Here is a 144,179-nt window from a genome sequence, read left to right as displayed (position 1 = left end):
GACCTGATACTGCTAATTTGATTTATCATTACAATCAGACACAATTTAAAACTGTTTCTGGTGATCCATAAAACTTCTACTAATGACCCTGATGTTATTTATTTATTTATTTATTTATTTTATTGATTGATTGACTGACTGATTGATTTATTAACCCCCTTTATAAAAAGATTCACCCAAGGCAGTGTACAACAGCTACAGTTTAAAATAAAACTTACAATTTTGTTAACAGCATGCTACTGCTGGGTTCAATTCGGAAAGCAACTTTTAAAAACAGAGGACAATATTCAAAAGCACTTGGCAGTGCTGACTGCATTCATGCATTTATTCTTTACTAAACTGCCAGCAGATCTACATATAAGGTTGTTATTCTCAAACTGGCCTCAGATATGCACTGGGGGGGGAAAAAGGAGTGTTTGGGGTTGGGCCTTGGCAGGAGAAAAAGTTATATGTTGTTCAGCAACATTCAACCGCTGAGCATGTAACTTGCCTGTTTAATATCGACAAGTAAACAGCAGGTAAAACTTTAAACATAAATGACCATTTAAAGTTACGAGGATTTTCAAAGTAGGCTGCTGAAAATACCTGTAACTATAAAGTTGTATATTTTTAATGTTTTTTTCCCAGTTTTCCTTCTGATCCTATGGTGCAACCATACCTTGAGTATTGGCTGTCCCATTTCAAACAAGATACTGAATTAGAAAAAAGGTAAAGAAAAAGGCAACCAAAATGACAAAGGGGATGGACTAGGGTTACCATATGGCTCCAGAAAAAGGAGGACGGATTGAGCCAGCCGGGTTTTACAGCCGGGTTTTACTTCCATTGCTTTCCATTGAAAGCAATGGAAGTAAAACCCAGCTGGCTCAATTACTTCCATTGAAAGCAATTGTTTTCCATTGAAAGCAATGGAAGTAAAACCCGGCTGGCTGAATCCGTCCTCCTTTTTCTGGAGCCATATGGTAACCCTAGGATGGACCAGCTCCCTGGAAAAGAAAGACCTAATTAGGGCTCTTCTGCTTAAAACAAAAAAAAAAGAGAGAGACTGAAAAAGGATAAGACATAGAGCTGTATAAAATATGAGTGGAATGGAACTAGTTAATAAGGAATTGTTATTTATCCTTTAGAATAGCACTGTGGAGACACACTATGAAATTAACAAGTAGCAGCAGATTGATTTAAACTTTTTTCTCTCAACTCACAGTTACACTGTAGAATTTGTTGCTAAAGGATATTGCCAAGTTATGGGTGAGAGAAACAGAAAGAAAAAAACGAAAGAAGGGATAGGGATGAGGGAGACAGACAAGGGACATTTATTAGGGTGAGGCAAGGAGGAGTGGGATTGCAGGATCAACATGGGACTGATGTCAAAGGACCCAGGCACCAGCAGTACCCATTAAACAACAGACTGCCTAACCCTTGCACCTCTAGGCAAGAAAAGTGTCTAGTGCCAGTAACTAGCACAATGAACCACACAGCCTCGATAAAAGAGAGCACCTTGTTTTCCTATTAACTGTTGTACAGTGGGCTCTCAGAGTTTTCATTCCTTTTTGCCCACATGGAATATGAAAGCTGGGTCCGTCTCATGAAGTTTCCAAGCTCTCCACTTTCCCGCCTTGACAGGATAATACAATTGCGTAAGCGCGTCCCAGATTTCGCCTTGGATCGGCTGCAGGGCTCGAGCCCGCCGCGTCCCCCAGAGGTCGTTTATCGCCGCTAGCAGCGAATAAGTGAAGCTCGGACACCCGCCGCGCTAATGCCCGTTTTCTTCCCCTGCGCTACCCTGTCACCAGCCTTCCGGGCCGAACCGACACCTGTCAAAATACTGCTGCTGAGAGAAACGATAGGAAATACTCACGCTGACGGTAGCGGAGAAAGGGAACCCAACGCCCCGGCTGCCCTATTGCGGTGCTCCCCTCGCGCCAGCCGCTGGCTTTCCTCTCTCCCAACTTGTTTCCTCCCCTCTACAGTCTGCCTGCCTGCTCCTCCCGCCTCCTCTCTCCTCCCCTACGTTCCCTCCTTTTTTTTTTTTTCCCATCTCCGTTTTCCTATCACCTGTTTTTAGGGAACCAGGAAATCCCCAGATGTAACGCAAAGCAGTCTGAAGAGACTGTCTAATAATATACAACTCTGCAGCTTATCTGGCCAGCTGTTTGTGCATTATTTACTTAGGCTGAGGATGTTCTTGAGTTAAAGGGTTGTTTTACTATTAGGCTTTCACTAGTAAGCGTATTTTTAACACTAGATTTATGCTCTGTAGTGCCCTTCATGCAAAGTGTACTAAACTGCACCCTAATGGATTTTACAGTTTAACACTATGGAAACAAGCAGACAGTTGCCCCCCATTAAAAAAATTAACTACCTGGTGGCATTGAGTTCCAGTTTGTGGAACTGGTTCACTGGCAACCCCCCTGCCCTCTCAGCTTCCCTGCAGCCAACGACAGGAGATGAGGGGCTGGGAGCAAAGTTTTGCACCCCTCCATATTTGCATCCTGCATGCTCCTTTGTGCCATTTTCAAAGAGAAATGCATATGTTGACTTTGAAAGTTACTGCATGTACTAAATACTCAATAACTTTTGCATCCACTTTTTGTGTGAGTACATTTGACTCAAAAAATTAAGGCATGTAGATGTGAAAATACAATATAAACATGTTACTTTCTGATCTTGCCCAAAACATGCCCCCAGGAGCACCTTCCCTAATTGCAGCTAAATATGTGCCTGTTGTGGAACAGTGCACATGTGTTTAGCCGTATTGAAGGAAAGCCATTTTCAGAAAACAGTGTATAGGCATAAATCACTTTGGGGTCCTTTTACTAAGGTGCGCTGAAAAGTTACTTGCGATAGTGTAGGTGCGGGTTTTGGGCACGCGCCAATCCATTTTTCAGCGCGCCTGTATAAAAGACCGTTTTTAACATTTTTACCAAACATGGATGTGTGGCATAATCAAAATTGTGCAACCCCTTTGGGTTTGTGACCTTACCACCAGCCACTGACCTAGCGGTAACCGGGCAGTAATGACCTACACGCGTCAATTTTTCAGCCGCACGTATTGGACGCGTGACAAAAATTAAATTACTGCAAGAGCCTTGTGGTAACCAGGCAGTAACTCCATTTGAGTGCGCGTAGATGCTTACGCGGCTTAGTAAAAGGGCACCTTTCTTTATGTACATGAGTTTGAAAATTGTTCTCTGGATGTTCAACTTATTTTTATTTTTTACATAGCTGTAATAACTGACATACCACTTGCCTATTCTCTGTTTAGATTTGTGGAGTCCAATTTTCCACAAGACATCTGCTGACTTTTATAAAATACATTTGAGGACACACAGCTACAGCTAATACGTATGTATTTGTGGCTCATACAGTAAAAGCATTGATTTCACAAGCCCATATATGTTCTAAAAGAGAGCTAGCACTGAAAAATCAATGGATGGCCCAGGTCAATGGCACTTACCCAAATAGCAGGTGCAGCTATATAGATAGCTACATTGAATAGCAGGCCCAAGGTACATACTGTCCTTATTGCATCTATCAGCTTCAGTAACAAATCTAAATACTCCACTTATTTTATTAAACTTTTTGTGAAAATATACTACAAAATATTTACATTTGGAAGAGATTAATTTTCTCATAAATATCAATCACATACATCCAAAGAAATCTAGCATTGGCCAACATTTTGTTACAGTTTCTTCATGGATAACTTCAATACCTGTATATACCACACAAAATGTACAATAATATTAGAGTCAGAGGGAGCAAAATAACATTTTTTGTCATGTATCATTTAAATATGATTTTAAATTTGTTGAGATATGACTATGATGCATACTTTGCCAACAAAATTAAAGTCTCCACCAGGATTTACAGGCAGTCCCATCCAGTCTCCAATCAGCTAACCAGGAACACACAAACTCACCTCCTCCTAACACAGACATATGGGACTTTTTTAACCCAATAACATAGGAGAGGCTTGACAAAAATCAAAGAGACCTTCGACCAACTACCCATCAAAAACAGTGCAGCAGGCAGGGGCCTCATAGAAAGCACCACAAAAAATGTGAACTTTCTAATGGGCAACCACCAATAGCATTAAAAAGGGCAGTAGTGCATCCTTTGCTAAAGAAGAACAACCTTGATCAGGGCAAACCTGAAAGTTACTGGCCAGTATCTAACATCCCATTTCTAGGAAAACTTATAGAGCAAACAGCCTGTGTTCAACTCAGTGATAGGCCAGAAGAAAGAAACTGGCTAGGTTCTAATCTAATTCATGTTTAATGTGGGATAAAATGCCATAAATATGTACATAAATTCTCAGACATTCTGTAATTTTCCTTAGCTCTGAACATGAGTTCTAAGCCTAATAAAAAGGGGAATTTCTGCCAGTGAAATTGGGAGTTCGTCTGTGAGTAACGTACGTACTGCGCAGAGAACTATATTTCCTGGTCAAAGAAACTCCTGGCTTTCGCTGTGAACAGGTCCCCCCCCCCCCCCCCCAGATGATGTTAAGAGCCTGGATGTAGAGATTAAGGACCAGTGATGTATGTATAGTTATGATGTATGTATAGTGTATTATTGCTTTTCCTGGTCAAGAGACTCCTAGCTTTGCTTGGATGTAGGGACCAGTGATGTAATGATTGTTTCTTTTTAACTATAGATAGGTATTGTTTATTTTCAGTTATATAGCTTAATCATTGTGTATCTTAGACAATAATGAACCACTAATAAAAGTCTAATTTACCTAATACGAATTAAAAATAATCCACAGTAATTATTGAGTAGTCTGTGTCAGTGAAGCAGGCTGTAAAACCAGGTCAGAACAATGTGACCACATCACACCATTTTTTGCAAAACCTTCACTGGTTAGCAGTACAATATAGGGCTAAAAGGGGCGATCAAGGAAGACAAAGACATAGCGGAGAGACTGAATGAATTCTTTGCTTCGGTCTTCACCAAGGAAGATTTGGGTGGGATACCGGTGTCGGAAATTATATTTCAAGTGGACGACTCGGAGAAACTTACTGACTTCACGGTAAACCTGGAGGACGTAATGGGGCAGTTCAGCAAACTGAAGAGTAGCAAATCTCCTGGACCGGATGGTATTCATCCTAGAGTACTGACAGAACTGAAAAATTAGCTTATGGAGCTACTGCTAGTGATATGCAATTTATCCCTAAAATCGAGCGTGGTACCGGAAAATTGGAGGGTAGCCAATGTAACGCCGATTTTTAAAAAAGGTTCCAGGGGAGATCCGGGAAATTATAGACCGGTGAGTCTGACGTTGGTGCTGGGGAAAATGGTAGAGGCTATTATTAAAAACAAAATTACAGAGCACATCCGAGGACATGGATTACTGAGACCAAGTCAGCACGGCTTTTGTGTGGGGAAATCTTGCCTGACCAATTTACTTCAATTCTTTGATGGAGTAAACAAACATGTGGACAAAGGGGAGCTGGTTGATATTGTGTATCTGGATTTTCAAAAGGCGTTTGACAAGGTACCTCATGAAAGGCTACAGAGGAAATTGGAGGGTCATGGGATAGGAGGAAATGTCCTATTGTGGATTAAAAACTGGTTGAAGGATAGGAAACAGAGAGTGGGTTTAAATGGGCAGTATTCACAATGGAGAAGGGTAGTTAGTGGGGTTCCTCAGGGGTCTGTGCTAGGACCGCTGCTTTTTAATATATTTATAAATGATTTAGAGATGGGAGTAACTAGCGAGGTAATTAAATTTGCTGATGACACAAAGTTATTTAAAGTTGTTAAATCGCGACAGGATTGTGAAAAATTACAAGAGGACCTTACGAGACTGGGAGACTGGGCGGCTAAATGGCAGATGACGTTTAATGTGAGCAAGTGCAAGGTGATGCATGTGGGAAAAAAGAACCCGAATTACAGCTACGTCATGCAAGGTTCCACGTTAGGAGTTACGGACCAAGAAAGGGATCTGGGTGTCGTCGTCGATAATACGCTGAAACCTTCTGCTCAATGTGCTGCTGCGGCTAGGAAAGCGAATAGAATGTTGGGTATTATTAGGAAAGGTATGGAAAACAGGTGTGAGGGTGTTATAATGCTGTTATTTCGCTCCATAGTGAGTATTGTGTTCAATTCTGGTCGCCGCATCTCAAGAAAGATATAGCAGAATTGGAAAAGGTGCAGCGAAGGGCGACTAAAATGATAGCGGAGATGGGATGACTTCCCAATGAAGAAAGACTAAGGAGGCTAGGGCTTTTCAGCTTGGAGAAGAGACGGCTGAGGGGAGGCATGATAGAGGGTATATAAAATAATGAGTGGTGTGGAACAGATGGATGTGAAGCGTCTGTTCACGCTTTCCAAAAACACTAGGACTAGGGGGCATGCGATGAAACTACAGTGTAGTAAATTTAAAACAAATCAGAGAAACTTTTTCTTCACCCAACTGTCAGGAGTGCTGGAAGTCAAAATTATTGCTGGACATACTTATATTAATATGAAACCAGCTTGACAATATTAAACCAGCTTCTGACCTCTGAGAACAACCCCCCCCCCCCTCAGGAAGCACTGAGGATGGCACCAAATGGTGGTCAGAGGCCTGATAGCCCTTTGGTTTCTCAATTACTCTTGATTAACATACCTTTTGTTCCATCTGGGAGCAGGGCTTCAGAGCAACCAAAGCCAGACAGTGAGGCTCCATGACTAGTAACTTCAAACAGGACAACCTGTGAAAGTTGTCACCTTTCCTGACTTCAGAAAGTATCTGGAGTTCTGTAAAGGAAATAACTGGGAAAGAGAAGTTTTTGATCTCTCTCTGCTCCTGTTCCCGCGCTCTGTTCTTAGTAGGTATAAAGCAGAGCACAGGGGGGCACTTCTCTCTCGGTCTCTGAGCCCGCAGGGCATGGGACGCTGTTGGGCTGCCTTTGTTTCTTCTTCTTCTTTCTCTGCACACCTCCATCTTTAGCCACCAGAACACAGAGCTCTGGTAGCTGGCAGCTTCTCTCTCTCTCTTCCTTTCCCTCTGCACACATATATACCTCTTGCAGCACAACCCCAAGGCTTCTCCCTTCCTCTGAACAAACACCCTATCCTTTCTTTCTCTCCCTAAACACACACAGATACAGCCCTGTACCAGTTACCTGTACTAAGTGCTGTGAGCCAATACATATATGCAAATATAATATACTTTATATCCATATCCATGTGGATTGCGTATTCTTTGGGAACCCACTGCCTCTGTGAACTGGACCCCGGGACCACCCTAGACAACGATAGCTGACACTAACGTGTAATTAAACTCTGGAATTCGTTGCCGGAGAAAGTGGTGAAGGCGGTTAGCTTGGCAGAGTTTAAAAAGGGGTTGGACGGTTTCCTAAAGGCCAAGTCCATAAACCACTACTAAACGGACTTGGAAAAATCCACAATTCCAGGAATAACATGTATAGAATGTTTGTACGTTTGGGAAGCTTGCCAGGTGCCCTTGGCCTGGATTGGCTGCTGTCGTGGACAGGATGCTGGGCTCGATGGACCCTTGGTCTTTTCCCAGTGTGGCATTACTTATGTACTAAGCAGGTAAAAGCTTGACTCTTCAACCAGGCCTTTCATGCACGAAGTAACTAACTTGTGAGTCTCACACACACACACACACACACACACACACACACACACACAAGGAGTGACACTGACTGCACAACGGTAAGGGCTCCCGCACTATCCCAGTGGTAGCCAGGCAGTGATTACCGCCAGCTACACACTGGCACTACAAAACTAAAAATAGCCCAGCAGTACTTCCTTTTTAGCAAGTGGTAAGCCCACGTTGGGCTTACCACCGCTTTGTAAAAGGACGCCTATATGTTCCATTTTTGCTTACACCCTATGCTGTCTATTCAAATTTTTTATTACGTATTGTGTTGAAATTGTAAGTAGTACACACCATACTTTGTACTGTTATTTTAAATTTTTACTGCTTTAATTGTCTATTGCTTTTTTGACTTATTGTTGCTGTACACCACCTTGAGTGAATTCCTTCAAAAAGGCGGTAAATAAATCCTAATAAATACATAATAAATATCAGTCCCAAAACTTGACTATCATGACAAATAGGCCCTTAAAGATCAAACAGAAAATGGCAGCCACCCTTATGTATTAACAGTCCACAAACAGTAAACTAGCCAGTCACACTCTGCAGTTCTATTACGTCACACAAAGCCAATAGAAGCAATGCAATCTCAATTCATTGTTGATAACATAAAATATTTCACACAGTCAATTCAAAGTCAGATTCATGGTCTGTATTAAACATGCTGGAGCCCAGGGCATAAATTTGAAAGAGGCCCAAAGCCCACCAACAGGCTGTATTTCATTCAGATTCAGACAGGTTGGGAAGCCCTCTAGAATGGGGGCCTAGGTCAACTGCCTAATTTAACCCCACCCCAAATCCCCCCAAAATGTAAGCCTAAAGTTTATAATGATTTCAAACAGAAAACCTGTCTTTGTCTATCATCCTTTCATTAGTTCATCATACAGTGCATGCAAATCTCTATCATGCATCTTCACGCATCTTGAAAACCAGACTGGCTAAGGCATACTACAGTTTGAAAATACTATTTTAGAGTACTGTATAGCTATATCAATAAATAAGGCAGAAAGCAGGAAAAATCAAATCTTGGATTCCTGAGGGTACTTCAGTTAAATATCTAAAAATGTATGAATTATAAATTAAAATGCCCTGGAAATGCTGTTATTTGGTTAAGACAAGAGTGACATCTAGTGGCAGAGATATTCATCAGATCAAGTTTTCTAGATTGATCTGTTGTCCAGGAGCTAGGAGCAAGTATACAGGAAAGGTGAAGTGAGAGAAGCCGTAGAGATCAGGAGGGAATAGGGTTACCATATGTCCGGATTTCCCCGGACATGTCCTCTTTTTGAGGACATGTCTGGGGCGTCCGGGGGGTTTTGGCCGCCCGCCCGTTTGTCCGGATTTCTGGACAAGCGGGCGGGCGGCGGCGCCATGGGTGTCCCACGATTGACAAGTTAGTAGCTGCTGGGGATGATATCCTGCCTTTTTGAAGTAGCCTGTTGCTTCTTAGTAGAATTGTAAAAATGAAACAGGGTGTGAATACGATTTGTATTGCGTTTAGAACTTCCACTCGATATGAGAAAGAAAAAAAAAAGTCCAGGACGCGTCGCTGAAACCCGACAAGTACCTACCAATTAGCCACGCACAATAAGTTTTATCCCCACCCCTCCAAAATCTTGATTGGTTAGCATCTATAGGACAGTCTGCAATTCTAAGCAGTGATTGGTTTTAGTACTCGGCAATCTATAGCTTAGATCCAACCGGTGACAGTGAACGCCTTTTTATCCCACCGGAGCACAATGATTATGTAAATTAAAATGTAAACATATAGTAGATGATGGCAGAAAAAGACCTGCACGGTCCATCCAGTCTGCCCAAGAAGATAAATTCATATGTGCTACTTTTTTATTTGTACTGTCCTCTTCAGTGCACAGACCGTATAAGTCTGGCCAGCCCTATCCCCGCCTCCCAACCACCAGCTCTGGCACAGACCCTATAAGTCTGCCCAGCACTATCCCCGCCTCCCAACTACCAGTCCCGCCTCCCACCACCAGCTCTGACACAGACCATATAAGTCTGCCCAGCACTATCCCTGCCTCCCACAACCGGCTCTGGCACAGACCGTATAAGTCTGCCCAGCACTATCCCCGCCGCCCAACCACCAGCCCCGGCACAGACCGTATAAGTCTGCCCAGCACTAGCCCCGCCTCCCAACCACCAGCTCTGCCACCCATTCTAGGCTAAGCTCCTGAGGATCCCTTCCTTCTGCACAGGATTCCTTTATGTTTATCCCACGCATGTTTGAATTCCGTTACCGTTTTCATCTCCACTACCTCCCGCGGGAGGGCATTCCAAGCATCCACCACCCACTCCGTGAAAAAATACTTCCTGACATTCTTCTTGAGTCTGCCTCCTTCAATCTCATTTCATGCCCTCTCGTTCTACCGCCTTCACATCTCCGGAAAAGGTTTGTTTGCGGATTAATACCTTTCAAATATTTGAACGTCTGTATCATATCACCCCTGTTTCTTCTTTCCTCCAGGGTATACATGTTCAGGTCCGCAAGTCTCTCCTCATACGTCTTGTAACGCAAATCCCATACCATCCTTGTAGCTTTTCTTTGCACGCTTCAATTCTTTTTACATCCTTAGCAAGATAAGGCCTCCAAAACTGAACACAATACTCCAGGTGGGGCCTCACCAACGACTTGTACAGGGGCATCAACACCTCTTTTCTTCTGCTGGTCACACCTCTCTCTATACAGCCTAGTAACCTTCTAGCTACGGCCACTGCCTTGTCACACTGTTTCATCGCCTTCAGATCCTCAGATACTATCACCCCAAGATCCCTCTCCCCATCCGTACCTAGCAGACTCTCACTGCTTAACACATACGCCTCTCTTGGATTTCTACTCCCTAAGTGCATCACTTTGCATTTCTTCGCATTGAATTTTAATTGCCAAACCTTAGACCATTCTTCTAGCTTTTTCAGATCCTTTTTCATGTTTTCCACTCTCTCTGGGGTGTCCACTGTGTTACAAATGTAGTTGTTGCAGTGCTCGTTCTCAGGTTCTCTATGGAACTGTCCTATCAGTCAGCAGGAAGCAGTAAGTAGCGGGCGGGGAGCAAAGCATTTTGGCTGTGATGTGGGCGATACTGCTTTCGATTCGGGCTTAAATGACAAGAGTGGAGTGAATGCAGCAGAATAAAACAACTAGGGCTAGTGAGGACTGTCTGGTTATGCAACAGGCTCTGACTGACTGCAGAGCAGATAAATAGTCAAAATGAGCATGCCACCTCCAGGCCAAAACCCAGACTATCCCAGTAAAATCAGGACATATGGTAATTCTATCACTTAAAGAGTCATGGTGGTTTGTAAGGAAGTAAAGAGAAACCTAAAAGAGTACATGCATTGCTGAGTGATAATATGTACATTTTCTGTTGATCTTGGCTACCGTAACTAGTCCTGCAGCCTTTGGTCTCGGATTAGCACTGCAAGAATACAGAGGGAGATTCATGGCTAACTATGAGGCAGATGCACTAAACGTTTTTCATCGTTAAATGAGCCCTCGGGGAAGAATTTCCGATCCTTTCCATGCACTTAAGCCTATTTTCCGACGACAGTAGCAGCTAACGAAAACGGAATGGAGATGAGCAATTAGTGTGAAAACCCCATTGAAACGACATGCACTAACCTTTTCCGATTGCCTTTACGCAGGAAAAAGGCAGGAAAACTAACGAGAGGTCTGGACCTCTCGTTAGGACAGCTCTGTGCCAGGAAAAAGTGTTAAGTGAAAAAATAAACAAACTTTGAGCCAATCCCAGCGCATTAGCAGAGCTAAAAGCGCTGTGATTGGTCCAAAGGACCTCAGAAAACACATAAAAAAATAAAACTAAAAAAAGGATCGGGAGGGGGCAAGGGCGCTCATCAGGAGCGTCCTGTACGGACGGCCTTGCCCCCCCCCCCCCCGCCGCTGCTCCCCACTTTCCGCCGCTCCCCCCACCCCGAAAAAGCAAAATTGTAGCAGCCCCTGCCCCCCTCCCTTCCTCACTACTCTCAGCTCCACCTCCCGACATCCTCCGTCTGTGCCCCGCCCCCTTTGGGGGTCGTCGCCGCCATTCCCCTTCTCCATCGGGCCCCCCTCCCTCTTACCGGGCCCGTGCAGCGCCTCTCTCCTCTGTCCGAAGGCGCTGCACGGGCAAGAAGAACGCTGAATCAGCTGATGCCTGCCTTCGCGATAGAGCGTCTTTCTCCTCCTGGGCCCGCCCCTGTCTGACGTCAGTAACCTACGTAGGTTACTGACGTCAGACAGGGGCGGGCGCAGCAGGAGAAAGACGCGCCATCGCGAAGGCAGGCATCAGCTGATTCAGCGTTCTTCTTGCCCGTGCAGCGCCTTCGGACAGAGGAGAGAGGCGCTGCACGGGCCCGGTAAGAGGGAGGGGGGCCCGATGGAGAAGGGGAATGGCGGCGACGACCCCAAAGGGGGCGGGGCACAGACGGAGGATGTCGGGAGGCGGAGCTGAGAGTAGTGAGGAAGGGAGGGGGGCAGGGGCTGCTACAATTTTGCTTTTTCGGGGTGGGGGGAGCGGCGGAAAGTGGGGAGCAGCGGCGGGGGGGGGGGGGGGCAAGGCCGTCCGTACAGGACGCTCCTGATGAGCGCCCTTGCCCCCTCCCGATCCTTTTTTAGTTTTATTTTTTTATGTGTCAATTCAATTTGCCATGTGCTTGTGATTTGACTGTTTGTGGCATGCGCAGAGCAGCTAACATAACGCTTGGCTGCTCTGCGCATGATTTGGGGGCCGATTAACGATGTGTATTGTGATTCTTTGATACATTGTACGTTTCAATACCGATTCCAGCATGTGTGACTTTTTTTTTTGGTGCATTTTTCGTTATTTTAAAATCGTTAGGGACTTTAACGATTTAGATTTTTTTACGTTTGGTTGCTGCATCTGCCTCTATGTCACTGTGGTTCTTAGTGGAACTGGTTTTATTAAGTTTTGGTGGTAGGGATCTAGCCTGCAATTGCACATTCCTGTCAGCAATTATGTGGAACAAGCTTGGAGAAGCAGGGTTTCCTAAAGCTGAGCTTTTAAAGGCAAAGTGAAATGTTCTCCTCCCACCCTCAGTTGCTTGATTGCATTCACTAGGTGTAAAGTTTTATGTTGTTATGGCAACTTGTTTGAGCCGTAGCACATGCGCTCACTGATTGGGCCTGCTGAGTGGGAAAATTCGTTTGGACATGCGCAGGAATTTGTTCCTTATAGTACCAGGCAGGAAATAAGGAGAGGCAAATGAAAAATTGAAGGTGGAAAAAATAAAGATGTACATTTTTTTTATTTCATAAAAGATTGGCTATGTAGAAAGGGGGCGGGCAGGGCGTGTGTCCTCTTTTTTGGGGGGGACAAAAAATGGTAACCCTAGGAGGGAAGGAAAGAAAGATAAGAGAAAAGAGGAGGGGAGGGGAAGAGAAGAGGATGAACTGAGTACTGGGGAATGAATCTATGTGCATGTGTGGCAATTACTTCTCAAAATGTTTTTTTGTTTGTTTTGCAGTGGGAGTGGAGCTTTTATTTTGAAATGAAACAAACAACAATGGATACATCCAGATCTTCCCACTCTAACTTTATGGAGGACACAAGATTGCTTAGAAAGGAGTGCTTATCAGTTCTCTGACAGAATCCTGTCATCAGGAACTTCCCACTGCACAGCTCTGCTCCCTGAATTAGAAGCCTGTGGCTCTCCCACATCCTGAGCACATGCACCCCCCCCCCCCCCTGTGCACATGCATGAGCATTAGAGGACTTCCAGGTTTGTGTGGCTCCCCTAAAACTTTCAGAGAAGGGTTTCTCATGCCTCTCCCCACTTGTGACACCTGTCACCTGTGGGACCCAAAAAAACGCATCAGCTCTCCTTCTTAGACTCAGGTACTCATATGAGCAAACCCCCCCCCCCCCCCCCCCACACACACACACACAAAACCCAACTATCTTTATTTATTAATTTATTTTTATTTTATTTTTTTTACTCTGCCAGCTCTCCTTCCCAGCTTCTGCCAACCGCTTCTCTTTAATCATTTTGTTTCTATAACCTACTGGTTACACTTGGGAAGAAAAGCCAGAAAGATATGACAGAGAAGGTGTAAATGTGTGCATATACTCTGTGGAGGGAATTATATAAACAGCACTCAAAATCTGGCACCGGAAAAAAATTGGAACTAAGTGGAATCTATAAAGGGCATATGCCCTTTATAGAATTGCACTTAGCGCCAATTCCTACACCTAACTTTAGGTGCCAGACTTATACCTGCTGCAACCTGGTGTAAATGCTGGTGACCAAGTTAGGCATGCTGAGGCCATATTCTATAACTACGCACACAACATTTTGGAGCTCCTTTCACACACACGTGGTCACGCCTCTTTTGAGTTAAACGCTAGTAGAGTTAGGCACCATGCATTATAGAATAGCACACAGCCAGATGCATATGCAAATTTTAATGAGTACCAATTAACTTCAATAATTGGTTGTTAGCATTATTGATAGTTAAGGGCTCATAACTGTGCACGTATCTTGGGCGCGTAAATCTGGGCACCATATATAGAATCCAGGGGTATGTGTGCAAATGCATATATTATAAAATACATGTGTGCATCACAACTTTGTCCTTGCTTCTCCCAAACTACACACTAGGAATGTCATGCACAATCTTGCCAGTGTGGATATCTACACTTGTGCATTTGGCCATGCAATACTATGAGAGATCTTTTTAGCATGTAAAACCTGATTTACACATGGAAAATACTTTATAAAATTACACCCATCTAGTCAGGAAGACTCTCCTAAAGTTATCAATATAAAGTTATGCACATAAGTTTGTTGCTGAATATCTCTGGATAAAGTTATCTGCATAAGTCATACTAATTATTAAGGTAAAGTTTCATGCATAACGTTATCTGTGTAATGTTTCTGCTTACTGAATATTGTGACACACTGGGCAGTCAGTCATTGGCTGTATAGTAATTCGCCACTAGAGGAAATGAGCAGGACCAATAATTTTATACCACATTCATTGTTGGTATAATCATGAATGAATATTGGTTGTGACTGTTGGAAAGACTGGATGGACCATTCGGGTCTTTATCTTCTGTCATCTACTATGTTACTGTGTTGACAAAGTGAATGCAACTGCACTTAATGGTCAGACTTTGAAGTGAAACATAGAAAAATGTAGGCAGATAAAGAACATATGGCCTATCCAGTCTGACCATCCATGCCATCTACTCTCCCTATCAGTTTATTAGAGATCCATAATACAAACTTCATACAAAACAGAAAAAATGATAATAATACTGGGTCTCTATGAGCTGCTTGATTGTAAAGGTAAATTACATATTACTAACAATAGCTGTGAAAGTTCATTTTTCAGTTCTATCAATACTCTGGAATGAATAACATTTCCAAAAACACTGTGAATCAAATGTGCACATTAACAGACCACTTCTTGTGTATTTGCTGAAATGAGAGGAAAAACCTCATATTAAGAGAGAAGTAACGGAGCAGCTAGCACAGCACAGATAAGTGGTTTTGATTTATGACATTGACGAAGAAATTTGGGTTTGATATTATTGAAGAGATTCCATGAGAGGTTTTTGTGCCTATGATTACTTTTTCACTGTGGGCTCAGAGATTATTTTACAGATTTTCACAGTCTTTGTTAATATTTCCGGTTTAAGCAACCGAGTTGAGCCACAGTAGTATGAAGTTTTTCCTCTCATTTCAGCAAATACGCAAGAAGTGGTCTGTTAATGTGTACATTTGATTCACAGTGTGTTTGGTTACTGTCACGGTCCCAGGCTTTAAACAGTCACGAACTCTGTAACAACGTGAGCCCTTGGCCTACTGTTGTCGAGCAGCAGCAGGAGGCAAAACCTCCCAAGCAGGACTGGACTAACAAGCTTGGCTTGGCTGGAACCAGATGCTGGGACGGACTTGGCTTGACAGGAACAGGATTAAGGATACTGGAACAAGCTTGGCGATTTAAATTGGCTCTACCTTAGCAGAAGAAGATATATGGACAAATACCTGAGCACCCCCGGCAAAAAGCATGGCGAGCAGGGGGGCAAAAAAAGAGAGAGAAAATTTGAAGGCGTCCGGCGGCGCGGAGGAGGGCTTGTCTCCGGGTGGAAGTGTGGCGTTCACAGTAGAACAACTGCAACAGCTTACGGAGGCCATGGGAACGGCAATGGAGCCAAAACTGGATAAGATGTGCGCACAAATGTCAAATTTGGAGGCGCTCCTCATGGATACTACACAAAGAACCGGAGAACTGGAGAGACAGGTATCAGAAGTGGAGGACGCTTTGGGCCCCACTGCACTCCAAGTAAAAGCACTTGCCACCACAGTCGAGGAACTCACGGCGAAAATCGACGACCTGGAGAACAGATCCAGGCGAGGGAACTTAAGAATCATGGGGCTTCTGGAATCGGTGAGCGACAGGGTACTTATATCAGTGCTCGAAAAATGGCTGGCAGAAGAATTTGCCCTGTCGGACCACTTGGGTAAGCTCTGTCTGGAAAAAGCGCACAGAGTGGGCCGCATACAAGATGGCAGACATGAAGCAGCTAAGCGAATCAGAAGACAAAAGGCCAAATTGGTTCCGAAACAATGCAACTTTATTGCTAGCAATGAACAGCACTGAGTTCTCTCAGGATACTGTGTGTCACAAATCATCTGACACTTACATTTATACTTCCCTACTGGGCCTGCGCATTAGGCCCCTTATACATCACAGTAGACATGCGCAGTAAACATTTGTAGTTCTTACAGTACACATTTGTAGTTCACAGTACATACACACGTCATAATACTGAAATGATACTGGCTAGGGAAACGAAACTTAGCATCTTCTTCTACACACACACAATGCTCCTTTCTAGCACAGGAGATAAGGTTCGTTAGGCTCAGAGATGCAGGGTGGGGGTGTCTACACCCTCCAAGGTCATCTATTCATATGACGCCTACGTGCAAGCTGGTCTTGTGTAAGCCTTGCTACTACTGTTACAAGCTATATATCTAATAGCCCTGCATTCTGTCTTACATTAGTAAACAGCAAACTGGGTAAGGCACAAATGTCCAGTGCATTCATAAAGTATAAAAAGCAGAGGTAGTATGCATAAGTATAAGTCCATCAGTATGCAGAAAACATGAGGTTGTTCTGTTGGTCAGTAGTATTCGGGTAGTATCCGGCGCTCCACTCCTACAATTCCCCCCTTTTGATACTAGAACAGTCATTCTGATGGAGAGTATCACTCCCAGAACCCTGAAAGTGAAAAGAAAGACAAGAAACATTAGCAAGGAGGCAAGAAGGAACCCTAGGCCCTTGTGCAGCCGCTGGTTACTTCGCCGGGGTTGAGACGGAGGGCCCCTAGTGGAATCCCCCCCCCTTTGTAGCCGGTCTTATGCTGGCACAAGGGTATTGTCCCATGAATTGACTCTAGAGGATAGAAGTCCGCATCAACCACAAGGTTCTGCTTCATCAGATTGCGGAATGGGGAAGTACATCTGGAGAGCCATAAGTTGGGCAGCAGCTCGGCGGTCAGCGATACTCTCCATGGTGGAGCGGAGACACCTGAAAACTAAGGGGAGAGACAAAGGAATTAATAGGCAGGATAGCAAGAACAGGCCCCCCATAGTGAGGAGGCTCTTTAGGCTGCCGGAGGTCGGCAGCCAGTTGGTTAGGGAGGAGGTCCAATCCCAAGCGCTGTTCCAGGTTTGGACTGGGACGTGAGCCAACTTAACCATCCGGTCAGTTATCTCTCTGATGACATGGCTCTGGTCATCAATTTGTAAGCAGCAATTACTGAGGTTAAATTTGCCACATACCCTCCCCCCCTCCTGGGCCAAGAGGTAGTCAAGAGCTAGGCGATTTTGGTAAACTGCAGTAATGAGCTTAGTGTTTTGGCGGGCCAGGACGTTGAGGGCAAAGGCCGAATCATTGGTAAGGATTTCGAGCACGGCCTGTAAGCGGATAATGTGATTCAGCATGTAGATAGGAGTACGGTACCCGTATGTACCATCTTCAGCCCATGTGGCCGGTCCATAGTAGTGAATGATACGTTCTGGCGGCCACTCGTTGTCCTTCCAGTCTCCTATCTGGACTTTGGGTTTGAGGTCTGGAGGGGACCGTTTACGCCTGCCAATATTACCAGGCCCCTTTTCCATGTACAAGGGGATGCCCAACGTCTCGCCGACGCGTAGGGGCAGAAGGAAGAAACTAGGACGGACGGTGCCCAAGAGACAGGTACCGTACCAGCGGACCGGGAGCTGTTCATAGGCCCTGCGACCGCAGATATAGTAGTAGCCCTCCGGGGCTATCCACTTAAGGGAGGCGTTTCCTCCGAATGTCCAAGTTGTGTTCAAGATGGGTTCAGTCCAGATGGGCTCCGGGGCGGGCAGGTTGTCCGTCTGCCACCAGGTATGTCGGCTTCCATTAAACTGAAGGACCCCCGTACAAGCGGAATCTCCCACTGGTACAGAATAACGCTTCGATGGCGCTCGGCTAGCGCAGAGGGTGCCTATGATGTTGGTTCTTAGGGCCCATTCGTAGGGCCTCGGACGCCGAGGAAAGGTAATGTTGGTGGTGTTGAGAGCGTCCCACATATGCTGTCGGATCTCCTTCGCTTCCCAGGGCCATTGCTCACCCATGTCGGTGCCCCCACAGACAAAACAGTTGGCGATTCCCAGGGAGAGGGCAATGTTTTCGGCCAGGTTGAGGAACATGTTCCGAGCTTCGGGAGAAATGGGGAACTTAGTCGCTGCTTCCTCCGCGCGAGCGATTTCGTCGAATACGTCCTGGTACCCGACAACCGTGGTCTGATAGTGTGTGGGTGTCTTCTGCTCCAGGCTCTGGCTAATAGTAATGAATGTTATAGGGTCCGTCCCGGCTCCATCAATGCCAAATCCCCACGTTTGTCTCCAGGGACTCTCCAGTCCCCTTAGTGGCCACTCAAGGAGCACGGTATTATCTGAGCCCCTGCGAATTTCACCTAGGCCGGGGCATCCAGGGTAACCGCCTCCAGTGTAGGCACACACTCGTTCCCATCCTGAGGTCCGCGTGTCTGCGGCACAAGGTAACCAAGACCAAGGAGACCCATATCTTCCGTCCAAAGTGAGGGGGCAAACATACTTGTGATCGTTCGCATAGGCCTGGCGCCAAGCTAGACTGCCGCACTTGTGAGACCAGGGGTGTCTGTCGATAGCAACACAGACGTCAAAGGTAAGGGTGGCCACAGTCTGAGTACCACCCGCGATGATGCGGGTAGAGTTCACGTAATACAGGATACCATCTCCCTGGACTCCCATGGAACTGACGTATTGGGGGAGGCCCACACTGAGGGTGACATTATAATATCGTGGCTTGACTGGACTGTGACAGATCGTGAGATTGCCCTGGAGACACCTGTGAAACTGCTGAAGTCCAGCCGGGGTTGTAATGGCACAAGCCGGAAGGGGCCGGCAGCCACCTTCCGGGGGCTGCGACTGATGGATGAGGGTGGTGATCAGGTGGTATCCCCCCTCTATGCGATGGCGCACCAAGCGCAAACATTCAGTGCAGTTCTGACTCAAGGAAGGAGATTGGTTGGAGAATGGGCAGAGGAGGAGTAAGAAGAGTGGGTACAGCATCATAGATTTGGGGGTAGGTATCCCAGTCGTTGCAGTAGGAGGATGATGAGACCCACGATGAAGGCTGCGATAAACAAACAGCCGAAGACGCAGTGGGTCCAATAGCTGAGCTTCTGTTGCTGGGTAGGCATGGATCTGTAGGTTTACTTTTTCCTTAGGGTCAGCCGTAGTGGAGCGTCAGGATGCTGATGGGCAGTCCACAGCTTAGGAACGCTATTGGTAGGTGCAGCGGGCTTCAGCCTGGTCCAATGTATCCACACAGAGCTTCCTGCAATTTTAACAGCGGTTGGGGTAGTTAGGAGAACAAGGGAGGGCCCTTTCCATTTGGGCTTGAGACAGTCAGATTCATCCCACTCTTTTACCCAGACTTCCTCCCCTACTCTAAACTGATGTGTAGGACTGGTGAGAACAAGGGGGCCTACCCTTTCAGTGTATTGCTGGATGTCTTGCACTACCTCACGTAAGGCTTTCATCTGTTTCACTAAGGAATTCTCGCCCTGAATCTGCAAGGAGTCGGGAAAGGAGGGTAGTGGTGGCGGCCTAGCGTACATCATCTCGTAAGGAGTAAGGCCGGTAGCCTTGGGGGTGCACCTAAGATGCAGCAAGGCCAGTGGGAGTAGGTCGGGCCATTTGGCTTTGGCTTCTTGACATAGCTTAGCGAGCTGGTTCTTCAGGGATCGGTTAGCTCTCTCCACTATCCCACTACTTTGGGGTCGCCAAGCACAATGCAACTTCCAATTGAGGCCCAGCCTCATGCTGAGCTGTTGGGTTACTTCACTGGTAAAGGCAGGTCCGTTGTCGGAATTTATCTGTTTGGGGAGACCGTATCTGGGTAAGATATGATGTATCAGTAAAGAGGTGACTTCTTTAGCCATTTCCGTTCTGGTGGGCTGGGCTTCAATCCATCCGGTGTAGGTACACACGGCGACGAGGATGGCTTTGTAGCCCCGGGCTGGAGGCATATGCGTGAAGTCAATCTGGCAGACGTGAAAAGGGCTAGTGCCTCGGAGAAGGTGTCCTGGCATAGGACCGGGCCCCGTTCTTGGGTTGTTTCGAGCACAAGTTGCGCATTGGCTGGAAGCATTTTTGGTCCACAGGGACAGTTTGTTGATGTAGTAGGTCTTCTCGAGTAGGCGCCCCAGAGCGTCCCTGCCCAGGTGGGTGCGGTCGTGAGCCTCCTTGGCCAACGTCCAGGCCAAGGCTTCGGGTATCCATATGCGCCCATCCTGTAGTATCCACCAGCCATTGCGTGACTCCAGGCCCTCTTGCCGGGCCCACTCAGTTTCTTGTGGGGTATAGATGGGGGTCTCTGTGGGGAGATGAACGATGAGTACGGGGTCAGAAGAATGAGAAGGGTAAGGGAGTTGACTCGCCCTTTTTGCGGCATCATCCGCCCGCTGGTTTCCCCGGGCGATAGGGTCCGTCCGGCCGGTGTGGGCCCTGCAATGCATCACAGCTACTTTCTTTGGCTTCCACACTGACTCGAGTAATTGACAGATCTCAGTGGCGTTGGCAAGTCCTTTCCCTTCAGCTGTCAGAAATCCCCTCTCCTTGTACAAGGCTCCGTGCACTTGGAGGGTGAGGAAGGCGTATTTGGAGTCGGTGTAGATGTTAACAACTTTTCCTTCAGCCCACAGGAGGGCTTTGGTGAGGGCGATCAGCTCCGCTTTCTGGGCTGACGTTCTGGGCGGCAGAGCCATAGCCTCGATCACATGGTCCTCAGACACGACAGCATAGCCAGCTCGTCGAATTCCCTCTATCACCTGGCTGCTTCCATCGGTAAAAAGGGTGATGCCCCCTTGCCAGGGTTGGTCCTTGAGGTCAGGTCTGCTAGAATGCACAGTGGCCATTACCTCCTCACAGTCGTGGAATGGTGGTTCAGGGGCCGGAAGGAGGGTGGCAGGGTTAAGGTTAGTTGTGTCCAGGATCCGTACCTCCGGGTTTTCGCACAGGAGGGCCTGGTATTTAACCAATCGGGAGTTGGTCATCCATCTGGGTCCATGGCTCTCGAGTAGGCCGCGGATGGAGTGGGGTGTAGTCACAAAGAGGGTCTGGCCAAACGTGAGTTTATTGGCCTCGTGTATCAGCAAGCAAGCCGCCACAATGCTTCGGAGACAGCCCGGCCACCCTCGTGCCACGTTGTCCATGCCCTTGGAGAGATATGCTACAGGGCGTTGCCAGGTGCCGACCAGTTGGGTGAGGACCCCAAGTGCCAGTCCCTTCTTTTCGTCGATGAACAAGTGGAATGGCTTGGTCACATCCGGTAATCCGAGCGCTGGTGGGGCCACAAGGGCCTCCTTGAGGTCCTGAAGGGCTTTCAGTTCGTGTTTCTCCCACGGGAGATTTTGGCCCTCGAGTTCAGGCCCCTTCAGTTTAGCGTACAAATCGTGGGTCAGAACAGCGAAGTTAATGATCCAGATTCGGCAGTACCCAGCTGCCCCTAATAATGCCCGCAATTCCTTCTTATTGGCAGGAGTGGGTTGGTTGCGAATGGCTTGGGTTCGAGGGGTACCGAGCCTTCGGGTTCCTTCTCGGAGGCGAAACCCCAGATACTCGACTTCGATCTCGCATATCTGGGCCTTTTTCCGGCTGGCTCGGTACCCCTGGGCTTCCAGGGTCTTCAAGAGGTAAAGGGTGGCTTCTGCACAGTCCGTGTACGTTCCACGGGCCACCAACAGGTCATCCACGTATTGGACGACCGGCCCGTATTCGTCCTGATACGTCTTCAAGTCCTGGGCCAATTGGTCACCAAAGAGGGTAGGCGAGTTCTTGAATCCCTGGGGAAGTCGGGTCCATGTGAATTGCTGCTTATTCCCAGTCTGTAAGTCTTCCCGCGTGAAGGCAAACAACTTCTGACTGTCGGCAGCAAGAGGAACGGAGAAGAAGGCGTCCTTCAGATCAATGACACTATACCACTTGGTCTGGGCTGGCACTTGGGCTAGGATTGAGTAGGGGTTTGGTACGAGAGCGACTATGTCGGCTACCTGGTTGTTGACTTTCCTCAGGTCCTGGACGGGTCTGTACTCTGAGGTTCCTGGCTTCTTAACGGGCAGCAACGGGGTGTTCCATGCGGATCTGATCGGTTTAAGGACCCCTTGTTGAAGGAGTTTCTGTAGATGAGCTTGCATACTATGTCGGGCTGCATAAGGGATGTGGTATTGTCCTTGGTTGATGACTTGAGCATTTGGTTTGAGTTCAATCCAGATGGGGATGGCGTTAACAGCCAGTCATACGTTGGGCACCTCATCCATTAAGGCTCGTCTCCGCTGAGCAAAAGGGGTGTCTTGGGCATAACGGCAGTCATTGGGGCCTGCAACGGGGGGGGCGTGTAGTCTCCATTCTTCTCTCACGGGGCAGACAAGCGTCACTGGTCGGTCTTCAAAGTGAGCTTCCACTTCACCCGAGGTCTTGAACTTCAAGGTGGCCTGGAGCTTGCAGAGTAGATCTCGACCGATCAAGGGGATTGGGCATCCGGGGACATGTATGAACTGATGGGACACCATCGTCCCTCCGATCTGGACTTGGCGTTCTTTAAGAAGGGGAGCCGTAAGTGCTTTCCCGGAGGCCCCCACAATCGGTATGGTTTCTTTCGTGGCCGGTGCTATGGCAGTGGTGATAACAGATCGCTGGGCCCCAGTGTCGAGTAAGGCCTTCATCAACTGCGTCCCCACCCGGATCTCCACCAGAGGGTCAGTGGGGACTCTGCCCTCCCGGTCCCTTCATGCAGTACGGTCCCGGGTGGCATCAAGGGCCATCTGCCATTCCTGTTGTTCATCTCGTCCTCGGCCTCGTCTGGGCCCCCTTGTTCGGTCGTTGTTCTCTTCCTCTCTCGTCCGATCTCGTGGCTTCTCCGGGCAGTCAGCCCACCAGTGTCTTTCTTCCCGGCAATTTGCACACTGGTTACGTCCTATGGGGGATCGTGTCCCTCTTCCCCTTCGACCCTTGCCTTTACCCCGTGATCTAGACCCCAGGCGTTCTTCCAGCACCGTGGCCAACACATCTGCCTTCTCCCGCATCCGTCTGGTCGATTCCTTCCGGGCTTCCATCTTCTCCTCTTGGTCGCGGTATCCGAATACCCGATCAGCTATAGCTTTCAATTGGCTGATACTCATTCCCTCAAACCCCTCCGTTCTCTGTAGCTTTCTTCGTATATCCGGTGCCGACTGGCTGACAAAACTCATAACCACTGTGGGGAGATTCTTTGGATCTTTGGGGTTTATAGGACTGTGTCTCCTAAATGACTCCATTAGTCGTTCAAGAAAGTCTCCTGGGCTTTCGTCTTTCAGTTGAACTACACTATGGATTTTTCCCATATTGGTAACCTTCTGTTTCCCCTTCTTAAGGGCTGCCAGGTACGCCTGCTGATACCTGCGAATAACGGTTTGGCCCTCAGCGGTTCGGTAATCCCACGCAGGGGCAGCGGTGGGCGCCTCCGCTTCTATTAGGTTCTGTACGTTAGCATGGCCGGGGTTCGCGTCCCGGACGGCTTGTTCCATATTCTGTTGTAAGAGGCGGCGTTCCTCAGTGGTTAGAATGTGGGCGCTTAATTGCCTAAGGTCACCCCAGGTCGGGTTGTAACTATAGATAATGCCCTCCACCAATTCTACCAGCTGTTCAGGTTTCTGGTCGTACGAGGGCCCATGCAATTTCCAGTTGTACAAGTCGGCACTGGAGAAGGGGACGTGGCTATAGACGGTTGATTCAATGGGCTGGCCCCCTTCTTCTGCCGGGTTAGGGGTAAAGGTGGTAGATAGTCGGACTGGGTACAAGTTGGTAATCCCCGTCCTGCGACTGGAAGGGGGGACATTTTGCGGACTCGATTGAGGGAACCGAGTGACTCTCTTCACAACCCTTTTGCTCTTCCGTGAGGTTGCAGGGCCAGTTGACTCAGGTGAGCCAGGTCGGGATGTCTCTCCGGCCTCCGATTCTGACTCGGAAGCCTCGGCGTTATCCGGACCCACCGCCAGGCCCGCGAAATCGGGGTATATGGGGGCGTATGGCGGTGGCGCAATATCGTCTTCATATGTCTCCGCCGTAGCCAGTATCGGGGCCTTCGGGGGCACCTTTCCGGGCAAATCCTGAACTTTCCCTCGGGTTCCCTTCGGGGGTTTCACTCTAGGAAGTGTGTAGGTAGTACGGGGCGTGGTCTCTGTCCTAGCAATAGTAGCACTGGGCGTGGTCTTTATGGCTTCAATGCTAGGAGCGGTCGGCCTTATGGGGGCGGTCCCTGCGGCCTTCTGAACGGCAGCGGTTGCCGGGGTTTGGAGCGTGAAGGCATGGGTTGACAGGGCTTTAAGTTTAGTTTTCCGGCCCTTTCTCTGGTTCACCACCATAAGGGCAGCTTTTTCTACCTTATGTTGGGCCCAGTCCGGCGGGTTCCGGACTACATTCAACCACGCTTCTATATACGGTATGTCCTCAGCACAGCCAGGATTCCCTTCAACTATAACAATGTCCATAATCGCTTCTCATATTCAAATGACCCTTCCGGTGGCCACTCCGCGATCCCCAACCCTGGCCACATAAATTGACATCGCTGTATCATCCCGGCCCTACTACATTTATCTTGGTCGAACACTTCGCTAAAGTGCTCCGTCATTAAGTCTAGAGGTGTGGACCCACCCCCGCCCATCCTAACCTGAGTGCCAAAGGATAGGCCACAGACAAAGAGGGAGAGGGATGGTGGAGGAGTAAGGGGTCTCTTTCCACCGGACACAGAAGGGTCAACACTCGGCCTGACCGGAACGCGGTCGCCCGGTCCGGAAATGCAAGCCCACTCACACACTTTCATACGCCACAAGAAACCCTCCCGTTCGGTTTCTTCGCCCGAGCCTAGTGAGTTTCGGGACCTAGTCCGTATTAGTCACTGGCTAAAAGAGGGTGATCACGCCTCTTCTTCGGTCCTTACTGGGCCGGTCACTACGTAGAGTATACTCGCCTGTCCGCCGGGGTCGCAGGCCGCACCGTCGTACGCGTCTCTCACTGGAGTAGGAAAAAACAAAAAGGTGCCTTGCCGGAACCACACAGCCCCTTTCCAGTCAGGCGGAATTGATCGACCCTCCTCCGGGAGATGGACACTGAAATCAGCGGTGGCCACTCACCACCTTCTCGGGAGGGGATCGATGACCCGTCCCGACTGCAATGGGGGAGGGGAAAGAATATAATCCGATTTTCCCTTTTGTAAACACTCCTGGCTGGCTCGCCAATGAAGCAGCTAAGTGAATCAGAAGACAAAAGGCCAAATTGGTTCCGAAACAATGCAACTTTATTGCTAGCAATGAACAGCACTGAGTTCTCTCAGGATACTGTGTGTCACAAATCATCTGACACTTACATTTATACTTCCCTACTGGGCCTGCGCATTAGGCCCCTTATACATCACAGTAGACATGCGCAGTAAACATTTGTAGTTCTTACAGTACACATTTGTAGTTCACAGTACATACACACGTCATAATACTGAAATGATACTGGCTAGGGAAACGAAACTTAGCATCTTCTTCTACACACACACAATGCTCCTTTCTAGCACAGGAGATAAGGTTCGTTAGGCTCAGAGATGCAGGGTGGGGGTGTCTACACCCTCCAAGGTCATCTATTCATATGACGCCTACGTGCAAGCTGGTCTTGTGTAAGCCTTGCTACTACTGTTACAAGCTATATATCTAATAGCCCTGCATTCTGTCTTACATTAGTAAACAGCAAACTGGGTAAGGCACAAATGTCCAGTGCATTCATAAAGTATAAAAAGCAGAGGTAGTATGCATAAGTATAAGTCCATCAGTATGCAGAAAACATGAGGTTGTTCTGTTGGTCAGTAGTATTCGGGTAGTATCCGGCGCTCCACTCCTACAGACAGTCCCCATGAACCGTGATATTAAAAGTGCATAATTATGTCCATAAGGCAGAAATACTGCGCGGCTACAGGCAAAAAAAAAATGATACCAAATATGATGGACATCAGATCCGTATCTTTCAAGATTATTCTGCCGCACTACAGGAAAAGAGAAAGAAATTCACCCCACTATGCCAGAGGTTACATGACCTGCAAGTGACATTCATGATGATTTACCCCGCGATCCTGAAAATAAAGCTGAATGGCAGATGGAAACTTTTTGATAACTTTCTGGAAGCACAGGAATGCGTGCAAGAGTTGGAAAAGAGCGGGAAGAATGGAGCTCACGATAAAGGCAGTGGATAATTTATATGGGGAGTGCACCCTTTCTGGAATTCCTGAGGTTGTGCATTAAACAGAGGGTAGCCTAAAGTTAGATGTAGAGGCTGCAAGTTAACATCATGGGAGGGGCGGGGGCTGGGAGGCACAGGGAACCCCCAATGCCCATTAGATAGTGCTGGGCATGGCAGGAGGGAATGGGGAACAGGGGGGGAAGGGGAGGGGCAGGGGGATTGGGGAAGGGAGAGGGAGTTCAAGACAAACAGAAGGAGTTGTGCTGTGGGAGGGAATTCCCTTTGGGTGAGGCTGGGCACCTGGGGGGAAGAAGAGTGAGGAAGCTGTGGGGAAGTTGTTATGAGAGTCCTGGCTAAGAACTTGGGAGGTAGCGTACGTCTGGTCTCCTGGAATGTGTGTGGAATAACATCACCAGTTAAGCGGGCGAAGATTTTGTGGGCTCTAAAACGGCATGGGGCGAGAATTGCCTGCCTCCAGGAGACTAGGCTCTCTGCAGAGGAACATGAGAAGCTTAAACGTCAGTGGGTGGGGGAGGTATTCTGCTCACAGGCGACGGGCAGGCGTGGCTATTCTGGTCCATAAGACATTAGCATGTAAGATTAAGGTAGTGTTCCGAGATAGGGATGGTAGGTATGTTGGAGTGTGGATGAATCTACAGGGGTGGGAGCTGTTATTAGCAGCTGTATACTCGCCAACGAACCCCGGATAAGGGATTTTTTGCACGATTGTTTGCTTGCTGTCAAAAACACGCAGGGGTTCCGATTATTCTGGTGGGGGATATGAACCAGGTACTGGACCCAGAGCTGGATAGATCGAAGGGCACGAGCCTGAGATATTTGGGTGGCACATCCCTTTTACAGTCGTTCCGACAGAAGCTAGATTTGGTTGATCCCTTGGAGACTGCTGCACATAGGGGAGAGAGATTATACCCACACATCAAGGGTGCACCATACACAATCACGCCTAGACTATATCTTGATATCACAGCAGCTGTTTGGGCAGGTTCTGAATACAACAATTGGACCGGAGGAGATCTCGGATCACGCATTGATATGGGTAGATCTGGAGGCGACTCCATACTTCAAACAGGCCCCGGGTTGGCGGTTCCCATCATACCTGTTTTCTTCACTTGAATTTGGGGAATACTTGTCTAAGAAATAGGAGGAGTTCTTCAGTTTTAATAAGTGTCATCTGGACGACCCGAGTCTATTTTGTTCCACAGCAAAAGTGGTCCTACGAGGGGACATCATAGCATATGTGTGCAGGCGTAATCGCCAAATTGCGCAAGGGATTATAGATCTCGAAAAGAAACTTAATATGGTCAAGCGGAGATATATTAGATGCCCCTCCCCCACACTGTATGAGTTGTTGACCGCGACCCGAGTAGCATTAAATAGTTTGTTACATGAGTGAATGGAGCGGTCACTAATCTATAGGAAATACAGACTATATAAGTTTGGGGACAAAGCGGGAGGGATGTTAGCACGATTAGTGAAAGGTGCCCGGAAGAACCATTTTATCCCAGCGGTTCGCGTTAGTGAAAGCAGGGTCACCTCCAACTTGGAGGAGATTGCCGACGTATTTAAGCAACATTTTGCGGCGTTATATGAAGGGGGGAAAGGAGAAAGGGAAGTCCAAACGGCCATTTAGGAATACTCGGGGAAGTCGGGGATGCAGAACCTTCCTGCAGAGGCGATAGACACGGTTAATAAACCACTCACGGCGAAGGAGCTTCAGAAGGTCATTAAAACACTGAAGCTGCATTCGGCACCGGGACCCGATGGATATGCTGGAGAGTTCTTTAAGACTCTGCAGACTTAGATAATGGGGCCATTATTAGATTATTTTAACACCGTAGTGGAAGATGGAGAATTCCCCCCTTACGCGAACACAGCTTTAATAAGCTTAATACCTACATCGGGGAGAGACCCGCTCCAACCGTGTGCCTATAGGCCAATATCGCTGATCAATGTTGATATCAAGATATTATCTCGCTTACTAACCGAGAGGCTGGCTCCTCTGATACCACTGATGGTGAGAGAGGACCAAGTGGGCTTCGTTCGAGGGCGCCAGTCAGTCTTGAATGCACGTAAGTTGATTCTGGCCTTGATGCAGAATTGGGGAGCGCACAAACGAGGAATGGTAGTCAGTCTGGATGCAGAACGGGCCTTTGATTGGGTGTTGTGGCCATTCATGTTTGGAACACTGAGATGGACAGGACTGAGCGGCTGGTTCATACAGGCAATTAGAACCCTATACCCAGGTCCAAGGGCGAGTGTACTGGTGAATGGTGTTAGGTCAGCAGAGTTTGCAATTGCCTGTGAAACTCGTCAGGGCTGCCCATTATCACCGTTGCTGTTTCTGATAACATTGGAGCCTTTGTTGTGCGAGATTAGGGAGAGTGAAGACATACAGGGGGTGCTACTGGGAGGGCACGTACAAAACGTACTAGCATATGCAGATGATCTGCTACTATTGTTGGAGGCTCCACAGACCTAATTGGAGAGGCTACTTCAAGTCATTAACAGATATGGAGCGATCTCGGGCTTTCGACTGAACCTGACTAAATCGATAGCGCTGCCACTGGAGCCGGAAGGGAAACGGTCATGGAGAGGGCAGTTCCCCTTGCAGTGGGCAAAGGATGAGTTAAAATATTTGAGAGTGACTGTTCCATTAGATCTGTCTTTACTGTATGAGAGGAATGTGGCTCCACTGTTGGAGGAGACCAGACATACCCTACAACTTTGGGGTGCCTGTCCGCTTTCCCTTTCAGGATGCATAGGATTGTTCAACATGATAGTGGCCCCCAGGTGGGCGTATCGGTTTCAGATGCTACCATTATTTCTGAGACAAAGAGAGGAACGGGCTTTGCATAGAATGATACAGGTGTTTCTGTGTGGGGGGGGGGGGGGCTGGCCCCCGAGACTTCCCATAAAAAACATTACAGAAGCCTAAGGGGCATGGGGGAATGGGATTATTGAATATCAGATACCTAACAATATCCTGTACCATGAGACATATAAGAGACTGGCTGACGGGACAACAATACATTTCGGCGACACAGGCAGAATCCGCAGTACACCCCGGGGTGCATCTTGGCTGGCTGCTACACGTGCCTAGATCGAGGCATGCCCATCGGATTCCAAGCAATCCATTGTTGCGCTCTGCCAGAGCGGTATGGAGATGGCTATGTCGGAGGCATGGGTTTGCAACGACAGCAACACCGTTTATACCACTATATCATAACCCAGATTTCACAGAAGGAACATCTTCATTGGCCTTTGCACGCTGGCGGAAAAAAGGAATAAACTACTTATATCAGCTAATAAATGAGGAGGGCAAGATTGGGCCCTTTCAGGACATTCAAAGAGAATTCATACTGTCATCATCAGATTATTTTGCCTATCTTCAAGCACAACACTATGTCTCCTCACTGGGATGGGTCAACCTTTGTGAGGATGTGCAGGATACACTCAACACAGCCCTTACACTGGGGTCACAGAGCTCAGTACCGCTACGATTCAACCACAGATTTTTGTTGGACTCCACAGAGGAACTTGATTTTGTGGGCACAGCAAAAGTCTGGACAGAAGATTTGATGACTGAAGTGCCCGAGGAGCTGCTCCGGACCTTTATACCAGTGGCGTAGCCAAGGGTGGGCCTGGGTGGGCCAGGCCCACCCACTTTGGGCTCAGGCCCACCCAGTGGCAGCACACCTATGCTGATTCCCTAGCCCCACCAGCTGAAAACGCCCAACAACTGTCCCTCCTGCATACCTTGTAAATAGCAGATGGCATGCAGGTGAGACAAGGAGAGACCTAATCACCTGTGGGACAGGAAGGAATTCTTCTGCCCACCCATCTTGAGTCCAGGCCCACCCAAAGTTGGATGTCTGGCTACGCCCCTGCTTTATACTATCTATACAGCGGAGCTCCCAGTTTACTCGGCATTGGGAAATACAGTATAAATTTGCGCTCAGACTGTATATCTTGCCGGTTCGGGCACATCGGGCAAGGTTTGGAGACTCAGCAGCTTGTCCCAAATGTAATCAAGTGCGAGCCACACTTGGACATATGTTTTGGTCCTGCCCACGGATCATAACTTTTTGGTCACAGATCCTTGGTGAGATACACTCTTACTGGAGCCGACAAGTATCAAGTCACCCATTGATATTATTTGGCAAGTACAAGTATGTTAAACCTGCATTACCGGGTTTCCAGAATTTCTTGCACAGAGCTACTCTAATTGGGAAAAGGCGATTCTTTTGTGCTGGAGAGAACCAGTGGCGCCCACTCTGGGACTGTGGAGGACTCATATGATAGAGATGTTGAAACTGGAAAGAAGTGCCCTTAAAGACCTGGCCTCAAAGGAGGGCAGGTGTTTGCAGAGGATATGGGAATGCTTTTGGGACACCTTACAGCCAATGGCAAGAAGCTCACGAACGGGGTGGTACATAGTAACATAGTAACATAGTAGATGATGGCAGAAAAAGACCTGCACGGTCCATCCAGCCTGCCCAACAAGATAAACTCATATGTGCTACTTTTTGTGTATGCCTTACCTTGATTTGTACCTGTCCTTTTCAGGGCACAGACCGTATAAGTCTGCCCAGCACTATCCCCGCCTCCCAACCATCAGCCCCGCCTCCCACCACTGGTTCTGGCACAGAACGTATAAGTCTGCCCAGCACTATCCCAGTGACACACGTATCATCATAGGCACGGTCCGGGAGCGTAAAACTCCCCGAACCAGTCCTAAAGCCGCTGAAACAGTGATGGGGTGAGGTAACGCCTCCATAGGAATTTGATGGCCCCACACCAGGTCCTCACTAATAAAGTTGCCTCCCGCACCTTAGTCAACTAAAGCTTCAAAACAAGGGGTATCCTTAATCACCAACAAAACTGGAACCAAAACTTGCGTCCACGGGGAGAAGGACTTCGGCCCCGACCCTGTCTCCCTAGCAGGTATCAAGGCTGATGGTTTCCCGATTTCCTTCTATTCGGGTAACCACGGACAAAATGCCCCTTTACTCCACAATACAGGCACAGCCCCTCAGAGCATCTCCGCTGTCTCTCCTGGGCCGTCTGGTCAACCTGCATAGATTCAGGCCCATCTTGCGAACCCTGCGATTGGGAGGAAGGATTCTTGTGTGAACTCTTTGAGCTAGCCCCTCCAAATTGCTGACTGGCACGACGTTCACAGGCATGCTCTCTGAAATGGATGTCCACCTGGGTGCAGAGATGGATGAGATCGTTCAAATTGGAGGGCAGCTCTCGACCTTTGAGTTCGTCCTTGATGGTGGCCGATACCCCATGCCAAAATACCGCAGTAAGGCTTGGATTATCCCATTCCAGCTCTGCTGCAAGGGTCCGGAATTGGATGGCATACTCGCCCAGGGAGAGTCGACCCTGGTGCAGATTCAACAGCTGAGTGGCCGCCAAGGAGGACTTCCCGGGTTCCTCAAAGATGAGCCAAAATTGCTTCAGAAACTCTGACAAGCTATCCAGTATAGGATCTCTCTTCTCCCATAATGGGGAGGCCCAGGCTAGGGCGGGTCCCGAAAGCAGGGAGATGATATATGCTACCTTCGCCCAATCTAAAGGAAAATCCCGGGCCTGCAGCTCAAAGACAATTTGGCATTGATTGAGGAAGCCCCGACAAGTCTTGCTATCTCCCTCATACCAAGGAGGCTGGGCCACACGAATACCTCAGCCATACAACATGGATCCCGGTGGGGTAGGAGCAGACGGTTCCCCCGTAGCACCAGCAATAGTAAGCGTATCCACGCGTTGACTCAGTGTATCAATGACTCTCGAAACTTGTTGTAGTTGAGCATGCAGTTGCTGGAGTAGCTGTCTAGGAGAGGGGTTGGTTGAGCTCATGGCTTTGGCGTTCTGTAATCTGTTGGATTGGTCGTAAGCTCTTGAGCCCAGGACGAGGCCCGCTGATAGCAGAGGCCAAGGCCGAGGGGAGACTGACCCGCTACTACAAACCCCAGCTATCCAACACCCCTAGCCTACCCACACGCAGCACCTCAGGAAGAAAGGGAAATAGGCATTCAAGCAGGCCTCACGGCCAAACTGGAACCGATACACTCAGACCCACTCGTACGGGCCTCTTGGCCAAACTTGAACCGATACACACCCAGGGAGGGGAGAAAGACACACGGGACCCAAGGTGCCAGCTGCGCACTGAACACCAGCCACAGGACGCAGGAAAAACCAACCATGGAGGCTCCACAGACTCAGGACAGAACCCCTCCCAGACTACAAGGAAGGACACCAAAGGAACCAGAACGGGGCCACACCCTCCCCCAGAGGACCAGCACAGGAAAGGAAAACTAATACAGGAAGCACCCTGTAACCACAGGAGGATACGGAGAAAACAGCTAGAAGACCGAGCTGCCACAAGAACGCAGCCAGGAACCCCCCAGGACAGAAGGGAAATGAACTAACTAAAAGCCACAAAAGCCAGAGACAGGTACAGGAAACAAAAGGTAAACTACCCCTCAAACCAGAGGCCAGAGGCAAAGATACAAAAGGGATGAAGAAATTCCCCTGTCTAAAACACACAGAAGACAGAGACACAGACACAGTACACAAGGGGTTAAACTTACTGAACCAGAAGTCAGAGGCAGGAACATGGAGGAGGAAGATAACTGAATAAACAAATAACCTGAGGGAAGGCCTGCAGACCAGCAGCCTGCCAAGTGGAGTCAGCAGAACAGGGCAAGCCCCCATCTGAACAAAGTAGTTGGCCTCTCACAGAGAACTGCAAGCAGGAGGGAGAGCCCCAGCTGGAGGCAAGTGAACTAATTACTCACACACACAGGCTGACAGAAACAAACCCAGACAAAGGAAACTAAACAGCAAGCTGAATACAGACATAGACACACACACGCTGCCACAAGATATCCCAAACAAAGGGAAAGTAACAGAAAGCCCTGAACAGGGCAGTGGCGTAGGAAGGGGGGGGGGGGCGGGAGGGGTGGTCCGCCCTGGGTGCACGCGCTCGGGGGGTGCCGGCCCCGCTGGTTCCCTGCTCCCTCTGCACTTCCGGGGCAGAGAGAGCAGGGAACCAGCGGGGCCGACGCAGCTCCGAGTGACGTGCACCCGGGGCGGATCCGCCCTCCCGCAGGTAAGAATGCGGTCCGGGGGGGGGGTGCGCCACAGAGGGGGGGTCGCGCCGCGCTGCACCCGGGGGGGCGGTGCGCAGCGGTGACCCGCCCCGGGTGCCATTAGCCCTCGCTACGGCACTGGAACAGGGAACACAGATTCAAAACCAGAGCACAGAACAACATTCTGACAGAGAACTGCAAAGGCTTTAGCCACAAAGAAACGTAACGCCAAAGCAGAGGGAGCAAGAACATGTAGACTTAAGTTCTACCCACTGACATCAGCTCAAACCCTGATAGCCAATCAGGAATGAAGTCCACACCCCTCCCCTGCCAGACTGGCAGAATCATAACAAAAATAAAACATATAACACAGAAGTGGAACTACAATTTATATTGTAGCAGCTTTGAGGCTGCTTTAAGTGGTATAAAGCTGGGTATAAATGTTCTGAATAAGAGGCCTTGTTAAAAACCTATTTTCAGAAAGTTAATATAGATTTTCTTGGTGGAAAAATCTCGATTTTTCCTGATATATGTAAATGGACACAACAACGGAGAAAGAAATTCTTAGATATGAAAACAGAAGCGCTTTCTTTACAAGCTCGTTTTCAATTACATTTTCCATGTAAATGCCTAGAAATGTTTACAGATCAGAAGTATATATTTTATGATGATAAACAATTGAGTGATTTTCTTAAAGCCTGGAAGGGAACTAGACAAGCCTATACACCTTAGTGGGATTATAGAAATGAGTAGTGCCTGAAATGTAACTAGATATTATTTCCTTTTTATGCCAATTCCCTTTGGCTATCAAAGTCTTGGATCTCATTATGTGGACTAAAAAGACACCAAATGCTATATTTCTTTGTACTGATTTTCTTTGTTACTCTTTGGATAATGGGTGTTGTATCTTAAAAGATTGTATGTCTTGATTATTATTGCAAATTATAAATAAAAAATAATAATAATAAATGTTCTGAATAAATAAATAAATAAATAAATAAAGGAAAGAACAAAAGTGGCTAACAGACAAGACAATGAACCAGTTGAAAAGAGGATTACACACAAAGTTCAAGTTGTGGAAAAGGCTTGTTGAAAATGCAAGGATTTAATTAGGGATTTTAATTGAGGTTTTTTTAGGGATGATTCTGCTTGGAAAGTGAGGGGCAGAGAATTCCAAAGGGCTGGTGCTGCAAAATAGAATGCTCAATGTCATGTAGTTTCTAAAATAGCTTGTTTTGGGTTAGGAAGAACAAGGCGGTGGTCATTATGCGAGGAAAGGGAGTGGGCTGGACAGCAGTGGATAGTGAGGGATGAGAGATAGAGAGGAATGCCAATACGAAGGGCTTTAAAAGTAAGCATAAGAACTTTGAAAGTGACCTGTTGCTCTATCGGAAGCCAGTGGTGTGATTTAAGAGGAGACACATACTCAGACCGAAGAACGTTACAGAGAAGCCTTGTATTGGTATTTTGTAAGGTTTGTAGTTTATACTGTCATTGTAGTTTATGATTCAACATTTTTTATTGATGATACATGTTATCACATCAACAGCCAGGGGCACATACAGTGTTGCCCCAGGACATCCAATCCAACAATACCATTACAACATCCAACATCCATCATCAAACTTTTTATTTATTTCTCCCATTCTCCCTCCCACCCATCCCATAACTCTTCCACCCGGACCTTGTGTTCTTATGGTCTCGGTGGAATCTCTCCCTTCTTCTCCTTCAATAGTTACTGCTACTTATAAACCCCCCCGCTTGCCCATCCCTTCATCCATCCCGACCCCTTTGCTTTATTAACACAGGGTGTGACACCTTTACTTACTCATCCAAATTATAATAAAGAGAAACGAACTTAAACAACAGGATCTAAGGCCCTTATGGTCTTTAAACCAGTGTATATACATCCGCCTGTGCCCCCTCCACACTATAATATGAGGGGAAGATCTGCTTATGACTTGCCTTCTTGAACCTCTTATTCATGGTCAGCCCCTTCCTCCCCCAAACCACATGTTCAATATGCAATGTAATGTAATGCCAACATTAAAAGTTTAATAAATAACTCCTTCCTCTAGGTGTCAAGGTCTCCCACATTGGTTCCCATTGTGCTCTGAACCTCTGTCCCGGTGTACTATCTATCTCTCGGATACCGCACCGGTCAATTCGCATTTGCTTAAGCATTTGACCCCTCCATATCTGCAGGGGAGGTTCTTCCGCATCTCTCCAGAACTGCAAAATCGAGTTAATGCCATAATACAGTGGTGGAAATAAGTATTTGATCCCTTGCTGATTTTGTAAGTTTGCCCACTGACAAAGACATGAGCAGCCCATAATTGAAGGGTAGGTTATTGGTAACAGTGAGAGATAGCACATCACAAATTAAATCCGGAAAATCACATTGTGGAAAGTATATGAATTTATTTGCATTCTGCAGAGGGAAATAAGTATTTGATCCCCCACCAACCAGTAAGAGATCTGGCCCCTACAGACCAGGTAGATGCTCCAAATCAACTCGTTACCTGCATGACAGACAGCTGTCGGCAATGGTCACCTGTATGAAAGACACCTGTCCACAGACTCAGTGAATCAGTCAGACTCTAACCTCTACAAAATGGCCAAGAGCAAGGAGCTGTCTAAGGATGTCAGGGACAAGATCATACACCTGCACAAGGCTGGAATGGGCTACAAAACCATCAGTAAGACGCTGGGCGAGAAGGAGACAACTGTTGGTGCCATAGTAAGAAAATGGAAGAAGTACAAAATGACTGTCAATCGACAAAGATCTGGGGCTCCACGCAAAATCTCACCTCGTGGGGTATCCTTGATCATGAGGAAGGTTAGAAATCAGCCTACAACTACAAGGGGGGAACTTGTCAATGATCTCAAGGCAGCTGGGACCACTGTCACCACGAAAACCATTGGTAACACATTACGACATAACGGATTGCAATCCTGCAGTGCCCGCAAGGTCCCCCTGCTCCGGAAGGCACATGTGACGGCCCGTCTGAAGTTTGCCAGTGAACACCTGGATGATGCCGAGAGTGATTGGGAGAAGGTGCTGTGGTCAGATGAGACAAAAATTGAGCTCTTTGGCATGAACTCAACTCGCCGTGTTTGGAGGAAGAGAAATGCTGCCTATGACCCAAAGAACACCGTCCCCACTGTCAAGCATGGAGGTGGAAATGTTATGTTTTGGGGGTGTTTCTCTGCTAAGGGCACAGGACTACTTCACCGCATCAATGGGAGAATGGATGGGGCCATGTACCGTACAATTCTGAGTGACAACCTCCTTCCCTCCGCCAGGGCCTTAAAAATGGGTCGTGGCTGGGTCTTCCAGCACGACAATGACCCAAAACATACAGCCAAGGCAACAAAGGAGTGGCTCAGGAAGAAGCACATTAGGGTCATGGAGTGGCCTAGCCAGTCACCAGACCTTAATCCCATTGAAAACTTATGGAGGGAGCTGAAGCTGCGAGTTGCCAAGCGACAGCCCAGAACTCTTAATGATTTAGAGATGATCTGCAAAGAGGAGTGGACCAAAATTCCTCCTGACATGTGTGCAAACCTCATCATCAACTACAGAAGACGTCTGACCGCTGTGCTTGCCAACAAGGGTTTTGCCACCAAGTATTAGGTCTTGTTTGCCAGAGGGATTAAATACTTATTTCCCTCTGCAGAATGCAAATAAATTCATATACTTTCCACAATGTGATTTTCCGGATTTAATTTGTGATGTGCTATCTCTCACTGTTACCAATAACCTACCCTTCAATTATGGGCTGCTCATGTCTTTGTCAGTGGGCAAACTTACAAAATCAGCAAGGGATCAAATACTTATTTCCACCACTGTACATTCCAATGCACAAGAACACTTTGAGTCCCACCGGAGGTGTTGTTGTATATCTAAAGTTATTGAATAATATTAGTGGATCTCTAATAAAAGTGCAGTTCCAAATCCTATCTATCTCCTGCCCCACCCTTAACCAAAATCTTTTAACGTGCTTACAGCTCCAGAACATATGCCCCAGTGAGGCCTTCTCAAAATTACATTTCGGACAATTTCCGTTTTCCGCAAATCCAGCCTTAAATGCCCTGCTCGGGGATATATGGGTTCTTAGGAGCCATCTGTACAGTCTCTCTCGTTGTGGTATTGACAATCTTTGTCTGTACAATGATTTCAAGTACGTTTTACAGACCTCGGGAGAAATCATATGTTCTAAGTCACTTGACCATTTTTCTGCTAACCCTTTGTAATCTAGTTCAGCCGTTGAATCTTTAAGCTGTTGATGGTGGAACTTCAAAGGAACAGCAAGCTGAGCTCCTAATGTGAAATCCTCTGAAAGGACTTCTACTACATCCTCCGTTAAATCTTTCCAATCTAGAGAGGCTAAATAGTGTTTTAGTTGATAGTATGCAAAGTGGTTATTTCCCAAGATCTTATACTTTTGTTGAAGCTCTGGGTAAGAGTATATCTTCCCTTCGTCTGTCACTATATGCGCTAAGTACATTATTCCCTGTTTTTCCCATTTACGGAATATTCCACCCCCCTGGCCCGGTATAAAGGCCGGATTATTACAAATCGACAACCAAGGTGTTACCCGGGCCGAGAAATGGCGTCTCCTGCATGTCCACCTCCAGGTCTCCCTGAGAGCTCGCAACAGTGGATGTATTTTGAATGCATCCGGAGGCAAAGCAACTCCGGTATGTAGTAATGAGCTAAAATGTATCCCGGGGAGCCTGGAGACCTCCACAGAAGTCACAGAGAAATCCGAAGTCCCCCGGTACCAATCGTTTATGTGTCTCATTGAACAGGCAACCGTCAGGAACTTAATATTTAAAAGACCCATTCCTCCCGCGTCCCGTGGTGTTGTAAGTTGCTCATATGTCAATCTGGGTTTTCTCCCTTGCCAAAGGTACCCCTGTATTATTTTAATGAGTAATTTATCGTCCCTAGATTTTAAAAAGAGGGGTAGCTGTTGAAATACATAGAGCCATTTGGGAGCAATCATCATATTGAAAAGCGCAATTCGTCCCCAAATTGTTAATGGTAGGTCTCGCCACATAGTCAGTTTACATTTAGTCATATCCATGAGGGGACCTACATTATCCTTATATAGTGAAGCATAATTATTAGAAATCATTACCCCTAGGTATTTCAGTTTAGAGCCTACCCATGTGATGGGAAACTTCCCTTGCCATTGCGCTTTGATAGTCTCGTCAAGGGCCATCGCTCCTGATTTATCATAGTTCAGGGAAAACCCCGACAGATTGCCATATTCCCGAATCACCTCCAATGCAGTTTTTAATGAGCGTTGGGGGTCAGTGAGTAACATAAGAATGTCATCCGCGTAGGCTAAAACTTTCACCTCTTGATCTCCCAGTCTCACTCCGCTTATCCCAGTGTCCGAATTTAACGTCCTAAGCAGTGGTTCCAGTGTCAAGTCAAATAGCAGAGGTGAAAGGGGACAACCCTGACGAGTTCCCCTTTCCACAGAAAATCTTGTCGTTATCCCGCCATTAACCACTACCTGTGCATTCATATCATTGTAAAGGGCCTGTATTGCTCGTATAATCCTAGTGGGCAATTTTATCCACTCTAGTAACTCAAATAGGAAGTCCCAGCTGACCCTATCGAATGCCTTAGCGGCATCTAAACTAACCACCATCCCGGGGATTTGCTGGTGTCTACACTGGGCCATAGACATCAATGTTCTCCGAACGTGCAATACCGACTGTCTCCCTGGTATAAACCCTACTTGTGCTGGCCCAATGATTTTAGGGAGGTATAAGTACATAAGTACATAAGTAGTGCCATACTGGGAAAGACCAAAGGTCCATCTAGCCCAGCATCCTGTCACCGACAGTGGCCAATCCAGGTCAAGGGCACCTGGCACGCTCCCCAAACGTAAAAACATTCCAGACAAGTTATACCTAAAAATGCGGAATTTTTCCAAGTCCATTTAATAGCGGTCTATGGACTTGTCCTTTAGGAATCTATCTAACCCCTTTTTAAACTCCGTCAAGCTAACCGCCCGTACCACGTTCTCCGGCAACGAATTCCAGAGTCTAATTACACGTTGGGTGAAGAAAACTTTTCTCCGATTCGTTTTAAATTTACCACACTAGCTTCAACTCATGCCCTCTAGTCCTAGTATTTTTGGATAGCGTGAACAGTCGCTTCACATCCACCCGATCCATTCCACTCATTATTTTATACACTTCTATCATATCTCCCCTCAGCCGTCTCTTCTCCAAGCTGAAAAGCCCTAGCCTTCTCAGCCTCTCTTCATAGGAAAGTCGTCCCATCCCCACTATCATTTTCGTCGCCCTTCGCTGTACCTTTTCCAATTCTACTATATCTTTTTTGAGATACGGAGACCAGTACTGAACACAATACTCCAGGTGCGGTCGCACCATGGAGCGATACAACGGCATTATAACATCCGCACACCTGGACTCCATACCCTTCCTAATAACACCCAACATTCTATTCGCTTTCCTAGCCGCAGCAGCACACTGAGCAGAAGGTTTCAGCGTATCATCGACGACGACACCCAGATCCCTTTCTTGATCCGTAACTCCTAACGCGGAACCTTGCAAGACGTAGCTATAATTCGGGTTCCTCTTACCCACACGCATCACTTTGCACTTGTCAACATTGAACTTCATCTGCCACTTGCACGCCCATTCTCCCAGTCTCGCAAGGTCCTCCTGTAATCGTTCACATTCCTCCTGCGACTTGACGACCCTGAATAATTTTGTGTCATCGGCGAATTTAATTACCTCACTAGTTATTCCCATCTCTAGGTCATTTATAAATACATTAAAAAGCAACGGACCCAGCACAGACCCCTGCGGGACCCCACTAACTACCCTCCTCCACTGAGAATACTGGCCACGCAATCCTACTCTCTGCTTCCTATCTTTCAACCAGTTCTTAATCCATAATAATACCCTACCTCCGATTCCATGACTCTGCAATTTCTTCAGGAGTCTTTCGTGCGGCACTTTGTCAAACGCCTTCTGAAAATCCAGATATACAATATCAACCGGTTCCCCATTGTCCACATGTTTGCTTACCCCCTCAAAAAAATGCATTAGATTGGTGAGGCAAGACTTCCCTTCACTAAATCCGTGCTGACTTTGTCTCATCAGTCCATGTTTTTGTATATGCTCTGCAATTTTATTCTTAATAATAGCCTCCACCATCTTGCCCGGCACCGACGTCAGACTCACTGGTCTATAATTTCCCGGATCTCCTCTGGAACCCTTCTTAAAAATCGGAGTAACATTGGCTACCCTCCAGTCTTCCGGTACTACACTCGATTTTAGGGACAGATTGCATATTTCTAACAGTAGCTCCGCAAGTTCATTTTTTAGTTCTATTAATACTCTGGGATGAATACCATCAGGTCCCGGTGATTTACTACTCTTCAGCTTGCTGAACTGACCCATTACATCCTCCAAGGTTACAGAGAATTTGTTTAGTTTCTCCGACTCCCCCGCTTCAAATATTCTTTCCGGCACCGGTGTCCCCCCCAAATCCTCCTCGGTGAAGACCGAAGCAAAGAATTCATTTAATTTCTCCGCTACGGCTTTGTCCTCCTTGATCGCCCCTTTAACACCATTTTCGTCCAGCGGCCCAACCGACTCTTTGGCCGGTTTCCTGCTTTTAATGTATCTAAAAAATTTTTACTATGTATTTTTGCTTCCAACGCTAATTTCTTCTCAAAGTCCTTTTTTGCCCTCCTTATCTCCGCTTTGCATTTGGCTTGGCATTCCTTATGATCTATCCTGTTACTTTCAGTTGGTTCTCTTCTCCACTTTCTGAAGGATTGTTTTTTTGGCTCTAATGATTTCCTTTATCTTACTGTTTAGCCACGCCGGCTGACGTTTAGTCTTTTTTCCCTTTTTTCTAATACGTGGAATATATTTGTCCTGAACCTCCAGGATGGTGTTTTTAAACAGCATCCACGCCTGATGCAAGTTTTTTACTCTGCGAGCTGCTCCTTTCAGTCTTTTTTTCACCATTTTTCTCATTTTGTCGTAATCACCTTTTCTATAGTTAAACGCTAGCGTACTTGATTTCCTAGTTTCACTTCCTTCAATGCCAATATCAAAACCGATCATATTATGATCACTGTTATCAAGCGGCCCTCGTATCGTTACCCCCTGCACTAGATCATGAGCACCACTAAGGACTAAGTCTAGTATTTTTCCTTCTCTTGTCGGCTCCTGAACTAGCTGTTCCATGAAGCTGTCCTTGATTTCATCAAGAAATCTTATGTCCCTTGCGTGTACAGATGTTACATTAACCCAGTCTATATGCGGGTAATTGAAATCCCCCATTATTATTGTGTTGCCCAGTTTGTTTGCGTCCCTGATTTCCTTTAACATTTCCGCATCCGTCTGTTCGTCCTGGCCAGGCGGACGGTAGTACACTCCTATCACTATCCTTTTCCCCTTTGCACATGGAATTTCAATCCACAGTGATTCCAAGGAGTGTTTTGTTTCCTGCAGAATTTTCAATCTATTTGATTCAAGGCTCTCGTTAATATACAATGCTACCCCTCCACCAATCCGATTCACCCTATCACTACGATATAATTTGTACCCCGGTATGACAGTGTCCCACTGGTTATCCTCCTTCCACCAGGTCTCAGAGATGCCTATTATATCTAATTTTTCATTTAGTGCAATATATTCCAACTCCCCCATCTTATTTCTTAGGCTCCTGGCATTCGCATATAGACATTTCAAACTATGTTTGTTGTTCCTAAGTACATCATGCTTAGTACTTGACAGTATTAATTGGCAATCTTTTGTCTGATTTTTATTGTTATTTAAAGATACCCGATCTACTACAATCTCTTTTGCAACCTCACTATCAGGATACTCTATCTTCCCTGTTATGGTGATATCTTTGAAAGATACCTTATCCCGAACCATGCTCTTTTGAGCGACTGTCGGCCTTCCCCCCATTTCTAGTTTAAAAGCTGCTCTATCTCCTTCTTAAACGCCGATGCCAGCAGCCTGGTCCCACTCTGGTTAAGATGGAGCCCATCCTTTCGGAATAGGCTCCCCCTTCCCCAGAATGTTGCCCAGTTCCTAACAAATCTAAAGCCCTCCTCCCTGCACCATCGTCTCATCCACGCATTGAGACTCTGGAGCTCTGCCTGTCTCTTGGGCCCTGCGCGTGGCACAGGTAGCATTTCAGAAAATGCTACCCTGGAGGATCTGGATTTCAGCTTTCTACCTAAGAGCCTAAATTTTGCTTCCAGAACCTCTCTCCCACATTTTCCTATGTCATTAGTACCCACATGTACCAAGACAGCCGTCTCCTCCCCAGCACTATATATTTTATATATATTTTAAGGCGCTCAGTCAGGATCTTTGCCAATAGCTTAATGTCTACATTGATTAGTGAGATAGGTCTGTATGACTCTGGTTCTTCTGCGGTCTTCCCGGGTTTTAGTAATAAGGATATACACGCGGTGTTCTCATGCAGTGGGAACTTCCCCTCCGAGATAACCGCCTGATGGTATGCGTATAGAGGGCCCAGGAGGGAGAGCTCCAAAATTTTATAGAACTCACCGGAGTAACCATCTACCCCAGGTGCTGAATGGGATTTTAGTCCCTTAATCGCACTTTGCAACTCCTTCATCTGTATCGGAGAGTCTAACATAGCCATCTCTTCCTCTCCCAATTGTGGCATATCAGCTTTCCTTAAGAACTCTCTTATTTCGGGTCTCCCTTTTAAGTGATCCTTCTTATATAAATGCATAAAGTGCTCTTGTAAAGTTCTCTGTATATCTTCTAGCTTATTGGTAATACCCCCCCTTTTATCTTGAATTACTGGGATCGTCCGGTTTCCGCCCCTCCTCTTAACCATCCTTGCTAAAAGTCCCCCGGCCCTATTGCCAAACCTATTAAACTTATATTTTTGGAAGGTCTGATTTCTCATTTGATTCTCATGTAACATGGAATTGATGGAGGCTTGTATAGCTAAGTATCTGTCTTTATTAGTTCCCGTTGGCTGCGCCAAATATCGGCGCCTTGCCCCTGCTAGCCGCCTGTTCAAACTAATTAAACTACGTGTGGACCTTTTCCTCCTAGCCGCAACATATGCAATCAGGTCTCCCCGTAGGACGGCCTTCCCCGTGCACCAGAATAATTGAGGGTTAGATTGGTGGGCTTTATTGAAATGTGTGTACTCATCCCACCGGGCCTTTAAAAATTTTTGAAATGATTTATCATTAGCTAAATAACTCGGGAATCTCCAACGTCTAGACGTTACTGAGTTGTATGCACCATCTAATTCTATCCATACGGGGCTATGATCAGAGATCAGTATCTCTTCCATTTTGGAATTAATAACCTGAGGAAACAGTGTCTCTGATACGAAAATATAATCTATCCTTCCCCATGTTCCATGGGCCCTCGATCTGTGTGAATACTCCCTAGTCTCTGGGTGCAAGTTCCTCCAAGCATCTATCACAGAGAGAGAATGTCCAAATTCTTTTAGCATTCTCCCTTCTTTGTGTCCTACACGCGCAAGCCCTCTCACCCCTGTACAATCTAATCCGGGGTCCAACAAGCAATTCATATCTCCCACCACAATCAAATCTTTATCCTGATATGGTGTCATCTGCCTCAGCAAATTAGGGAAGAATGACCTCTCTGGTGGCGTGGGGGCATATACATTCAATATATATAATTCCCTCCCTTGTAACCACAATTTGACCAAAAGATACCGCCCCGCAGAATCTTGCAACACCTTTTTAACTGAGTAGGCCAAACGTTTATGAAAACATATCGCTACCCCACCCTTCCTTCCCTCCGCTGAGGCATAGAGCACCTGCCCAACCCAACTTTGTTGGAGCTTATCATGTTCTAAATCTGATAGCTTTGTTTCCTGCATACATACAATATCAGCATTTAAATATTTTAAATGTTTTAAAATCTTTTTTCTCTTGCTTGGGGATGTTATACCCCCAACATTCCATGATATTAATTTACAATGTGGTACAGACGGTATTGTGATATCCACTTTAGGTTTATTTTATATCGTTTGGCAGCTGGGTCCCAGCCCCTCCCCAGTCGCCACATTAAGTGTACTATCACTCCATCATCTGTGTCGGCCTCCCTGGAGTACATGATAAGTAAGTTCCAATTTATGTCTCTCCTGTCTAATGTTATCCTCTCTAATAAACTTTCTCTTTTTTCCTCTGAGTACTTTATCTGGTGTCCCTGTGCGTTACTTCCCTTCCGTTGTCTCTGTGTATCCTCCCCCCCTCCCCTTGCCCCTCCCATCATGATTGAACCTGTGTGAACTTCTATCACCTACATGAAGCCCCTAACGTAACCTTTCCCCCCTTTGTTTTATATCAATTCCTCCCCCCCACTATGTTCCTTCTGTTGTGCGTGTTAGAATCTGGTTTCTGGATCACACTTAAATCTCATATTGTAATAACTCAATCCAACAGTTCAACCCAGAATATATCAAACATTGTAACTTCCAACCGGAATAATAACATTAAGAGGCACATCCACGAAGCACTCCAAAGAGGCCACACGCCAGAGATTCCCCTGGAACAATATGAGGTAAAGTGCCCCGCGGATGAGCCCGCAAATCTTAGGTAGTGTCATCACATCCACATTTACCAGTCCTCAAATCTCTTCTCCAAGTGGTTTATTGCCATGATACATGCTCCCCTGGACCACAGTTACTCTTATGGATCTGGCTCTTTTAATTTTACATCCACGAACTGCTGGGCTTCTTGAACCTTCTGAAATGAATGCCATTGGTTCCCATGCTGTATCTTCAGAGTGGCTGGATATATCAACATAAATCTCTTGTTTTTATTGGCTAATGTTGCACATATTGGATGAAATCGCCTCCGTTGCTCCTGGACTCCAGCTGAGTAATCTTGAAAAATTTTTATCGGAGTCCCCTCATATGTAAGGGAATCTCGTCTTGTTCTGAAGCCACGGAGAATCTCCTCTTTGTGCAGATAATTGTGCACTTTAATAATGACAATCCTGGGCCGCTGCATATCCTGTTGCCAGCGTCCCAGCCTATGTGCTCTCTCTATGCATAGTTCTCCGTAACTATCAGATAAAGCCAGCTCTTTTTTCAGCCACTGTTCCAGGAGGGGCCCCAGAGACCTCTCTGGAACCTTCTCTGGCAGTCCAACAAGTTTTAAATTGCACCTACGTGATCGGTTTTCCATGTCCTCTATCTTGTCCTGCTGCAACTTTAGCTGTTCCTGTAAACGTGCTATTTCTTGTAGGTGCTGCGATCTTAAATCCTCTACTGCTGAAATCCGGTTCTCAGCTTCATCCACTCTCTTCTCTGTGTCTGCCATTGAAGATTCCATATTTTTCATCTGACCCGCCAGTAAATCAAACCTTGGGCTAAGAGCCGCGCTCACCGCAGCGGTAATCTGGGCTAGTTGCTTTTCAGTAAATTCTCCCACACCAGTTTGTTTCTGCTCCGCCATTTTCTGACTAGCTTTAGGTGGAGATATCTTCTCCTTGTCAAACTTTGTTCCCCTGCGTGTGGTTCCAGAGGGCATATGTTTCAAATATTGCTCCATGCAAAAGTCGGAGAAGCCCTCCGCCACCTCCTGCCCAGGCTGCGAGTGTAATTATAAGCAGCAATCCGAGAATCCAAAAGTCTGGGCCCACGTAAGCCGCTGGCGCACTTCGTAAATTATTTGGGCCTCCCCTGAAATCCGTTAGCGCACTATGGGGCCAAAGCCCTAACAGTCCGTAAGTGCCAGCAAAGCTTTCCGCTGTCTTCTGGGTGCCTGCAATCTATCTCTTTCTCTCCTGTATTGATATTCAGGGAAGTCACTCTCTTTAAGTTACCAGCTACCACTGCGTATTTAACTCAGCGGATCAGGGCCCCGGCCTCCCAAGGCCACGTCCGCCCAGCAATCATTTACCACCACTCCGGTCGTCAATGCTTTACCAGCCCTGGCGGATCACACTGTCTTTTGATTTACTCTTCTCTTATCCCTTCATATGCCCGGAGCTCAATTCTCCCTCGGCTCGCTACGTCCTCTTCTAAATATTACCTTCTCCAATTTGCTCATTGCCGCCATGCAGCGTGCGATTCCCGCCTCCGGCCGCCATTTTGCTTTGTGGGGCGCGCCTTCTTTTTATATTTTAAGTTTCTCGCTGCTGCCATCAATTTCAAGACGCTGCCCCATGCGCGGTAAGTGTCCCCCTGGCTTCCGCTGGCCTGCAAGGAGTCGCTGGAATGGGTCTGGTCCGTCAACTCGGAGCTTCATAATGTGGTGCGACGGAGCTCACGGCAGCGCTGCCATTTTGCCGCCCGGCTCCACCGGAAGTCGTCATTGTAGTTTAATAAAAGCATGAATAAATTGATTTTCCTTCAGTGCAGAATTTAGTTCTTAATAGGTTAAGCAGTTTTATTGTGATAATGATTTAAATATGAACAGAATGGCAATGTTTACGTCAGATGGCACATCAATGATGCTTAGAAGATGTGTTGTAGCACTTTTGCATCAATCCATTCCTCACTAGATAGACAACACTGTGTGGCAATACCATAAAGATTTAGGCTATACCATAAAGATTTAGGCATTGATGATACTTGGGAACAGATTCCATTTATAAAGAATAGTGAAATGCTTATAAGCACTATTTGTACATTTTTTGGTATATCTACTGTGAGAATGGTGCAATTTTATGAGCAACAGAATGTAAACTGCTTAATTTAACCTCTAAATTAGGTTGGATGGCTGTCTAGGCATTTCACTGTAAGTGCTTTAGGAGGGGGAAAGTTATCAACATGGACTACTGTTAAGATGGATTATTTTACCTTAGGGTCCCATTTTATGCAATGAAATACTGTGCTAAAGTAGCACGACATGGTAAAATAACCAAACTTAACGGTAACCCATGTTGATAACTTCCTCCCTTAGTCAAGAACTAGGACATATTGGTAGAATATTACAGAAAACAAACAGATGAAGACAATGACCCATTGCATAAATACTGCCTTGACAAATTAAATAAAGTAGAATATTGTGTAGCTTCGGTTATCATTAATGATGTTCTAAGTGCATGATTTAGCAGAACTCTGAAAAACTCTTCAAATAAGTTTCTTGACTATGGTGGAAGCATTTCAGTTTGTAAAAGCAAAAACCAGGAAGCTAGGGTGCAGTACCTTGGTTAAAAAGTGTACTGATCTAGGCAAAGTATACTTGTCCTAGGTAAAGTATAGAGTATTTTGAACAGCCTGCATAAACCATCCCCAAGCAGAAGCTTGACTAGTAGACTCTCAATTCGTAAACAAATCTTCTTTATTGTAGTACTCAAAATAAAGAAAGAAAATCCAACTTACAGTTCAGTTGCTTGTAAAAGATTTGTGGCCTTCTGGCCATAGAGTCTGTATCTAGCCACCTCAGAGGCAAGGAGATGGCCAGAACCTCAGCCCAGCTAAGAGGGAAAGATATAACACACAAGGAAACTAAGGGTGAGAATTCAGAGAGAAATAAATGGGGAATGACGACTTTGGGAGATGTCTTGAGAAGATGCCTTGGGGAACAACTATGGGAGATAGTGAAAAATCTTGATGGAATTACAGTAGATTAAGGAAGGATCATACCCTAGAACAGCTACTGATCACAAAGGCATGCTAGGAAGACCGGTCTCTCTCACACAGCCTGCAAGGACAGATAGGGAGGGCTGGCCTGTCAGGTTTTCAAAGCAGAACCTGGGTTCGTGAGCCCTTGGGCCACTGCCGAGGAGCGGCAGCAGCAGGCAAAACCACCCCACACCAGAGACAACGCAGAACTCTGGCAGGGACAGCTAGACTTCACCTGCACTTGACCACCATTCCCCAGGGGTTGAGCCCCCAGGTGCAGGTGGCCAGCAGGACTTACCGGACAGGGCAGGAACTGGAAACCAACTAGGCTGAACAGGGTAGGACTAAGGGTCAGAGGGGAAAGGAATATACATGGGCAGCAAGGCAGGAAACTGGGCTAGGACTCACAGACAGACAATACTACACTAGGCAGGAAATGGACAGGCTTAAGGATCAGGACTGAAAGCTGCAAAGCAGCCACTAAGAAAGGAAACACAGACAAGTAAGAGACAGAACTGAAAGCTGCCAGGCAGCCACTAAACAAGAAACACAGACAACCAAGAACTAGACAGAGAAATACAAACAAGAAACAAGACTGGGGAACAAGCAATACAGTACAAGATAAACTACACAAAGACTAGACTAGAATCAGGCAAGAATCTCAGACAAAAAACTGGACTAGGCAGAAGTGCACAGAGCACACCAGCATACCAGGGACCTTAGGCGATGCAAAGGCAAACACAGAAGTTCCTAGGTGATTAATAAAGCCCATCAGCACCTGAGGCTCAGCTGCAGCAGTCTCAAGGCAACTACGGGTGCTGTTCAGGCACAACAAGAAAGACAAGTCTGGCAGTCTGGAAGATCCGGACCGGACTGAGCTGAAGCCTGGAACGGGTAGGGACAGCAAGATATGGCAGCCACCGGTTCTGGTCACCAGAGGGCGAGGGGTGCACAAACCAAGAAGCAGGCAGAAAGCATACTGAAGCATAGAGAAGCTCAACATACACAGATGCAGCACAGTGGAGCAATCAGAGCCATGCTGGAAGCAGCCAGCACACAGAGACAGAGCTAAGTCAGGCAACATACACAGGTGCAGTATAGTGGAGTAATTAGAGCCACGCTGGAAGCAGCCAGCACACAGAGACAGAACTAACTCAGAAAGGACGGACAGAAGACAGCTCAGAAGCTGACCCCCAGAAATAAGGTAAGTCTGAGAGGGGTCACGACCACAGACATGACATGGCCCTAGCTCAGCCAATAGGGACAGCTCACAAGGAATCAATCACAGGAACTGCAAACTATAGGAAAAGTAGTCCTAATATACAGTGCTATCTATTATACAAACAATGCAATTAAATACGAATAATACTCATATTAAATATACACAACAATACACCCTGCCTCCATGAACATGGGGCAGAACAAAACGTTAATTTCATTGAGGCTGTACTGCACTTGCTGGCATCTTTCCATGTTCCTGTTAACACAGCGGCAACTCTTCAGTTTATTAAGCAGATGCGCAATCATGGACAAAAGATTTCCAGGAAAACTCAACACATAAAAGCAAAGGTAAAAACACCCAACAAACCCAAAACCCTTGAAAATAATTAAACATATTTTTCCAAAAAACTGATTATTCAACAAGAAAAGAACCTCAGAAACCCAATCTAAACCAGCAACAAGCACTTTCAGGGATCAAGCTCAATCATTAGTCCTAAATAACTCCTTAGTTTATATAAAGACAATCCTCACAGACAATAACAAAATCATAATACAACCATTCTTCAAAAATAAGCATAAAGTTTTGCGCAGTTGACCATATGTGTTCATAATTAGTGCCCAATCATGTGAAATTACTCCCAACATTAAAAAGGACACACAGGCCCAACATTCAAAAGCATATCTCTTGAAAAATCCACACTTCACACAACTTGTTACATCACTCCTTTCCTCCCCAGTCCAATGGAGGCCTTCATTTTGCAATAAAAATAGCTCCTTCAGGGGCAGTCACATTTCTAATGCTATTTGAATAAAATCCAAATAAAAAAAGTTAAAAATAACAAGAAGAAAAAAAGGAAAAATAATAACAAAATAATGGAGTTCTTGAAAAAACAGCAGGAAGGTTATATTCTGGAGCAGCATCAAATGAACAGAATTAAATTAGTCACAACTCTCATAAATGGATTATATGTACTTCTCTTACAAAGATTTATGAGAGTTGTGACTAATTTAATTCTGTTCATTTGATACTGCTCCAGAGTATATCCTTCCTGCTGTTTTTTTCAAGAACTCATTATTCTATCAAGAACCTAGCATTTCAAGGTTCATGTGAATAAATAAGTAGTTGTCTTTTCCATTATTTTTTATTATGTTTCCTTTTTTCTTCTTGTTATTTTAACTTTTTTATTCTGATTTTATTCAAATAGCATTTATTACGACGAATGAATCTCTGAGATGTTTGGTATGTGTTATATTTATTTCATTTTATTAATGTCCATGTCCTATCTGGTTTCAGTATATATTGTTAAAAAATGACAGATTGAGTTTATCAGGCAATTAATTTAAATATTAGGGTTACATAAATTATAGAAATATGGTCTCTGTATTTTCAGTTTTAATATTTATTATTGTCAGTGGCGTAGCTAGGGTAGTTGACACCCGGGGCCGGTCATTTTTTAACCCCCCCCCCCAAAAAAAAAAAAAAAATCCAGTACTAGGCATACCGAGAATACAAAACACTCAGGACCTATAGAGCAATTCTACCATACCATAAGCAGTCATTTGTACGAGTCACACAAGGAAAAGGAAAGCATCTTAAACACTACAGTGAGCACTAGAACATCAATTCACCTATTGTAAAACAAAAACAGACAGATTAGTACAGATCGTCAATCCTGCACAGTCAATGCCAACCGAAAGCCACGTCTTTTTCACAAACACAGATATACCCTAATCCACTATAGAATAAGTAATCATAAACTTTCTATTTAGACAAAAATTAAACTGAACCCCTGATGCCAGACTCTGCATACAATGCAACACCACAGAAACAGAAAATGTCCCCTAGTACTGTGCAAAATATAAAGACAGCAGATGTAAATGTGAAAAAACTAACAAATACCAATCATCACTTTACAAATTAACAAATAGAAATAAAACAAATACAGAAAATAAAACAATACCATTTTATTGGACTAATACATTTAGCTTCCAGAGGCCAAAATCTCCTTCCTCAGGTCAATACAGTATAGTGCTGTTACAGTATCCTATCCTGACCTGAGGAAGGGGAATTTGGTCTCTGAAAGTTAAGTCAAAATGTATTAAAATTAGTCCAATAAAAAGATTACCTTATTTACATGTTCTATTTATAAACATTTATTAACACAGCTACAATACTATATCCTAAAGCAAAAAAATAAAAAAATATATTTTATTTACAGTTTGTCGTCTCCGGTTTCTGCTTTCCTCATCTTCTTTTCACTGTCTTCCTTCCATCCAGCACCTGTCTTCGCTCTCTCTCTCTCTGCCATCCAGTGTCTGTCCTCTCTAATGTCCCTTCCATCCAGTGTCTGCCCTCTCTCTCTGCCCCTTCCATCCACTGTCTGCCCTCTCTCTTCCTTCCATCCACATCTGCCCTCTATTTCTGCCCCTTCCATCCACCATCTGCCCCAGTCTGCCATCTCTTTCTGCCCCTTCCATCCACATCTGCCCTCTCTCTTTCTGCCTTCCATCCACATCTGCCCTCTATCTCTGCCCCTTCCATCCACCATTTTCCCCAGTCTGCCCTCTTTCTCTCTCCCCCTTCCACCCACCAGCTGCCCTTTCTCTCTGCCCCTTCAATCCGTCTGCCCTCCCTCTCCCATCCATCCAGGGTCTACCCTCCCTCACGCTCCCCCCTTCCATCCAGGGTCTGTCCCCTCTCTCTCTGCCCCCTCTTTTCAGCCCCCAGTTCCAGCCCCCTTATTCCACCTGCCCCTAGTTCCAGCCCCAGCCCACATCTCCCACCTGTCCCCCTTTTCAGCCCCACTATTCCACCAGTCCCCCGCCCTTTTCTCCCATCAGTCCTGAGTTTCAGCCCCCAGCCACTTCTCCCTGTCCCCTTTTCAGCCCCTAGTTTCAACCCCAACCCTTTTCTCTCACCAGTCCCGAGCTTCAGCCCCAGCCAGTTCTCCCTGTCCCCTTTAAAGCCCCCAGTCCCCACAGTTTCAGCCCCTGCCCCTTTTCAGCCCCCCAGTTCCAGTACTAGCCCCCTTATCCCAACTACCCTCTTTTTCAGCCCCCAGTTCCAGCCCCCTTCATCCACCACATGCCTTGCATCCCCCCTTTTCAGCCCCAGACCTATTCTCCCACCTGCCCCAGGCATGGACCCATTTTCCCTCCTGCCCCCTTGTCAGACCCCAGTTCCAGCTTCAGACCCCTTCTCCCCTCTGAGCACTCCCCTCCCCAGTCCCCTTCTCCCCTCTGAGCACCCCCACCCCTCCCCAATCCCCTTCTCCCCTCTGAGCACTGCTCTGAGCTCCCCCACCCCTCCCCAATCCCCTTCTCCCCTCTGAGCACCCCTCTTAGCTCCCCCACCCCTCCCCAATCCCCTTCTCCCCTCTGAGCACCCCTCTGAGCTCCCGCACCCTCCCCAATCCCCTTCTCCCCTCTGAGCTCCCCTTCTCCCATCTGAGCCCCACCCTCCCGGTCCCGTCCCCCCTCCGTCGAGGGCCGACAGAGCCCTCTTCTCCTGACACCACCCTGCCTTTAAAAAAAAATCCATGCAGCGACACAGGCAGCGCCAGGCGGGGCATAGCGAGGGAAGGCCCGACGCCAGTAAGGCGATTTTCTGCTTTCACAGCACACGCAGGGCAGACGCGAGGCACTGCCTGCGTCGCTGTATGGATTTTTTAAAAACAGGCAGGGTGGTGGCAGGAGATGAGAGCTGTCGGCTCTCGGCGGAGCACCCCCCACCCACTGACACCCGGGGCAGACCTGCCCCTACCGCCCCGCCCTTGCTACGCCACTGATTATTGTATATGCCCTTGATACTAATGTATGTGGGTAGTTTTTTATTAACTGTCATATATTTTTGTATTATAAGTTATCATTAGCTATAAATGTAGTCATTTATTTTTTATTTAATCCATGGTGTATTATATTTATTCTATTCTATTCTATTATTTTATTTACAGTAATTTGTAATGTTGTATTTTTTAAGTATATATTTTCATATGTTATTTTTATGTGTTTTAATTGATTTAGCCCCATGAAGCAGCCCTTCTTGGGCGAAACACGGCCTGTGTTGGGCAATAAGTCTGGTAATTGACATCATCAATAAATTTTTGAACATTATTCCATTTTGTATCTGCTGTTTTGTTGTCTATACTGACTCTATCAACAGTGCGTAACCCTGGCAGCGCTATAGAAATGCTAAGTAGTAGTAGTAGTATTCAGAATTTGTTATTTATCTCTGAGAAAAGAAAAAGTGGACTAGTAAAAACATTTAAGGACATATTAACTTTCACACAGCAATAGGAAGTTTGCTGAATAATTCATCTTTAACTGGATGTTCCTGGAACATTACAAGCTTCTAATGTTGACTATGGAAGGGATCCAGTTTTATTTAAATCTCTTTATTATACATTTTATACAAGCATATCACTTGCAAAAGAAAAATTCCACTATGGTAATAATTCTAAGGGAAATTATCTGTACACAGATTAAATAATTCTATAGTTTCATATAAGTCCACTACCAGAGTCCAATAGTCCTATAAAGGAGAGAAAGGAAAATAATCTTTACATCAAATTGAGTTTCAGACAGGTTTCTATTCGTTTTTTTCTTATATAAGAGCTCTTCTAGCTGTTATAAAGGAGGACAATTGGTTAGGATCAAAATATACATATTTCACTGACTGGTAGGAAATTAAACATTTGCATGGGTATTTAAGATAAAATGTTGCTCCCATTTGGAGTACCTCCTGTTTCATTTGCAAAAATTGTTTTCATCGCCTTTGCGTTTCCCTCGCTAGATCTGGAAAAACATGAGTTTGCAAACCACGAAAAGTTTTATCTTTCTTCTGAAAGAATTTTTTTTTAATCCAGATCTTGTCAGAGGGCAACGCTACTGTAGCCAACAAAGTAGTAGCTGTTATTTGCTCTGTGTCTGACATTTTGAGCAAAGCTGAAACATCAAGTGGTTGATCATTTTGAATATTATTCCTTTGTTGATTGTCCAAAACCCTCACAGGAATATAAAAGACCTGTGAAAAGGGTGGTATATCTTTGTCTTCTATTTCTAATATTTCTTTAAAGTAATTTTTCAACATTTCTCTAGGTGAAATTAAAGGTTGTCGCGGGAAATTAATAAAACGGAGATTATTACTTCTAGAGGTGTTCTCCAACATTTCTGATTTTCTCCTCAAATTGATAAAATCTTTAAGCATTGTTGATTGCAAAGTCTGTGACTCTGAGGAGACTTTTTCTTGTTTCACCATGTCTTCTTTAACAGTTTTCACCTCATTTTCTATTTTTTTTAATTTCCCATCTAACACCACAACTTCATTGGATATTTTTCTCATTTGGGATCCAGTTGAATGAATGCCATTAAAACTAAGATGAGAAATTGACTAAATGTTGGACACCTTGACAATTAATTACCTGTTACCATATAAAAAAAAGGAGAAGGAACAAGTGGAGGATCAGGGGACTGAAATACCATTTGATACCATGGATTTGAATTTAACACAGACTCTGGAAGACAACAATTTAGGCATAATACCAATGACTTTAATAGTCTCCTTTGTATTACAACCGGACAGAGATTGGATTCTTAAACAATTCTTTCTTCATAGAGAACAGCTTTTCATTAACTATAAAATAAGAATGTTTCCGGATGTTTCCAAAGCAACCCAAAAGTGGCGTAAAGAATTTCTTAAATTACGCCCAAACATACAACAATTGGGTGCTTTTTTCTGGTTAAAATTTCCGTGTAAATGTGTAGTAAAATTACATTCTGTAAAATATGTGTTTTTTGACCCTAAACAATCTGATTCTTTGTTGGACTCTAAACTAGCCTTGCTACTTTCTGAACAGTCAAGACCAATTATTACATCTACTCAGTGAAATAGTTAGGAATTCCCGAAACATCCCCTCAGTCCTTATTTTCCTAAAGGAAAGAATTATTATTTTTTTTTATTCTTTGTAATTCTTCAAATATTGTGTTATGCCTCATCATGGCCTATAGATGAATAATATAATGGAAGTATGATGAAACTTTCATTTTATATTGTAAGTTTATTAGCTTTAATTAGCTTGTTTTTTTCCATTTTTTTCTTATTTTGATATGTTACCTGTCAATATAAGATGGAAGTAAGTACAGAATTATATTATTTTTTTGTCAACCATCTTTGCTATATCAAGATGTATTGAAATTAATGTAAAATTGTAAAAAATAAAATAGAAAAAAACACTACTCATAAATGAATATCCTCTTTCGATAAGCAGATGATTGTATCCTGGGATAGCACCACATGTATACCTATATGGAATAATCCCAAATTTGTAATTAATAAAAAGCAAATCTCTTGGTCACAATGGCAACGCATAGGTGTATGGGATCTCAATGATTTAATTGATGTAAATAATCACACTTGGAAATCATTCTTAGTTATGAAAGCTGATACTCACTTTTATCAATGATTACAGCTTAATACAATGTTGAGGAAGAATAAATTACAAGTACAAATGCTGTCCCTTACTCCTGAGATGATTAATATTTCCAAGCAATTTAAACTCTCTGGACATGTTGCATCTTATATATACAAATTCATTTTAAATAACTTCCCTACTAAATGTGTGGGCTTACACAAATGCTGGGAAGAGGATATTCAGCAATCTATCACTGACAAATCTTGGGAGCAAGTAAGGAGTTCTTTATTTAAATGCTCCAGATCCTCCTCAATAATACAATCTCTATATTTCTTTTTTTTTTTTTTTAATATTTATTCATTTATCCATTTTATTACAAGAAACATCTTGCTTAAGAAAGTATACAAAAATAAGGCAGTTATATGATTACTAAGGAAAATTAAGAAAATATATATAAAAAAAAAAACAATATACATTTTCAAAGGTAATCCATACTCAAGTCCATAAATTCGAAATCCAAGATTAGGAAATCTAAGGGAGTATAACAAAAGGAAATATATAACTGATAGTGCAAACCTTGCTAAGTGGAGTTATCTTATAATTTAATGCTTATCCACTTTTACCGAGGCAATAAGTGCCGACACGTGAGCTGGTTCCGTGAAAACATATTTCTTCTCTCTAAGCCTTATTATGCACTTGCAGGGGTACCTTAAAAAAAAGGTTCCCCCCAAGTGCAAAACTTCAGGCCTAAGGAGCAAGAATTGCTTCCTCCGTCTTCTAGTCTCTTTAGAGACATCAGGAAATAATAATATTTTAAGGCCCAAAAAAGGCTTATCTTTATTTCGGAAAAATAAACGAAAGATCCAATTCTTATCCGGTAATAGTGAAACTGTCGCCACTAACGTGGCGGCAGTTGCTAATTCAGAGTCAGAAGTCTGAAGCAAAAGAGAGACATCAATCGGATTATCAAGTTGGTTCAAATCTTTCCCAGGAATATAATATGCCATAATTAATGGTGGTAAATTCGACTCAGGTATCATCAAAATTTCACGCATATAGCGTTTCAGCATCTCAAGGGGAGCAACATTCTGTAGTCTAGGAAAATTAACAAATCTCAGATTATAACTTTTAGTATAATTGTCAAAAATTTCAGTTTTCAGTCTGAGGTTTGTCAAATCTTTCATCATAATAGGTTGTATTGTTTCAATCTTCACAATTCTTTGATCCATTTTATCCACTTTATCATTTAACTCTTTAAGCTGCTCATTTTTTTTTTTGTAAATCAATTTCCAAGGATTTTACTTTTGGCAATACTTCATTAGTCTGTTTTAGGAAGGTTTGTCCCAAATTAGAAACTAAGTCCCATAATGCGTCTAATGTCACTTCTTTCGGTTTAGTTACTAACTCTTTAGGTAATTCAAACCTTTCAGAAAACCGCTCACAAGTCTCACCCAGTCCCTCAGGTCCTCCTCCCTCGATCCACGGCGATTCCACGGGCAAACTGCCCTCCGTTCCAACCTGAGATGTAAATGAAGCTTCCAATCGGCGTTCCTCTGGGCCCCTACCACCTTCCGGAGTGGACCCCGTCGATTCAATAAGGAAAGAACTTGCGCCGATCGGCTGGGGAGGAGGGGTGGGTGCAGCGGGGCTCAAGGTGACTTCATAGCCAGGAGAAGCCGAAATCTCCAAATTGCCGGCGTTCCCTACTGGCGGCATTCCGCCATCTGTAGTAACTCCCTGTGGCCTCAAAAAACGATCCATCGGACCAGGTAAGGAGGGGGGTAACGGGGAAGCTCTGCTCGTTGTTCTCCCTCTTCGTTTAGGCATTTCAGTAGAGCACGGAAAACGAGGATCACAGCAACTTAGCTAGGTGCAGCCATCTTGGATCTGTAATCTCTATATTTCTTCACTCATAGATCCTTATGGACACATCTCAAGTCACATATGATTAACTCTTCTATTTCCAACTTATGTTGATCTTGGCAATCCCAACTAGATGGACCGTACAGGTCTTTCTCTGTCGTCATTTACTATGTTAAGCATATTACATTTGATTGTATATGTATTCAAAAGTTTTGAAAGGGCATACGGTCCGATCTAGTAGATATATTCCATCTTTCTGGTCCAATAGTATATAAATATGTGATACTTAAAGAAAAATATTTTAGACCCATTTTAAAGACCAATGAATGTTTGCTTATTAATACTATGTTGACTCTAGCTTTAAAAGTAGTCTTTACACACTGGAAAGCTTTGCACCAAGTTACTTATCAAGAATGGTGGAATTTACTGTTTAAAACCTATAAATATGAAACATATTTTGCTAAAAAAAAATCTCGATATGGTTTGTATAAAGAAAAATGGGCTCCATTGATAGCCTATTTTGATGATGTGAAGTGAGAGGTGTATATTGTACTTTTTCTTTCTTTCTTCATGTATATTATTGCTAATCATTACCATCTGTGTCACATGCATGAATTTTTATACTGCTTACATACTTTGTGTCCATTTTTTTTTATTATTTTAACTCAATTTAAATCCCCTACTGTAGTACAACTGTTGATATTAATGCTTTCTCTTTATTACAAAATCAATAAGAATATTAAGACTAAAAGAAACCAGCGCATACGATAGTAAAAATAACGGCGCCGGCGGCAGCAGCGGAAAGCAATGCAACATTAAATCACTTTATGTGGGTAGGCAGTGGCAGCTAACCTTTCGTTCCTTACTATCTGGCAAAAGATAACCAGCGTTTCAAACAACAGGTTTTTTGATTAAACAGCAGTTTCTGTTTGAAAAGATTGAGCAAGACTGCTGCGAACCGCGACCCGTGTGTATTATTCACTTCCTCTTGTAAATCCGGCCGGCCCAACCGCTGCCTCGTCGTGACTCACGTGAGCAGCAGCCGTCGCGCTTTTTTTTTTTTGTTTGTCTAGTTTCAGCAGCAGCTTGTAGTGGGAGCACGCGCTGGGTCCGCCTTAGAGGACGCCGTTGGGGGAGGGGCGGGAGTATCTTTTCCCTCTTGTCGAATGTGGGATGTAGGATGAGGGAGGGAGGGGAGGGGAGCGTGTACGTGTAAGCGACGCGTGTCGTTCATAAGCTCTGCTAGTGGCTCGAGTCTGGTGGGTGCTGCAGATTTACTCAAGAAGCACTGGGAAATTCCCAGTGGGAATTAAAGATAGCAAAGAAGCTTGGAACCTTTTTGAAGACGAGCACAAAAACAATGGCCCAGAAACCGAGGCTACTGCAGTTGTTTGACTATCTACAGGACCCGAATAAGGTGGTGGGGTTTCAGCGGCTGTGTGGTGTGGAAGGTTTCGCCTCCGCAACAGCCGAGAGTGCGAGCAAGGGAACCCTGTCTAATGGCAACTGCGGCAATCAGTGCAGCAGGGCCGGGGCAGAGGAAGAGAGCCAGGAGGAGGTCAGACACAGGGGCAACGCCGCTATCTCTGATACCGAGCGGAAGGCGGACTGTTGCGGGAACGGGCTAAGGAGCAGCGTGGTCCCGCCCTCGCTGCTGCTCGATCCCCTGCAGCCTCGTCGGGTTGGTGACGAGGAGCCGCCTGTGCCCGCGGCCTCGGACTTTTCCTTGCCACAGAGAACCGAGCAGGAAAAAGCGAAGAAGCCCAAACGGAGAAATTCTCTCACGGGGGAAGTTGGCCAGGAGTTTACCATTAAGAACAAGTTTCTCTATTACCTTTTCTGCTTTGGCACTGAACTAGGCAACGAACTCTTCTATATCTCGTTTTTCCCTTTCTGGATCTGGAACGTAGACGCAGATGTGGGCAGGAAACTGATAGTGATTTGGGTCTTGGTGATGTATTTGGGCCAGTGCACCAAAGACATTATTCGATGGCCTCGACCTTCATCTCCTCCGGTTATCAAATTGGAAGTGTTCTATAACTCTGAATACAGCATGCCTTCAACTCACGCCATGTCAGGCACTGTCATTCCTGTATCGCTCCTTTTGCTCACCTATAGTAGATGGCAGGTAATGTACCCCTACAGAATTAATTTTGTTGTAGGGTGGCACTGGTAGGTATAAAAATGTGTTCTCAAAGAGCTCTGAATACTCCTTAGTACTATAATTTATGTATTGAGTGAATAAGTGTAGATCACAGAGTAGTAATTCACCAAAATTTATACTTGTGTTGCATTTTACTGTCACTCAGTTCGAATTGTCTATCTATTGAAATCTGAAAACCCGAATACAACTTCAAATTTACATCTGAAATACGGGTATTTGAAAAAAAAAAAAAAACCGAACAGGATCTCGAAGTAATTCAGTGTGTTCGCTTTTATAAAATCGTTCCACGTATAAGTTGGTGATATTGGTTTGGATTACACGGTTAGTCATTGATTTACAATACCTTACTGCGTTTAAAGTTGTGTGATTCATATTGATGTAGTTACCGTTAGATAGTACAGTGTGAGGAATGAACTAATAATGGTTGCTTAATTTTGGGCATTGCCTCACTAAGAGATATTTATTTATTTTTTATTTTATTTATTTATTTATTTATTGCATTTATATCCCACGTTTTCCCACCTCTTTGCAGGCTCAATGTGGCTTACAATACATCATGGATAGTGGAAATAAGAAGTGAATATACATTTAGTGTTAACGGAAGGCTATTGGGTTACATGGTAGTGGTATACATGATAGTGGTTTAACAGAATACATTATAAGACATTACTGGATATAAGTGGAGAATAATTACGTGTGTTGATCTTTGTGGTATATCTTGTCAAAGAGATGGGTCATCAGTAATTTGCGGAAGCTGGTCAGTTCATAAATCGCTTTTAGGTTGCGTGGTAATGCATTCTGGAATTGCATGGTAATATAGGAAAAGGTAGATGCGTGCATTAATTTGTATCTTAGACCTTTACAGTTGGGAAAGTGAAGATTAAGGAATGTGCGAGAAGATTTATTTGCGTTCCTGGGTGGTAGGTCTATTAGGTCTGACATGGAGGCCGGGGCATCACCATGGATGATTTTGTGAACTAGAGTACATACTTTGAACGTGATGCGTTCTTTTAGTGGGAGCCAGTGTAGTTTCTCTCGTAGGGGTTTAGCACTTTCATATTTTGATTTTCCGAATATGAGTCTAGCTGCTGTGTTTTGGGCTGTTTGGAGTTTTTTTGAGTATTTGCTCTTTGCAGCCGGCGTAAAGTGAGTTGCAATAGTCCAGGTGACTGAGTACCAGTGATTGTACCAGATTTTGTGTAGTAATAATTGTGGTCTCTTTAAATATGAATAGCAAATCAAAATAAGGTTAAATTTAGAGTTGACATACTATTTAAAGCAAGTAGAATACCAAAATTGTATAAGTTGGGCACCCCTGTGCCAACAATGTTTTTAGTTCTACTGGGTACTGTATATACAGTGCTTTACAACCACATAATAGTCCTCGTTTGTGCTTATAGTCATAATAAAACCCAATCCTCCACAAAAGTAAAATGAGGCAAGTTCTCAATATACCTCCACGATGAACATTAATAATGGGGATTCAGTGTTGTTCCTCATACAAAACTTTATTCTTCATGCAAAATTGTGTTCTTTCAATTCAACTTGCTTAAAATGTATTACAATCTTTCAATTGGCCCTGTCACCATTGTGGTCCATCTTTCGGAGACCTTCATCACAGGACATAGGTTCCAAATGTGCCTCAGCATTATTCTAATCATGCATTCTTCAAAATGGCCATTTTGCATGATTAGAATAATGCTGAGGCACATTGAGAACCTATGCCCTGATGCAGGTCTCCAAAACATGGACCATGTTGGTGATGGATCCGATTCAAAGATATGTTTTAAGCAAGTTGAATTGAAAGAACAAAATTTAGCATGAAGAATAAAGTTTTGTATAAGAAACCCTGAATCTCCATTATTAATGTTCATCGTGGAGGGATGTTGAGAACTTGCCTCTATGTCTTATTTTTGTGGAGTGTTGGGTTTTTGGGGTTATTATGATTTTGGCCCCACCCTTAAAAACGTTTGACTGCTTTAAGTGGATATAATATAGTCATGATACACTGCCAGAGGAACTGTCTTTTACCTACTTCAACAGAATGACAAGACATGCAGATAAAAACAAAGGTTTGGCATTAAAATGGAGAAAATGCCTGGCAACAGCTAAATCAGGTCCTCTTATTTTGATTAACTTCATCTATAAAAACAAAAGCTTTATACAATTTCTAGTTAGGTAGGTGAAATGCTAGAAAAGAATGATGGAATACAAAGCATATTTGCAGAACATCAAAGTCTGGAAATCCAGGTTAATTTTATGATTTCTGGAGTTGTGAAAATAAGTACATAGGTATTGCCATACTAGGACAGACCAAAGGTCCATCAAGCCAGCGTCCTGTTTCCAACAGTGGCCAATCTAGGTCACAAGTACCTGGCAAGATCCCAAAAAAGTACAATACATAAACTGTCCAAACCCTTTTTAAACTCCACTAAGCTAACTGCCAGTGATTTCAGATAACCAGCAATTCCTTAGCGTCCCTCTGGACCGGCCCAGAATGTGACTGATGGGTTGTGTACGCCTTCCAGCAGGTGAAGACTTAGAAAAAAAGTTATGACTCTAGCCAGCCAATAAGAGCCCTTGCCAGCTACAGAAAGATCCAGTAATCTCAGTCTCCAGCAGGTGGAAGGTGATGAGCCCTTCAGTCTCAGACTTTTTTCTATTCTTTTCTCCTTTTACTTTAAGCTTTCTGTGGTATTGTGATTTTCACTTCTAGCTCTGTGCATTAAGCTTTTTTTCTTGTCTCCTTGTGCATTTAAAAAACAAACAAAAACCTGCTTGTTGGAGGCTGAGGCCTATGGGGGTCTCTCTGAGCCTCGGGGGTGCCACACTCGGAAGGCCGAGTCCCTCTCCCCCCCCCCCCCCCCCATCCTCCCTGGTGCTGGCTAATTTGACTGTGATAGCCTGTTTTGCTTTTTAAAGCAACATAAGAATTTCCTCAAGCGCCTCAAGGAGAGCAGCTTTAGAGGATGGGAGAGGCAGCTGCTGATTTTAAAAGTTAAATATATAAAAGAAGCGAGCCTCCTGGTCTGCTGGCTGGGCAGAGCTGTTTGTGGCCAGTAACAGCGAGCAGGGCAGCTCCGGAGCGATCAGCGGTTAGCTGATAAGCTGTTTTTTATTTTATTTGTTCGCGATGTAGGTGAACACAACTGCTGTTTGGATTTGCAGCTGTGGGATTTTCAGAGCCGGTGGTGGGAAGCGGGACTGGTGGTTGGGAGGTGGGGATAGTGCTGGACAGACTTGTACGGTCTGTGCCAGAGCCGGTGGTTGGGAGGCAGGGCTGGTGGTGGGGAGGTGAGGATAGTGCTGGGCAGACTTATACGGTCTGTGCCTGTGCCAGAGCCGGTGGTTGGGAGGTGGGGCTGGTGGTTGGGAGGCGGGGATAGTGCGGGGCAGACTTATACGGTCTGTGCCCTGAAGAGCACAGGTACAAATCAAAGTAGGGTATACACAAAAAGCAGCAAATATGAGTTATCTTGTTGGGCAGACTGGATGGACTGTGCAGGTCTTTTTCTGCCGTCATCTACTATGTTACTATGTTACTATGTGTGTAAGTGTGCTGGTAAAGCGCGGTTTTGATTTAGGATGTTCGAGTTGCGGGTGCCGAAATCCCATCAGCGCCGTCGGAGGGGGGTCCGTCTCCGTTCTTTTGCTGCCGGTCGCATCTCCCTCGTCTCTGGTGCCGATTTTCGGCGGGAAACACCGCCATTTTGAATTTAATGAAGAAGGAAAGAGCAGTGCAGATTTCAGTGAGAGATGTGCAGAGAACCTCGTGCTACATATAGCAGCCGTGATCTAGCGGCTGGAAGGGGGGCTTTAGCTTTTCTCAGCCTTTTATTTTGGGTCATTTTGAGGTATCTGACCGGTTGAGCCAAAGGGTCAGGACCTAGCATGTCATGCAGCACTAGCCTTTGCTGACTCGGTAACAGCTTCTCTTTTTTTTTCTTTTTTTCCCCCCTCTTTTGACAGAACAGCAAGAGGAACGGGTTAGTGAAGCAGGCAAAGCTTTGTCTCTAGCTTCTTCACCTAAAATATTTCGGGTACCCCTTTTTGATCTTTGCTATGTCAAACGGGTTGCTCTGAAGCATGCCTAGTATGGCATCCTCAGTTAAAAAAAAAAAAAAAAAGAAGAAAAACAAACAATGGTTTCTCTCCGTTCACAGCCCTGCTTTCCATCTGTATTGTCTTTTCTAAGCTGTTGCTATATTATTTTATTTTGCTGGAGTCTGTATGGTCTTCCAGTTTTGCAGATGGCCTGTTTGGCTTACAGGCTGAAAAGGTTTCTTTTGTGGAGAGCAGTATTTAATAAGGCTGTTTTTAGTTAATCTTTCCTTTCCTCCCCCCCCCCTCTGTTTTCTTTTTCCTCCTTACAATGGGGGGTAGAGGTCTGCAATAGGAAGTTTTTAATGCAGTTTTCTTATAACTTTAGCCCAGTGCTGAGCCATGTCCAGATACCAGCATCTGGGGATGTGTGCACAGCTGACCCCTATCTAGTACAGTGCCAGTGTTTGCTCCTAACTTGCCAAGTCAGACCAACCAATGGTAGCGCTTCTAGTCTTATTTTGATGCTCAGACTCCTCCAATCAAAGCTGATTGAGAACCTAAGAGCATAAGCGTTGTTACTCTAGGGCACACAGTAGGTCCTTCAAGTTTGGTGTCCTGTCTCCTACAGTACCCACATCTGCTTTCAGACTACCAACTGAATAGCTGGTTTCCTTTTAGGCGGCTTTCCGGTTCAGTCACTTTATATACTGATCCCTATGGAGGTTATTCTATTCAGATCACCTAAACTTTAGGTGCCGGAATGAGGCAGATTTGTTATAAGCTATTTAAGTATTCTAGCATTAGTCTGCATTTCAGTGTCTTTTGGCGTCAGGCGCATATCAGTTACTTCTGCTCTCAGTAAATACAGAGGTGCGTGCACGTCCTCTACTCCCTGTAGGCGCTCGCTTGGCGCCATTTCAAGTAAGGTCGCCCTAGATGAATTAGGATTGGTGGGTATTGGAGATTATTCAACAAGGGTACGCATTGGAGTTCGCTCACCCTTTGGTCAGATATTTTGCTTTTAGAATCTCCTTGTCGTTCTCGCATCAAAGCTGAAGTTGTCAGACATACTCTTCGCAGACCTCTGGACCTTTGACCAATATTTATTTTCCCTTGGGTGGTCCAGTCTTGAGGTCGTTGCTCCATTTTTTTTCAGGTTCCCCAGAAATGGGGTTCTTTCCGTTCGATTTTAGATCTCAGGGTGGTCACTCAAGGCATCTAGGTGCCCTCTTTTTGAATGGAGACTTTGCATTCCGTAATTGTTGTAGTGCAGTCAGGGGAATCGTTCCTACTGAAGCCTACTTCCACTTTTCTATTTGTCCTGCATATCTTTGTTTCCTTCATTTGCCAAGGTCATGGTAGTTGTAGCGATGGCTTTTCCTACAGAGGGCATTTTATTGCATCCTTGTTTGGATGTTTGCTGTTTTCGGCATCGTTTTACCACGAGAGTCTTCAGGTGACAGCTCGGGTGGTAGAATTCTTGCAGTCCCTTCCTTGGGTAGTCTATGTGCAGAGGAGCCATCTTCTACCTTCTCAGTCGATAGAGTACCTGGGAGTTAGGTTCGACTCAAGGCAGGTACGAGTGTTTTACCATCGACTCGAATTCAGGTTCCAGACTAATTTTTGTCGCTTTGGCCAGATTTCGACACTATCGACAAGATATTTTCTGCAGGTTTTGGGTCCATGGCAGTAGCAAGCTAGGCAGTGCTCTAACCTAGGATTCACATGAGGTTTCTGCTGAGGTCGTTACTGTCGTGATGGTCATCTCACAAGGTTTCGCTTCATCATATTTTTTTTCTCCTTTCGCGCCAGGTGAGGTTCAGTCTACATTGGTGGCTTCGGGAGTTCAATTTCACCAAAGGTACTCCTTTAGATCAGCCCTACTGGTCTATACTGTTGACGGATGCCTCCACACATGGGGAGCTCACTGTCAGTGGCAGTTTGCTCAGAGTCTCTGGTCTTTTCAGAGGACATTATTTTCAGTCAAACCTGTTACGCACCAGAGCGATTCATCTGGCGCTCCAGAGGTTGTTTCTTCTTTGAGAGCCCGAGCAGTTCAAGTATTCTCTGGCAATATCGCACTTGTTGTGTATATCTTTTGGCAACAAGGAATGACGACTCTGCAGTTGCAGCGAAAGCCATAGCTATGGCTTCAATGGGCGGACGCTCTGGTGATTCTTTCTGTGGCTCATGTAGCAGGGGTCCTTAATGTTCAGGCATTTGTTTCTCAGTCGTCACATGTTCGATTTCATACAGTGGCCTCTATCCAAAGTGGTGTTGGGGCTGTTCCTCGATCGTTGGATGTCTACCAGGATGGATCTGTTTGCCTCTGTCAGCAATGCAAAATTTCTCTGTTCTTCAGTCGGTACAAGGATTCCAAAGCGCAGGGCGTGGACGCTCTTCTTCAGTCCTGGTCAGCCGGTCTACTGTATATTTTTTTCCTCCATGGTCTCTGATAGGGCTTCTTCAGAAGGTCGAGACATGCAGGGGACGTCTGATTCTGTTGGCGCTGGTCTGACCTCCAGCAGAGTGATATGTCGGTCTTCGACATCTTCGGGTGGACCTCCCCTTCAGCCTTCCGGTGCAGCGAGGTTTCTTCTCACAGGGTCCTGTCGTTCACCCAGATCCCGATCGATGCTGTCTTACGGCGGCCTGGCTTTTCAAAGGGCTAAGCTGATTAAGGAAGATAATTCTGCTCAACTCTTTGCTTCTATGCTTCGCTTTCGTCGATGTTTTACTTTGATTTATGTGCGCCCATGGAGGATATTTGAGGGCTGCGGTAAAACCTTTAACCTATCTCCTTTTTGTGCTTCGGTTCTGTAATTTTGGATTTGTTGCAGGGGCATTTTGTCAGAGGCCTTTCTTTGGCTGCTCTTAAGGTGCAGGTTGCGGTGTTGTAGTTTTTGTAGTGGTCATATTCAAGGGAGCTCTTTCCCTAGTCTTCTGGATGTGGTGTGTTTTTTGAGGGAGGTTAATAGCCTTCGTTCTCCCTCACAATGTTCTTTTCCTAGTTGGGGTCACACACAGTTCGATGCTTGAGGTTCTTGCTAAGCTTCCCTTTGAGCCTTTGTCGTGCTGTGCTTTGAAGCACTTGTCTCTGAAGACAGTATTTTTAGTAGCCGTTGTTTCGGCTACGCAAGTTTTGGAGTTGCAGGAGCTGCCGTGTTGATCTCTGTTTTTACACTTCTGCTCGAGTAGTGTTGCGGACCGTTCCTTTCTTTCTTCCCAAGGTAGTGACTCGGTTTTTAATGGTTCTCAGCCGGTGCTATGACCTCTGTTGGGTTCTTTTCCGGTTCAGAGGAACAGAGCTATTTGAACTATTTGGATATCAAATGGGTGTTGAAGCACTATATTGGTTTTTCTGATGACATCCGCCAATCTGATGGTTTGTGGTTCTATTTGGAGGTGTCCGTAGGGGGTTCATGGCCTCTAAACCTACTATTTTTCTTTTTTTTTTTTAATTGTTTATAATTTTCCATTGAAATACAATGATATCTCCACATTTCTTTTCTGTGCTTCATAACAGTATCTAAGCTTTGAAAAACGGCAACCCAAAACTTAACACATGAGTATTTCTAACAATGATTGCTACCCTTTTCTTCAAAATTCTTAGTCCCCCAACCCCCCCCCCCCCCCCCAATGAGAAGCTAATTACTTTGGGTGGAGGACCATTTGCTATATAGGTCCCATATTCTCTGGTGTTGGGCTATTTGCCCTTTCCATATAGCTGTGAGTTTTGACATCAGCTGATTGGTGTTTAGCTTTAAGATAGCTTGTAGTCCCGGAAGCAATGTTTTTTTTCCATGCTGCCGCTAACATCATTTTGCTTGCCATAAACACCTGGGTAGCAAATTTATGGATAACCGGCTTGACTCCAGGTGGTCCTTGTAGATGGCTTTCAAAAAACACTGGTAGGACACTGCCCTTGCCTTTATTGCACCCTTTCTCTAAATGCCTCATCATGGGTTATGTAGGTCTGGAGGTTTGACACCTTAGGTGTAGGAGTTCTGAGAGCTGTTATAGCTTCCTCCCACCCAGTCTGGGTAGAGCTTGGGTATATCCCACTCATCTGGATTGGTCTGGATGGATGATAAGGAAGGGGAAATTTGAACTTACCTGTTAAATTCCTTTCCTTGAATCCTGCCAGACCAGTCCGGAGCCCACCCATGGAAGCCATGGCAGTCAAGTGTTCAGTCTGACAAATTCAGAAAGCTAACAGAATATGTTGTAGCCTGTTCTGAAGGTGGTAGTTCCCTTGGTGTATAGAATTCTAATTCTTGCATTAGAGCTCATGAACTGACGACTCCACAAGGTTTGGCTTTAAGGGTGAATTGGAAACCCAAAACATGAGAATTGCCTTCAGTAGTCTTAGCTTTGATCATAGGATACTGAAGAGCTGAAGGCAGCAGGAGTGGATTTGCATCCTGAGCTATTTTTTCTTCTAGCTCCATCTGCTGACAGGGGAACATAACCCACTTCCTTAGCGTCCCTCCGGACCGGTCCAGGAACGGACTGATGGGTTGTGCACACTTTCCAGCAGGTGGAGACTGAGAACTCTGACTCTAGAGAGCCAGTAAGAGTCCTGGCCAACTAGCCCTAGATTCAGTGTTCAGTCTCCAGCAGATGGAAGGAGGTGAGCCCTTTAGTCTCTTTTCAGATTTTTTCTGTCTTTTCCCTTTCTAAGGTAGTTTGTTTAAAAAAACAAAACAAAAGCGCCTGTTTGATTTACTTTTGTGCCCCGGGGTATTTAGGCTTCTTCTGACTGAATGCAGTGTACACTTCAGTCTGCCTAGGGGTGTTACACCTGGGGAGGGGTACCAGGTTTTAGCCGTGGGCGAGGACGGGATTTCCGCCGTTTTCAGTCATCAGAGGTGGTCAGCTGCAGCGGTCTCGTTTCTTCCAGAGGAACCAGTCCTTTCGCAGACTCTGTGGAGGAGGTAGAGGCTCCAGTTCTTCTTTTCAGTCCACAGCCCGTCCAGCCCAATGAAGGTGCGAGGGCCTCTCCTCTGGTTCTGGTGGGAGCACGTTTCGCTCTGTTCTTTCAGAGGTGGGCCCAAATTACCACAGATCAGTGGGCTTTGGAGGTTATTCGAGACGGGTACACCTTAGAATTTGCTTGTCCTCTCTCCGATGCCTTTCTAGAGTCTCCCTGCCAATCTCATCTAAAGGCGGGAGCGGTTCGGGACACTCTGTTAAGACTTCTGTTTGTTCAGTCCCTCCGTAGAAGTCAGGCAAGGCTGTTATTCCATTTTTATTTATTGCACTTGTATCCCACATTTTCCCACCTATTTGCAGGCTCAATGTGGCTTACAAAGACCTGTTATGGCATCGCCATTTCAGGGTACAACAGATACAGTTGGTGTTACAAACATATCAAGGATAACAAGACGATCTAATCAAGCAATTATAGAAAGACGTCAATCAGAATAGGGGAGGAGTGGTGATGTGTTGTAGTTTGTTATGGATTCTCGTGGTAGGCTTTGTTGAAGAGATAGGTCTTCAAAGATTTGCGAAAGTTAGTTATTTCGTTAATTGTTTTCAAGTGTTTTGGTAGTGCATTCCATAACTGCGTGCCCATGTAGGAGAAGCTGGACGCATGTGTTAGTCTGTATTTTAGTCCTTTGCAGCTGGGAAAGTGTAGATTAAGAAAAGAGCAGGCAGATCTTTTAGCATTTCTGGGTGGGAGGTCCACGAGGTTTAGCATGTATGACGGGGCGTCTCCGTAGATGATTTTATGAACAATTGTGCAGATTTTGAACGTGATCCGTTCTTTAAGTGGGAGCCAGTGTAATTTCTCTCTTAGGGGTTTTGCACTTTCGTGTATTGTTTTTCCAAATATGTCTTGCTGCGGTATTTTGGGCAGTTTGAAGTTTCTTGGTGATTTGTTCTTTACAGCCAGCGTAAAGTGCATTGCAGTAGTCCAAGTGACTTAATACCATCGACTGTACCAGGTTTTTCGAAAAATGGTTCTTGGGAAGAAAGGTTTTACTCTTTTGAGTTTCCACATGGAGTGAAACATTTTCTTAGTTGTGTTCTTCACGTGGTTTTCAAGTGTGAGATTTTGATCAATGGTAACTCCAAGAATTTTCAGAGTGTTTGAGATGGGAAAGGAAAAGTTCGGGGTGGTTATGGTGGAGAATTTACTTGTGTTATGTTGTGAGGTGAGTATAAGACATTGTGTTTTCTCTGCGTTAAGTTTTAGCTGAAATGCATCCGTCCAGGAGTGCAGGATTTGGAAGCTTTGGTTGATCTTGTTAGTGATTTCCTTTAGATCGCGTTTGAATGAGATGTAGTTCCAAAGAAGGGAATGTTCCTTTTGGCCGATTTTAGATCTTGAGGCAGTCAATCAGGCCCGGTCCCCAGTTTTCAGATGGAAACTCTGCGCTCGGTGATAGGCTTACGTCAAATCCAGAGCCATCAGTGGCGGTCCGGGAGAGTTTCTATCTGCATATTCTGATTTGGCAGGGGCATCAGCGCTTCCTCCGTTTTGTGGTCCTGGGGCAGCATTTTCAGTTTCGGGCGCTCCCCTTTGGTCTAGCCATGGCTCCACGTACATTCACCAAAGTCATGGTAGTAGTCGCAACGGCCCTCAGAAAGGAAGGCATTTTGGTTCACCCATAGACGACTGGTTGATTCGGGCAAAGTCATGGTAGTAGTCGCAACGGCCCTCAGAAAGGAAGGCATTTTGGTTCACCCATAGACGACTGGTTGATTCGGGCAGTCATAGCAGGACAGCCTTCAAGTCACAAATTGAGTGGTTCAGTTTTTGCAGTCCCTCAGATGGGTGGTGTCAGACTTGAGTTCTTGTGCCAAGTGGAGCACTGCTGAGCGCGATGACACGCCCTCATACTATGCTTGGTGGCCGAGCAACCCCAAGGTTCACCTGCAGTGACCGCCGTTCCCCGGAGGTTGAGACCCCAGGTGTGGGCGGCCGGCAGGACTTGTGCGGGAAGCTGAGGAACCAGCCAGAGGGGAACGGAAGGGAATGGTCCTGGTACAAGCAATGTCCAACAGGCTGGCAGCAGCCAAAAGGGTAACCCAGGTACAAGCAATGTTCAACAGGCGGGCAGCAGGCGAGAGAGTAATCCAGGTACAAACTGTTCAACAGGCAGAAATTCGGGAAACTATCCAATACAAAGAGCGCTTTCCAAATAGAAGCCGAAGCAATGCGACCTAGGGAAAGTGCTCCAGAAATAGCGCTGGGCTTCCGGTGCTGAGAGGGATCAGCTGGAGAGGAGAGCTGCCATAGGTTAGGTGGTCGAGAAGGAGGAGTCTGCTCGTAACGAGGACCAATCCCCTTGGAGCATGGAGGTGGGTCGATGGTCCCAAAGCGCCCCAGAGGCGTTCAGAGCGAAACGTAGGGCATGTAGTGATCCTGGGAGCGCACACCACACTGAGGAGAGGGAGAGGATGAGCACTGCACAGACTGGAGCACCGGACCCGCTATGACGGCGGGTGTTCCCGTGCCGCTGGAGAGGAGGTGAGGGACGTGACAGGTGGTCAACTCAGCCAAGAGTCGGTTAGTGCCGTCTCAAACCCTGGAGTACTTGGGGGTTTTGTTCGACACGGCGCTTGGTTGCATATTTCTTCCTCGGACAAGAATTTTCAAGATCCAGTCTCAGGTTCAGGCCTTGTTGCGCAGGCAGGTAGGTCCCTTGTGCTCTGGATTATTTGCAGGTATTGGGCTCCATGGCAGCAGAGATAGAGGCAGTGCCTTGGGCCAGGGCGCACATGAGATGTCTTCAGGCATCTCTCCTGTCCAGGTGGTCTCCTCAGACGGACTCATTGCACGTGAGGTTGCCTCTGCAGATGCCAGAGCGCAGCAGCTTGTTTTGGTGGTTGAGGGCGTCCAATCTGACCAAAGGCATGCCATTGGATCTGCCCAGCTGGTCAGTAATAACTACAGATGCCAGTCTCAAGGGCTGGGGTGCTCACTTCCTGGGACAGTTTGTCCAAGGTCTGTGGTCTCCTCCGGAGATGTTCTTTTCAATCAACTTCCTGGAAACCAGGGCGATCAGTCTAGCTCTGGAGGCATTTTCTCCCCTAATAAAAGGAACGTCTTTTCGTATTCTTTCGGACAATGTAGCAGTGATGGCATATGTCAACCGGCAGGGAGGAACAAGGAGTCAGCTGTTACATCTGGAGACATCGAGACTCATGTCATGGGTGGAAGCTCATCTGGTCACTCTCTCGGCGTCGCACGTGGCAGGAACGGAGAACGTGCAATCAGATTTTCTCAATGGGCATATCCTAGACCCCGGGAAGTGGGATCTTGGATCGTAGGCCTTTCGAGTGATGACAGATCAGTGGGGGTGATCAGTCATGGATCTCTTAGCCACTCATGTCAACGCCAAAGTAAGTCGCTTCAGTCGCAGAAAAGATCCGCGAGCCTCCGGGTCTTCTCTATTCGTTTCCTCCGTGGCCTCTCCTGGGAAAACTTATCCAGCGCACCGAGGTGCATGCAGGACAGGTGCTACTGGTAGCTCCAGATTGTACTCGCAGGCCATGATACGCAGATCTCTTGCGCCTTCTAGCTGCTCCTCCCCTCCGGCTGCTGGAGCACCTCGGCCTGCTCGTTCAGGGGCCCATTCTCCATCCAGATCCAGCTCAATTTGTCTTATGGCCTGGCTCTTGAGAGGGCACAATTGACGAAGAGGGGTTACTCTTCAAAAATCATCTCTACCATGCTTCGTTCTCGTTGTCGTTCGTCACTGAATTATGTCAGAATTTGGTGGATTTTTGAGGCCTGGTGCGCTGATCAAGACATTTCTCCTTTACGAGCCTCGGTGCCGGAGTTGTTGGATTTTTTACAGCATGGCTTTGATAAGGGCTTGGCTCTTGCTTCCCTTAAGGTTCAAGTCGCGGCTTTATCGTGTTTCGGAGTCACGTTCAGGGCAAGTCCTTGGCTAGTCTTCCAGATGTTACTCGTATTTTGAAAGGGGTAGGTCTACTGCGGCCTCCCTTGAGATTTATTTTTTCCGGCTTGGGACCTTAATAGGTCTTGTTAGTTCTTACTAGGCCTCCCTTTGAACCTTTAGCTGCTTGTTCTCTTACGGACTTGACACTCAAGATGGTGTTTTTGGTGGCCGTTGCCTCGGCCAGACGTGTGTCGGAGTTACAGGCTCTTTCCTGTAGGTCGCTGTTTTTGGAGTTTTCTAAGGAGCATGTGTTGTTGCGTCCGGTTCCTTCTTTCCTTCCTAAAGTTGTCTCTCAGTCTGTGGTTTTGCCAGTCTTAGGTTCTTCCTCGGGTTCGGAAGAACAGCGTAGGCTGCGGTCTCTTGATGTCAGTAGGGTCCTTAGGCAATATCTGAAAGTTTCAGAAGATTTCAGGTGTTCAGACCATCTGTTTCTGTTTATCGAGGGATCTAGCAGCTTCTAAACCAACTCTATCTAGGTGGTTGAAGGAAGTGATAGAGTCCGCTTACCTTCTGTCAGGTAAGCAAGTTCCACGAGGGGGCAAGCAAGTTCTCGGGCGGAACGTTTCTTAGTTCCTCCTTTGGACCTTTGTAAGGCGGCAACGTGGTCTTCTTTGCATTCGTTCTCAAAGCATTACAGATTGGATATGCAGTGCCGTCAGGAAGCGGTTTTCGGGGCAAGGGTTCTCACGCCAGGATTGCTGGGGTCCTTCCCTTAAGGTTACTGCTTTGTTACTTCCCACCAGTCAGTTCCTGGAGCGGTCCAGAGGGATGCTAAGGAAGGAGAAATTAGATCTTACCTGCTAATTTGCTTTCCTTTAGGCCCTCTGGACCGGTCCGGGTCCCGCCCATGTCCATGTAAATAGTATGAAAGACTGTGTTCTTGTTGTTTGGGTAAGGTTTTGGTTCACATTTAAAGCTGCTTTGTGGTTGGCGATACTGCAAAACTTGAAAAAAGAAAGGGAAAAAAAAAGAAATACATATAAAGTATTGAATTAATTCCTACAGAGGTTGATGAAGTACCTGTACGAGAGAGGGCTGTACTTTGTCCAATTTATTCTTTGGCTGACCGGCACGGCGGTGTCGCTGTCTTGCTGTTGTTGCATTATAATTTCCATGGAGTGGCTGCTCAGATACCCGGTGGCACAGAAGGTGTTTTTCTCTCTTGATCCTTCTCCTGCTTTGTTACTTATATACTGAATCAATGGCTAGTTGGCTAGGGCTGTTATTGGCTCTCTAGAGAGAGTTCTCAGTCTCTACCTGCTGGAAGGCATGCACAACCCACCAGTTAGTTCATGGACTGGTCTGGAGGGACTAAAGGAAAGCAAATTAGCAGTTAAGATCTAATTTCTCCTTATCTGGATTAGTCTGGCAGTACTCTCAAGGAGAGGAAATTTTACAGGTACGTCCAAATATCCCCTTGAATCTGAAGGTTCCTGGAACCAAACAACCTGTGTGTTTCTGTTAAAAATGTCTCTTCTGCAGTATGGAGGACATTTAATAGTTTAGCTATGGTAGTTTATGTTGTAATGCTCTAAATATTTTTTTCTGGCTGTGATAAATATCTGTTTGGAGTAGAATATTTCCAGAATCCATGGTGATATTTCCTGCATAGAGATATATGAAGTGCAGTTCACAATTGTTGTTTTGCAATATTTATCTCAAAGGCTGTAGTAGGAAATTCCATTTCCCAGAGTTAAAAAATGTAGTATATTCTTAAGTCTTGAAGTGACAACACTGCCTACTCAATAACGCCACATAAAGTGTTTGCTTTTCCTTAATATTCTTTTTCAGTATGATTGAATCCCTGTCTGTAACAGCAGAGAATTCTTAGTGACAAATTCTGTACTACTAAATTTTTCCAGTATTTTTGCTTAGTAGTTATTTGACTTATCTTTTTGACGTTGATACTTCAGTGCTGTAATAATGCTGTACAGTGTATGTTTATAATCTCTGAGATTATTTTTTTATTTTTTTTTGTTACATTTGTACCCCACGCTTTTTAACAGATACCTTATCAAGTTCAATATCTTAATTGTAAGATAGTATTATGTACCTTAGGGGCCTGCGTACTAATAGTTTTCTTCCATTTTGTGTCTAAATCCCCTTTTCCTTAGCATCCCTTTTTAAACCCCGCTAAGCTAACCGCCTTTACAACATTCTCTGGCAACGAATTCCAGAGTTTAATTACACATTGAGTGAAGAAAAATTTACTACTTTGTAGCTTCATCGCATTCCCCCTAGTCCTAGTATTTTTGGAAAAAATAAACAAACGATTCACGAACTAAGTAACAATAGCCGAAATTGAGCTTCAAAAATTATTTACGAATACAGTACAATTTGCGCAGTAAAAGAAAAGTTTTCTGTACTACCTTATTGATTTGAAGCTCCATGGTACCTGTTGAATCCAAAAACACCCCCAGAATCTTTACCGAGGGGGGGGAAATATCATTTTGACAACTACAATATTGGTTTCTGCAGGTCCCCTGGAGCCTGTAATCAGTATTAGCTTTGTTTTTTCAGTGTTCAGTTTCAATCTATGGGCCATCATCCAATGTTCCACAGTACTAAACACCATCTGCAAGATGGACAGTTTCTTAGAGACTTCTGAATAAATTGGGAGAAGAACGGTTATATCATCTGCATAACTAAAAGGTACATTCCTTGTCATCAAGCAGATGAAGTCATTACGAATGGGTTGTGTCCATCAACCAGCAGGGGGAGATAGAGAGCACTCAAAAACCATAGTAGCTCTTGGCCAGCTAGCTCCACTGCCTCTTCAGTATTCTCTATCTCCCCAAGCAGGGTGGTTGCAGCTTGTTCAGCTCCTTCTAAAAAACTGCCTGGGGTGGCTCCTGAGCTTTGCCAGTGGAAGCAGGGGTGTTGAGGCTATTGCAGCTTCACTTTGAGGCACATAGTTTAGCCCTTTCCCTGCCTCACCCATCCCCCCTGTGGATGTGAGCACATTAGTTCGCTTTTCCCTGCTCTTTCCCACTTTGCCATGTGGATGCAGGCACATTGGTTCGCCTTTCCCTGCCTTTCCCACTGTTCTGTGTACCTCCGGAGTTGATTTGATTGCCTCTTTTGCTGTTTCCTCTACTTTCCTCACAGCGTTAAAAAAGAGGTTTTTCTTCAATTTCTGCAGCGAGACCGGAGCTGCTATACTCGGTCCAGTGAGGTAAGAGTGTTTTCTGACTCCTCCGGGGAGGGCCCGCGATCGGGATGTTTTTGGTGCGAGCACCATTTTGAAAATTTCCGCCGTTTTTTCAACGATGGCTGCGGAGGTTGTTAAGCGCTGTGCAAAATGTGGCAAGCGCAGATCAGCAGCGGGGCTCTGTAAAACGTGCTGTTCAGGCGTAAGAGCCGGCCCGAGCATGGCGAGCGATGATTCTTCCCGCTCGATGGAGCTGAGGCGGAGGGTATAGAAACCGGGGGGGGGCTCTCAAATTGAGGTGGTTCAAAGAGCTACTAGCCCCGGACTGGAACCGGGTAGCCAGGGCGAGTTTTTCTCCCCTGATTTTGTGTTATTGCTACATAAGGCATATATGCTTAAAAGAGCTCAGCCGCAGGGGTCTTCTACGGCCCCCCTAACTTCCCCTCCAGTGGATACTGGCCTGGGATTGCCCTCTAAGGCGTTTTTTTTCCTGATAACTGGCCACATGAGAAGCGCAGAAGGGTAAATTCCCCTTCAGAAAGTGACACCCCCCCCCCTTTTCCCCCCCGTGGTCGGGATGTGGTGACTCTGAGGGGTCTGGCAGGCCTTTGGGGCCAGAGGAGCCAGGAGAAGAAGGTGCAGAGTTGTCTCTGGATCCGGATGATCCGTCCGCGGTGAGGATTTTCCACCGCGAAGAGCTGCCAGCACTTATTTCTGATGTCCTACTGGCCCTCTCTATTGAAGATCCTGGGATGGGCGTAGCCTCCTCTGAGAATCCGAGGATGGCAAGTACCAAAATGCCTGCTCGAGCCTTTCCTTTGCATGACTCCATCCAAGAGCTTATTTCTGCTCAATGGGCTGACTCGAGGGACCTTTCAAAGTTTCCAGGGCTATGGGGCAATTATATCCTCTAAGTGAGGAGCATTTGGCTCGCTTTGCAATGCCTAAAGTGGATGCCCTAGTCATGGCTGTGACAAAACGGACTACCCTCCCTGTGGAAGGAGGTGTTGCCCTGAAGGATATTCAAGACCGAAGGCTGGAATCAGTGCTGAAGCGGTCCTTTGAAATTGCGTCTGCATGCAGTTTTTATGCTGCGAGAGCCTGCCTAGCATGGTTGCAACAGGCAGTTGAACAGCCCGTTGATGGAGCGGAGTCCCTTTCTGAGGTGGCTCCGTGGATGGAGTCGGCCCTGTCCTTTTTTGGCTGATGCCCTTGTTTGTGCTTTTCGTGCCACGCCTCCAGAGTCTCTAATCACAGCTGGGCACTACTCACACAAATACAATCCCCTCAACCGGTACCTTAAAAGAACCAGACAACTGGTAGCACTATTTAGACTGCAACAAAGACAAAAGAGACCAAGGAAGCGCTTCCTGGGGTTAACACTAGTTTATTTAATTATCCGAAGATTAGGATAAAAAATTAAGAAATAGTCATAGAAATAGTCTAGAATATGACAGAAATGAGGACATATATAGAAATGGAAATTGCAATGGAAAGTGGGAGCAGGACACTCTTTCAGACTCCCTGGCTTGGGAGCCAAAAGAGATGTACACTGCCCCACCTCCTATCTGGCAGAGAAATATTATATAGGGTTTCTTTTCCCTTGCAAGACAAAAAGGGAGCACAAGGGGGAAGGGTTGTCACACCCCCTTAGTTAGCACCTTACAGTCAGGATCTCTAGTGTCAATAAAATACACAGTATCTGTTTATATTTCCTTTTGAAGATGCATTTGGTCTGTTGTCCAAATGTTTTGGACCTCTTCTATTCATCTATACATACATTTCTCAAACCTTTGATTAGTATTTCCCCTATTCTAAAAGAGGAGACAAAAGTTAACTACTGCTTCCAGTTGCTGTAGAGGTGTTAGGTTTCTCTTGTCAATAGAACTATTGCTTTTGACTCCAGGTATCAGGGAGATAGTGTTTGAATTGTTCTAGGCAGAGAAGGAAATAAGGTGTTTAAAAAAAAAAGGGTAATTCTCTCCTGGGTAGTAGCCTTACTTCCAAGGGCATGGGAAAGAATTCTGTCTCCTTGATTTTCTTATCCTGTCCTGATTACAGGATTTCTCTTTCTCTCCTCTGTCAGCCCTGCCCCCTTCACCTGGAACTTCCTTTGATCTGCATCCTAAAAGTCTCTCAAAGGCTAATAAACACACTTGTGTAAACAGCAAATGGACAACAAATGGCAGGAGCTCATTGTCTTTCACTTGCTTGGTCAGAGGAAGGTGGGGGAAAGAGGTGGGGGTACCTGGCCTGCTTAATATTGTAATTTACAGAAAAAAAGAGAAATTTCCACTTCTCGTCGTCTGTACATTAATTCTTAGATATTAGATACTTAGCAGCATTGAAACTGCTTGGTTCAGGCCTTCATAAGTACAAAGTACACCTCCACCAACACCCTTTATGATATTGTCAGAGCTTCGGCTAAACAAATGGCAGTAGCAGTGACGGCTCACCGTCTTCTTTGGCTACGACATTGGGCGGCGGGCATGGCCTCTAAGCAAAGGCTGGTGAAGTTGCCCTTTCAAGGCCTTCTCCTGTTTGGTGAGGAGTTGGAAAAGATTGTGAAAGGCCTGGGGGATTCCAAACCTCAGCGCTTACCCGAGGATAGGCCGCGGCCTTCCTCCAAGGGTCAGGCGGTTCACTCCTCTTATAGACCTCGCTTCTGTGAAGCTAGAAGGTACCGCCCGGGGCATTCTGCTGGGTTCACTTTGCGTGGCCGTTTTCACCAGAGGAACTCCTTTCGCTCGTACAAACGTTCCGCAGCCTCAGGCTCAAGGCCTGGAGTTCAGGGGCGACCCTCTCAATGATGGTGCACTGGCCCTCTCCTCGAGTCCTGTCATCGGAGGACGTCTTTGCCGAGGAGTGGGCCAACATTTCCTCGGATCAATGGGTCTTGGACCTGATCAGAGACAGTTACAGAATAGAATTCGACGCCCCTGTAAGAGACGTGTTTGTGGAGTCCCGATGCGGTTCTGCCGCCAAACGGGAGGCGGTAGAGGGGACTTTACAAGGTCTGATTCAGATAGGGGCCATGTCCCCGGTACCTCCGCCGAACACGGCTGCGGCCGCTACTCCATCTACTTTGTGGTGCTGCGAAAAGGAGGGTGTTTTCGCCCTATTCTGGACTTAAAAGAGCTAAACAAGTCCCTAAAAGTGCGGCATTTTCACATGGAAACCCTGTGCGCCGTCATTGCGGCAGTACAGCCAGGAGAGTTTCTCACATCTCTGGACCTGAAAGAAGCTTACTTGCACATTCCAATTTGGCCCCTGCACCAGAAGTTTCTGCGGTTTGCGGTGATGGGAAAACATTTCCAGTTTCGGGCCTTGCCTTTTGGCCTCGCCACAGCTCCCCGAACCTTTTCGAAGGTAATGGTGGTAGTAGCTGCTTTGCTTTTCTTAGGCGAGAAGGTATCCGGGTTCACCCGTACCTAGACGACTGGCTCATCAGAGCGGACTCTGCTACAGAGAGTCATCAAGCTACAGCCAGAGTGGTCTCAGTACTTCAATCTCTGGGCTGGGTTGTCAATATGGCCAAAAGTCACCTGACCCCCTCACAATCACTAGAATATTTGGGGGCACGGTTCGACACAGACTCGGGATATGTATTCCTACCCGAGCAAAGGCGGTGCAAGCTTCAGAATCAGGTCCGTCTGCTCCTGAGGATGCCCCGCCCGCGAGCTTGGGACATTGTCCAGCTATTGGGATCAGTGTCGGCCACCTTGGAATTGGTGCCCTTGGCGAGACCGCACCTGAGACCTCTGCAGTATTCCCTACTTCATCTATGGTCTCCAGTATCTCAGGATTATCAATGCAGACTCATGTGGCTCCCTGCGGCCCAGCTCAGCATGGAGTGGTGGCTCTCAGACAGCATGTTGCGGCGAGGAATGTCACTGGCGCTCCCCGATTGGTGCCTAGTGGTGACAGATGCCAGCCTGCAGGGCTGGGGCGCACATTGCAAGAGGAAGCATGCCCAGGGTCTCTGGACACCCGACGAGTTGGAGTGGTCCATCAACCGCCTAGAGTTGAAAGCGGTATTTCAGGCGCTACTAGCCTTTCAATTGACCCTGGAAGGATTGGCTGTCAGAGTTCTGTCGGACAACACGACAGCAGTGGCCTACATAAATCGTCAAGGTGGCACTCAGTGCAGAGCTCTAGCCGCGCAGACCGAACAAATTTGCCACTGGGCCGAGCTACATCTGCAGTTTCTGTCAGCAGCTCATTTTGCATGTTAGAGCAACGTGGAAGCCGATTAAGCAGGCATCAAATCGATCCAGCGGAGTGGGAACTTGCAGACGAAGTATTCCTGCAGCTCTGTGCCAAATGGGGGGTGCCCGTAGCAGATCTTATGGCCTCAAGCGCAAATGCCAAAGTCCCGTGCTTTTACAGCAGAGAGATCCTCGCGCGGAGATCCTTGGTTCAACCCTGGCCTATGGGCCTCCTGTATGTGTTCCCTCCTTGGCCTTTGATAGGGCGAGTGCTCCTGCGGATTCGGCTTTATCCAGGAGAAGTGGTCCTCATCGCCCCGGACTGGCCCAGGAGTCCGTGGTATGCGGACCTTCCGGGGATGCTGGTGGAGGCTCCCTGGCCGTTGGCTCTGGTACCGAACCTGTCGTCACAGGGCCCGGTAACCATGGAGGATGCCTGCCGCTTTGGTCTTACGGCATGTCTATTGAGAGGGCGCAATTGAGAGACAAAGGTTATTCTAACAATGTTATTTCCACTCTCCTGCAGGCCCGCGAGCGGTCCACTTCTGTGGCTTATGCCAAGATTTGGAGACTGTTTGAGTCATGGTGTGTTTCAAAGGCGATCACACCCATGCAGGCTCCTGTCTCGCCGATTCTGGACTTTTTGCAGGATGGTGTACAAAAAGGCTTGGCCTACAATTCCCTGCGGGTGCATGTTGCACGGTTTCTTAGAGGGGTGCTTCGGCTCTGTCCTCCCGTGCAGGCACCCAGTCCAGCTTGGAACCTGGGGCTGGTTTTAAAGGCTCTTCAGGGTTTTCCTTTTGAGCTGCTGCGGCATGCTTCTGAGAAAGATCTCACCCTAAAGGCCGTCTTTTTAGTGGCCATTTCTTCGGCGAGACGGGTGTCAGAACTCCAGGCGCTGTCCTGTCGAGACCCATTTCTGCAGTTCTCAGAGTCCGGGGTCACGGTGCCTACCGTGTCTTCCTTCATGCCTAAGGTGGTTTCAGCGTTTCACCTAAACCAACCTATTTTTCTACCCTCCTTTGATAGGGAGGAGTTTCCAGAATCTTTTGGGCAGTTGCACCTTTTGGATATGCGCAGGACTCTGTTGCAGTATCTGCGAGTTACAAATTCTTTCAGGACCTCTGATCATCTTTTTGTATTGTTATCAGGTCCTCGCAGAGGTTCTCCAGCGTCTAAAGCCACTATTTTCCGCTGGCTCTAAGAAGCTATCTTCTCAGCTTATCTGCTGGCTGGCTGGTCTCCGCCTGTAACCTTTAAGGCGCATTCTACAAGAGCGATTTCTTCCTCTTGGACTGAAACTGGAGCACTCTCTCTTCATGAGATATGCAGTGCAACAACATGGGCTTCTAAGCTCTCATTTGCCCGACATTACAGGTTGGATGTGGCTGCTAAGAGGGATGTGCGCTTTGGAGCTCAAGTGTTAGCGTGTAGTGTGGCTTGTTCCCACCCTATCTAGGGATTGCTTTGTTACATCCCATTCGTAATGGCTTCATCTGCTTGATGACAAGGAAGGGAAAATTAGGTTCTTACCTTGGTAATTTTCTTTCCTTTAGTCATAGCAGATGAAGCCATGAGCCCTCCCTGTCTGATTGACTGTGTGCTGATGTGACTCTATTTGATGTTCAGTTTCTTTCCTGAAGATTTAGTCCTTCCTTGGGAGAAAGTTGGAAAACAGTCTTCAGGATTACTGTTCAAGTACAGGAGGATGAGTTCATTCCCTCCTTTGAGTTACAGGAGGATGAGTTCATTCCCTCCTTTTGAGTTAATGCTTCTGTTATGGGGCCATCGTTCGCTGTGAGGAAAGTTCATGTTATTCCCATTGCGGTCTGTATACTGCTTTGGAAGCTTCAAATACTGAAGAGGCAGTGGAGCTAGCTGGCCAAGAGCTACTATGGTTTTTGAGTGCTCTCTATCTCCCCCTGCTGGTTGATGGACACAACCCATTCGTAATGGCTTCATCTGCTATGACTAAAGGAAAGAAAATTACCAAGGTAAGAACCTAATTTTCCCATCCAAAGCAAATCCCAGAGAATGTACATATCAATTGAAAAGCAGAGAGAACCCTATGGAACTCCACAAATATTACTCCCAACTGTCGGACAGGTTAGTTGACTTTTTAACTCTATTTCTCCTATGAAGGAGAAAACCTTTGAACCATGATTTAACATTTCCTGTAATTCCCATTGCATCTTGTAGCTGCAAAAGAATTTCAAAATCCACCAAATCAAAAGCACTGGTTAAGTTTTAATTGAAGGAGCAATATTTTCTTTCCCTCACTGAGCCATAATCGAACCATATCTAGTAATGTACCCATTACGGTTTCCATACTACAATTTGAATGGAAACCTGATTGAGAAGAATGAAGAATATATTGCTGTTCCAAAAAAATGGGGTATTAATGGAGTAACTGGCACATCATACAAACACTCCCAGGGTTTCAAGAGACACGACTGAGAATGGCATATAGCAGGGGTAAAAACTTGAAAGAAATTTTAGCCCCAGCGATACCGAGAGAAGAGTCATCTGAGGAAGATATAGAAGGTCATAAGAGTTGTGGGAATTGTGTGATGTGTACCTCTATGTTACAAATAAGAAAATGTATAGATCCTCAAACGGGGAGAGAGTATGCCCTGAACCACACCACTACCTGTCAGTCAGAATGGGTAGTTTATGGAGTGATCTGCCCATGTAATAAAGTCTATGTTGGACAAACCTCGAGGAAATTGGCTATTAGACTGACAGAACATAAAAGTAATATCAATACCAACAAGATTACAGCACCCTTAGCAGCCCATTGTATAGAAAAGGGCCATTCTTTTACAACATTAAGATGTGTAGTGCTGCAACAACATGAAGTGGAGGGTTCGGGGAGGCGATAAGAAATTGACATTACTGCAGCAAGAACAACGATGGATCTACCGTTTGCGAACTTTACGTCCTGGTGGTCTCAATTCAAGAATTGAATGGAATCAGTTTTTTTAAGTTAACAATTGGGAGGTTTAAAATGATGTAAGCCACATTGAGCCTGCAAATAGGTGGGAAAATGTGGGATACAAATGCAACAAATAATAAATAAATGTATTGCCCTTTAAACAGAACCCGGAGAAAAAAGGAGGGGGGGCTTGAGCAGCGAGTAGCGAGCGTTTGACGTCAGGAGATATAAAATGTCCGCCATTATGGCGTTCACCAGAAGCTGATAGACGGAGCAAGTCAAGTAAGGAGAGCATTTACATTGAAAGAAAGGTTTAACTGTTTTTACTAGAAGGTAATATGAATGCTGTGTGTAATTTCTAGATATCGAACTGCACAATCCACGGTGCCCTGAAGCAGAAGTCAAAACTCAGCCAGTCGGGCCGTGGCTGAGAGACGCAGAGATGATAAATGTATTAATTATCAACAATCTCCTCCATTATTTTAATAAATAGTGGTATTGAAGCAATAGGTTTATAATTATATTCTTCAAAATTGGGGTTATAACTTACATTCTCCAATTCTGAAGGAAATCTACCTATTCCTTGTCAGCAGCAGCAGATGAATCCATTACGAATGGCTTGTGTCCACCTACCAGCAGGGGGATATAGAGAACACTGAAAACCATAGTGCATCTAGGACGGCTAGCTCCATCTGCCTCTCAGTATTTTTCTATCTCCCAGCAGGGTAGGATGCAGCTTGTTCAGCTCCTTGAAAATTTCTGCCTGGGGAGGCTTCTGTGCTTGGCCAGTTGAGCTGGGGTGTTGTGGCTGGTGTTGCCCACTTTAAAGGCACATAGGTTCGCCCTTTCCCTGCCTTACCAATTGTGGATGCAGGCACATAGGTTCGCCTTTTCCCTGCCTTTCCCACCCTCTACTGCCTCCGGACTACCTCTGTAGCTGTTTGCCTCCAACTTTCCTCACAGTGTAAAAAAAAACCGTGCTTTTTATGCGCTGCTATTCTGAGGCTTTTATTGACGTGCAGCGTGACTGGAGCTCGGTGGACTCGGTCCTTTGAGGTAAGAGCGGTACTCAGCTCCTCCGGGGAGGGCCTGCGGATGGCGTTCTGATCGGGGTGATTTTGGCCCGAAGCCGCCAGTTTGTATTTTATTCCGCCGTTTTTCGGCGATGGCTGCTGAGGGTGTTAAGCACTGTTCCTGTTGTGGCAAGCGCAGATCAGCAGCGGGGCTCTGTAAAACGTGCTGTATAGATGGTAGAGCCAGTATGAGCATGGCAAGCGATGAGTCTTCCCGCTCAATGGAGCTGGCAGCGAGCGCCATCTTGGAAGCGCCACATGGCTCGACCTCCGCGGTTGCGGAGGAGTCTGTGAGCAGAGGGGCGCCTCGGGCCAAGGCTACCAGAGGAGCTCCGTTCCCTGTAGCTCCTAATTCGGAGATGGGAGGTCAGGCTGAGTTTTTCTCCCCTGAGTTTGTGCTTATTTTATATAAAGCCTTCATGCTGAAAAGAGCTCTGCCTCAGGTGTCTGACACTGCGTTGCTACCTGGTTTCCCTCCGACTGATGATGGCCCAGGGCAGATGTCAGAAGTGCATGCTCCTGAGCGTTGGATGCACGCTAAACATAGACGGGTAAGTTCCCCATCGGAGAGTGGTGCACCTCCCTTGCCCCCCCCCCCCCCCTCTCCCCCGTGGTCAGGCTGTGGGGACTCTGAGGGATCTGGCAGGCCTTTGTGGTCTGAGGAGCCAGAGGAAGGTGCCGGTTTGCCACTGGATCTGGATGATCCCACTGCGGTTCGGATTTTCCACCGCGATGAGCTGCCAGCGCTTATCTCTGATGCCTTACAGGCCCTCTCTATTGATGATCCTGTTCAAGGCGAGGCCTCCTCTGGTAATCTGAGGATGGCGAGTACTAAGAAGCCTGCTCGAGCCTTTCCTTTGCATGACTCCATTCAAGAGCTTATTTCTGCTCAATGGGCTGACCCAGAGGGGCTCTTGAAAGTGGCCAGGGCGATGGGGCATCTTTACCCTCTGAGTGAGGAGCACTTGGCCCGTTTTGGGATGCCTAAAGTGGATGCCTTAGTCATGGCGGTGACAAAAAAGACCACCCTCCCAGTAGAGGGAGGGATCGCCCTGAAGGACATTCAGAACCGGCGCCTGGAATCAGCGCTAAAACGGTCCTTTGAGATTTTGGGCCTAACCTTAAGGGCGTCTGTTTGCAGTTCTTATGCTGCTCAAGCCTGCCTTTCTTGGTTACAACAGGCAGTGGAACAGCCCGTGGATGGTGCGGAGTCCCTCGCTGAGGTTGCACTGCGCATGGAGTCAGCCTTGTCATTTTTAGCTGACGCCCTCTATGATGTAGTCAGAGCTTCGGCTAAACAGATGTCTGTGGCGGTGTCTGCCCGCTGCCTTCTATGGCTATGGCATTGGGCGGCTGACATGGCCTCTAAGCAAAGGCTGGTGAAGATGCCCTTTCGGGGACTTCTGTTATTTGGAGAGGAGTTGGAGAGGATTGTTAGACCTGGGGAATGCTAAACCCCAGCGGTTACCTGAGGATAGGCCGCGGCCTTCTTCCAAGGGTCAGGTGGTTCCCTCCTCCTCTAGACCTCGCTTCCGTGAAGCTAGAAGGTATCGCCCGGGGCGCTCTGCTGGGTTTACTCAATGTGCCCGTTTTCAGCAGAGGAGCTCCTTTCGCTCGGACAAGCGATCCGCAGCGGCCGGTGCTAGGCCTGGAGTTCAAGGGCGACCCTCTCAATGATGTGCGCTGGTCCACTCCTCCTTTACAGCTGTAGGAGGATGCCTTTCCCTCTTTCTAGAGGAGTGGACCAAGATTAATTCAGATCAGCGGGTCCTGGACTTGATCAGAGAAGGTTACCGATTGGAATTCAATACCCCGGTGAGAGACGTGTTTTTGGAGTCCCGATGTAGTACTGCTGTCAAATGGGCGGCGGTAGAGGAGACCCTACAAGTCTTGTTGCACCTTGGGGCGGTGATCCCTGTGCCTCCCGCCAAACACGGCTGCGGTTGTTACTCCATTTACTTTGTGGTGCCGCGAAAAGGCGGGTCTTTTCGGCCCATTCTCGACTTGATGGAAGTCAACAAGTCTCTGAGAGTGCGGCATTTTCACATGGAAACCCTGCGCTCCGTCATTGCGGCGGTACAGCCAGGAGAGTTCCTCATGTCTCTGGACCTAAAAGAAGCTTACTTGCACATACTGTTTGGCCCCCACACCAACAGTTCCTCCGATTTGTGGTGTTGGGAAAACATTTCCAGTTTCGGGCCTTGCCTTTTGGCCTTGCCACAGCTCCCCAAACCTTTTCAAAGGTAATGGTGGTAGTAGCTGCCTTTCTCAGGGGAGAGGGTATCCGGGTTCACCCGTACCTAGACGACTGGCTCATCAGAGCGGACTCGGAAAAAGAGAGTCATCATGTCACAGCCTGAGTGGTCTCAGTACTGCAATCTCTGGCATGGGTCGTCAATATACCCAAAAGTCACCTGACCCCCCCCCTCAATCTCTAGAATATTTGGGGGTCCGGTTCAACACGGCCTCGGGGTTTGTTTATCTACCCGAGCAAAGGCGGTGCAAGCTTCAGAATCAGGTCCGTCTGCTCCTGAGGATGCCTCGCCTGCGAGCTTGGGACATTGTCCAGCTGTTGGGGTCAATGACGGCCACCTTAAAAGTGGTGCCATGGGCGAGAGCGCATATGAGACCTCTGCAGATTGCCCTGCTTCAACGATGGTCTCCGATGTCCCAGGATTATCAACACAGACTCACGTGGCTCCCAGCGGCCTGACTCAGCATGGAGTGGTGGCTCTCAGACAGCATGCTGCGGCGAGGAATGCCGCTAGCGCTTCCCGATTGGTGCCTGGTGGTAATGGATACCAGCCTGAAGGGCTGGGGAGCACATTGCCAGGGAAGCTATGCCCAGGGTCTATGAACACCCGAGGAAACGGGGTGGTCCATCAATCGCTTAGAACTGAGAGCGATAAAAAAAAAAAAAGAGCGATATTTCAGGTGCCTCTGGCCTTTCACAAAACCCTGGAGGGATTGGCTGTCAGAGTTCTATCGGACAACACGACAGCAGTGGCTTTCATAAATCGACAAGGCGGCACTCAGTGCAGAACACTGGCTGCGGAGGCCGCTCTAATTTGCCACTGGGCCTAGCTACATCTGCAGCTTGTGTCAGCAGCTCACATAGCAGGTCAGAGCAACTTGCAAGCCGATTTTCTAAGCAGGAACCAAATCGACCCAGCGGAGTGGGAACTGGCAGACGAAATGTTCTGTGCCAAATGGGTAACGCCCGTAATAGATTTTATGGCGTCAAGCACAAATGCCAAAGTCCCGTCCTTTTTCAGCAGACGGAGAGATCCTCGCTCGGCGTGGTTGGATGCCTTGGCTCATCCCTGGCCTCTGGGCCTCCTGTATGTGTTCCCTCCTTGGCCCTTAATAGGGTGGCTCCTCCTGCAAATTCGGCTACATCAAGGAGTGGTGATCCTCATTGTCCCGGATTGGCTCAGGCGGCTGTGGTATGCGGACCTCCGGCGGATGCTGGTGGAGGCTCCCCTTCCTTTGCCTCTGGTTCCCTAACCTGTTGACACAGGGCCTGATGACCATGGAGGATCCATGCTGCTTTGGTCTTACGGTATGGCTATTGAGAGGCCGCAATTGAGAGACAAGGGCTATTCTAACAAGGTCATCTCCACTCCCTTGCAGGCCGGCAAGCGTTCCACTTCCGTTGCCTATGCTCGGATCTGACGCCAGTTTGAGGCTCGGTGTGGTGTGCTTGTATGTTTCAACAACGTTTTTATTGAGAACAATTCAGAAATCACAATTTCTCCTCTATACAACACTATCACAAACAGTCGTATTATTCTCAAGGCTGGAGCATAACAAATAAATGGAGCAAAACTTCTGTAATACTACTGACAGTCTTTACACTTTTATCAGTTTAACCCCCTCCCCCGTGATTGTTTTCCCTCTTATGCTTGAATCAATGTAGTAAACTTTCCAATATATAATGTAGGTGCATTGACAATCCAAACAAAAGCTTATTGCAGAAATCATACATCAATTCAAAATGATACATCGCAAAAGACAAAGGGCCTTGTGTCTGATGGCCCTTCACCAATAGTCCCTCCTTAGCTAGGAACGCTTTAAAAAAAAAAAATCATACAGTGCCTCTATGCTCTTCCTAAAGTCCCTGTACCCATTAAACTGTGAATTTCCTTTGTTATGTACCCCCTCTCCCCTATCCGCTCGGTGTGCTTCTAAAGCGATCACACCCATGCGGGCTTCTGTCTCACCAGTACTTGACTTTCTGCAGGATGGTTTACAAAAGGGCTTGGCCTATAATTCCCTGCGTGTTCAAGTGGCAGCATTGTCATGCTTTCGGGGGAAGGTCGCTGGCCTCTCCCTGGCTTCACATCCGGACATTGCACGGTTTCTGAGAGGGGTGCTTCGGCTCCGGCCTCCCGTGCGGGCCCCTTGCCCGGCCTGGAACCTGGGTCTAGTATTAAAGGCTCTTCAGTGTTCGCCCTTCGAGCTGCTGAATCGAGCTTCGGAGAAGGATGTGACTGTAAAGACGGTTTTTTTGGTGGCTATTGCATCGGCGAGACGGGTATCTGAGCTCCAGACTGTCCTGTTGAGACCCTTTTCTGCAATTCTCAGAGTCCGGAGTAACGGTACGTACTGTGCCTTCCTTCATGCCTTAGGTGGTTTCAGCGTTTCACCCAAACCAACCTATCTATTTACCCTCCTTTACTAGGGAGGAGTTTCCAGAATCCTTTGGGCAGTTGCACCTCCTGGATATGCGCCGGGCTCTGTTGCAGTATCTGCAGATGTCAAATGCTTTCAGGACCTCTGATCACCTTTTTGTATTGTTGTCAGATCCTCGCAGAGGGTCTCCAGCGTCTAAAGCCACTATAGCTCTTTGGCTTAAGGAAGCCATTTTTTCTGCATATCTGCTGTCTGGCCGGCCTCCGCCTGACGCCTTTAAGGCTCATTCCACAAGAGCGATTTCCTCCTCTTGGGCTGAAACTGGAGCACTCTCTCTTCAAGAGATATGTAGTGCCGCAACTTGGGCTTCTAAGCTTTCTTTTGCCCAACATTACAGGCTGGATGTGGCTGCCAGGAGGGACGCGCTTTTTGGAGCACAAGTGTTGGCGCGTGGTGTGGCTTGTTCCCACCTTATCTAGGGATTGCTTTGATACATCCCATTCGTAATGGATTCATCTGCTGCTGATAACAAGGAAGGGAAAATTAGATTCTTACCTTGGTAATTTTCTTTCCTTTAGTCACAGCAGATGAATCCATGATCCCTCCCTGATTGACTCTGTTTTGTGTTCAGTTTTTCCTGCAGACATGTTCCCTCATTGGGAGAAGTTGGAAAACAGTCTTCAGGAATTTTGTTCTTCTACAGGAGGTTGAGTTTGTCCCACCTTTGTGTTATTGCTCCTGTTCTGGGGCATTCGTTCGCTGTGAGGAAAGTTCGTGTTATGCTACTTTGCGGTTTAACACTGCTTTGGAAGCTTCAAAATACTGAGAGGCAGATGGAGCTAGTTGTCCTAGAGGCAATATGATTTTCAGTGTTCTCTATCTCCCCCTGCTGGTAGGTGGACACAACCCATTCGTAATGGATTCATCTGTTGTGACTAAAGGAAAGAAAATTACCAAGGTAAGAACCTAATTTTCCCTTGTCGAGCAATATTCTAGCCAACCAAAAAGTTGTTGCTTAAAGTTCTGTGAAGCTGATTGCATCACTGTTGGAGGACAGCTGTCTGACCAACAGTACTATTTTACATAGTTCTTGTAAAGTTCATCTAACAATTTTCCCTCTAAAGGGAAAACGGTGACCAAACGCTGTCAAGTGGGATTCCATCATGTCTAACAGGTAGAAAATCTACAATCACATCTAATGACCCTACTAAGGAATACCTGCAAGATAACAATTTTAACGAAAAAAAAGGTTCTGTTCTGCAGATGGCTTATCCTTCTGGAAATGACTCAAACAGTTACTAGTATCTGTAAGATTATGTATCAATTTAAATAATGCTTTCACATAAGTAATGTCTTCCCCAATTAACTTAGAATAATAGTTCTTACTTTTATTTCTTAATGCCTGTTTATAGACCTGCAATGTCGATCTCCATTCTTCTTGTAACACTTCTGATCTATCTTTATTTCAACGTCTCTCAATCCAGTGACGGCTTCAGTTCTAAAAGTTCCCATCAAACCACTTATCTGACGTTTGAGATTGCCTTGATCTATTACAGCCTGGCACTACTTGATCCAAAATGTCAGCACTCGCCCTCTGCCAATGATCCAGAAAATCTAGAGAATCAGCAGAAGGATCCTGATGATCATATCCGGACCAAAAAGCCACATTGTGTGTCCTCTAGTGAAATAAGGTGTTGATTATGCCACTAGAGGGCATTCTAATGGTGGAGCCTTGTGTTATTTCGTAGAGGCCACTAAGGGGAGCCCTGCCTTAATGATAGCTCTGACACAAGAGGGGGAGGGGCAGAGGTTACCCTTGTTTCCATATAGAAAGGGGAGGGCCCGTGGCAGAAGGTAGGAATAGTTCCCTTCAGAAGGCATGCCCACTGGATCTAAATCCATGGCCCTAGGTGTAACGGTATGCCGGACCCTGTGGCTTCGCAGCTGGTCCACAGACGTGGCTTCAAATTCAAAATTAAGTTCTCTTTCAGGGGTTCCTTGCTTTTTGGTGATGAATTAGACAAGTTGGTCAAGAGGACGTGATTCTAGGTAGTATCATGTGGGTAGAGGGGCTTCTTTTCAGAGGTCTCATTATCAGCGTACCCAGTCCTTTCGTGGGGGATGTCGCGGAGTTCAAGATGGGGGATTTTCCTTCTCAGCACAAGATGGGCCTAAATTACTTCAGACCAGTGGGTCCTTGATTATTCACGACGGGTACACTCAGGAGTTTGCTCATCCTCTTCCAGATGCCTTTTTACAGTCTCCTTGTCGTTCTCGAGTGAAGATGCTAGCGGTCAAAGAAACTTTCAAAAGACTAGTCAGTTTACGGGCAGTTTGTCCAATTCCAGATCTTGAGCAAGGTACAGGCAGGTACTCCATTTGCTTTGCTCCAAAGAAAGAGGGTTCCTTTCATCCCATTCTAGATATCAAGTGGGTCAGTCGAGCACTTCACGTATTACCTTTCCGCATGGAAACCTTAGTCTGTTGTTGTGGCCGTGCACTCTGGAGAATATCTCACAGCGCTAGACTTGATGGAAGTCTATTTACATATTCCCATAAGGCGGTACACCAGAGTTTCCTTTGTTTTGCTGTTCTCGGCCTACGTTTTCAGTTTTGTGCGATGCCCTTCAGTCTAGCAACAGCTCCAAAAACATTTACCAAGATTATGGTAGTGGTAGCAGCAGCCATGCTTTGCCAGCAAAGTATTCTGGTTCATCCTTATCTGGACAATTGGTTAATTTGGGCACCTTTTCACTGCTGCTTTTTAGCTCCTAGCCATTACCCAATTGCCCTCCCCTTGTCCCTTCCTTCCTTCTCACCCATTACTTCCCTCACCTGTAACTGTCTTGTCTGTCTGTATTATTTAGATTGTATGCTCTTTTGAGCAGGGACTGTCTCTTTGTATTAGGTGTTCAGCGCTGTGTGCGTCTGGTAGCGCTATACAAATGCTAATAATAATAATAAAGTCATACCAGGAAAGTTGCGAGGTGACGGCAAAGGTAGTTCTTGGGGTCCTTAGGCTGGGTGATCAATCCGCTCAAGAGCCGTTTAGTGCCGTCTCAGATCTTGAATTATTTCGGTGTCATCTTCAACAGGACGGGTGTATCTTTCGTTGGCACGTATTGTCAAGTTAGTTTCTGGTCAGAGATCTAGGTCGGACAGCCCCCTGTTCTCGGGATTATCTTCAGGTTTTGGGGTCTATGGCGGCAACAGTAGAAGCAGTGCAGTGGGCCAGAGCTCATGTGCAGTCTCCGGCGCTCTCTTCTTTTCCGATGGTCTCCTCAGACGGATTCCTTGGGGGTCAAGCTGCCTCTTCCAGCGAAAGTATGCCGGAATCTACGTTGGTGGCTCAACAGCGACAATTTGTCCAGGGGAATGAGGTTGGATCCTCCTTGTTGGATGGAGGTGACCATGGATGCCAGTCCGGCTGGGGAGCCCACTGTATGGGTCAACCAGCTGAAGAGATCTGGTCGGTGGAGGAGACCTCTTTCCATCAATCTGTTGGAAACCGGAGCGATTCACCTAGCATTGATTCACTTTTTCAGTCTCATAGAGGGCAAGGCAATCAGTGTTGTCAGACAACGCTACAGCAGTGGTGTATGTAAATTGGGAAGGGGGAACAAGAAGTCTCGCTCTACATCGAAAGACTTCTTCTAGCGTGGGCAGAGCATCATCTAGAAAACCTGTCGGCGTTGCATGTAGTGGGGGTGCTCAATGTTCAAGCGGACTACCTCAGTCGACAGGTGGATCTGGGGGAGTGGTCTCTCAGCCCACAGGTGTTTGGCGTTATAGTCCAACGGTGGGGTCCTCCGGTGATGGACTTGATAATGACTCGTTGCAGTGCCAAAGTACCACGCTTCAGTTACAGAAAGGAGCAGAACTCTGAGGGTCTCGATGCTCTCCTCCAGCCGTGGCCATTGGGACTTCTGTATGTGTTTTTTCCCTGGCCTCTGATAGGATGAGTCCTTCAGAGAATAGAAAAACACGCAGGTCAGGTGATCCTAGTGACTCTGAATTGGCCAAGACATCCGTGGTGTGCGGATCTTTGTCGGCTGCTTGTAGCTCCTGGACTTTGTCTTTCGGACTTGATCGGTCTGTTATCTCAGGGGCCGGTGCTTATGCCAAATCCATCTCGATTTTGTCTTACGGCCTGACTCTTGAGAGGGTAGGCTCAGAAAGCGTGGCTACTCGGCAAGCGTGATAGATACTATGTTGCACTCTCGCTGTCGGTCTACTTCCTTGGCTTATGTGCACATCTGGCAGATTTTTGAAGCCTGGTGTGCAGATTGGGAGATCTCTTCTCTGCATGCTTCTGTTCTGCAAGTCTTGGAATTTCTTCACCAAAAGGGCTTGGCCTTGACTTCCCTGTAGGTACAGATAAGCTGTGTTGTCTTTTTTTCCGAGGTTGTCTTGGGCTAGTCATCGGGATGTGGTCCAGTTTCTGAGAGAGGTTAATTTATTGCGCCCTCCGCAGTGTTTTCTCTTTCCCTCCTGGGATCTTAATTTGATCCTCTCTGTACTTGATAGCCATTTCATCGGTGAGACGCATGTCTGAATTACAAGCTGTTTCCTGCAGATCTCCTTTTCTGGAGTTTTTGGAGGATCGTGTAATTTTGCGGCCAGTGCCTTCCTTTCTACAGGTTTTGCTGTCCTTTCATATTAATCAGTCCATAGTTTTGCCATCTCTGGGGTCTTCCTCAGGATTGCATTCCTTCGCCATTATAGAGTGGATGTACAAGCGTGTCAAGACATGGTGTTTGGTCGATGAGGTCTGATGGCGGGGCTGCTTCGGTCCCTCCCTTAATTGACTGCTTTGGTACTTCCCATCAGTTATGCTGGGCCGGTCCGGAGGAACGATAAGGAAGGAGAAATTAGGTCGTACCAGCTAATTTGCTTTCCTTTAGTTCCTCTGGACCAGCCCAGCTCCCTCCCGCTGTAGTTGTTTTTATATTTGTATTATCATTGTACTCTGGTGAAGAATTGGATCCATTTGATCGTCTTTGTGGAAACAGTTTACCTTTCCTAATGGAACAATTAAAAAAAAAAAAAAAAAGATAAACACAGTGAGAGAGGCACCATTTTTAGGTGTCTCTGTAGGAGCATATCTATATATATAAAACTCACCCTCAACGTTCTATTTTGACTGATGTCACTGAAGCTAGGTTCATAAGTTCAAAGCTCTGAAGCCACGAAAATCACAGTCTCTGGGCCCCGCCCTCGCGTCAAACGTTATGACGTTGAGGGCGGAGCACATTCTCACCTCCAACGTTCTACTGCACTGTAGCTCTGCTCCGCCCTCGCGTCAAAACGCGATGACGTCGAGGGCGGGGCAGACGTTACTGTATGGGTTCGTACTGCAGGGGCATTGACATCACGCTAAAATCTTCTGTTTCTGTTTCGCCAGGTCAGTGGGGTGGGGGGCCTTCGGAGAGGGGGGGAGCGACGGCAGCGATGACATGGGTGGGGGTGGAAGGGGGTGTACTGGCAACAGAGACATCGGGGGGGAAGGGAATGGTGACGGACACTGGGGGGCGTGGCAAAAGGGGCAGGGTGAGAGGACATTTGCAGGGAGGCTGCAGGGAGGCAGGGACACAATATAATCACTGGCTGGCTGCATGGGGGGGGGGGGGGCAGGAGACACACCAAAATCGCAGGGTGGCTGCAGGGGGGCAGGGGACACAGGAAAATCACTGGCTGGCTGGACAGGGGGGCAGGGGAGACAGCACAATCGCTGGGTGCCTGGAGGGGGGGCAGGGTACAGGACAATAGCAGGGTGGCTACAGGGAGGGCAGGGGAGATAGAATAATCACTGGGTGGCTGGAGGTGGGGCAGGAGACAGACAACAAATGCAGGGTGGCTGGAGGGGGGGCAGGGGACACAGGAAACTCGCTGCGTGGCTCCAGGGGGGCAAGGGAAAAAGTATAATCGCTGGGTGGCTGGAGGGGGAGCAGGGGAGAGAGGAGAATCGCACGGTGGCTGCAGGGGGGCCAGAGGAGACACACTCGCACCCAGCACTCTCGCTCTCTCTCACACACACACACTCGCACATTCACTCTCACTGTCTCACACACAGTCAATCTCACACATACTCTCTCAAACATACACACTACAAGGAAAACCTTGCTAGCGCCCGTTTCATTTGTGCCAGAAACGGACCTTTTTTTTTTAATACTTTATTGATTTTATCATAAGAGAGAAAGCAACAACAAGTGACACTGCTGATCAAATACACCATACAGCAAATGACAGTATTCAGGTACTTTTACAAGAGGTTGTCGAGCAAGTTTACTTTTTTTTTTTTTTTAATCTTATTTATTAACATCTTAGAACCATGGATTCTTTACAAACCACAATGACCAATAATACATCAAGATGTCACATGTAGGTTTTTCTCCTCCCTTTTTACCTCTACCCCGTTCCGCCCCCCCTTCTCCCCCTCTTTCCCTGCCTTCCTTCCATCCAAAACAAACTCTCACCTCCCCTTCCCTTGTCTCTCCCCTTGCCCTTCCCCCCTCCCCCCACCTCTAACAATTGAGAATGTTGCTTCTAGCCACAGGAGAGAGAGTATCCCAGAATGGAGACCTTGGCTTGCAAAACCTATCCCCTTTCTTTGAAGCCAAATCTCCTACATCTTTCTTTTCCAGTGAACAGCACTGAATCATTGCTGACCTCCAGTGCGCCACACTAGGAGTCTCTGGGGCCAGCCATAATTGTTAAATTACCTTCTTTGCCATCAGAACAGTTCTCTTTGTAAATGCCGCAAACCCTTCTGCCCTTGGTCCCAGGGTTCTGATCAGATCAAATAATTGTCCCAGGTGTGGCCTCCAGGTAATGTTCCAAATCTGTGATACTTGGGTATTCAGGGTATTCCAGAACCTTTGTACTTCCAGGCAGGTCCAAAACATGTGGCCCAAGTTTGCATTGCCACCCTTACATTTTGGGCAAAGGTCATTATCACGAAGGGTGGCCCGATAAGCTCTGTGCGGCGATACATGTAGTCTGAACAAAAATTTATATTGTATTTCTCACCACGCCGTATTCATCGTCAACTTGTAAGTGGACCTAAGACAAGCCATCATTTGTTCTGATTGTAGATTGGTCCTCAATTCTTGATTCCATGCTAGAGTCACTATTGAGTAGTCCGGTTCTTTTAATATCGGGCCTTTTTTTACTAGTATTTAAATATGCAATTAGCATTGGTCTTAGCCAGCATGCGTTTGCACTGTTAATGTTTGTAGCGGTGCACAGATACTTAGTTTTTCTTTCTCTTTTTCCTCTGCTTTGCTACTGGTATACTGAGGCTTGAAGGAGCTAAGCTGGGTTCTTATTGGCTCTCAAGTTTCAGTGTTCTCAGTCTCCACCTGCTGGAAGGCATGCACAACCCACCAGTCATGCTGGGCCAGTTCGGAGAGACTAAAGGAAAGCAAATTAGCAGGTAGGACCTAATTTCTCCTTCACTTCAACTTTACAATCCTATCCTCTAACCCCGGCTGTTTATATTAAAGTCCTGTCCAAGGGGTGGTGGCTGTTTTTTATCTGAGACCCTCATTTCCCAGTGGAAGGCTCAGTTGAAGAGAATGTAATGAATTGTTTGTTGAAAGAAGAGTAACCCCTACAGAGTGGTTAACAGAAGCTAGTTGGAGTGGATTTGTATTTAGAATGATTAATTTGCATATCCTGAGAAGCTGGCTAACCAAGTATTGTATAACTGACCCACACTTTCTCTCAGTGGAGGGCTTAGTTCAAGAGTGCTTGCTAAAGTGTTTGGTGCAAGAAGACTACCCCTTCAGAGTAATTAAAAGTATAGCCCGTGAGAGAAGATTTGCCTTTTGTGTGGTTAATTTGCATATTATGTGAAGCCTGTTTAAGTGGTATTCCTTAGCGTCCCTCTGGACCGGACCAGGATTGGACTGATGGGTTGTACTCGCCTACCAGCAGGTGGAGACTGACTCTAGAGAGCCAATAGGAGCCCTGGTCATGTGACCTTAGCCTCAGTATTTTCTCAGTCTCCCAGCAGGTAGGAAGCGAGCCCTTTAATCTCTCTCTTTATCTTTCTCTTTTAGAAGTTAATAATAACTACAATGCTACCTCTTCTTCTGTGCCTAGGAATTCTCTGTTAGACGCTGGTCAGGTAGGGATTTCTTTTCCTTTCTTTCTTTTACAGCCTCTGGGGGTGTTAAACTCGGGTGTCCCCGGGTCCCTCCCCCATTCCTCCCGATCTCCCATACGTAGCTGGGAAGGGCTACCCTTTGTTTAGAAAGGTGTATGTCTTTGGGAGAGGCAGCCACTATGGAAAGTTAAAAGTACAAGTATTTTTTTTTCCTTTCCCCAGCATTTTAAACGAGCAAGTTGTTTAAAAAGAAAAAAAAGAAGGGGAGACAATACTCAGATGGCAAACGAGCTCCATAATTGTAACGAGCAGGCTTAGCTGTTAAAAAAAAAAAAAAAAAAAGGACAAGAATTTAATGGTGTCTGGGTTTTTTTGACGCGACATTTTCTTCCTCAGCAGTTGTTTATCCGTTTCTGTACGCTTGGGCAGCGGGAGCCAGCTTGTTTAAAAAAAAAAAAAAAAAAATAGAGAAAACGGCGCGAAGCATTGTTGCTCAGTCAGACACAGCTCCGCCATGCAGAGGAGGCTACAGCATCTGCTGGGTCAGCGCCGGAGTTTTGCGTTTTCTTTAGGGCCTCTTCGGGTACAGTCAGCGATGTCCAGCTTGTTTAAAAAAAAACACAAAAAAACAAGTGGCGCAAAGTGTTGGGGCTAGGCCAGACAGAGCCCTGCCAGGTTGAGGAGCCATGTTTTTATTTGTCAGCGCCGGAGTTTTGTGAAAAAAGTTAAAAAAAAATACTGTCAGCAGCGCGCAGTTGCTGTAGTCGGCGCTTATAAATTTTGCTTTTCTTTCGGAGTTTCTTCGGGGCCGGTGTTGTCTCCGGATCTCGGAGCCAATTTCGCAGGCTTTTATTTCTCGGCCTTCCCGTTGTACTCCGCTTGTTGTGGAGATATTAGGCGCGCTGTCGGGGATTGCCTCAGGGCAAGTGGCGCGAACGGCGGCCATTTTCAGTCACCCTCCGTCGTCTCGGTCGAGGTTTTTTGTTTCTCCTGTAGGCAATGCGTCAGTTTTAAAGGGCACTTCAGCTCCAAAGTGTACTTTTTCCCATCTCTGTGCACTCTTTATCTGTGATAAAAATCCACGTTGTGTATGCAGGCAATACTTGGAGGAAATTCTTTTTGGGGTAAGTTCCTATATACATCTTCGCTATTAACTCTGGTCTTCTTTTGTCATTGCCATTGATTGGGGGACAGTCTGAGTCAATCTGCGTTGTCTGTTCTGGTCAATTGATTGAAACTTTCCACATAGTAACATAGTAGATGACGGCAGTAAAAGACCTACACGGTCCATCCAGTCTGCCCAACAAGATAAGCATCTTTCTATAATAGCTTAGTTCTTTTCAAGAATTTCCCTCGTTGTTTTAGGAACTTAAGAATTTTCTCTATTGGCATAGAGTGGGTTGTTCTCATGCCATGGGCATATATAAGCTTTTCTTATTTTGTGAGGGACAGTCCTGTCTATTAAGCACCCAATCTCTCAGCTGCCTTAGAGGGCATGCCCTATTATACTTACTCGTGACTCCTCTCTTATTGTTTCATTTAAGAATTTCTCTTAATGGCAGTAGTATTATACAGTGTTCTTTTAAGAGTATATTGTTTTAGTTGCCTTAAGAATATATAAGCTCTCTCTTATTCTCTGAGGGACTACCCTGTCTATCAAGCTCCCAAATCACTCAACTGCAGGCATGCTTTATTCATGTTTTTTCCCTTCTTTTCCAACAGTCTTGAAGCCTCTCACTATCAGTTCACCATTGGCAAATTGTAATTTTTCTGGGTTGGTTCAGTATGCCTATACATATCATCTCCTATCCCTTCCTCTTCCTTAGAGGTCAGTCTTGTCTCCACCGCCTTCTCCAAGTGGCTGTGGCACTAATTCACCTTTTCAGTTAAAGTATTTTACAAGTCTGTCTTTTTCTTTTTCCATTTTCGTTCTATGCGCCCTCACTCCAGAGCTTCCTTTCAATTGGAAGGGAACTCGCTTACTTCTTGTGCATTTAGGTCTTCGGTACATAAGTATTGCTGTAATGTGAAAGACCAAAAGTCCAGCATTCCTTTCTAAGGAGTGTGGGTTTGGTACATGTCTGTGAGGGAGGAGACATGACCATGGTAAGAGGATTGGGGAGATCCAGGAAATTAAAGGCCATACTGAGCAAATGGTTGAACCTACTCTAAAAAAAAAACAAACCCCAACAATAAATAAAAATATATAAAAATAAATAAATAAATTTTCCTGTCCAGAGCGTGCTACCAAAACTGGTGGACACCTATAGACAGAGTTTAACCAGCTATGAGACGCCACAGGGATAGGGCTGGGGTTTGCAGCCCTATTTAGGTAGTGTCCTTGGTCACCCTTCCTCTTCTCCCCAGACCCCAGAAAATGGCTAGTTTTTTGCTTAAGCATTAACCGGTCATTTTCGGCAGTACTCTTCCTTTTTAGATCTAATAGGATGTTCATCACGCTCTTAGGGTCACAATTTTTTGTATGGGGAATCCTCGGTCAGTCATGGTGACAGTTCAGCGAGGGGAGTATTTAACGGCCTTGCATATGTCAGAGGCTTAGTTTCATGTTCCTATTTGGCAGGTTCATTGCAGATTCTGGCGCTTTGCGATTCTAGGTTGACATTCCTAGTTTCGTGCCCTGCTCTTCGGTCTCGCGGTAGCTATGCGCACTTTCTCCTAAGTTACGGTTGTAGTAGCAGCACCGCTCATGAAACAAGGGATCCTGATTTTCATCCTTACCTAGATGACGGGCTAATTGGAGAGAGTCTTACCAGCAGAGTTCTCAAGTCATGCACCGGGTGGTGCATTTCTTACAGTCTCTAGGTTGGGTGGTGCATGTAGCCAGGCCTCTTATTGGATCTCTCTTCAGATATCTCTAATGTTCTCCCTTTAGTCAGGTTGGCGCAGAGTCTTTCGTCTCCTCTGCAGCTTTATTTTTTTTTCTTGGGGACCTTGAGTCTTCGGCCATTTCCTCGCTCTATTCTACAGAGTACAATTTTCCGGTCTAGTTCCCATGAAGGACTTTTTCCTTCATCCTATTTGGAATCTCAGGGTCATCAATCGCGATATTTAAGTATCATCTACTTATCACAAGAACTTTAGTTCAGTCATAGGGGTGCTTCATGCAGTAGCTTTTGGCTTTTGGTAGAAGCTTGTTTGTATATGGTATTTTCTGGGGGACCACAGCATTTCGGTTACCTGCGGGTGAAGTTTGTTCCCTTATGGACAAACAAGACGGGGAGAGTTATGTTGGTCTTTGCCATGGCTATCGGTTCTGCCATCCACCGCGGAAGAACTAACAGTATACTCTTGAGTTTGTAATCAGTGAGGCTCTTGTCATGGGTGGATATTCGTTTAACTGCCTTTTCAGCTGACCATGTGGCGGCAGTCGAATCATTACAAGTCATTTTTTCTTAGTTGTCTCACCCTGCATTTAAGTGAATGGACGCTCATCCTTTCAGCGTTGCTACCTCACTGCGACTCTTCAGGGCTATCTCTTTTTTGCCTTCTGCTTCACAAACATTTCTTGCTTCTTCCGTCCAGCAACACTCTTGGCGGAGACAGGGATAGACGCCATCATTTAGCAGGGGTCTTTCTTCCGTCAACTCACTAGGCGTTGTCTTATATTTTAGAAATATATATATACATAAATATATATATATATTCCATCTTTCATCCATACCACACTTTATTTGGTCTTATGGTTTGGCTCTTTTGTGAGTTTTCTTACTTAAGAACGCATTTTTACGCTTCAGTAGTTCTTTCTATGCGGCGGTTGCGTTGTTGCGCCTCGTCTCTCTTATTTGTTCTTGATTCATTTTTTGTTGGTTTTCATAAAGGATTACTCTCTTTTCTTCTGCAGTTTTTTGTTTTTTACTGTTTCTGAGGCCCGATATGGCTTCGTCCTTTTGGAAGTTCTCGTTTACTTTAAGGATCTTAGTCTCACAATCTTAATCTTTCAGCTCTCGTAGGTCCTCTGTTTGGCTTGTTTTCTTCTGGTGTCCTTTACGGTTTTTTTCTCTTACAGCACTGTTTTCGGGTAGCCCTTGTTTTTTCTTTCAGGGACTTCACCTAAACCACGGTTTTCTTTCAGGTTTTCCTCTTAAACCACTGTTTCCTGGTAGCCATAGCCTTTTTCTATAATGTTTTTCCTCTTCAAGCAGTATTTCCTAGTAGCCATTGCAGTAAGTAGATCTATGTGTGGAGTACTCCTACAGTTGGTTACTTCTTTTCGGCCTGCTGTAGTTTCGCGTTTTCACCTTTCCCAATTGTTTTTCTTATTTGTTTCGTCCTTCTAGCCAGTACACGTATGGTATGGGTTTGGTTGTTTCTAACCCGCTATATCTCGATGGATTGAGGAAATGAGAACTTCTTTGTCTTCTCACTGAGAGGGCAGTTCCACAGAGTATTACAACATATCCCACAATTTCAGAAACGGGCCCTATTCTTACTACAGCGATTTTTGGTGCTCTCGGTGAGCATTGGTAAGATGGCCACCTACTCTTAACTTCATTCTTTTGCTCATTGAGCCACACTACATGTTAGTTGTTGCCAGGAGGTGGCCTATGCAGTATGAATATTTCTATGCGGTTTTCGTAGGGTCCCTCCCTTCAGATTACTGCTTTGGTACTTCCCATCAGTCCAATCCTGGTCCGGTCCAGAGGGACGCTAAGGAAGGAGAAATTAGATCTTACCTGCTAATTTGCTTTCCTTTAGTCCCTCTGGACCGGACCAGGCCCCACCCAGGTTCTGTCCACTCTTTCGATTCTTTTATTCAGTAGCAAGTGTATCCATTCCCTTACAGTTCGTGGAACGATTAGAAAAAAAACCAAAACAGATGTTAGATACTGCTATGTTTATAAAACTTTACGAGATCCATACCACTTCTCTGGTGGTTGCTGGTGAGCTCAGTTGCTGGAATATAGATATACAACCTTAAATATGCCATACCACTTTTCTGGGGAGAGTTGCTGGTGAGTTCAGTTGATGGAATATATATATATATATATATATATAAAACCTTACGTGAGCCATACCACTTCTCTGGTGAGAGTTGCTGGTGAGCTCTAATATGAATGGGCCATGCCACTTCTCTGGTGAGAGTTGCTGGCGAGCTCTAATACAAATGAGCCATACCACTTCTCTGGTGAGAGTTGCTGGTGAGCTCTAGTACTCGGTTTTGCCGAAGAATTTTGTGGCTGCTAGGATTCCATACGGCACAGAAGGTCTTTCTTTCTTTCCTGCTTTGTTATTCAAATACTGAGGCTAAGGTCACATGACCAGGGCTCCTATTGGCTCTCTAGAGTCAGAGTTTTTTCTCAGTCTCCACCTGCTGGTAGGCGAGCACAACCCATCAGTCCAATCCTGGTCCGGTCCAGAGGGACTAAAGGAAAGCAAATTAGCAGGTATGATCTAATTTCTCCTTCTCCAGTTGGTTTGCCAGGTGGTGCAAGGAGGGTAACAGAGCTGTGACATATTATCAGGAAAACTTCAGAGAAGAGGATATTGGACAAAACTGATGTCTTATGATTATTCACCCTGAATAAAAGGGAGCCTTGCAAATTGACTTTGAAAGGAAAATAAAGCACTTGAAACAGCACTTTCCTGTGGATTCTTTTCTTGTGAAAGAGTTCAGGTTGCTTAATGCCTTCTGTTGAGAAGGAGAGAATGCTACATGGTTACCTGCTGTTAAAAGAGAGGAGGAGCCTATTGGAATTTCCATCACATTACTCTGGATGAGGGAAAGTGTTGATGATGGGAGAAACTCAGACGTCACTTCTTGTTGAAAGGGGTGAATGTCTCTCTTTATCTATAATCTGTTAATTATTAAAAATATGCAGTTGTCTTCACTGGAGACAAGCAGGATCACCATGTTACAAAAACAGTGTAGATACCATGCATGGTACGGATTGTATCAAAATTTAAAACAGGGTTTGGCTCTAAACACCCTGAAGGTCTGGGTGATGACTCGCTCTTATTTTGGGGGCACAGTTCAAGGGGTGTCCCAAATGGGAATGTAATGAATGTTTTCAATGGGCACAAAAGATAGCTGCCCCAGGCTCCTGCATAAAGGAGGCCTAGTTGCCCATAGATAAACTTTTCTCCACTTCTTTCTCTACTCCACTGCCCCTGTCCCTCCGAAGATGATGTATGCCTCCGAAGATGATGTACGATCTTTCTGTCTCCTCCCCCCACCCCCTGTTCTCTATGCTTTCCTTTCATTGCTGGTAGTAATGCCACTGGGCCTTCCTTCTGCCATGTTCTGCCTCTGATGCAACTTCCTGTTTCTATGTGGGCAGGGTGCAGCAGAGGGAAGGCCTCATGGCCTACTGGAGGCAGCCTGTCTAAAATCACTGCTGGTGACAGAAGGAAAGTACGGAAGACCATGGGGAGGAGAAAAGGGAGAGGGGGGAAAACAGAGAAACTGGTTCTGGGGGGGGGGGGGGGCAGGGAAAGATGCTGATCCATGTGTTTTAAGTCTGTAAAACACATTGGATATTGTCCTGCCTTGATATGTCCTGAAGTGTATTTCTCTTATTTGGCCAGCAGGTGGTGTTTCTTTAAGCTGTTACAGGGAACTGAATGTTCTTTTTCTTTAACACAAGCAGGAAGCAAGCAGCAGTATACTTTTAAGTCTTGTTGACTGGGCTCTGATTGGCCCAGGAACTCATTTCTTCTAGAGTGTACTGATTTTTGCCTCCAGTCCTAGACAGGAAGAAAAGAGAGCAGGATCTCTTTGCTGAGGCTCAGTAAACAAACAGTTATATATCCTGATCTTCCCAGGTACTTTTCAGAAAGTAAGCAAATTTTTAGTTAGTGTTATAACTGATCTATATTTATTTATTTTTTTAATTTTTTTATTTATGCTTTTCAACACATTACATTCATATTAATATAAATGCAGGATTAAAGATATTATTACAAACAGAGATAAATCTCTCCATTATTAGGATTAATAAACAGGAAACAAAAACATATACATATTGACCACCATAATTTGGAGGAACAAGATATAGGAAAACAAAACCTTAAGGAAAAACAAGGAAAAGAGAATACATTTCCTTCTTACAATCACTCAGAGAGATGAGTATTAGACATCCACAAGATGGTACAACCAGCATGCCATTGGGGCCATTCAGGGCTGGACAGTTCCCTTTTCCTTAGCAATTATAAATTCAGCCATTTTTGGGGGGTCAAGAAAAACATAAGTAACATTACTAATTATTACCAGGCATCTACATGGATACTTCAAGGTGTAAGTCCCTCCTAAGGCGAGAGTCCTCGGTTTAAGAGCCAAAAACTCTCGCCTTCTCCGTTGCGTATCTCTATTAAGATCCGGGTAAATCTGAATTTTACCCCCCAAAAAACTGGCTTGCATATTCTTGAAATATAAGCGGAATATATTATTCCTGTCAACTTCAAAAGCAAAAGTAACTAATAAAGTCAATCTTTATATAATTGTCTCAAGAGAGTCTTCTAGAAAAGCTGTTACATTCAATTCAGGTAAGCGTTCTGGTTTAGAAGATTTCCCAAATATATATTGAGTCTTAACAACAGGAGGGAAACTTTCTTTAGGAATTTTTAGGATTTCTTCAAAATATTTCTTAAGCATATCTATAGGTGGTATTAAAGGTGCTTTAGGAAAATTAAGAAATCTCAGGTTGTTCTTCCTGGTCTGATTATCAAGATACTCAACTCTTTTTACCAGAGTCTCTTTATCTTTAATTATTAAACTCGTAAGATTTTGTAAAGATTTCAATTCCCCATCCATATTTTCAATGTTCTCCTTATTTTTTTGAGCTTGAGAGGCTGTCAGTGTTTGCATAGATTTAGCTGATGATAAATCTTTTCTTAGAATATCAATTACCTGGATCAGGTTCTTGTTCATGCTCTGCATGATGTCCCAGAGATTCTCTAAAGTTATCACTGCTGGTTTAACTACTCCCCGAACTTCTCCGGATACGTCCCTCGAAGCCTTAGCAGAGATGGGGTTCCCCCCCATCTTTCACGATGGAAGTCGCTTCTAAGGGCACACTTGCAGCGGGACCTCCTGACACAGCTTGGGAGCTAGGCACTTCGGTCCGCTCTTCTAGCTGTTCTCCGACTGCAAAAGAAGTTCCGGGTCGAGGAGGGGCAGTGAATGAAGGCGAACTCAACGAGACGCCTGCCATGCTGTAGTTCGACGAGGAAACATCGAGACTGACCATCGTGGGCGTCTGCAACTCCAGTCTCCGAATTCCACAATTCTCAAGCGTCTGTTGGCGGGGAGTGGAATTAACGGGACCAGAGGAGGTTGGTTTCACCGCTTTCCCCTTTCTTTTCCCCATGATGTTATCGGGTAGAAAGTTCACTTCACTGCCGACTTTAGCAGAGATCGGGAGCTCAGAGATCCACTTCCTCTCTGACCGCCATCTTGTTCTCTCCCTAACTGATCTATATTTAAGTTACCTGTTGTTTGCTGATTGCACTTCTTTTAGTTCATTGTTCAATTTTTAAAGACAATAAACGTTCCTTTTCAGTTTATTGCCTCTGCCTGTCGGGACTGATAAAGAATTCTGGTGGTTTGTGTGTTGGGTCTGGGAATGCTTTCTGGGAACTGTGACTACTGGGAGTGTGGATCCCAGTAACCTAGAAATCACTAGGGATAATTTGAGAGCAAGAGACTTGCCCAGAGGCGGTTGTACCCAGTCAGTGGGAGGAGGATGCTAGTATAGAGCAGGAGCGGCAGGTGCAGGATGACTTGGTCTGTGCTAGGGATATACCCTCTAAATGGCCGCGAGGTAACCCCAAGCGGGTGGCTAGGCATCTCATGACAATCCATTTTTAGGTTCACTTGAAGGTGTTTTGAATAAGAGTAGCCATCAGCCGTTCCTCAGGCTTTGGTCCCTTCACAATGTTACTCTTAGGGATTGACCACACTTGGCACCTCTGCACTGTGGTCTAGCATATTCCCTCCCTTTGTCTCCTAATCCAGCATCTTCCTTATCTCACCTCTGCCGACCATGCTGGTTCTAGCAAAAATTAATTTTATATTTTTATTAAATTATAAACATTTGGCAACAATATAATATCACAGTACATATATCTCCTTTCTACCCTCCGCTCCCCATCGACTGCTGAACATCAGATTATTTTATCAAACTGAACAGAGTAAAACAGAACTGTCTGGGGCCTTTATACAAATTTAATTAATTTTTTAAAAGGCAGTATAAAGGCGTGGAGCTGCCATCTAGGCCACACCACTGACTGGACTTCTGAGTGGTGGAACTGGCAGAGCCATCAGTGGCACAGTCAAGATAGCAGTTCCATAGCGTCCCAAAGATCAATCCAGAGACTGGTGGGTTATGTCTCCTCCACCAGCAGGTGGAGATAGAACTTCTGAGTCTTTATATGTAGTCATGTGTAGCCACCCAAACCTCAGTATTCTCTCTATCTAGCAGGTCATAACTCTGCAGCTCTTGATTTTGGGGCTCCTCGCCCGTTCCCTCGGGCCGAGTTGAGATACCGTACGGGGTTGAGGGCTCGCTAAGGTGCTGAGCAGGGACACCTGGTGGTGCCAGGTCCCTTCCTTTCTCCCCCCCTCCCGCTGGTTCCCTTTCAGGTGCATGTGAGTATGTTAATCTCCTGTTAGGAAAACCCCCCAAAAAACCTTTGTTGTACTATTAGGCTACCACTCACAGTAAGCAGGGGTTCGGCTGGCAGCGAGACCCGGGGGGGGGGGGGGGGGGGAGCCGTTTCTGTGGCAGGCAGGGGGATTCCTGTAATTATTTTTCAGCTGGGCACATGGCAGCTCCATCTGAATCAGTGAAGCGCTGCTCCCGGTGTGGTAACTGGAGAGCGAATTCGGGAGTGTGTGCAATCTGCCCTCGGGGCTCTCCGGTGCAGGGGCGATCGTCGGAGGTACAAGAGTTGGGCTCCTCCGGGCGGTCTTCTTCCCGCCCTGTGGCGGATCACTTTGGCGCTCGTCAGCTGATAATGTTTTTGGCTGGGGCGCAACCGGCAGGCTCTGGGGAGCGTCGGGGGTTACAGAAGCGGTGCGCCTCTTTTCCTGCGCTGATTCTCCGCACTTCGGTTCCTCGGGCGCCATCTTGAATTTGGAGAGGAGGAGTGATTCGGCTGTAGGGCCTTCAGGTACAGCGGCTCTGCGCCAGGTGCCCTTCCCTTCTGAGGGATCTCAGATGGGGACCAGTGAGGTGGAAGGGGCTGGAGCGCCTTTTTCCCCTGAATTTGTGCTTTTGTTCCACAAAGCTTTTTTGCTTAAGAGATCCGGGGGGGGAGGGGGGGTCCCGGGCAATGAAGGTGTTTCTGCTGCCTCTCATGAGGACTTTTCTGCTTCCCCTCCCTCACTGGCTAAATGCTCACGCGTTGATACGTGGGGTGTGGATTCAGTTTCAGTATGCACAGAGGTAGATGACAGTCGGTTGTCTGAAGTTTCCCAACTGACTCGGTCTGAATTCCTAGAGGAGGGGGAGTTACCATCTGAGGGGGGAGATGATCCCACGGCGGCACGGCTGTTTCGCCAGGAGGGACTGACTAACCTGATTATCAGGGCTATGGAGATTTTGAATACCTCGGCTCTGGACAGTGGTCTCCCCTTTTCGACAGTCCCCTCAATTATGTCTGGAACAAAGCGGCCATCTAGAACCTTTCACATTCATGAGGCAATGAAGGTGCTCATTGCAGCACAGTGGGACACGCCGGAGGCAGGGCTGCGTGTGGTGAGGGCCATGGCGCGCCTCTATCTCTTCCGGAAGGAGAGCGGGAAACCTTGCGTGTGCCCATGGTTGATTCGTTGATTACAGCGGTTACTAAGAAGACTACGTTGCCTGTGGAAGGTGGCACGGCACCTAAGGATCCGCAGGACAGGAAATCAGAATCTTTCTTAAAGATGTTGTTTGAGGTAGCAGTGTTATGCATGCAGGCGTCTGTCTTTGGGTCCTACGCGGCCAGGGCGTGTCTGTCCTGGGTTCCTAAGGCAGCCTCTTTGGAAGAGCTGGTGGCAACATTGCCTTCGCTCGAGGCTGGCCTCGCTTATTTGGCGGATTTGCTGTATGACATTCTTCGGGCATTGGTAAACCCTCAGTGGCGGCTCGTTGCTGGTTGTGGCTTCGACACTGGTCTGCAGATACAGCTTCTAAGTCTCGCCTTGCTTGTTTGCAATTTCGAGGCAAGTTTCTGTTTGGTGAGGATTTAGACAAGATTGTTAAGCATCCGGGAGATTCTAAGGGTTGTCGTTTACCTGAGGATAAACCAAACTCTGCTCCTCGTGCGGGGTCCTCTTGGGCCCGGTTTAGAGATGCAAGGCGTTATCGCCCAGGCAGGTCCATTTAGTTCGCGAAGCCACATTTTCCTTAGAAGCAGCAGCCGTTTTGTGGGGAACGCTGCTCAGGTGGCTGTGCCTCAAGACCAACCACTGGGGCTCGTACCCAGTGATGGGGCCTTGGTCCATCTCCCGGCTTTGATAAGGGGACTGATTCTGGTCGCTGCATCTCAAAAAAGATATAGTGGAATTAGAAAAGGTGCAGAGAAGGGCGACGAAAATGATAAATGGGATGGGACGACTTCCCTATGAGGAAAGGCTAAAGCGGCTAGGGCTCTTAAGTTTGGAGAAAAGGCGACTGAGGGGAGGTCTATAAAATAATGAGTGGAGTTGAATGGGTAGATGTGAAGCGGCTGTTCACGCTTTCCAAAAATACTAGGACTAGGGGGCATGCGATGAAGTAAATTTAAAACGAATCGGAGAAAATGTTTCTTCACTCAACGTGTAATTAAACTCTGGAATTCGTTGCCAGAGAATGTGGTAAAGGCTGTTAGCAGAGTTTTAAAAAGGTTTGGACGGCTTCCTAAAGGAAAAGTCCATATACTGTTATTATATGGACTTGTGGAAAATCCACTATTTCTGGGATAAGCAGTATAAAATGTTTTGTACATTTTTGAGATCTTGCCGGGTATTTGTGACCTGAATTGGCCACTGTTGGAAACAGGATTCTGGGCTCGATGGACCTTTGTTCTTTCCCAGTATGGCAATACTTACGTACTTATGAGAATGGGCCATGGTGATTTCAGATGAGTAGGTTTTGGAGGTAATCCGGGACGGTTACAAACTAGAATTTTTTCAGCCCTGTCAGATCTTTTTGTGGAGTCTCCTTGCAAATTGCCACAAAAGATAGCGACAGAAACACCTTAGAGAATTTAATTTATGGGCTGTGGTTCCCATACCGGTGGCACAGCGGTTCCTCGGCCATTATTCCATCTATTTCATGGTACCAAAGAAAGGCTCTCTTCGTCCGGTGCTCAATCTCAAAGGGGTAAACAGAGCTCTGTGAGTACATCACTTTTGGATGGAGACTCTTCATTCCGTCATAGCTGCAGTTCAGCCCGGAGAGTTTTTCTTCCCTCGATCTCAGAGAGGCTTATTTGCACATTCCCATTTGGCCGCCTCATCATCGTTTCTGCGGTTGCGGTCCTAGACCAGCACTTTCAATTCCAAGCTCTTCCCTTCGGGTTGGCAACAGCACCCTAAACCTTTTCCAAGATCATGGTGGTAGTCGCAGCGTTTCTGCAACAGGAAGGAGTGCAAGTGCATCCTTACCTCAACGATTGGCTGATACGGGCATTCAAGCGACGGACAAGGTCGTCGGTTTGCTGCGTTGGGTTGGATTATCAACCTGGAAAGGAGTCATTTTGGTTCCTTCTCAATCGCTGGAATACCTTGGGGTTCTTTTTGACACCCAGTCGGGCAGGGTCTTCTTGCCAGAGAATTGGAGGCTGAAGCTCCAGGCGCAGGTTCAGAGTCTATTGTGCATTCTAGCACCCAAGACCTGGGATTATGTTCAGGTTTTGGGATCCATGGCAGCCACGCTGGAGGTGGTTCCATGGGCCAGGAGTCATATGAAGCCTCTTCAGAAGTGCCTGCTGAGCCGCTGGTCTCCGGTCTCGGAGGATTACTTATCATTTCTATAGGGTCCCATTGTTATGGAGGATCCCTCCCTGTTTGGTCTTACGGCTTGGCTATTGAGAGGGCAAGTTTGAGAAGAAAAGGATATCCGGACAAAGTTATTGCCACTATGCTGCGAGCTAGGAAGCGTTCCACCTTGACAGCGTACGCGAGAGTGTGGCGGACCTTTTGAGTTTTGGTGTATGGCAGCAGGGATCTCAGCCTTTTCTGCTTCGGTGGCTTTGATCTTGGCATTTTTGCAGGATGGCCTCAACAAACACCCGTTGTTGATCTCTATGAGGTTCAAGTGGCAGCTTTGACGTGTTTTAGGGGCCTTCTTTAGCTTCCCATCCGGATATTCATTTTTTGTGTGTGTGTGGGGGAGGGGGGTCAATCATTTGCGCCCGCTGTGGACCTCTGTGTTTCCTACCTGGAATCTGAATTTGGTGCTGAGGGCATTGCAGTGGCCTCCCTTTGAGCCTCTGTCTCTTTTGTCAGTGAAAGATTTGACATTGAAGATGGTGTTTTTGGTCGCTATTTCATTGGCAAGGAGAGTTTCTGAGCTACAGGCTTTGTCATGTAGGGATCCGTTTCTTCGTTTTACTGAGGCAGGGGTTACACTGCGGACAGTCCCTTCCTTTTTGCCCAACTTTGTGTCACGTTTCCATGTGAATCAGCAACTCTGTCTTCCCTCTTTTCGTAGAGAGGATCATCCTGTGAAGTTTCGCGCTCTCAGGTATCTGGATGTTAAGTGGGCTATTATCAAATATTTGGAGGTTACGAATTACTTATGGTACTTGGATAATCTGGTTGTGCTTTTTGCGTGTCAAAGGGACACCAAGCTTCTAAGACAACAGTGGCTCGCTGGTTGAAGGAAGCTATTGCTTCAGTGTACATCGTGTCCGGTAAGGATCCGCCTGCTCACCTCTGAGCTCATTCCACTAATGCGCATGCGACTTCTGTGACGGAGTCGAAGTCGGTGTCCTTGGAGGAGATTTGTAGATTGGCTACCAGGTCGTCTGTTCATACTTTTTCGAAGCACTATTGGTTGGACGTAGCAGCAAGGGCTGATGCTTCATTCGGGGCTTCGGTTCTGTAAACTGGGACATCTGGGTCCCGCCCTACTTAAGAACTGCTTGGGTACATCCCACCAGTCTCTCTGGATTGATCTGTGGGACGCAATGGAAGGTAAAATTAGTTATTACCTGATAATTTGTTTTCCATTAGTCCCGACAGACCAATCCAGAGGCCCTCCCTGGAATTTTCTGCTTTTCTCGTTTGTTTGATTTCTAGATTGTTTGGAGTTGCGGTTTCAGATTGTTCATTCATTGTTCAATGGGGATTGGAGCAAATTCCTTACTTGCTGTGAGCTGTATGAGTTCCTTCCACTGTTGCGGTTGCAGGGTGTACTTGAATTTTCTGAAGACAGGAGAATGGCTCTCTAGTTGGGAGTTCAAAGTCTACATGGCTTTGATATCGATAATACTGAGGTTGGGGTGGTTACACCTGACCATATGTAGAGCCTCAGAAGTGCTCTCTATCTCCACCTTCTGGTAGAGGGACATAACCCACCAGTCTCTGGATTGATCTGTCGGGACTAATGGAAAGAAATTATCAGGTAATAACTAATTTTACCGTCCATGCCTTTATGCTGCATTTTTTTCAGTGGGTAAAAAATGGTAGGCTGGCAGGGGGCTAAGGAAGCTGTGCCACTATGCAGAACAATGATTAGTGAAAATATTGTTTTGACAGATTCAGAATGGTGTAGAATTCAGAAGTTGTGCATGTAACTTTAAAACCTTGTACATAATTTCCCCAGAAGTAGCCTTTGCAAAATAGAATATTAGAAGGAGACATTGTGAATCAAAATAGGAGAGCTGCTTTGGTTGGCATTTGCTATGTAATTCCATCTGAAGAATAGGACTTAAACTCCATGAAATAGGTAATTAACTCTGTTCATATGCTATCCAACAGGTGGTACTGCTTAATTTAAATTTTGAGTAAAAAAATTTCCATTAATTTTGTTCCACATTTTCCTACCTGCAAATGCTTGACTTAGTATGTGAATTGAAGTAAGTCTTTGGACTTAGCACTCTTCTCCTGGAGATCCATATACACATGAGCAAATTGTATTTATGGTGCCAAAGGTTAGTAATTTGCTGACTGGCCAGGGCCACCCATTTAACTTGATCAGTAACTTGTTTACTTTCAGTTTCAAACTTTTAGAAGAATGTGTTTTATTTTGCAAGACAATTGCATGTTGCAAAACATTTGTTGTGTAATCAGTCCAAAGTTCTACAGAATATCTTTTGAGATTTGATGAGTTGTAGATACCAAGATGCAATAATTGTGCTCCATTTCTTATTATAAACTCTCAAGCCATCTTGGATCCTCATATGTGCATAAGTTTGTGAATTATTAGGGGAACCCTAATTATAGTTACGTAATGCAAGGTTCCACATTAGGAGTCACCAACCAGGAAAGGGATCTAGGCGTCATCGTTGATGATATGTTGAAACCCTCTGCACAGTGTGTGGAGGAGGCTAAGAAAGCAAATAGAATGTTAGGTATTATTAGGAAAAGAATGGAAAACAAAAATGAGGACATTATAATGCCTTTGTATTGCTCCATGTTACAACTGCACCTCGAATATTGTGTTCAATTCTGGTCACCTCATCTCAAAAAAGATAGCGGAATTAGAAAAGGTACAGAGAAGGGCGATGAAGGGGATGGAATGACTTCCCTATGAGGAAAGGCTAAAGCGGCTAGGGCTCTTCAGCTTGGAGAATAGACCTGAGGAGAGATATGTGTCAGGCTTCTTCCGTGGAAGCACTGGGTTTGTGAGCCCTTGGACCACTGCCGAGGAGCAGCAGTGGCAGGCAAGGTCACCTTCAAAGCAGAGATGAGGCAAGGCTGGACTGGAACCCCGGACTGGAGTTCTGCACTGGAATACACAGTACTGGAACGCACCGGACGGGTGCGCACTGGACTGGAACCCACTGGACTGGTACACACTGGAGTGGAGCCCACTGAACTGGAACACACGGGACCGGAACCCGCTGGACAGGAACATTGGACCTAGGCTTCACCTACGCTTGCCACCGTTCCCCGAGGATTGAGCCCTCAGGTTCGGGCAGCCAGCAGGGCTTACAGGAAAACCAGAACTGGAACTAGCAAGCCGGAACAACAGGAATCAGGATACAGAAGTGCCCCCAGGCACCTAGGCGAAAGCAAGGCAGACAGGCAGGGAATGTCCGGGTTCTAGCAATAGTCAGGTCTGGCCACAGGCAGAGAGTAGTCGGGTCAGGCAGCAGGCAGAGAGTAGTCAGATTCAGGCAATGGTCAGGTCAAGTAGCAAGACTATGGCTGGAGCTCCAGTAGCAAGGAGTACTGGCAGCGGACAGGTCTAGGGCTGAAGCTCCAGAAGCAAAGGAAAACACACACGGGTAAACCAGAAAGCTAAACACAAGAAAACTAGTAAAGCTGTACACAAGCTAACAAGAAAGCTATGCCCAAGCTAACTAGTCACAAGCTAGAAACTCACACTAAGCAAAACACAGGAGAACTAGACAAGGTAGCAGTGCACAGAGCACTCTAACATACCAGGGACCTTAGAAGATGCAAAGGCAAAGGCTGCAGTCTCTAAGTGATTAATAAAGCCCTTCAACACCTGAGGAGCAGCTGCAGCCATCAGTAAGCAACTACGGAGGCTGTTCAGGCACAAACAAGAGAGACAAGTCGGGCAGCCTGGAAGAACCGGACCGGACTGGGCTAAAGTCTGGAACGGGTAGGAACAGCAAGACAAACTGGCAGCCACTGGCTCTGGCCACCAGCGGGTGAGAGGAGCACAAACCAAGGAGCAGGCAGAGCGCACACAGAACATAGACTTGGAATACCTAGGAGCAGCACAGAGGAGCAAACAGAGCCAGGCTGGAGACAGAGGTAGAGCTAACTCAGGCAGCACCCCCAGGTGCAGTAGAGTGGAGTAATTAGAGACATGCTGGAAACAGCCAGCACACAGAAGGAAAACTACTCCAGAAAGGATAGGCAGAAGCCAGCTTAGAAGCTGACCCCCAGAAATAAGGTAAGTCTGAGGGTGGTCACGGCCACAGACATGACAATATGATAGAGGTCTATAAAATGAGTGGAGTGAAACAGGTAGACATGAATCGCTTGTTTATTCTTTCCAAAAATACTAGGGCTAGGGAACATACAATGAAGCTACAAGGTAGTAAATTTAAAACGAATCAGAGAAAATATTACTTCACTCAATGTGTAATTAAACTCTGGAATTTGTTGCCAGAGTGTGTAGTAAAAGCAGTTAGTGAAGTTTTAAAAAAAGGTTTGGATGGTTTCCTAAATGAAAAGTCCATAGACCATTATTAAAATGGACTTGGGGAAAATCCACTGCTTATTTCAAGGATAAGCAGCATAAAATGTATTGTACTAGTGACCTAGATTGGCCACTGTTGGAAACAGGATGCTGGGCTTGGTGGATCTTCGGTCTGTCCCATTATTGCAGTACTTATCCTACGGGATGGAAGGAGAAGTTAGATCTTTCACCCTCTGGTTTGAATGTTTTAGATGTTAATTTTTAAAGGTCTAGTTCAACTCTGTTGTTTTCATGCCTTTACATGAATTAGACCAATTCTTTTGTCAACTAGTCTCTTCTCAATAATCCTACCATAGCATTTTCCTTAAATACTCTATTGGTTTTAATAGTTTCAAGGAGATTCACCATTACTTGATTATCAAAGTACTAAAGTGCTGAAGTTGTACATTGCCTTTATAGAGCAGATTCTATGGCATTTTAATCTCAATCTGCTGGTTGATGGGCATAACCCAGGAATACTAAAAGTGGGACTAAAGGAAAGAAAATTAGCAGGAAAGACCTAGTTTCCCGTTACTGGAATTGGAGGATAACAGAGGTGGTAGTTTGATAATTGCATTTGGGCTACCTGACAAAGTACTGGAGGTGTAGCCTAATGGGTTGTGCAGTGGGCTGAGAACCTTGGGAACTGGGTTTGTTCCCCTCTGCAGCGCATCATGACATTGGACAAGCCACTGAACCTTCATTATCCCAAGTATAAAACCTTAAATTGTGAGCCCATTAGGGACAGAAATTACCTGCATATAATAAATGTTAAATGCTTTGGTTGTACCTCAGAAGGCAGTATATGAAATCCAAAACTCTACCTTTTAACCTATTACTGGGAAACAAAATAAAATCAGGTTTTTTTTTACAGCTGGAAAGGCACCAGTAGTCTCTGTTATTCTACAGTTTCTGAACCCTTGTTATTTAATATTTGAATATCAGAAATGACTAAGACAAACAAGATCTAAATTTTGTTCATGTAATGCATGGCTGGGAAGTACTATTAGCCAATCAAGGTTTTTTTTTGGTTCATCAATATTATTTGTTTTCTGGTAAAAGTTCACTGTAAAGTATTTCTTCATTATAGTGCTTTTCTTATGTAAATCCCTTCTGGGAGATTTTGTCGTTCACCTCCCCCCCCCCCCCCCCCCCCCCCCAAAAAAAAAAAAAAATGTCTCAAGGGTATATATAATTTACTCCAATAGGTCTGTCGTTTAGTTTGTGGTTATACTAAAATCCTGTTTTAGTGTTAAATTGTATAGTTAAGTTATGGAGATGCTGAAATGTGGTAATGTGTCAAACAGCAGTGAAATTTAAAGGTAAAAAAGTGTTTAATGCTTTCATGTTATCTACAAGCATTTGTAAAGCTGCTTTTGTGACCTTTGTTCTGTCTCAGTATGGTGATGCTTATGAAATAATTATTGCAGTTTGTTTCTCCAATTATGAAGCTAATTTCTTCTTTCTTTTTTTTCTCCCAGTATTCATTCGTGTTCGGACTGTTTCTTGCGGTTGTCTGGTGTTCTCTAGTTTGCTTTAGTCGAATTTACATGGGCATGCACTCCATTCTGGTAAGACAAATGCATGTACTTCTATTGTACTGAACTTAACTGTAAAAGTCAATTCAACATGATCTGTTCTACAACCTAAAGTAAAAACTAATATTTTTTCTATTCTGATCTGTTCCTCTTCTCAGAGTTTATATCTACTCTCAATCAACATCCAGACCAATGTATCAGCCTGCCTATCTGATATTGCTGCCTGGATGTCTGAACATCATCTGAAACTTAACATGGCCAAAACCGAGCTTCTCATCTTTCCCCCTAAACCCACCTCTCCCCCCTTTCTCTATTTCTGTGGATGGCACTCTCATTCTCCCTGTCTTATCAGCTCGTAACCTTGGGGTCATCTTCGACTCCTCTCTCTTTCTCTGCTCATATTCAGCAGATTGCCAAAACCTGTCGTTTCTTTATAACATCAGCAAAATCCGTCCCTTCCTTTCTGAGCACTCTACCAGAACCCTTATCCACACTCTTATCACCTCTCGCCTAGATTATTGCAACCTGCTTCTCACCGGCCTCCCTATTAGCCATCTCTCTCCTCTTCAATCAATCCAAAACTCTGCTGCGTGACTCATTTTCTGCCAGAGTCGCTATGCTCACATTAGCCCTCTCCTCAAGTCAATTCACTGGCTCCCTATCTGTTTCCGCATTCAATTCAAAGTTCTCTTACTGACCTATAAATGCATTCACTTTACTGCTCCTAAGTACCTCTCCACTCTTGTCTCTCCCTACACCCCCCCTCGGGTACTCCGTTCTGTGGATAAATCTCTCGTCTGTCCCCTTCTCCTCTACTGCTAATTCCAGACTCTGTTCCTTTTATCTCGCAGCACCTCACACCTGGAATAGACTTCCCGACCTTGTACGTCTAGCTCCGTCCTTGGCCGTTTTCAAATCCAGGCTAAAAGCCCACCTCTTTGATGCTGCTTTTGACTCCTAACCACTACTCACTTGCCCTGTACCCCTTTTATCCCCTCCTCTTTAATTCCCTTACCTCTTAGTTGTTCTGTCTGTCTATCTGTTTGTCCTACTTAGATTGTGAGCTCTTTGAGCAGGGACTGTCTTTTTATGTGTGATGTACAGCGCTGCATATGCCTTGTAGCGCTATAGAAGTGAGTAGTAGTAGTACTCGTGATCGCTTTAATGACAGCCTGCATGATACTCTCAAATAGCCATTTAGGGTTGCCAAGTACGCATTCCATTCTCCTATAATACATCAAAGTACTGATTTAAATAACCATATTTTTAACAAACAATGAAATTGCAAATAACTTGCTTCCTTCTTAAACTGACTTGGTAATTTATTCCAGAAAGCATTTACCACCCCACAAAAAGTTTGTTTCCTAGTTTTGGTGAGCCTAAAGTCATGCAGACATAGAAACACGACTGCTGATAAGGGCCAAATGGCCCATCCAGTTTGCCCATCCTTAGTAATTCCACGCATCCATCACCCTTTCTGTGAAAGAGTATTTTCTTAGATTCCTCCTAAGCCTATTTCTTCTTAACTTCATCATATGCCCCTTCATTCCAGAGTTTTCCTTCATTTGAAAAAGGCTCACCTCCTGTACATATTCCACTGAAGTATATAAACGTCTCTCTATCGTATCCCCTCTCTCCCGCCTCTTTTCCAGTGTATACATGTTGCGGTTCATAAGCCTGTCCCTATATGTTTTATGACTGAGACCGCTTACTAATTTTGTAGCCATCCTCTGGACTGACTCCATCCTATTTATTATTTATTTATTACATTTGTATCCTACATTTTCCCACCTATTTGTAGGCTCAATGTGGCTTACATAATACCGGAGAAGTGTTTGCAGACTCCGGGGTAAAAAATACAGAGTGGTGATGTGTTAGGATAGGGTTCATGTGGTAAGACCACATAAAGGAATCGTACAACTGGAGAGTTGTGTAATGTCCATTACGTACTTTAGTGTTGTTGTGTTGCAGCGATCAGGCATTTATGTTGGATTGGTAGGGTATGCTTTTTTGAACAGGTGAGTTTTTAGAGTTTTCCTGAAGTGTAGATGGTCGTACGCAGTTTTCAAGGCTTTTGGTAGTGCATTCCATAGTTGGGTGCTGATGTAGGAAAAACAGGATATGTAAGTTGATTTGTATTTGAGTCCTTTGCAGCTTGGGTAGTGCAGATTTAGGTATGTTTGTGATGATTCGGATGTGTTTCTGGTTGGTAGGTCGATCAAGTCTGTCATGTATCCTGGTGCTTCACTGAAGGGGGGCAGACTCAGGAAAGATGTCAGGAAGTATTTTTTCATGGAGAGGGTGGTGGACGCTTGGAATGCCCTCCCACGGGAGGTGGTGGAGATGAAAACGATAACGGAGTTCAAACATGCGTGGGATATGCATAGAGGAATCCTGTGCAGAAGGAATGGATCCTCAGAAGCTTAGCTGAAATTGGGTGGCGGAACAGGTGGGGGGAAGAGGGGTTGGTGGTTGGGAGGCGAGGATAGGGGAGGGCAGACTTATACGGTCTGTACCAGAGCCGGGATGGGAGGTGGGACTGGTGGTTGGGAGGCGGGAAATACTGCTGGGCAGACTTATATGGTCTGTGCCCTGAAAAGGACAGGTACAAATTCAAGGTAAAGTATACACATATGAGTTTGTCTTGGGCAGACTGGATGGACCATGCAGGTCTTTTTCTGCCGTCATCTACTATGTTACTATGTAAGTCTGTCATGTATTCTGGTGCTTCACTGTAGATAATTTTGTGGACCATAGTGCAGATTTTGAAGGCGATGCGTTCTTTGATTGGGAGCCAGTGTAGTTTTTTGCGGAGAGGTTTTGCACTTTCAAATCGCGTTTTTCCGAAGATGAGCCTTGCTGCCGTGTTTTGAGTGGTCTGAAGTTTCTTTAAGGTTTGTTCTTTGCATCCCGCATAAATTTCATTGCAGTAGTCTACATGGCTTAGTACCATATATACTTAGTTTATATATTGTTGTAGGTGCGGTCTCCAGAATTGCACACAGTACTCTAAATGGGGTCTTCCCAGAGACTTATACAAGGGTACTATCATCTGTTTTTTTTTTTTCCTGCTGGTAATCTCTCTCCTTATGCACCTGAGCATCCTTCTGGCTTTGACTGTTGCTTTTTCTACCTGTTTGGCGTCCTTAAGGTCATCAGACACAATCACCCCCAAGTCCCATTCTTCTTCTGTACACAGAAGCACTTCACCCCCTATATTGTTCTGTTCCCTTGGATTCTTGTAACCCTACATTTCTTAGCATTAAATCTTAGTTGTGTACTAGGCTGCGCATTTGGTTGCTATTCTCTAAACATCTTACAAAGTATTACAGGAAAAAATTGGACAGGAATTAGAGAAAAAAGTCTTTTATTCTTACTCGCCAGCACAGCATCAGATATCAGTTTCAAGTTGTAACAAACTTACAAAATCTAACATCAGCACCTCTGTTAATTATAAGTAATCAGACTAATTATATAAAGAAGAGAAAAAGGAGGAAGGAAAGTTTATTCCTCATACAAAGGTCGCAGAACAGAGAGAAAGAAAGATTCTTAGCTATAGAGAATTAGTTTTTACAAAGGGGGGAGAGCACCCCCTTCGGGGAAAAAATAGGCCATGGGACGGAACTGAAACTCTTTCCAAGCATGGCTAGTTTTTCAGAGTTTCTTTGTCTGCAGCGTGGTTTTATAGGCTGTGTTGAGCATCCACCTCTCCTCAACCCTGGACCAATCATAGGTGCTGCATATGTGGTGGAGGCTTGCAATTGGTGTCCTTGCCATACCTCTTCTCAGTAAATTACATTTGTAACAAGTTATACCAGGTAGCTGAGTTGTCCTAGCAACAGGAGGCCCCTTGGTATGTGGATCTGGTGCAACTCCTGGTGGCGCCTCCGTTTTAAATTCTTTCCTTTAGTAGCAGCAGATGAATCCAGGATCCCGCCCTCTGTCAGCCACGTTTGTTTTTCTTGTCTGTTCTTGTCCTAGTCTTTAGTTAAAAAACAAAAAAGAGAGAACAGAAACCACTGAAGAGGAGTCCATTGCGGTCATGGTTTCTCTAAGTCAGACTGGATTCGTCTGCTGCTACTAAAGGAAAGAAAATTATCAGCAGGTAAGGCATAATTTTACCTTTTTGAAGTCTAGAACTTTCACTTTTGAAAGAACCCTCTCATCGTGTATCTTGATATTGAACCACGTTATCTGGTGATCACTGGATGCCAGATGATCACCCACTGTAATAGTAAACTTTCCTCATTTTATAAACACTAGGTCCAGTATGACCTCATCCTACATGTGTTCCATTACCAATTGGTGAAACAGTTCTCCCTGTAGAAAATTCAGGATATCCATACTTCTAGATGACACCACAGAGAGAATATTCCAGTCACCCTTCAGCATAGTGAAATCACCTATAAGTACTACTTCCCTTCCATAGCAACAATATATTGTGAATGTCTTTAATGAACTATCTGTCCACTTTTCTACCTGTGGAGGACTATGTACCACACCACGGTATATAGATGTTCCATTTTTTCTTTCTAGATTAAAACACAGTTCTACCTCCTTAACCCTTAAGTTCTGTTGCTTTAATGTTATCTTTAATATATGCCACCATTCCTCCTTTTCTTCCTACTCTGTCCTTTATGAATAGATTATATGCCAGAGCTATAACTGTCATAGTTCTCAGTGAACCACATCTCTAAATTCAAGTAAGCCTCTTCCATCACAGCCTCCTAGATCTAGAACCAGCCCTCTTGAGTGGTTTAGCCAGCCTATGAAAGACATTACACATCTTTGATAGGTAGACCCAATCTCTATTCAGCAGCACTTGGAAAATTATGCTATGGTCCAGGAAGCCAAAATGTTGTGATGCCAGCTGTACAACCATATGTTCATCTCCAGGATGTAAGCCTCTCTGCTTTGGCTTTTACACTCGATGCAGAGAATCTACAAGAGCACCACCTGCGCACCTGTTTGCTTCACCCTCTCTCACAAGTCCATGAAGTCACTTTTAACATGTTTGGTGGGTTATCTAGCAGCATAATTCATGCCAACATGGATGAGCAGCACTGGATAGTCAGTAGGTTTGATGAATCTTAGCAAACTCTTTATAACGTCTCAGATGTTGGCATCAGGCAGACAGCACACCTCCCGGGATGATGTGTCTGGCTGGCAGAAGCTTGGTATACTCTTCTGAGGTGTACAGAGAAATCCATTATAGAGGCCAACCGAATTTCAGTTTTGACACTGAAATGAACCCGAAATCTGGATTTCCTTACTGTCCCTTTGTACCAGCCCAGAATGACTGATGGGTTATGCACATCTGCCAACAGGTGGAGACTCAGAACACTGATTCTTGAGCGAGCCAGTAAGACCCCTGCTCAGCCCCTGAAAGTCTCAGTATTCTCAGTCTCCAGCAGGTGGTAGATGTGGTGATACCCTTGGTCTCAAAGTTTCTCTTCTGATTTTCTTTCTAATTTCTGTCTTCTGAGGGGGAAAAAAGAGAAGATAATACTAATAGTTATAATAGGAAGATTAAGGATTTCTGTTCTTTCCTTTTTCTGCATCTGTATGCAGTTCCCTCCTATTCCCTGAGCTTTCCCTGAGTGCCTAGGGTGGACTTTGGTCCGTTGCTGGCCTCAACCCCTTCGAGGGAAGGAAGTTTGCAGAGCTGCGGGGAATGGCCACTATTTGCAAAAAAAAGTTTTGCTTGGAAGCGCTGTTTCTTCTGCAGTGCAGTTGTTTTAGCCTGCTTTCGTTGCTGTCTCCCTGCAGGGTCTTGGGCTCGGGGTAGTGTTTGGGTGCTTCTTCCTTTGGGCGGATAGTGATGTCTGTGCTCTGTTTCTAAGCAGTAAGGTTTTACCGCCACTTGGGTTTGTTTTCTTTTGCATGGTATCAGAGATGCTTGGAGCCACAGAGTAGCATTTAAAAAGAAAAATGAATACTAGCGTCATGGTGTGGGGCTGTTCGAGCGGTGCTGCTTTTGTGTTTGGAGCGGTCAGTTTTCAGCACATTTTGAGTGCGCCGGTCGCTGCTCAGCCACCCAACCCCACTTCAGAGGTGGATCCTGGACCGTCTGGGGGGGTGCAGGGCTTCTTAGGGTTCGACGCTTCCATTGACAGTGTGTGTTGAGGTGCAGGGTGTCCCCTTTTGGGGGACCTGGAGGAACAGCCCTTAGAAGAGAGGGAATTTGAGTGTGCTGAGGCAGGTTGTTTATCGCAGTTGCCTTAACTCCTGGTGAGGGTATTTAAGAACATAGACTTCCACGTTCTTTATTTTGGAGAGGAGCAGGAGGCTCCTGTACTACATTAGGTGGTCCCCTTTGTGAGAGAAATCCAGAGGTCTGGCAGATCCATTCCCATGCATCTGGCCATCAGGGTCCTTGTGCAAGCCCAGTGGGACATTCCGGTTGGCCAGCTCCAGCATTAGTCTTCTCCTGTTGTGGCTTAGGATCAGCAGTTCCTTAAGCGCTTGGTAGAGGTCTCTGGAATTTCTGCGGTTGCCTTGAACCCACAGTGCCTGAGATGTGTCCCTCAGGACCTCCGTTGAAGGTGTTTTCCAGCATTGTTTCACTGATTCAGCTTTGGCGGTGCAAGCGGCCATCTGCGGAGGTTTTCATGACCAAGGTGTGCTTAGGAGCCTTTTCTCTGTTGGATCAGGATGTAGCTCAGTTTGGAATGGAGTCAGTCCTTTTATCCGATGCACTTTCTGTGATGCTTCAGGTGTCTGCTAAGTATATGTTCTTGAGTGTTGGCAGTGTGTCGTTCTCTTGCGCTGCACGGGTGGTCTGCAGAGGCAGCCTCAAGGTCCAGGCTCTGTGAGTTAACCTTTAGGTGATCCTTGTTGTTTGGAGATGAGTTGGCTGCATTGGTCCAGAGCCTAGGATTCTCTCAGGTGTCTTGTCTTCTGGATGATCGACTGAATTCATTTGCGGTTGGTAGGCATGTGGCTGTGAGTCGCAGCTTTATCGTGCAGGCAGAGGTGCTGTCTTTCAGTGGTCTTGTTGCTTCCTGCATATACTGTCTTTTCTTGGAGGCTGGCTTTGAGTCCGTGGTGGTGCTTCCGCCATCCAGGCCCAGGTCCGTGCTGCACACTGAAGATGCCGAGGTCCATTCTCTATTTGGGTAGGTGCTCGGTTGGAGATTTTTCTTGGAGGTGGGGCCAGCTTATTTCGGACTACTGGATCTTCGAACATTTCCTTGCTGGTTACGATCTCGAGTTCGCTCATGCTTTGCTGGACACTTTTCTGGACTCTATTTGTCGCTTGCTTATCCTCAGACTACTACTTCTGCGGGCGGGCGGCCTAGCTATAGAGTCCAGAAAGGAAAAGGGTCGTTATTCCTTCTCTGTGGTAGTGCTGAGGAAGGAAGGGGTCTTTTGTCCCCCTCCTAGACCTCAGAGCGTTCATCGGGTTCTTTGAGTTCTCTCTTTCTACATACAGACTCTTAGATTGGTCAGGTGGCTGTTCTTTTGGTGGAATTGCTCATTGTACTAGTCTTCACAGAAGTTTATCTTCACTTTTCGGCCATTCGGTCTTGCCGGAGATGCCTCCACTTGAAATTTTGTGTGGACTTTGTTGTTTTCGTTGTATTGCCATTTAGTCTGGCAAAGGCCTGTGGACTTTTGCCACGGTTGTGGTGGTAGTGGTGGCGGTGGCCTTTCGCAAGGAGGGGGTGCTGGTTCATCTGTGCCTGGATGGCTGGTTGATTTGCTGTACGTCATATCAGGGCAGCTGTTGAGTTTCTGCTCAAGTAGTTCTTAGGTTGAGTATTCTTTCCCCGCATGATCCTCTTGCTTCGACACAGTTCTTGGAGTATTTGGGTGCCTCCTCCGACATGCTTTGAGGCAGAGTGTATCTTCCATGGCCACAGGCGGTCAAGCTTCAAACTCTGGTTCAAGAGTTGCTGAGTCAGCATCTGCTAGGTTATGGGATCAATGTCGGTGGCCATAGAGGTAGTCCCATGGGTCACAGTTCTCATGGGGCTCCTTCAGTGATCTCTCCTCTCGGTTGCCTCAGTCATATTCCTTGGAGAGCCAAGCTGCAATTCACGGCTGCTATGCATTGGAGTTTCTGGTGGGGACTTCTGAAGACCAGTCTGAGGACGGAACTGTCTCCGATACCAGTCTCAGGGGCTGGGGGGAGCCACTGTCTGCATCAGCTGGTGCGAGGGCTGTGGTCCCAGGAGCGGAGTGATTCGACTGCCGCATTGCAAGTTTCAGATTCTCTTCATGGACACAGCAATGCAAGTTTTGTCGGTTAAGACAGCTGTGTTACTGCCGGAGCAGCATGATTAGTCGCACCCCTGAGGGGAGGGGACAGTTCTCATGTGTTGGGCAGGGGGTCACCTCCAGGGTCTGTTGGCCTCCCATGTGGCAGGGGTTCCAAATGTTTAGGCATACATCCTCAGCCGTCTCTCCTTGGACCTGGGCGAGTGGTCCTTTCGTTCCACAGTGTTTTCTGTCATAGTTGCAGATGGGAATTACCAATGATGGATCTCATGGTAGTGTGAGGGCATTCCAAGATGCCTCTGGACTTCAGTTGCGGAAGACAGCAGGGCTTTGAGAGCCTGGTTGCTCTATTTTGGTCTTGGTTGGAGAGTCTTCTATATGTATGTCCTCCCTGGCCTTGGATAGGCCATGTCTTCTAGCAGATTGAGAGGCGCAGTGACTGGCTCTTGTAGTTCCAGTTTGGTTTGGAAGTCCTTGATATGCGGTTCTGTGGTGTCTAGTAGTACAGTCGTTCCTTACTCTTTATGATTCGATAGATCTTATCTTTCGGGTTCAATGGCTATGTCCAGACCGTTTCGATTTTGTCTTATGGCTTGGCTCTTGAGGCAGCAGTTAAGGAATTGGAGATTTTCTGCTAAAATGTGTGCCATTCGGCTAGATTCCCGGTGTTGCTCTACTTTGGCTTCTGTCATGGCTTGGAGATATTTTGAGGGTTGATGTGATGGCCATGGGGTCGTGCCATTGCATACTTCGGTGCCATAGATACTTGAATTTTATTTTATTTTTTTGCTGAATGGTTCAGAAGGGGTTAGCTGTTACTTCTCTTTCATTTACTGTGGAGGCATTGGCTTGTTTTGGGGATGCCTCTTGGATAGTCTTTGGCGAGTCCTTCAGATGTTGTGAGGTAGTTCCTTACATCTTCTGAGGTGTCCTTCCTTTACTTCTTGAGATTTCAGTCTTGTGCTTTCCACTGTGGTTCATCCTCCTTTTGGACCTTTCTTTAGCTCTTCTCTTTCCCTTTCCCTTAAAGACCTTACTCTGAAGACAGTATTTATTTCATGACCATTTCCTTGGTGAGCTGGGGGTCCAAGTTGCTGCTTCTCTCTCTGTTGTAGGGCTCCTTTTTTTATTTGTGGGATTCCATGCTCTCTTTTCTGGCCAGTTCCTTTCTTTCATCAGGAGGACTTGTCGCCCTTTTGTATTTCCAGTCTCTGGTCTTTCTGTCTCTAGGCTTTTCCAAAGGTTTGCAGGACCAGTGTTCTTGAAGTAAGCTGGATGTGAGGTCAGTTTGGTAGTTGTATATGCATGCTCGGCGGGGGTGACAAGGTGTAGAGGTTTCTAAGGCAGCCCTTGCTCGGTGAATTGGAGGATTCATTGGTTCTGCATCTCTTCTGGCATGCAAGTCTGTTTCGGAGGTCTTTTCTCCTCATTTTGAGAGAAGGCAGGCCTCGTCTTCGACTGAGCATTCTTGGGCTACTCTGGCGGATGATGGCACAGTGGCAATCTGGTCTTCCAGGCATCCTTTTCTCTGGTATTGCAGAATGGACGTCCAGGTGCGGTGGGTCTCAGTTTTCAGTCAGTGTGATCTTACTGTGGTTCTGTTTGGGTCCCTCCCTTGATTTACTGCTCTTGTACCTCCCATCAGCCATTCTGGGCCAGTCCGGAGGGACACTAAGGAAGGAGAAATTAGGTTTTAACCTGCTAATTTGCTTTCCTTTAGTCCCTCCGGATGAGCCCAGATCCCTCCCTATGCAGTATCCAATTTGTTCTGTTATGTTCATTCCGTTTGCTCTTGTCTCTGTGGTTAGCTATTTGGATTAAAAAAAAAAACAAAACAAGCAAACAACCTTTACTAAGCGGTTGCAAATAAGTACCCTACTGGTGTTACTGACTCAGTATGGTGTAGTCAAACTATTTGACTGGTGCCAAGCAGTGTTTCTTTGTCTGTAGGTGGCTGTGAGAACTGAGTTGCACACCAATTTCTGGTTTCTTTCTTTCCTCTTGCTTTCTTATGTGAATGCTGAGGCTTTCAGGGGCTGAACAGGTGTCTTATTGGCTCACTCAAGAATCAGTGTTCTCAGTCTCCACCTGTTGGTAGACGTTCATAACCCATCAGTCATTCTGGGACGGTCTGGAGGGACTAAAGGAAAGCAAATTAGCAGGTAGGACCTAATTTCTCCTCAGGTTTTGGCTGAAAATGCGTGTGCATTTTCTATTAAAACCGAAGCTCTCCACACACCCCTTCCAACCCCCTCACAATCACTTTCCGCTGCCCCCACTCACAAAAATGGGCAGGTCCTGCTGCACCAGCTGGCCATCCAATTCCAATCCCTCTGCCTTCCTACCACCTGAAGGTCCTCCACGAGCCTACCTTTAAATGGCTGGGTGGTCTAGTGGCTGCTTCTGGGTAAGAGCGATATCCAGTCGTTCTTGCCTCTACAGGTTCCTCAGCCAAATGGCCGCCAGGCCTTCCCGTGGCAGGCTCTCGAGACTGCTGTGGGAGGTCCTGACATCCATTTTGGGATTGGAAGTAGCATAAGCAGGAGCGACTGGACATTGCTTTAACGGAGGCAACAGTTTTAGTGACTCAATAAGTTCCTACTTTTTCCTCTGTCTTCCTACCACCCGAAGGTCCTCCCCGAGCATACCTTTAAATGGCCTGGTGGTCTAGTAGCTGCTTCTGGGTATGAGCAATCCCCAGTCGATCTTGCCCCTTACAGGTTCCTCAGCCTAAATGGCTGCCAGGCCTTCCCGTGGCAGGCTCTCGAGACTGCAGTGGGAGGTTCAGACATCTATTTTGGGATTGGAAGTAGCATATGCAGGAGCAACTGGGCAATGCTTTAATGGAGGCAACAGTTTCAAAAGAAGCAGCTAAACCTTTTTATGTGAGAGCTGTCTGTAGCTTTCTTGCTCACCTGTTCTTATGGTATGCAGCAATTTATCTTTTCAAACTTCAAAAATATGTTTTATATATCTGATGTGTGAAATCTTTTTTTTTTTTTTTTTTTTTGGTAGATTCACCTCAAAGATTTAAGATATTGGTAATTAAAGGCCCTATAAATGTAATTGATTCTCTGAACAGATAAAAAGCATTTGACTTGTTTATTTTTGATATTCCCTTCTATTCCCTTCCAATCAGTACCAAACACTTCAATTCAGCTGATTGATGAGTGAGTCATAAGGTGGGTGGGAGTTGTGTGGGGAAGGAAACACACCCCCAAGTGCTATGACTTCACAGAGTATAATTAGCTTGCTTTCCCCTTAGAACTGAAGATGAAAAAAGGAGCTCTCCAGCAATCAAGTAAAGTCTTTAAAAAAAAAAAAAATTCTTTTCTACTAAGGCAACAGAAAATAATCCCACAGCCAACCCAGTAATAAAAAAAAAAAAATAGAATTTGAGAAAATCCCGTTTTTTAAAGAAATCAAATAGAGTATTTGATGTAAAAAGCCAGAAAAATGACCTCCGTTTGCAATGTGTTTCATCCTTGGTGACCGTTCTAAGTGTACTCTATAATCAACAAAATAAAGTCCACCAGCTCATCCAAATTCAGGCAGCCCTCTAAAGTGGATCAGTTCGCTCTGGACTATAATAAGGTTCCATATTTAGTTTCAAAATTCCCAGATTTTGAGATTGAGATCATTTTTAAGTTTTATTCACCTTAAACATGCATCTTCAAAACACCTGTTCCTTGTCATCAAGCAGATGAAGCCATTACGTATGGGTTATGTCCATCAACCAGCAGGGGAGATAGAGAGCACTCAAACTTTCACAGTGCCCTCTTGGCCAGCTAGCTCCACTGCCTCTTCAGTATTCTCTATCTCCCTTAGCAGGGTGGCTGCAGCTTGTTCGAGCTCCAGAAAAATCTGCCGGGAGGTGGTTCCTGGCTTGCCAGTTGTTAACCGGGGTGTTGGAGGCTATAGCAGCTTCACTTTAGGCACATAGGTTAGCCCTTTCCCTGCCTTACCCATACCTCTGTGGATGTGGACATATTGCCTTGCTTTCCCTGTCCTTACCCACCAACAGTGGATGCAGGCATATAGGTTCGCCCTTTCCCTGCCTTTCCCACTCATCTGAGCCTCCGGAGTCTTCAATACCTCTGCTTTCCTCACAGCTTAAAAAAAAAAAAAAGTCGCGTCGCGTTTTTAAACGCAGAGACGCTGGAACAGAGGTTTTTGACCTGATTTTCAGCAGGATCGTAGTTGTACACTAGATCTTTTGAGGTAAGAGTGTTTTCCAACTCCTCCGGGGTGGGCCCGTGATCTGGGCGATTTTGGCGCGAACCGCCATTTTGGATTTTACCGCCGTTTTTCGGCGATGGCTGCGGACAATGTAAAGCGCTGTTCCACTTGTGGCAAGCGCAAATAAGCAGCAGGGCTCTGTAAATCGTGCTGTATTGGCGTAGGAGCCGGCCCGAGCATGGCGAGCGATGTTTCTTCCCGCTCTGAGCTGGCAGCGGGCGCCATTTTGCATACACCGCATGGCGCGGCCTTCGTGGACACGGAGAGACCTGAGCCGGGTGGGGCACCTCGAGATGAGGTTATTTCAGGAGTGGCTAGCACCGGACAGGATTTGGGTGCCCAGGGTGAGATTTTCTCCCCGGATTTTGTATTTTTGCTGCATAAAGCATACATGATGAAAAGAGCCCTTCCTCAAGGGTCACCTGAGGCTCCTCTGATTGCCCCCCCCCGATGGATTCTGGCCTGGGACTGCCCAGTGAGGCTTTTTTTTTCCCGGATGCTTGGCCTAAAGATAAGCGCAGAAGGGTTAATTCCCCTTCAGATTGTGGTGCACCTTTTCCCCCCCGTGGTCGGGGTGTGAGGATTCGGAGAACTCTGACAGACGTTCTTGCTCTGAGGAACCAGAGTCAGGTGCGGATTTACCACAGGATCTGGATGATCCCTCCGCGGTGAGGATTTTCCACCGTGATGAGCTGCCAGTGCTTATTTCAGATACCCTGCAGGCCCTCTCGATTGAAGATCCTGACAGCGGCATGGCCTCCTCGGGTAATCCCAGGATGGCTAGTACCAAGAAAGCTGCTCGGGCCTTCCCTTTGCATGACTCCATCCTAGAGCTTGTTTCGGCTCAGTGGGCTGACCCCGAGGGACCTTTGAGAGTTTCCAGGGCTATGGGGCAGTTATACCCTCTGCGTGAGGGACATATGGCTCGTTTTCAAATGCCTACAGTGGATGCCCTAGTCACTGCGGTGACAAAGAGAACTACCCTCCCTGTTGAAGGAGGTGTTGCCCTGAAGGACGTTCAAGACCGTAGGCTGGAAACAGCGTTGAAACGGTCCTTTGAAATTGCAGGTCTCAGTGTTCGGGCGTCTGCATGCAGCTGTTATGCTGTGAGAGCCTGCCTAGCTTGGCTGCAACAGGCAGTGGCTCAGCCCGGAGATGGAGCAGAGCCCTTCTTGGATGTGGCTCCACGGATGGAGGTGGCCTTGTCCTTTCTGGCTGATGCCCTTTATGACCTTGTCGGAGCTTCGGCTAAACAAATGGCAGTAGCAGTGGCGGCTCGCCGTCGTCTGTGGCTACGACACTGGGCAGCGGACATGGCCTCTAAGCAAAGGTTGGTGAAGTTGCCTTTTCAAGGACTTCTCCTATTTGGTGAGGAGTTAGAGAAAATTGTGAAAGGCCTGGGTGATCCAAAACCCCAGCGCTTGCCCGAAGATAGGCAGAGGCCTTCCTCTAAGGGCCAGGCGGTCCACTCCTCGTACAGACCTCGCTTCCGTGAAGCTAGAAGGTACCGCCCGGGGCGTTCTGCTGGGTTCACTTCACGTGCCCGTGGTCAGCAGAGGAACTCCTTTCGCTCGGACAAGCGTTCCGCAGCCGGTGGCTCAAGACCAGGAGTTCAGGGGCGACCCTCTCAATGATGGTGCGCCGGCCCTCTCCTCAGTGCCTGTCATCGGCGGACGGCTTTCCCTCTTTGTCGAGGAGTGGGCCAAGATTTCCTCAGATCAGTGGGTTCTGGACCTGATCAGAGATGGATACAGAATAGAATTCAACGCCCCAGTAAGAGACGTGTTTGTGGAGTCCCGATGCGGTTCTGCCGTCAAACGGGCGGCGGTGGAGGAGACTTTACAAGGTCTGATTCAGTTAGGGGCAGTGACCCCGGTGCCTCCCACCGAGCAAGGCTGCGGCCGATACTCCATCTACTTTGTGGTGCCGCGAAAAGGTGGGTCCTTTCGCCCTATTCTGGACTTAAAAGAAGTGAACAAGTCCCTGAGAGTGCGGCATTTCCACATGGAATCCCTGCGCTCCGTCATTGCGGCGGTTCAGCCAGGAGAGTTTCTCACATCTCTAGACCTGAAAGAAGCTTACTTGCACATACCGATTTGGCCCCCGCACCTGAAGTTTCTGAGGTTTGCGGTGTTGGGAAAACATTTCCAGTTCAGGGCCTTGCCTTTTGGCCTCGCCACAGCTCCCCGAACCTTTTCGAAGGTAATGGTGGTAGTAGCTGTTTTTCTCAGGCGAGAAGGTATCAGGGTTCACCCGTACCTAGACGACTGGCTCTTCAGAGCAGACTCTGCAACAGAGAGCTTACAAGCTACAGCCAGAGTGGTCTCAGTACTGCAATCTCTAGGCTGGGTCGTCAATATGGCCAAAAGTCACCTGTCCCCTTCACAATCTCTAGAGTTTTTGGGGGCCAGGTTCGACACAGTCTCGGGCTATGTGTTCCTACCCGAGCTAAGGCGGTGCAAGCTTCAGAATCAGGTCCGTCTGCTCCTGAGGATGCCCCGCCCGCGAGCTTGGGACATTGTCCAGCTGCTGGGATCGATGACAGCCACGATGGAAGTGGTACCCTGGGCGAGAGCGCACCTGAGACCTCTACAGTATTCCCTACTCCGGAGATGGTCTCCTATTTCTCAGGATTACCAATGCAGACTTACTTGGCTCCCTGCGGCCCGTCTCAGCATGGAGTGGCTCTCAGACAGCATGCTGCGGCGAGGAATGCTGCTGACGCTCCCCGTTTGGTGCCTAGTGGTAACAGATGCCAGCCTGAAGGGCTGGGGCGCACACTGCAAGGGGAAGCATGCCCAGGGTCTATGGACACCCGAGGGGTCGGAGTGGTCCATCAACCGCCTAGAGTTGAAAGCGGTGTTTCAGGCGCTTCTGGCCTTTCAAGTGACCCTGGAAAGATTGGCTGTCAGAGTGATGTCGGACAACACGACAACGGTGGCCTATATAAATCGACAAGGCGGAACAAGGTGCAGAGCACTAGCCGCGCAGGCCGAGCTGATTTGCCACTGGGCCGAGCTGCATCTTCAGTGTCTGTCGGCAGTTCATATTGCAGGTCAGAGCAATGTGCAGGCCGATTATCTGAGCAGGCATCAGATCGATCCAGCAGAATGGAATCTGGCAGACGAAGTATTCCTGCAGATCTGTGCCAAATGGGGCAAGCCCGTGATGGATCTAATGGCGACAAGTGCCAATACCAAAGTCCCGTGCTTCTTCAGCAGACGGAGAGATCCTCGCTCGGCGGGGTTGGATGCCTTGGCTCAACCCTGGCCTCCTGGTCTACTTTATGTGTTTCCCCCATGGCCCTTGATAGGGTGCCTGCTCTTGCGGATTCGGCTGCACCCAGGAGAAGTGGTCCTCATCGCCCCGGATTGGCCAAGGACTCCTTGGTATGCAGACCTCCAACAGATGCTCCTGGAGGCTCCTGCTGTTACCTCTGGTACCAAACCTGTTGACTCAGGGACCGGTAGCCATGGAGAACGCCGGCCGCTTTGGTCTTACGGCATGGCTATTGAGAGGGCGCAATTGAGGGATAAAGGTTATTCCAATAAAGTTATTTCCACTCTCCTGCAAGCCCGCAAGCGGTCCACTTCCGTGGCTTATGCCAGGATTTGGTGCCTGTTTGAGTCTTGGTGTGCTTCCAGAGCCATTGTTCCAATGCGGGCTCCTATCTCGCCGATTCTGGACTTTTTGCAGGAAGGTGTACAAAAAGGCTTGGCCTATAATTCCCTGCGGGTGCAGGTGGCAGCGTTGGCCTCCCTTCGTGGTAAGGTGGAAGGCGTGTCTTTGGCTGCTCACCCAGATGTGGCACGGTTTCTTAGAGGGGTGCTTCGGCTCCGACCTCCAGTGCGAGCACCCTGTCCAGCTTGGAACCTGGGGCTAGTTTTGAAAACCATGCAGGCATCTCCTTTTGAGCCGCTTCGGCGAGCATCGGAGAAAGACTTGACACTGAAGGCCGTTTTTCTGGTGGCCATTACCTCGGCGAGACGGGTGTCAGAGCTCCAGGCGCTGTCCTGTAGAGACCCATTTCTGCAATTTTCAGAGTCCGGAGTCACGGTTCGGACCGTGCCTTCCTTTATGCCTAAGGTGGTTTCAGCCTTTCACTTAAACCAGCCTATTTTCTTGCCCTCTTTTTCAGAGGAAGCGTTTCCAGAATCTTTTGGGCAGCTGCTCCTTTTGGATGTGCGCAGGACTCTGCTGCAGTATCTGCGAGTTACTAACTCTTTCAGGACTTCTGATCATCTGTTTGTTTTGCTATCCGGTTCTCGCAGAGGGTCTCCAGCGTCTAAAGCCACTATTGCCCGCTGGCTCAAAGAAACTATCTTTTCAGCTTATCTGCTGGCCGGCAGGGTGCCTGTAGCCTTTAAGGCACATTCTACTAGAGCGATTTCTTCCTCTTGGGCTGAATCTGGAGCACTCTCTCTTCAAGAGATATGCAATGCAGCAACATGGGCTTCTAAGCTCTCCTTTGCCCAACATTACAGGCTGGATGTGGCTGCCAGGAGGGATGCGCGTTTTGGTGCACAAGTGCTAGCGCTTGGTGTGGCTTGTTCCCACCCTATCTAGGGATTGCTTTGTTACATCCCATGCGTAATGGCTTCATCTGCTTGATGCCAAAAGAAAAAAGCAACACTGGGCCTTCAAGAATGGGACAACAGGAGTACTTTATTAGCCAAAGACCCGACACGGGCCGTGTTTCGGCGCCCAAAAGGCGCCTGCCTCAGGGGTCTTTCAATTCCCGGATTGGTGGGTGGGGGAGAGAAGAGGTCCCGTGAAACCCAGTAAGAGCAGCGTTTCCTTTACAAGCAGCAAATGCAGCTGTGGAGATCCCCAGACCAGCAGCCGACAGTGTTCTCGATCCAAGCCGGAAATCAGCACAGCCAGCTGTGTGCCAGGACACCAACAACGCCGGAGGATGCAACCGTTGCATCCTCCGGCGTTGTTGGTGTCCTGGCACACAGCTGGCTGTGCTGATTTCCGGCTTGGATCGAGAACACTGTCGGCTGCTGGTCTGGGGATCTCCACAGCTGCATTTGCTGCTTGTAAAGGAAACGCTGCTCTTACTGGGTTTCACGGGACCTCTTCTCTCCCCCACCCACCAATCCGGGAATTGAAAGACCCCTGAGGCAGGCGCCTTTTGGGCGCCGAAACACGGCCCGTGTCGGGTCTTTGGCTAATAAAGTACTCCTGTTGTCCCATTCTTGAAGGCCCAGTGTTGCTTTTTTCTTTTGGTTTCTCTGATTGTATACTGTATTACCCTCTCTGTCTGTACTATACTTCATCTGCTTGATGACAAGGAAGGGAAAATTAGGTTCTTACCTTGGTAATTTTCTTTCCTTTAGTCATAGCAGATGAAACCATGAGCCCTCCCTGTATGATTGTCTGTATGCTGTGAATCTGTTTTTCAGGTTCTGTTCTAATTTCCTGAAGTTCCTTCCTTGGGAGAAAGTTGGAAAACAATCTTCAGGATTCATGTTCAGTTTAAATTTAGGAGGATGTGTTCATTCCCTCCAGCATGTTTTTTTGGAGGATGTGTTGATTCTCTCCTGGAGGCGCGTGTGTTCCCCTCCAGTTCTATAAATAGGAGGATGAGTTCATTCCCTCCAGTGTGTTGGGAGGATGTGTGATTCCCTCCAGGAGGCGCGTGTGTTCCCCTCCACTTATACAATAAGGAGGATGAGTTTATTCCCTCCAGAAGGATGTGCATTCCCTCCTTTATGAGTTCATGCCCTTGTGATGGGCCATCGTTCGCTGTGAGGAAAGCTCTTGTGATTCCCATTGCGGTTTGCCATACTGCTTTGGAAGCTTCAAATACTGAAGAGGCAGTGGAGCTAGCTGGCCAAGAGGGCACTGTGAAAGTTTGAGTGCTCTCTATCTCCCCTGCTGGTTGATGGACATAACCCATACGTAATGGCTTCATCTGCTATGACTAAAGGAAAGAAAATTACCAAGGTAAGAACCTAATTTTCCCATCCACAAAGGACGACCCATCCACTATGTTTTCCAATCTCTGTTTTTACTGTCACTTTGTGCCAATGTCCTGCCTCCTGCCCACATGCGTTTGTAAAAGCCCTTTTTATATTGAAGAAAATAATGTCCACTAGATATGTTTATTTTCATTAACAGAGTAAATTCTCATACCCATAGCATTATTTTTTTATGTTTCGATGGACCCGTTTCAAACGTATGTGTACTGTGGCTCCATGTGATACTGTGAGGGTAAATTCTTCATTATTTCCGTTTTGTTGGATATAGATAGGTTGAAATGTTATCATATGTTAATCTGTGGGAAAATATTCTGACTATAGATCAATGAATAAAATGTGTGAAACCATGTAATAATTTAATCTAATCCTATTTCTTCTTTACATGAATGCATTTTGTAAGCGTTGTGAGAATGTTACGTTGAATATTTTTGTACACAGAATTAACCTTAAGGGGATGGTATGTCGTGTGTGGTTCTTTGCTTGAAGTTAGTGCAGAAGCACACCTAGAGTTCAGTGCCGATTCTACAACAACACGCATAACTTAATTGGCATTCTCAACATTGATAACAGCTCTTAACAAGCAATAATGAGCACTAATTGGTAATAAGAATTTACGTACACAGCTCGTTAAGCACATTCTGTAATACAGTGTGCCCACATTCTGTAATACAGTGTGCCTAATGTCTAACTTTCACTGGCAAAAGGGGCATGGTTATGGGTGGGGAAAATGGGCATTTCGTGGGTGTTCTAAAATTTACATGTCTAGTTATAAAATATGGCCCAGAGCGCCTAAATTTTTTGTGCCAAAATTTATGCCAGGTTTTCATTGGCGTAAATGGATGTGTATAGTTTTAAGCTAAATTTAGGCACCGCTTATAGAATATGCTTATAGGCACTATATATAGAATCTCCCCCTTAGTGCTTCCTATTTAAGAGGTGAAGTGCTGTACTAACTGCAAAAGTGCTAATTAATACTTGATGATAGCAGTGGTTAAACTCCACTTCAAGCTTCAGATTTTACAAAACACTGCAGCTAAACTAATTTTTACCCTTATTAGATCTGATAATGCCACTGCTGCTTTTATTTCTCTCCATTGGTTACCAGTCCAAGCTCAAGTTTTGTTTAAATTAGCCTGTATAGTTTTCAAAATGTTTGATGGCCTTGCTTCTGCTTATCTTTTTAATTTGTTGTCTTTTCCTCCTACCTGTAGCATCTTATCAGCTAGAGATCCATTTTGATTACTTTTATCTTCATTTTTGGGTGTTAGGGTTTAAAGAATTTTGGAGGACTCCTTTTCTTATCAGCTTCCTCACTTTCGGTTATCCCTTTCTTCTGCTCTTGGTTGATCTTTTTCTTATTTTTCTTTTCGTAGGAATCTGAAGACTTATCTTTAAAAAAACGTTTTTTTTAAGTGATTATAAATTTCTTCAGTGATTTTTTTTTGTTGTTGCTCTTTTTTGTTTTGTTTGTTACCCACTTAAACCACTATCCATGGGAATTGCGCAGGATACAAGAATCACATTATATTACATTACAACTACAGAGTGCTCTCTGCGTCCATTCTCATAGCACACACACCCTGACACACCCAGCACTTAACGCACTAACTGTAAAAATACCACCAAGCCACTTAATGCGGTTTAGTAAAAAGGCCTCTTAGTTAATCACAACACAAAAATGGAGCATTGATAACTTGCTTTTTTCATGAAAAGATGGGACATGAGGAGAGGATATGCTATTTACCATTGTTAAAAACAAATCTTCAGTGACTGTAGAAATAGAGCAAGTAAAGGGTAGAGTGGCACTGGTCTTGCTTTAATTTATACCATGTGATTTGATTTGTGAAAGAACATAAAAGGGGCTCATTTTCAAAGCACTTAAAACTTTAAAAAGTTACATAGGTTACTATGCAAGCTTGTAAGTCTAAGGGGGGGTGTTTTACTAAGCTGGAGTAGCATTTTTAGCTTGCGGTAGAAATCAGCTGACTGTAAACGCTGAGACATCCATTATATTCCTCATCACTTAAATCAGTTAATAGCAGGATAACTTGTTAATAAGGTTCTATTCTTGTTGGTACATAATACAATTTTAGTCATTGTACAAATCTCACAAGTATTTTTTAATTATATGATGATATGAAGAAAATAATGAGCAGCAGGGCTTTAATTTTTATGAATATACTTTTTAAACATTTAGCACAAAATGATAAAGGCATATGAATAATTATACAAATCAGCTAATATTAATGTTAATGCAATGAACATTTTCCTAAAAGTCTAGTCTGTTTTAAGAAGTATTTGAGTAGTTGTATGTATATATATACAGTGGTGGAAATAAGTATTTGATCCCTTGCTGATTTTGTAAGTTTGCCCACTGACAAAGACATGAGCAGCCCATAATTGAAGGGTAGGTTATTGGTAACAGTGAGAGATAGCACATCACAAATTAAATCCGGAAAATCACATTGTGGAAAGTATATGAATTTATTTGCATTCTGCAGAGGGAAATAAGTATTTAATCCCTCTGGCAAACAAGACCTAATACTTGGTGGCAAAACCCTTGTTGGCAAGCACAGCGGTCAGACGTCTTCTGTAGTTGATGATGAGGTTTGCACACATGTCAGGAGGAATTTTGGTCCACTCCTCTTTGCAGATCATCTCTAAATCATTAAGAGTTCTGGGCTGTCGCTTGGCAACTCGCAGCTTCAGCTCCCTCCATAAGTTTTCAATGGGATTAAGGTCTGGTGACTGGCTAGGCCACTCCATGACCCTAATGTGCTTCTTCCTGAGCCACTCCTTTGTTGCCTTGGCTGTATGTTTTGGGTCATTGTCGTGCTGGAAGACCCAGCCACGACCCATTTTTAAGGCCCTGGCGGAGGGAAGGAGGTTGTCACTCAGAATTGTACGGTACATGGCCCCATCCATTCTCCCATTGATGCGGTGAAGTAGTCCTGTGCCCTTAGCAGAGAAACACCCCCAAAACATAACATTTCCACCTCCATGCTTGACAGTGGGGACGGTGTTCTTTGGGTCATAGGCAGCATTTCTCTTCCTCCAAACACGGCGAGTTAAGTTCATGCCAAAGAGCTCAATTTTTGTCTCATCTGACCACAGCACCTTCTCCCAATCACTCTCGGCATCATCCAGGTGTTCACTGGCAAACTTCAGATGGGCCGTCACATGTGCCTTCCGGAGCAGGGGGACCTTGCGGGCACTGCAGGATTGCAATCCGTTATGTCGTAATGTGTTACCAATGGTTTTCGTGGTGACAGTGGTCCCAGCTGCCTTGAGATCATTGACAAGTTCCCCCCTTGTAGTTGTAGGCTGATTTCTAACCTTCCTCATGATCAAGGATACCCCACGAGGTGAGATTTTGCGTGGAGCCCCAGATCTTTGTCGATTGACAGTCATTTTGTACTTCTTCCATTTTCTTACTATGGCACCAACAGTTGTCTCCTTCTCGCCCAGCGTCTTACTGATGGTTTTGTAGCCCATTCCAGCCTTGTGCAGGTGTATGATCTTGTCCCTGACATCCTTAGACAGCTCCTTGCTCTTTGCCATTTTGTAGAGGTTAGAGTCTGACTGATTCACTGAGTCTGTGGACAGGTGTCTTTCATACAGGTGACCATTGCCGACAGCTGTCTGTCATGCAGGTAACGAGTTGATTTGGAGCATCTACCTGGTCTGTAGGGGCCAGATCTCTTACTGGTTGGTGGGGGATCAAATACTTATTTCCCTCTGCAGAATGCAAATAAATTCATATACTTTCCACAATGTGATTTTCCGGATTTAATTTGTGATGTGCTATCTCTCACTGTTACCAATAACCTACCCTTCAATTATGGGCTGCTCATGTCTTTGTCAGTGGGCAAACTTACAAAATCAGCAAGGGATCAAATACTTATTTCCACCACTGTATATATTGGTAGCAATGTGAATATCAGAAAGGTAAGTTTTCAAAATACTAGGCATTTTCAACCAAGGGAGCTACTTTTTAAATTATTATTTGAACGTGAAAGAATCTGCCTGTTTTAATTTAATACTTGTATGAACTTGTCACCTGTTGGTGCATTTTAAGATTGCCTGTGTGTAAATATAATCAAATCTCTTATATGCTTTTTTTTTTCCCCTCCTAACAGGATGTGATTGCTGGATTCCTTTATGCTATTCTTATCATGGTTGTCTTCTACCCAGTTCTTGAACTTATTGACAATTTCAATTTAACTTACAAGTATGCTCCATTAATTATCATCAGTCTTCATTTAGCCTTGGGGATCTTCTCTTTCACTCTTGACACGTGGAGTACATCTCGAGGAGATACAGCTGAGATCCTGGGTAGTGGGGCTGGCATTGCATGTGGCTCTCATGTTAATTACATGTTGGGTGAAATGTCAGATCCTTTACCTGATATATTACCTTTTATACCACCGGTTATCACTGTGACTCTTGTTGGAAAGGCCTTGTTGAGATTTTTGATTGGTGTGGTGATCCTTCTAATGGTAAGAACTGTGATGAAAAAGCTTACCATCCCTCTCGCCTGTAAAATCTTCTGCATACCATGTGATGACATTCGAAAAGCAAGGCAGTGTATGGAGGTTGAACTTCCTTATCGGTATATCACTTATGGAATGGTTGGGTTTAGTGTCATGTTTGTGGTTCCTTTTCTGTTTAGGAATATTGGCCTTTGATATAGGCTTACCATTTGTTTAAGGAGAAAGATGGAAAATGTACCCTCTTCTTACACTGGGTGACAAGAGTTGGTCAAGACCATATGTGGGGCTTTTGATTAACAGTCTTTGCAAATCACTTTACTGGACCAGAAAAAAAAAAAAAAAGCTGCTATAGCTTGTTTCCCATTCTCAACTGCTTTATGTGGCAAAAATCATTGGACTAAACTTGAAAAAGGTCTGTTGATGTCAGGTTTTTTTTCCCCTTCAATCCACCACACAGTGTGAAATATATGGTAGACTTTGGTTGTCAATACCAATACAAACTATAGATTCAGGTACTATATTTAACAGCTTGATAATTGTGCCTTTTTGTTTCTAAAATAATAAATGCCATGTATACTGTGATGTAAAAATTAGACAGCTATGTTTATTTTAAATATATATGTATATACACACACATTATAATTGGGCACATATTTTTGCATAATGTATTCTTATGTCATGATATTTTTAAAATAATACCACGCTGCACAAAAATATTAAGCCCAATAAACTGATCAGTTTCTCAGACTTTAGAAGGAGGATTAATAGGCAATGATTTCTTATTGTATCTTATATATTTATTTTTAAATTGTAAATTCCAGGAAAATATATTTTCTGTTTGTATTGTGGGTAGCAGTGTCCAATTTTTAGGTAGAACAAATCCTGAATGCACAGTGTATGTACTGCATAGCCTTATTTGTGATCTTGTTTCCAAAATATTTGAAGACCTGCACTTTAAGCTGCCTTTCATGAAGATGTCAATACTTTATTACTCAAATTTGCCCTATTAAAATATAAAGTTTAATTCTATACTGAATATCAAAGAACTAGCTAGATTAATTATCTAATACTTTAAACTTTCCTTATTAAATGGTTTATAGACCTTTATGATATTCTAGCATATTAGAAAATATCTCTTTCTTTATTAGTTGATCTCACCTTTGACTTAATTTAGATAAGTCAGTTTTCAAAAAGTTTAATTGGCTTGCTTCAGGAGTTAATTAAACTTCGTTTTTCAAACGTTTACAACACTAGCTGACTAAATTTAACAACCTAAATTCACAAGGTGGCATAATTTATCCAGGCATGATTACTCCAGGTGGCTTCTGGGACTGACCTACAACTTTCAGTGCTAGCTGGCTAAATTTAGCAAAGTAACACAACTGTACAAATGTTGCTGAATGATCTGGAAACCATTTTGATATGAAAATAATTTATAGCACAACCACAAAAACTAGTGTGTCCTTAGTTTTTCTTTAGTAGTATGATTGTCTTATTGTTGTGATAGCAAGTTTTACTAACAAACATTCTTAGAAATGGAGAGAGAATTTGCAGATTAGTAAGTTGTTAAATGCATATCTGGGAACTTCTTAGTACCTGTCACATATCTGTTACCATTACTTAACTCTATGTACACGTGGAAGAGTAAGTCAACTGAAAATTTTTAAAAGTCTGCTACTGAAATTTCAGTGATACTTAATCAATCCAGGACCCTCTTTGTGGATTTTTTTTCTCTCATCAACTGAATTTTCATTTGGTGCTTCATACATTAAAATCCATTGATCTATAGGGCAGATAAACAGAAATGTCTATTGCCTTACACAGAATGAAAATTCTTACCACATTTGCAAGAAATAAGCAGAAAATCTATATAAATAATTCTCACCTCCAATTCTGAAGCTCACTGTGTGGCAGGGAAACACTGAAGCCCTGTGTACTGTTGTAGCCTGTCAGCACCACTCACTCTCACTCATACACCTGCACACAGCCACGCCCCATCCAGACATAATTCGCAACCCCAACGTTGTAATGAAGCCCGAAGCTTCACCCACTTCCCTGAAGGGTTCGTTAGTTCGTGGTGGTGAAGCCACCCCACTGACCGTGTCTCTCTGCCATGCCCTCGTGTCAGACGTGATGACGTCGAGGGCGGAACAATTACAGTCAACTCATCGCTGAACGCAATGAACCCAACGGAAAGGGACGAGTAGGGAAACACGCGGAACGTGTTTCCCTACTCCTCCCCCTGCCTGACAATCACCTGCCAGTGCGCCCACAACGAACGTACGAAAACAACGACGTCCATCAGAAACACCCTCTCTCTCTGCACCCTCCCCGTCGCTACTGGACCCGCTGCTCTCTCCCTTCCCCCTCCCGAGTCGCTGCTGTACCCCCGCCCACAGTCCCCCTCAAACACCCTCCTCCACACCTCACAGGTGTGCTTTCCAGTGTATGGCAATGACGACTGCACGGGCCACGGGAAACAGAGATTAACCAAGTTGCCTTCCTTGCTTACGCCCCCCCCCCCCCTCACCCACCCTCCTCCCCGATGCTCATCGCCGCAGCTGGTCGCCGTCCCGCCAACGAGAACGTGGATGCAGCACCTCACAGGTTTGCTTTCTTTTGAGTGTATGGCGATGACAGCTGCATGGGGCAAGGGAAACAGAGATTAACCAAATTGCCTTCCTTGCTTACACTGCACTACATAGCCTTACGTCCACTCCTGTCTACAAACAGAGGGGAGGGAGGACCGCATGCAACTCGGAGGGGACACAGGGAGAGACCGAGGGAGGGGGTAGGGGGGAACCCTGCTAGCGCCCGTTTCATTTCATACAGAAACGAGCCTTCTTTACTAGTCAACTATAAAATTGTAGAGAAATGTTTCCTGTAACTTTATAAAGGACTTAATATGCTAGATAATGTTGATAAAACTGTAAACCATTCATTAAGAAAAGTTCTGGTAAACTATTAACTTCTTTTTTTTAAATACAGTAAATTTAGGTAATGCACCTAAAAAGCAGAAGCATTCTTGTTCATTATTTGGTCTTGAGCATGTTTTCAAGTGACTTCTAGACTAAAACATTTTCCAGTCCTGATTCTGAACAGCAGTTCTTCCTTTCCACTGTAATATTAAATATAACCTTGAATATTAACATAATATATATGAAATGTTAAAAATGGTAGGCAAGATCCCAAGGATTAATAGGTTGAATAAAGAAACTTTGTATATTTGTAGGTACTATAGGTGGTATAGCATTCTGACAAAAAGGTCTTATGTGTTTATAAAAGTTTCGGAAAAGTTGAAAACTTTGTAATTTAGGTAGGAACACAGAGGGGGTAATTCTCTACAGGTTGCCTAAAATTAGATGCCAGGTTGCTGTGTACGAATTCTATATCAGCAATTAGGTGCATAATTGCTATTATAGATTACTAGTGTGTGTGGAGTCATATGCATAACTTTAGGTGTGAGCGTTAAACACTTGCTGAAAGATTGGTTAAATGTTCACACCTGTTAGGCATATAGTTGCTATTCTGTAACCTACATGTGTAAGGAGGAGCAGGGACAGTTCAGGGGTGTGCCTAGCACTATATCCACATCCCCTTGAAGTTGCACGCTTTGGATTTTGCATGTACAATTTATAGAAGACTAGTAAAAAAGGCCCGTTTCTGACACAAATGAAACGGGCGCTAGCAAGGGTTTCCTCGGAGTGTGTATGATTGTGAGAGTGACTATGAGAGAGAGAGAGTGAATGTGCGAGTGTGTGTGTGTGACAAGAGTGAGTGAGTCTGGGTGCGAGTGTGTCTGTGAGAAAGAGTGTGTGTGTGTGTGAGAATGAGAGTGTGTGCAAGTGCGTATGTGGGAGACAGTGTGAGAAAGAGAGAGTGTGTTTCACACAGATAGTGTGAGAAAGAGAGAGTGTGTTTCACACAGATAGTGTGTGAGACACAGACTCTGTGAGACCGAGTGTATGAGACCAAGAGAGTGTGTGAGTAACTGTGTGACACATAGAGAGTGAATGTGATACAGTGCGAGACAGTAAGACACTGAATGTGTGAGAGAGTGTGTGTGTGTGACAGATACCTCCCCCCTCTGGTGTCAGGCCCCCTCTTTCTCTCTCTGTTGTCCCTCCCTCCCTCTCTCTCTGTTGTCCCTCCCTCTCTTCCTCTGGTGTCAGCCCCCCTCCCTCTCTTCCTCTGGTGTCAGCCCCCCTCCCTCTCTCCCTCTGGTGTCAGGTCCTCCATCCCTCTCTCCCTCTGGTGTCAGGTCCTCCATCCCTCTCTCCCTCCCTCCCTCTCTCTCTGGTGCCGTGGAGAGCGACTTGCAAGGGTGTACTTGGCTCCGCGCGCGCGCGTTGTTTTGGTGTCTTGTGTGGCGAGAGAATGAGTACTGGACCCGTGGCGAGTGGCGCTGGTGGCGGGAAGAGTCTGCCTCAGTGCCATGTCGATCAGCTGATCAGCGCTGTGGAGAGCAAGTTGCAGGTGGGCAGCGAAAAAGGAGACACCACAGAGAGGCAGCTGAGCGTTACTGTGCAGGATGCTGAGCTCTGGCTGTGCTTAAAGGAACTGACCAATCCTATTTAATAGAATGCACCTCCAACATTCTGAAGCGGAGAAACCTCGTGTGGTTGGTCACTTCTGCTTGTGACGAGCACGGATGCTTCAGGCTTCACTTTCTCGGCTTCAGAATGTTGGAGGTGCTTTTTATTATATAGGATCAGCTAAGGGCAGTTAGTTTGTAACTGGAAATTAATACCAATTATAGACTGATTAATGTCAATTAGCTAATTAAGCAATTAACTTGTGCATGTAACTGGCACTATTCTATAACTTGTGTATGCAGCTTTGTGCACTAAGCGTAAAATTGGGCGTACAAAATTATAGAACTAGGAGAATGTGTTAGGTTAAATAGCAAATCAGTAGGTATCTATTGATTTCCTCTCTTCTGTCAGTATCACCACATTTGTTTATGGTACATTGACATTTGAAGATGGTACTATTCCCAATGTTTTAAAATGTTTGTTTAGTATAACTAAAGGATGTACTGTCTTGGAATGTATTCCACAAAGTTGATAAAATGGCATTAAACAACTTTTTAAGTAGTTAATAAGGTTCGAGCTTACAAATTTGCAACTTAACATATCATGTAAGCATGAATGCCAAATCATTTTTTGTTGTTGTTGTGAAGATATGACACTTTACTAACCAAAAATAAGGCTTTTTTTTCCCCTTTGGCTTCAGAGCACCAGTAGCATTCATTCAAGTTAACTGTAAACTTAAACATTTTTTATAGCTCTTAAATGGTTAGGATTTATAGAATGTAAAACTTCTAGTTAAAAACAGAATAAGGTTTTTTTTTTTTTTTTTTTCCAAAGACCAGGTTGGTGTTGGTCTTCTGCTGTCAGTCAAAAAAAAAAGCAGAGAAATTGTAAAGCTAAAGTAGCACACTTTACAGTGATTAATGCTCATGTAGTTAAGGTCTTATTCTAAATGAGAAGGAA

The 144,179-nt window shown here is 45.8% G+C and overlaps 1 protein-coding gene across 1 annotated transcript; it reads left to right on the top strand.

The window, feature by feature from the left end:
• The first annotated feature begins 58,890 nt into the window (after window positions 1-58,890).
• Window positions 58,891-140,601, top strand: SGPP1 (sphingosine-1-phosphate phosphatase 1). Its single transcript, XM_030214422.1, has 3 exons — window positions 58,891-59,785; window positions 115,686-115,775; window positions 138,331-140,601. Exons 1-3 carry the CDS (start codon window positions 59,018-59,020, stop codon window positions 138,877-138,879), a joined length of 1,407 nt encoding a protein of 468 aa, XP_030070282.1. The 5' UTR covers window positions 58,891-59,017; the 3' UTR covers window positions 138,880-140,601.
• Window positions 140,602-144,179: the final 3,578 nt, after the last annotated feature.

Source organism: Microcaecilia unicolor, chromosome 9 (assembly GCF_901765095.1).
Source record: "Microcaecilia unicolor chromosome 9, aMicUni1.1, whole genome shotgun sequence".
Lineage (NCBI taxonomy): Eukaryota > Metazoa > Chordata > Amphibia > Gymnophiona > Siphonopidae > Microcaecilia > Microcaecilia unicolor.
The sequence above is the reverse complement of the archived record's forward strand: the minus strand, read 5'-3'. Positions and strand labels throughout refer to the sequence as shown.

What these genes read in the sequence shown, in the direction of transcription:
- SGPP1 (XM_030214422.1), top strand. Translation starts at nt 59,018, where the DNA reads ATGGCCCAGAAACCGAGGCTACTGCAGTTGTTTGACTATCTACAGGAC. An exon ending in TCACCTATAGTAGATGGCAG is followed by an intron (nt 59,786 to 115,685) that starts GTAATGTACCCC and finishes TTTTTCTCCCAG; the next exon opens with TATTCATTCGTGTTCGGACT. An exon ending in TGGGCATGCACTCCATTCTG is followed by an intron (nt 115,776 to 138,330) that starts GTAAGACAAATG and finishes CCCTCCTAACAG; the next exon opens with GATGTGATTGCTGGATTCCT.